This window comes from Lathamus discolor (assembly GCF_037157495.1).
Source record: "Lathamus discolor isolate bLatDis1 chromosome W unlocalized genomic scaffold, bLatDis1.hap1 SUPER_W_unloc_1, whole genome shotgun sequence".
Taxonomy (NCBI): Eukaryota; Metazoa; Chordata; class Aves; order Psittaciformes; family Psittacidae; genus Lathamus; species Lathamus discolor.
In genome coordinates, this window is record NW_027069096.1 from 581831 (window position 1) to 726009 (window position 144179).

A 144179-nucleotide genomic window follows, 5' to 3' on the forward strand; every position below is an offset into this window, starting at 1 on the left:
GGATGAGGAGCAAGTGGAATGTCTGTGGGTACGAATCAAGGGGCTGACTGGCACGGGTGATACAGTTGTGGGGGTCTATTACAGACCTCCTGATCAGGACGAAGGAGTTGATGAGGCTTTCTACAGGCAACTGGAAGTAGCCTCGCGACTACATGCCTTAGTCGTCGTGGGGGACTTTAACTACGCCGATATTTGCTGGAAGACTCACACAGCCAGTCATTCACAGTCTAGGAGGTTCCTCGAGTGCATTGATGATAATTTCTTAATGCAAATGGTGGACGTACCAACTAGGGGAGCAGCGCTCCTAGATTTAGTACTCGCCAACAAGGAGGGTTTGGTCGAAGTGGTGACGGTCAATGGCAGCCTTGGCTGCAGTGACCATGAGATGGTGGAGTTTAGGATCCTGTGTGGGAGGAATAGAATACCTAGCAAAGCCACAGTTCTGGATTTCCGAAGGGCCAACTTTGGCCTCTTCAGTCAACTGCTAAGGGAAGTCTCATGGGAAAGTGTACTAGGCGGTAAAGGGGCTCAAGATAGTTGGTTAGCATTCAAGGACCGCTTCTTCCAAGCTCAGGATCGGAGCGTCCCAATGAGTAGGAAGTCAAGTAAGGGATCTAGGAGACCGGCGTGGTTAAACAAGGAGCTGCTGGGCAAACTCAATTGGAAAAGGAGAATCTATGGATTATGGAAGGAGGGGCTGGCCGCTTGGGAGGAATATAGGACAGTTGTTAGAGGATGTAGGGAGGCAGTTAGGACAGCTAAGGCCTCCTTGGAACTCAATCTTGCTAGTCGGGTTAAAGACAATAGAAAGGGCTTCTTCAAATACATAGCAAATAAAACTAAAACAAGAGGCAATATAGGCCCACTGCTGAACGAAGTGGGTACCCTGGAGACAGAGGATATAAAGAAGGCAGAGGTGCTGAATGCCTTCTTTGCCTCTGTCTTTACTCCTGCAGACTCTCCCCAAGGGCCCCGAATTTCTATAGCTCCAGAAGGAGTCAGGACAAAGGAGGAGTTTGCTTTGGTAGATGAGGATTGGGTTAGGGATCAGCTATGCAAACTGGACATCTGTAAATCGATGGGTCCGGATGGAATGCACCCACGGGTGCTGAGGGAGCTGGCGGAGGTCATTGCTAGGCCACTCTCCATCATCTTTGGTAAGTCGTGGGAAACGGGCGAGGTGCCTGAGGATTGGCGGATGGCAAAGGTCACACCAATCTATAAGAAGGGCAAGAAGGAGGACCCGGGTAATTATAGACCGGTCAGCCTTACCTCCATCCCTGGAAAGATGATGGAACAACTTATTCTTGACTCCATCACTAGGCATATCAAGGATGAGGGGGTCATTAAGAACAGCCAACATGGTTTTATGAGGGGGAAGTCATGTATGACCAACCTTATAGCCTTCTATGAGGAAGTGACTAGGTGGAGGGATGATGGTAGAGCGGTAGATGTAGTTTTTCTTGATTTCAGTAAGGCATTTGATACTGTCTCCCACAGCCTCCTCATAGATAAGCTAAGGAAGTGTGGGCTTGACGATCAAGTAGTGAGGTGGATCGAGAACTGGTTGAAAGGAAGAAGGCAGAGAGTTGTGGTCAATGGCGCAGAATCTAGCTGGAGGTCTGTGACTAGTGGAGTTCCCCAGGGGTCGGTGCTGGGACCGGTGCTGTTTAATATTTTCATCAATGACCTGGATGAGGGAACTGAGTGCACCATCAGCAAGTTTGCTGATGACACAAAACTGGGAGGAGTGGCTGACACACCAGAGGACTGTGCTGCCATTCAGCGAGACCTGGACAGGCTGGAGAGTTGGGCGGGGAGAAACTTGATGAAATTTAACAAGGGCAAGTGTAGAGTCTTGCATCTGGGGAAGAACAACCCCATGTACCAGTACAGGTTGGGGGTTGACCTGCTGGAAAGTAGTGAAGGGGAAAGGGACCTGGGGGTCCTGGTGGATAGGAGGATGACCATGAGCCAGCAATGTGCTCTTGTGGCCAAGAAGGCAAATGGCATCTTAGGGTGCATTAGAAAGGGAGTGGTTAGTAGGTCAAGAGAGGTTCTCCTCCCCCTCTACTCAGCCTTGGTGAGGCCGCATCTGGAATATTGCGTCCAGTTCTGGGCCCCTCTGTTCAAGAAGGACAGGGAATTGCTTGAAGGAGTCCAGCGCAGAGCCACAAAGATGATTAAGGGAGTGGAACATCTCCCTTATGAGGAGAGGCTGAGGGAGCTGGGTCTCTTTAGCTTGGAGAAGAGGAGACTGAGGGGTGACCTCATCAATGTTTACAAATATGTGAAGGGTAGGTGTCAGGATGATGGAGCTAGGCTTTTTTCAGTGATAACCAGTGATAGGACAAGGGGCAATGGGTGTAAACTGGAACATAGGAAGTTCCACGTTAACATCAGGAAGAACTTCTTTACTGTAAGAGTGACAGAGCACTGGAACAGGTTGCCCAGGGGGGTTGTGGAGTCTCCTACACTGGAGATATTCAAGGCCCGCCTGGACAAGTTCCTGTGTGATGTACTGTAGGTTACCCTGCTCTTGCAGGGGGGTTGGACTAGATGATCTTTTTAGGTCCCTTCCAACCCTTGGGATTCTGTGATTCTGTGATTCTGCCTTTGTTTCTGTAGCAATTAATAGGTCATCCACATATTGTAACAGAGTCCCGTCTGAGTAGGTGGATTCCGTGATTCTAGTTCTAATGATAGCTGATTTCCAAAAATTGCTGGACTGTTTTAAACTCTTTAGGTAATACTGTCCAAGTTAATTGAGTTTCCCTTCCTGTGTCAGGATTTTCCCATTCAAAAGCAAATAACTTTGGCTTTCTTTGGCCAGTGGTAAGCAAAAGAAAGCGTCCTTTAAATCCAGGACGGCAAACCATTTCTGATTATTCTTCAATTTAGTCAATGTCATACAAATTAGCTACTACTGGACGAATATCCTCTGCTGTTTTGCTGATTGCCCTGAGATCTTGAACCAATCTGCAACTTTTCCCATCATATTCCTTTACTGTCCAGATAGGAGTGTTATATTCCAATTCACATTCAATTAATAATCTATATTTTAAAATTTATCCGTGATTGTTTATTCCCTTTGATCTTCTAATTTTAAGGGATATTGTTTTATTCTAATTGAGCAAGCCCCCCCCTTTTTATTTACACTTTAAGAGGCAAAGCATTTTTCGCCTTACCTGGAACTTTAGATGCCCATACTCCTAGATATACCTGATTAAGGTTTTCTTCTATTTCAGGGAGGTCCTCCTGTTTGCTTTTCTGCTGAATTAATGATAAACTCAAAACTGCAATTAATTGATTATTTTTAACTCTAAATTCCATTTTGCCTTCTTTAAATGTTGCTTCTCGCCCTAATAAAGATTTTAGAGAATTTGGCATGAATAAAAATTTATGCATTCCTATTTGTTTTCCCAATTTGTATTTTAAAGGTTTCAGAAAGAATGCCTCTCTCTTTTTTTTTTTTTTTTCTTCCTGGTGGCCAGTAGCTCCCACATATGTAACGAGTTCTTTTCTCTCTGATTTAATACCAAATAACTTGCTCCTGTAATCGCTAAAATTCCACTTTATTTCCTCTAGTCCCTAGTTTTAATTTAACCAGTGGATCTGGTAGGGTAGATTCCCCAGGTCCCCGTCAGTCTAGTTGCAATTCAGTCACCGGATCCACCCCATGGCACTGCCCCCCCACCCAGGGCAGTCTCACTTCCAATGTCCAAACTCCCCATAGCACGCACACCGATCCGCTTCCATAGAAGAAGAGCTCACTCCCCCACCTCTGCCCGACATCCCTCCTCCCAGGCTCAAACACAGGAGCTGCTGGAGCTCCCCTCCTTTCCCCCTTGGTTTTCCCTTTTGTTTTTTTATCTCACAGTTGCTCACCCTGCTCTGCAGGGGCTGCAGATGCCTGCCTCTGCAACAGCACTTCTGCTTTAACCCTTTCTTAACTCAGAATGTGAATCTGCTGCTTTTTGCCAGTGACAGCAATCTCTTCCTCCTTATCAATATCAGATAGGACAGGTGCAGAGGGTGCTCCTCTCAGAGGTACCTGTGACACATAATTTTCCAACCTATCTTCCTGATTACTGTTTTTTAACTTTAAACATATATCCCCAATATCACAGGCTGAACAGCATCTCTCCATCTTAACTTTCAGTTTTTCCCTGTCCTTTTCCAAAGCCAAAATTAAGGGATCTGGCAGAGCTATATTAATTCTGCATTCAGTCTCTCACTCCACGTGGTTTCTTAAAGTGAAAAACATATCTGCATACATTACTTCATCCCATTTTCCTTGCCACCTCAAAACAACACTAATTGTAACAATGTATTATAGTTCAGAGTTCCATTTTCAGGCCATTTTCAAGCCATTTTCCCTGATTTTCCAAAATATACTAAGGCCACCATCAGTTACAATATTTTACCAATGTTTTCTTATTTACCGAGCCCCCAGGAGACCCTCCAAGTTACTTCCAGTGTGCCAAAAAGCACCCTAAAAGACTCCTTTTCAAGATCTCTTCACTCTGCTGACTTTCCATTATCAGTCTCACATTCACACACACACACACGGGATCCCACAGACACACTCCACACAGTTACAACACTGGAGACAGAGACTAAAATTCTATCAATCAAACAAAAAAAAGTTAATAACACAGTTATAGCATCCTGTCACCAATACCAAAGCACAAGACCAAAATCCTTAATGTAACAAGCCACAAAATAAATCAAATACCAACAAGAACCAAAACCATTTCCACAAGACACCCCCTGCATCTTGTGGGACCCGAACCACAAGATGCCCCCTGCTTCTTGTGGGTGTATACCAAACGGACGCTAGCAGCCGGGTATACGCCTTTACCTAGGAGATTTCCTATCTCGATTTACGGAAGGCTTCCAAACCTTGCGTACGCTTACCAAACCAACCCAATTACCAATTTAGTCTTTATGCAAGATGCCCCCTGCACCTTACAGACTATACAAAAGAAAAGAATACCTTTTATGAAGATGGTCCTTGTCTGCTCCTGCAGTGATCCGAATGAGTCGAGGGGTCCCTCCGGGAAAAAAAACTCCTGAGGGCCCTAGGGAGCCCTGTCCTCAGCAGGTCCTGCAGCCGAGCAGAGAGGGTCCCACCTGGGTCGCCAGATTGATTCGGAGAAAACTCCAGGAACAAACTTGCCAACAAAGTTTTCAAGCTGACAAGCAGGTATTCTTTATTGCGGCGCCGGGAGACACGGGGGATAGCTCCTCCTAGCGTGTGTCTCTCTGTGGCTCCACAAGCTGTCCTTATATAGTCCCTGGTCATACGTACATTACGTCATTTTCCAGAAAGTTCCCCGCATGTGTACAGAATTGTGGTGGTGGTCTCTGAGGGTCGTTTACTTCTTCCAACAATCTTCATCACTTCTGGCAGCCTTTGGAGCACGCGCAGTAGATGCTCATACCAGTTTAATTGGTTCGTTAGCACAGGAGACATAATAATCCTCCTATCCTCCTACTTATCAGTTAGTTTAACTGTAGCCCATCCTGGACACCTGCCATTCCCAGATACTCCTTATCCCTGTGTCCTGTTCCTCTAGACTGTTTTTCTTAAAACTCTGTCAACTATAACAATTTATCTTGTACAAGAATGCTCAGTGTGTTCTCTAGCTGCACTCTATTTTTTTTTCTATGTATCATGCACTTTAGTAATTTTCCATTGCTACTGTTACAAAGCCATCAAACTTAACATTACTTAAAACTGATTCTAAAGGTTTATATATTCCATTTTGTGATTTTCTGTCCCCCTTGTTTCACTAGAGAATAAATCTTACATGAGAACTTGATCCCAGTTGTTTCCAGTGTTGTATTTGATTTCACTGGGATTGAGTTAATATTCTTCATAGCCACTTGTATGCTGCTATGTTTTGGATTTGTGATGAAAGCAGTGTTGATAATGCACCAATATTTTAGTTGTTGCTGAACTGTGTTTACACAGTGTCAAAGCCTTTTCTACTTCTCACTTTGCCCTTGGATCATGTAGGTTGGGAGTGTGCAAGTTGGGAGGGGACACAGCTGTGATAACTGACCCCAACTGACCAAATGGATATTTCACACCACAAGTGAGTAAATTAAAGGAGCTGTGAATGAATGATGCCTTTTAAAATATATCCAAACAAGTTCTTTGTAAAGGCACTATCTGTCACTCATTATTGCTTGTCATGTGCTAGCTCTGACTTGTCATTTCCTGTTTAGTCACATTAAAGAGAAGAGCAAGTGTAATTGAAAGCAACATGTTTCCTTGGTTACATCAGATGGTTCTAGTACACATTATTCAGTAATCATGGAATCATAGAACAGAATAGTTAGGATTGGAAAGGACCTTAAGATCATCTAGTTCCAACCCCCCTGCCATGGGAAGGGACACCACACACTAAACCATGTCACCCAAGACTCTGTTCAACCTGGCCTTGAGCACTGTCAGGGATGGAGCATTTATCACTTATTTTGGCAACCTGTTCCAGTGCCTCACCACCCTCACAGTAAAGAACTTCTTCCTTATATCTAATCTAAACTTCCCCTGTTTAAGTTTGAAACCATTCCCCCTTGTCTTATCACTACAGTCCCTAATGAAGAGTCCCTCTCTAACATCCTTGTAGGCCCCCTTCAGATATTGGAAGGTTGCTATGAGGTCTCCACGCAGCCTTCTTCAGGCTGAACAGCTTCAACTTTCTCAGCCTGTCTTCACATGGGAGGTGCTCCAGCCCCCTTATCCTCCTCGTGGCCTGTTCTGCTGACAGGCAGGGTATGCCACAAAGTGACCACACACTAGCTGTATAATATGCACAGTTTATTAAACCTGCATGCTAAAGCCAATAAGCGCACTAAAGAAAACAAGAGCATTAATGTGAATTAGGTAAATCTCTCTATATATATAGTGAATAGGTGTAATAAAGCAAATCAGAGATACAGATATATAAGTACCGAAGAAAGTTAGCAATGCATCAAATCATTACTGCATGAAGAGAACAGAGATTAAGAAGAAATACATCACCAAATAACACTGAAGCATCATCCAGGCCCACACTTCAAGCTGGGAAGCCCCACTGCAGCTGATGCCAGGAGTCTCAGGTAATTGGGAAAACTCCTAGGCAGTGAGTCCACCCATAGGTGAGGCTTCTCTCCTGGCCACAAGAGGGTCCAGCTTTTATACCCTTAGAAAGACAACCGGCTTTATGCCAGATATGTAATTGTTTACTTGTGTGGCTGTGCAGTTTCTCATGATCTCACAGTTGTCCATTCTGAGAGCGTTGGCCAGTGTTGTGGTTTAAACCCAACCACAAACCTCGTCCACTCACTCCCCCCCCTTCTTGCCCTCCCCCTGCTACTGGAGGGACGGAGAGGAGAATCGAAAAGAATGCAACTCCCACGGGTTGAGATAAGAACAGTTTAGTAACTAAGGTATAACACAAATCACTGCTGCTACCACCAATAATAATAGTGCTAAAGGAAATAACAAGAGGAAAGAATACAACACCTCAACACCAGCCGACCAATAACTCACCCCACTCCCCCCAGCCAAGCACCGACCGATACCTCCTCCAACCCTGCAGTCCCTCTACCCCTCCCGGGTCACTCCCCGTTACATCCTGGGCATGACGTGCTGTGGTATGGAATACCTCTTTGGTCAGTTTGGGTCAGGTGTCCTGTCTCTGCTACCTCCCAGCCTCCCCTCCTCCCTGGCAGAGCGTGAGGCTCAGAAAGTCCTTGGCCACACCAAACATTCGAGCAGCGACTGAAAACATCGGCGTTATCACCACTGCTCCAAGGCCAAAAGATCAAAACACAGCACTGTACTAGCTCCTAAGAAGGAGAAAAATGACTGCTGCTGCTCAAAACCAGGACATTATCCACCCCTTATTCCATACCATTCACGTCATGCTCAGATCCCACATCTTCAATATGCCATCACTCTTACATATATATATACATCTACATATACACAGAGAAAAACATCATTTCTTAGTGCATGGACCTATAAAGCTGCTGAGTCCATCTGGTCCATGATGTCAGGCGCCATCTCTTGTAACAGTCTCTCAGAGCAGGAGAGGCTGTGTGCAGTGTTCACACTCGTGAATAACCTGGGCAATAGTGTCCATTGCTAAGTCCACCCCTCGATCATGAGTCCGTCTCTGTGTCGCATCTCTGCCCTGATGGCCTGAAGTGCCATGGGCCCACCAGGTTCAAAATAATTCACTGTCCCCTTCAGCAGTTTCTGCAGCTTGTTGCTGGGGACTCCATACAGCTGCCTTCCATCTCCAATGCTTCCAAAGCACTGGAGGGGCCCAGTGGACCAGATACTCGCTCATACTGTCCCACACACTCTGCCACTCATGGCTGTCCAGCCTTGGGGAATATCTCTTGTTCCTCCCATATTGTGGTCTAACCCTATACAAGAAGCAAACCTGACTCTGCTTAACTTCTGAGATCAGACAAAATGGCCGTGGGTAGAACACCCTCTGTGTGTGTGCCACCATGCTGATCCCCATCACAATCAGCAGGCAGGTCCCAAGGGTACCCAAAGGCCATTCAAACCCTTCAGAACTCTCCAATGCTGCTGCTGTGCTTGTCCCTGGGGCTGGTGCAGCTGCTGTGCCTGCCGGCTCTCCCACCACCAGCTCCTCTTTTCCTGGGTGCAGCTCTTCCTCCTCTGCCTTGCTGGGAAATGCTGCGGGGACTCTTGCATCCTCCCGGGGCTCGGCGGGCGGCTGCCGGGGGACGCTCTCGGCCGCCACGAGGCTCGGCTCCTCCACGGGGCTCGGCTCCTCCGCTGGGCTCGGCTCCTCCGCGGGGCTCGGCTCCTCCGCGGGGCTCGGCTCCTTCGCCGTCTCCTCCCGCTGCTCAGCAGCCGCCTTCCTCCCGGGCTCGGGACCCGCTCCCGCCGCCGCCTGGTCCCCGGGGCCGCTCCCCCTCGGCTCCCCGCAGCCTCACGAAGACGGAGGCGAGGACAAGGGCCAGGGCGGTGAAGAGCAGCGGGACGGCCCGGTACAAGTCCACGGCCACGTCCATCTCTCCCTGCTGCTGGAGCCCAACCGTATTACAAGCCATTGCCATAAAGTACAGTGAAACAAAAACCTTAGCCCATGCCCCACACTTGATAAACACTACCACAGGGAATACCGGCTCTAAGTAATGTACTACATTCTGAAGCGCTGAGAGCAAGAGAAACAACTTCGAGAGCCAATAAATCAGCACTGTGATGACTATTAATCTGATCATCTCCGTCGTTATCTCAACCCTTCGGGCCCCACGTTGGGCGCCAAAAAAGAACTGTCGTGGTTTAAACCCAACCACAAACCTCGTCCACTCACTCCCCCCCCCTTCTTGCCCTCCCCCTGCTACTGGAGGGACGGAGAGGAGAATCGAAAAGAATGCAACTCCCACGGGTTGAGATAAGAACAGTTTAGTAACTAAGGTATAACACAAATCACTGCTGCTACCACCAATAATAATAGTGCTAAAGGAAATAACAAGAGGAAAGAATACAACACCTCAACACCAGCCGACCAATAACTCACCCCACTCCCCCCAGCCAAGCACCGACCGATACCTCCTCCAACCCTGCAGTCCCTCTACCCCTCCCGGGTCACTCCCCGTTACATCCTGGGCATGACGTGCTGTGGTATGGAATACCTCTTTGGTCAGTTTGGGTCAGGTGTCCTGTCTCTGCTACCTCCCAGCCTCCCCTCCTCCCTGGCAGAGCGTGAGGCTCAGAAAGTCCTTGGCCACACCAAACATTCGAGCAGCGACTGAAAACATCGGCGTTATCACCACTGCTCCAAGGCCAAAAGATCAAAACACAGCACTGTACTAGCTCCTAAGAAGGAGAAAAATGACTGCTGCTGCTCAAAACCAGGACAGCCAGGCACCCCAGTGTGTCCAAGTATGAAGGTCATAGAACAGCTGCACATGTATGTTTTCCTGTCTCTTTCCAACAAACAGTCATGATGAATTTAAATATATGTACTCTACCAAATACTGTGGCAAAAAACATACTTTGTTATGTCTCTCAGTCATGAGAGGAAATCAACTCTCACCTAGGTTCCTATCCACTACATGGCACTCCTATGGACTTGCTCCGACAGCTCCATGTCCTTCTTATGTTGAGGACCAACCCTGTAGCTGTGCCTGGGATTGCTCTGACCCAGGTGTAGGACCTTGCACTTTGCTTTGTTCAACTTCATGAGGTTGGCATTGGCCCACCTCTCGAGTGTGTCAAGGTCCCTCTGGATGGCATCTTTTCCCTCCAGCATATCAACCGAACCACACAGCTTAGTGTCATCGGCACACTTGCTGAGGGTGCACTCAATCCCACTGTCCATGTTGCCAACAAAGATGATGAACAGGATTGGTCCCAACACTGATCCCTGAGGGACACCACTTCCTGTTGGTCTCCAGTTGGATTACTGGTCCGCAGCTGGTAGCTGCACTGAAGTGATAAATGGTAGACTTGCAAATGCAAGGCAATATTTTCATTCTGACTGTAGATTGTAGAATCAACTAGGTTGGAAAAGACTTTGAAGATCATTATGGTACAGAAGTGGAGAGTTATGATATGTTAATTCATCTTAGTCATAAGCAGGGTGGAAATTAAGCAAGTTGGGGGTCTGGCTTCAACACTGCAAAACAATCTCTAGTTTATGTAGATGATCATCCAGAGATGGGCAGAAGTCAAGTATTTTCATATTCTGCTATGAGTACGAACAGAGAAGTTTTGGAGAAAGATTTAAGAATCTCTTAAAAACTTTTTTTTTTAAAAGTAAAGTATGGACTAACATTTGGAAACTGAGAATTATTTATTGTTACATGTTCAAAACAAAACTCACTGTATTATCACAGCTTCCTGTCCCAAACTGCTCAGGGACAAGAGAACTTTCATACTGACACTCATTGGGATTTTTTTTATTATAAACCCAAACTATTTTATTATAAATCCTGACTATTTTTCATATTTGGAATAATGGGTGCTGATATCATGTAAGCCAATAGCAGTGATGCCCAGCATGGCCAGAAGTGTTAAGTTGAATGAAATTAGCAGTGTCAGGTCTGAGAAAATGAGAGGGCAGAATACAGAGCTTATTTCAGTAGAAGAGTTTAAACAAATTTAAATGTAGTAGAATCTTAGAATCACAGAATGGTTAGGTTGGAAGGGACCTTAAAGATCATCTAGTTCCAACCCCCTGCCATTGGCAAGGACACCTTTCACTAGACCAGGTTGCTCAAAGCCCCATCCAACCTGGCCTATAGTAGGAAATAAATAACTATTTAAGTAGGAACTAAATAGCTATTTTCAGGCATGTTGATACAAATATTCTACTTTTTTTCCCCTATGTTAGGATTATACATTCACTTGTAAGGATTATATACCATTGATAGCATTTTGTTAGTGACTTAAATCTACTGGGACTATTTAAGTGAATTGTTCTGATGTTTGGGGTTTTTTTACCCAAGACTGAATTAATATGAATTCCCCAAAATTAATTAATCTTAATGTTGCTGTACTGACCTGTTAAGGAAGATAGTGAAGATGATAAATAACTAATAATAATCATCATTATCTTAAAATTTATTTCCAATGTCTTTTACTTTCTTCAACTTTCCCTTCCTCCTTCCTGAGAGGACAATATAGCAGACAATATTTTTGAACCAGTTCATCTGTCTATGGACTTGCAGAGACTTTCAAATTCATCAAACAAAAGTGCTTTTACTATTTGTCATGGTTTAAGCCCAGCCAGTAACTCAGAACCACACAGCTGCTTGCTCACTCCCCCCCTACTTTCCCCCTGCTCCTGGCAGCATGGGAAGGAGAATTGAAAGAATGTAAACCCCACGGGTTGAGATAAGAACAGTCCAATAACTAAAGTATAATATAAAACTACTACTACCACTAATAATAATAATGATAAGGGAAAGAACAAGGGGAGAGAATATAAAACTAAACCCTTTAATTTTCCAAATGCTCTATAATATGGCTTAATGACTTTTAGCACTTACTATTCCACACTTCTGAGATTATCTAAAGTTTTTCATATAAAATAAATTGCTTGTTTGATGAATGCAATAGAAATCTATGTCCTATTATAATATGATTGGTTCCTGGAATCTCTTTCTATAAAAAGTCTGTTTCATTTTTATTGTAATGTGGTCAGATTTCAGTGCTTGGGTTTAAATGTTTGTTTGGGCTGCCTGCTTGCTTCAGACCCATGCTCTCTCCGTTTCTTCCTTCTGCTTTTGCCTTCCATTGTCTCAAAGTAGATGGCTTTTCTTACTGAGTTTTGCGCCCAAACTTTGGAAGAAGGACTTGAATGTAGATAAGAACATGTCAGATTTGCCCTATGTGTGAAGGGTTTGCCTATTTTATGTACTCCCATGATTTTTTTTTACTTCAGAGGTGGTGTGACCTGAAGACCCAACCTAAGCCAGCTTTTACCTGCTGAGAAAACCCCATACTCACAATAAAACAATAGAAGATTTACCCTTCAAAGAAACCAGGCACATAACTAGAGCCAGAGCCTTGATTAACCAGAATACAGTATAAAACCTGCACAGAACATCAGATTAAAACAGTGAAGATTATCACACTGCTGACCATACCTCTACACCATCTGCAGTGGACAAGTATGTACTGATCCTGCATAGGACAAATACCAACAGATTACGTGAGCAATAGTGACTGATTTAACCACGCTTTAACATGGTAAGTTGACCTACATAACTATATTGCAACATATATAAACCCTGCTTTCTTCTGTATCAGGGTACCCCATGCATTAGGCTGCGGCACTGCAATGAGCATAGCTAAAATAAAAAACCACAACCTAAATTCCCTTGGTAATTATATGCTAAGTGTCTTTGCCTCCCTCCTCAGCTGACAAAGAACAGACTTTTAAAACCAACACAGTCCTTTTTGGCATTCAACATGGAACTCAATGAATTTGAGATAACAACAGCAATTGGGAGGGGTAGAGAAAAAAACATCTGTGGGACATTGTGCAATTATAGAATGGTTTTGGTTGGAAGTGACCTTAAAAATCATGTAGTTCTGACCTCCCTGCTATTGCCAGGGATACCTTCCACTAGACCAGGTTGCTCAAAGCCCCACCCAACCTGACCTTGAAAACTTCCAGAGATGGGGCATCCACAACTTCTCTGGGCAACCTGTTCTAGTGTCTCACCACACCCACAGCAAAGAATTTCTTTTTAATATCTAATATAAATTTACCCTCTATCAGTTTAAAACCATTCCCCCTTATCCTATCACTACAGGCCCTGGTAAAAAGTCTTTCTCCATCTTTCATATAAGCCCCTTTCAGTATTGAAAGGCTGCCATAAGGTCTCCCCAGAACCTTTTCTTCTCCAGTCTGAAAAAACCCAACTGTCTCATCTTTTCCTCATAGGAGAGGTGTTCCAGCCCTCTGACCATTTCTGTGGCCTTTCTCTAGACCAGTTCATGTTCAATTTTTTATCTACCAATATCCCTAAGTCCTTTTCAACAGGCCTGCTCTCAATCCATCCATTCCCCAGTCACTACTGATATTGGTGATCACTTCAATCCAGGTGCAGGTCCTTGCACTTGGCCTTGTTGAACTTCATGATGTTCACGCAGGCCCACTCATCAAGCCTGTGTGCTGGTCCATTATAGGACTATATAAAGATTCATTGATCCCCAATGGAACTTTATGACCGCTGACCTAAGGACATTGTAAATTGTTGCACAGCTACTGTCCACAACCTGTGTATATTATTCCTACCTTTATTTTTTGATTTAGAATAACAGGCTCCCTTTTCCTCTCACTGGAAAAATGTATGTCCTGCTCCATTAATTCAGGTGGGCCACATTGCTGTCTGTGTGACTGAAATAAGTGATATAAGACACACACGCACACATTTCAGAGGAAGAATGTACAAGGAATACCAAACCTTTGCAAGTGCTGTGTACTGGAGGAACAGATGTGCTTTAACTGTAATGGCCAAGGGCATCTGATCCTTTCTTTTTCTGTATGGCCCTGCTCTGAGCAAGGGCTAGGACCAGAAGTCTCCAGAAGAAGGCAAAGCCTTCTAGCTGTTACTGCACAAGCACCATTTCATTTCTGTTTAACATTACACAGTGATCTCATGGCACACATTTTCTTTCCTTTGATTTTTGCCTCAGACATGTTTGCTGTGGGCTCTCTGAAGCAAGGCAGAGTAAGCTGTTAGGTCTGTGGTCAGAGGGAAGCAAGTCTGCTCCTGAGCAGAGGTGGCTCCTCTCCTGGGGTGGTCTTTCCTATTTGAATTTCAGTTCAGATCAGTTGTAAATTCCAGTCTGCTCCCTTGAAACATAGCTGGAGTTTGCTCGGGGCTGGTGGGACAGCTCTGTGTTGTGTGTTCTGCCTGCAGCCTCACCAGAGCATCCCAAACAGATCCACCTGCATAAATCAGCTGCCCTTCTTCCTAGAGAACTGCTGAAATCTTGGTGCTTGTAGCAAGACGTGCTTGGCCTGGAATGCTAGGAGACTCCAGCCTGGATACTGCTTTGGTTTTAAATCGAGTAAACAGTTTCTAGGGGAAGGAGGAAAGTGAGTAATTTCTGGGGGCACACAGTCCAGGACTGAACTGGCACAAGGAAGTGTTGCAGAGCTTGATCAGGACAGATAATCACTGATCTGCCTGAAGAATGGACAAAGAAATGCCCCTGTGAGGTCCTGTGAGGAGCATCCCAGTGAGAAGGTGGGAGTGATGTTTACTCCTGCTTTGTGGTTTGGTGCTTTTTGCGTATGAGGACAGAAAAAGAGTGAAAGGGAATGGTGGTTTTGTGCGGATAGGAGCAGTGTCAGAATGGGTTGAAATGTGTGTGTGTACATTGATATTGGCAGAACCTTGCCTTTAGTAAGGAAAAATCTTTCCGTCCCATGCACTTAGCAGGCTGCTTAAGAACAAGAAACACTACTAATTATTCAACCCTGTCAAATGTGTGTGCACATCTTGGTGGGTGGCAAGGAAAAGGAGCTCTGCAGCAGCGAGGGTGCTGTTGGGAGGCTGTGCTGGCAAATCAAAGCAAGGGGGTAACCAGATCACTGATTTTCTATTTGGTGATAGTGCTGTACCGTCCATAGCCTGACAGCAGCATCACATCACTGAGTACCTTCAGTGTTGTTTCCACCTCTCATCTGCTGTGGGTGCAGCTCTGAAGGCAGTTATGGTCATCATAGGGCTGGTGTGGGATCAGCTGTAGTGCAGGCAGGGGGAGTAACACAGCCCTGGGTGCCATACTCCAGGCATGACACCAGACTGAAATGAAAAGAGACAAGGCAGAGGCATATTCACACAATTACAGAAATACAAGCAGCAGGACCCAACAAGGCATTGATTTCATTACAGTTTAGCATGCAGCCAGAAAATACTATGTCCCTGCTATAAAGGAGGAGATATTTACCTTTGGGAGATTTTAAAAGCAAGGAATTGGAAAATTAAATTAATGAATAGAAACCAATAACACAAGCCAATATTCACAAAAGTGTTATTTACCTCTCTTTTATCAAGGCTCATTTTACACAAATGTTAGCAGTTATACCAAAGGGCCTCTAAAAAGGCTTCGGGGGACATTTGCTTGGTTTGCAGAAGCAATCCAGCAGATTCCTGGAATGCATTGATGAAAACTTCATTCTCCAAGTGATAGACGGACCACCAGGGAGGGGGGGCTACGCTGGGCACTGTTCTCACCAACCCAGAGGGGCTGGTGGGGAATGTGAAGCTCAAGGGCAGCCTGGCTGCAGTGACCATGAAATGGTGGAGTTTGAGATCCTTAGGGACAATGAGAAGGGTGCACAGGAAGCTTGCTACCCTGGGCATCAGGAGAGCAGATTTAGTCCCCTTGAGAGATCTGGTTGGTACAGTACCATAGGATAAAGCCCTGGAGGGAAGAGGGGCCCAAAAAAGCTGGTTAATACTCAGGGATTACCTCCTCCAAGCTAACAAGTGATGCATCCTAGCAAAGAGGAAGTCAGGCAAAAATGCCAGCAGTGTGAGCAGCAGCTGTGGGGAGACCTCCCCTGCAGCCCTGGTCCAGCTCTGGGGCAACAGCACAAGAGGGACGTGGAGCTGTTGGAGAGTCCAGAGGAGGCCACGGAGATGCTGCGAGGGCTGGAGCAGCTCTGCTCTGGAGCCAGGCTGAGAGAGCTGGGCTGGGTCAGCCTGGAGAAGAGAAGGTTCCAGAGAGACCTTAGAGAAGCCTTTCAGTACCTGAAGGAGGTGACAGGACAAGGGGGAATGGTTTTAAGCTGAGAGAGGGGAGATTGAGATGAGCTTTTAGGCAGAAGCTCTTCCCCATGAGGGTGCTGAGGTGCTGGCACAGGGTGCCCAGAGAAGCTGTGGCTGTCCCATCCCTGGCAGTGTTCAAGGCCACGTTTGAGGGGTTGGAATTAGATGATCTTTAAGGTCTCTTCCAACTTAAACCATTCTGTGATTCTATTTTGGATTTGTGCTGAAAAAATAAAAAGGTGTTCTGTTATTGCTGAGCAATGTTTGCACAGAGTCAAGGCCTTTTCTGATTCTCACACCACTCTGCAATGAGCAGGTTGGGGGTGCACAAGAAGTTGGGAGGGGACACAGCTGGGACAGCTGAGCCCAAATGACCAAAAGGATATTCCATGCCATATGACATCATGCTCAGCAATAAAAGCTGGGGGAAGAAGAAGGACATGGGGGGACGTTCAGAGTTATGGTGTTTGTCTTCCCAAGGAACTGTTAGGCATGATGGAGCCCTGCATTCCTGGATATGGCTAAACACCTACCTGCCAATGAGAAGTAGTGAATTAATTCCTTGTTTTGCTTTAATTGCATGTGGGACTTTTGCTTTCCCTGTTAAACTTTCTTTATCTCAACCCATGCATTTTCTCACTTTTACCCTTCTAATTCTCTTCTCTATCCTGTCATGGGGAGAATGATCGAGCAGCTGTATGGTGCTTAGTTGCTGGCTAGGGGTAAACCACAACACATGTCAAGGTCCGTCTGGATGGCATCCTTTTATCCAGCCAATCAACTATACCACTCAACTTGATGTCTTCTGCCAACTTGCTGAGGGTACACTCATCTTACTATGTCATTGATAAAGTGACATGGTTTAAGCACAGACGGTAACTCAGAGCCACGCAGCCGCTCGCTCACTCCCCCTTCTTCCCTCCCCCTCCGGCTCCCGGAGGGACGGGGTGGAGAATCCAAAGAATGTAAACCCCACGTGTTGAGATAAGAACAGTCCAATAACAAAGGTACAATGGAAACCTACTACTACTACCACCAATAATAATAACAATAAGAGAAATAACAAGGGGAGAGAATACAAAACTAAAAGGGGAAAAAGGAAAACAATAAACACAAGTGATGCACAATACAATTGCTCCCCACCCGCCGACTGATACCCAGCCTGGCTCGAGCAGAGATCTGGACCTTCCAGGTGACTCCCCCCAGTTTATATACTGGGCATGATGTGCTGTGGCATGGAATAACACTTTGGCTATTTTGGGTCAGGTATTGTCAGGGTCCAATTGTAGAAATCCCCGGTGTCGGACCCCTTTCCTTCGTGATACCAAGAGTGAAATTAAGACACAAAATGAGGTCAAGTACCATAATCGATCAGTTGGTTTATTACAAAAATCAATTACTATAAAAAAAATTATTGTAAAATAGGGGATAGACATAGGACAGATAGTAAAAAGGATGGAAATCAATCAAGAATTCAGGGTGCAGAGAGATAGTCACCACTGTGGATCCAATGGTTTCCTGGGGATCTGTAGCTGTTGATGGAGGTGGTGGGAGTCCTCCAGGGTCCGTAGTCGGTATTGGAGCAGAGTGTCCCCAAAAGTCCGTAGTAGTTGTTAGAGGTGGGTGAGTGCCCTCGTGGAGGGTGTCCTCCTGGAAGTGTCCTTTTGGAGTTGTCCAGTTGAAGCTGTGCTCATGGCGATGTCTTTTTCCCCTTTTATAATGAGATGGGGGGGAGTACCTCTGTTCTTACTCTCAGGTATTCGTGGTGGACCAGTTTCACTGGTCTTGCAGCCAGTTCTTCAACTGCACGTCTTCAGCAATTCTCAGGATAATGGACAGCAGTTCCTTATACCAATCCTTGAAATAATGCAGAAAGAATTGCTGAGGTGAGTAGCTCGAGAGAGGACGCCTTTAACACCGGAGCAGGGTAGAGATCAGCGTCCAGGAGCCTCAACTCAGAGCAGCCAGAGCTACTGAGGGAGCTTCAAGTCCTCGACAGGACCTGCCCAAGAGCCGGCAGCTTCGCTGACGCGAGCCGCTGACTCACAGGGGGCAGAACCAGGAGCAGCGGCACCAGCCCTGAGTGGTTAAAAACCTGCCACAGGGAGCGCGAGCGACTAGGAGCGCGGCAAACAGAGTGGGACGAGGCATTTCGTGCAGGATGGTGAGCACCCATCGTATGACCAGGGCCCGGTCTGGAAGCTCTGCTCTGGCTGCTCCGGCTGCTCCGGCGGTGGCCAGTGTAGGCACCCAGACAGAGCAGATGAGAGGGGAGGCTGCAGTGCAGAGCTCGGAGTGTAGAGGGTGCCTGCACTGGTCTTGTGAGGGAAAGGAGCACGATGGGCAGGGCTGCACTCGGTGCTCCCTGGTGGAGGTCCTCCTGCAGCAGGTGGCTGAGGTGCAGAATGCTATTAGCGGGTTTCAAGATGTCAGGGCAGCTGAGAGGAAGCAGGGCTGCTTGCTCCAGCCCCAAACTGTGCAGGGGCCTCAGCTTCCCCTCCAGCTCATGAAGGAAAGAAGGAGGCCACCAACCTGGGAAGCTGGGAATTTGACACTGTCCCACACGACATCCTTCTCTCTAAATTGAAGAGATATCAATTTGATGGATGGACCACTCGGTGGATAAAGAACTGGCTGGATGGCCACACACAAAGAGTTGTGGTCAATGGCTCGATGTCTGGCTGGAGACTGGTAACGAGTGGTGTCCCTCCGGGATCGGTGTTGGGACTGGTCTTGTTTAACATCTTTGTCGCTGACATGGACAGTGGGATTGAGTGCGCCCTCAGCAGGTTTGCCGATGACACCAAGCTGTGTGGTCCGGTTGATATGCTGGAGGGAAGGGATGCCATCCAGAGGGACCTTGACACGCTTGTGAGGTGGGCTGATGCCAACCTTATGAAGTTCAACCACGACAAGTGCAAGGTCCTACACCTGGGTCGGAGCAATCCCAGGCATGGCTACAGATTGGGCAAAGAAGAGATTCAGAGCAGCCCTGAGGAGAAGGACTTGAGGGTGCTGGTCGATGAGAAAATGAACATGAGCCGGTAGTGTGCGCTCGCAGCTCAGAAAGCCAACCGTATCCTGGGCTGCATCAAAAGGAGCGTGACCAGCAGGTCGAAGGAGGTGATCCTGCCCCTCTACTCTGCTCTTGTGAGACCTCACCTGGAGTATTGTGTGCAGTTCTGGTGTCCTCAACATAAAAAGGACATGGAACTGCTGGAACAAGTCCAGAGGAGGACCATGATGATGATCAGGGGACTGGATCACCTCCCGTATGAAGACAGGCTGAGAAAGTTGGGTCTGTTCAGCCTGGAGAAGAGAAGGCTGCGTGGAGACCTCATAGCAGCCTTCCAGTACCTGAAGGGGGCTGTCCTGGCATCAGCAGTAGCAGTCATTTTTCTCCTTCTTAGGAGCTAGTGCAGTGCTATGTTTTGAATTTTTGGCCTGGGAACAGTGTTGATAATGCCGATGTTTTCAGTTGCTGCTCAAATGTTTGGTCTGGCCAAGGACTTTCTGAGACTCATGCTCTGCCAGGGAGGAGGGGAAGCTGGGAGGAAGCAGAGACAGGACACCTGACCCAAACTGACCAAAGAGGTATTCCATACCACAGCACGTCATGCTCAGGATGTAACGGAGAGTTACCCGGAAGGGCTGGGACTGCAGGATTGGATGAGGTGTCGGTCGGTACTCGGATGAGGGGAGTGGGGCGAGTTATCTGTTGGCTGGTGCTGAGGTGTTGTATTCTCTTCCCTTGTTATTTCCTTTAGCATTATTATTTTTGGTGGTAGCAGTAGTGATTTGTGTTATACCTTAGTTAGTAAACTGTTCTTATCTCAACCCGTGGGAGTTGCATTCTTTTCGATTCTCCTCTCCATCCCTCCAGGAGCAGGGGGAGGGCAAGAAAGGGAGGTGTGAGTGAACGAGGTTTGTGGTTGGGTTTAAACTACGACAGGGGCCTATAGGGATGCTGGGGAGGGTCTCTTTGTCAGGGACTGTAGTGACAGGACAAGGGGTAACGGGTTAAAACTTAAACAGGGGAAGTTTACATTGGATATAAGGAGGAAATTCTTTCCTGTTAGGGTGGTGAGGCATTGGAATCGGTTGCCCAGGGGGGTTGTGAGTGCTCCATCCCTGGCAGTGTTCAAGGCCAGGTTGGATGAAGCCTTGTGTGGGCTGGTTTAGTGTGAAGTGTCCCTGCCTATGGCAGGGGGGTTGGAACTAGATGTTCTTGTGGTCGTTTCCGACCCTAACTATTCTATGATTCTATGATCTCAGCTCTTCCCACCCCTCTCTCAGACAATGGACAATGGAGTCCCAGTTCAGCTCCTCACACCCTTCTCCCAGGCAATGAATGGTCATTGGAATCATATCTCAACTCCTCCCACCATGATCAAATTCCACATTTTTCGAAATAATATAAATTTTTGTCTCTCGAGATAGATATATATATACAAACATACACACACACATGCAAAAAGACAGATATCATTCCTTAGTCTATGGACTATCCCTGTAAAGTTTGCTGAGTTCATTCAGTCCATGATGTCAGGCTCCATCTGTTGTAAAGTCTTTCAGAGCAGGAGAGACAGTGTGCAATGTTGGATTGTTGACTGCTACTGACACTTGATTTGGAGAAAACTCCAGGAACAAACTTGCCAACAAAGTTTTCAAGTTGACAAGCAGGTATTCTTTATTGCGGCACCGGGAGACACGAGGGATAGCTCCTCCTAACGTGTGTCCCAGTATTGCTACACAAGCTGTCCTTATATAGTCCCTGGGCATACATACATATTCATGAGGCTACGTATGGATTACATTATTTTCCAGAAAGTTCCCCGCATGCATTCAAAATTGTGGTGGTGGTCTCTGAGGGTCATTTACTTCTTCCAACAATCTTCATCACTTCTGGCAGCCTCTGAAGCACGCCCAGTAGATGCTTATACCAGCCTAATTGGCTCGTTAGCACCACAGACATAATAATCCTCCTGTCCTCCTACTTATCAGTTAGTTTAACTGTAGCCCATCCTGGACACCTGCCATTCCCAGATACTCCTTATCCTTGCATCCTGTTCTTCTAGACCGTTTTTCTTACACTCATTTTGTACTACGGTCACAGAGCCTAAAACTACGTCAACAGTTTATCTTGCACAAGAATTCTCAGTATGTTCTCTAGCTGTACTCTACTTTTTTTTTTTCTGTGTATCATGCACTTCAGTAATTTTCCATTGCTACTGTTACAAAGCCATGAAATTTAACATTACTTAGAACTGATTCTAAAGGTTTATGTACTCCATTTTGTAATTTTGTGCCCCCCCCTTGTCTCACACTGCTGAACTCGCCTGGTCACTGCTCAGCTTGCCTGATTTCATCAAAGTTCATTCTTTGTTGGGAAGACAATCAGAGGTAAATCAGGTTCAGCTGATGGTGACATAAGGACAGTACTGGGAGACTCCTGTTGCTGCTGCGGTATTTTCCCACTACTTTATTCTCTGCTGACGATCATGATAGTGCATATCTTCTTTTCAAAGCCAAGAGTGGCTGAGATGGGCATTTAGCTGATGGGCTATAGAAGTGTTATATGGCAGGCAACAGCATATAATTAAGTTCATTGGCTGTTAGGTACACACCAGACTGTCCCATCTTCCCACATTACCCACCAAGTATATCCAGGTCCCTGAGCAAAAGCAATCCCACATGTGGATTTGCCTTTACCCGAAGGAGGAATAACCCAGACTGTGTTCCCCAGCAAATTTTTTATATGCACCAAAGGAACTTTATCCCACTCTACAGTACATAAAAGCTCTGACTGGGCTGGGTCAGCCCGGTTGACAGATCCCCTAGTGTTGACTAAACAGGTGGCTTTTGGAAAATGTTTGAAAGTTGCACCACCCACTGCTCTCAGCATAGTTTTTAACAGCCCATTGTACTGAGACAAGGAGGCACAAAATCACAAAATGAAATATAAACCTTTGTAAATAAGTGGAATCAGTTTTAAGTAATTTTAAGTTTGATGTCTTTGTAACAGTTGTAATGGAAAATAACTGAGGTGCATGAAGATAAACCATTGTAGTTGACATAGTTTTAGGTCCTTATGACCTTAGTACAAAAAAGTGTAAGAAAAACAGGATTGAAAAACAGCACCTGGGGATGGGGAGTATCTGGAACTAGCAGATGTCCAGCATGGGTACAGTTAAACTAACTGATAAGTAGAAGGACAGGATGATTGCTATGTCTGTAATGTTAATTAAGCTGGTGCTTTGAAGGATGAAAGAAGTTATAAAGATTGCTGAAAGAAGTAAAGGAGCCTCAAAGACTACCAACACATTTTTGTATGCATGCAGGAAACTTTCTGGAAAATGATGTAATTCATACATAGCCTCATGAATATGTATGCATGCCCAGTGACTATATAAGGACAGCTTGTGTAGCTGCCACACTTTGTGTGGCAATAGTTTGATACATGCTAGGACGACCTATCCCCCATGTCTCCCGGTGCTGCAATAAAGAATACCTGATTGTCAACTTGAAAACTTTGTTGGCGAGTTTGTTCCTGGAGTTTTCTCTGAATCGGTACTGCTTGACTTTCCCAGAGGCTGGTGCATGGTGGGGGATGTAATAAACCCACTCAATGCTGTGCTCTTGGGCACAAGTGTCTATAAGGATATTGTGGAAATGAGTCCCATTGTCTGACTCATTTTTTTCTGGGCTGCTGTGTCACCACAAGACTTGTTTCTTGAGACCCAGGATAGTGTTCCGGGCAGAGGCATAGGGTACAGCATATATTTCCAGCCATCAGCTGGTTTCTTCCACCATGGTAAGCACATGGCGCTTGCCTTGGCAGGTTGGTGGGAGGGGATATAGTCAATCTATCTGCCAGGTGAAGAATGGGGTTGATTGAAGAATAGGGTTGTAAATGAGTAACCTCAAGGATGTTAGACTTTGTTAGGAACTATAGAGGAAAGGAAATTACTAAGATAAGCTTTGCCAGAACCGCCTGGTGGTTACTGGTATGACTGATATGACAACAATCCTAAACCAAAGTGATGAAGAAATAACCACCAGGGGTCCGAAAGCCCACTACCACATTTTTGTGTGCATACAGGAGGCATTCTCTAAAAGTATGATGTAACGTATGTAATCTAATGAATATGTATGTTTAAGGACAATATAATCACAGCCTGGTTGATGTTTGGAGGAGACATGCTTGGAGGAGTCTCCCCGTGCCTCCCGGCACAGCAATAAAGAATACCTACCTGTCAACTTAAAACTTTGTTGGCAAGTTCATGGAGATTTGTCCAAATCACAGGCCTCCCTATATTTGTACTTCAGCCATTGTCCTCCATACCAGAGAGGCTTTAACTGCTTGGCTTGCTTAATTGCAGCACGTTTCATATTCATGAATAACCTAGGCAATATTGTCCACTATTAAGTCCACGCCTCGATCACAAGCCCATCTATATGTTGCATCTCTGCCTTGATGGGCTGAGGTGTCATGGGCCCAACAGGCTAAAAATAATTCACACTTATGTTGCCAATCTGAGTCCATCTGAGAAACTTCAATCTTATCCACTTGTTGGTTGTTCTGATGTTCTTCAGTGGTCGGACACTTGGTTACGTGAGCGTCTACATGGTGTACCTTCACCACCAGGTTCTGCACCTGAGCAGTGATATCTTGCCACAGTGCAGCGGCCAAGACGGGTTTACCTCTGAATTGCCAGTTGCTCTGATTCCATTGCTACAACCATCCTCACAGGGCATTTGCCACTGTCCATGAGTCAGTATTAAGTACTGACCATTTTTCTCGTTCAGCAAAGTCCAGGGCCAGCTAGATGGCGTTCACCTCTGCAAACTGCCTCGATTCACCCTCTCCAGCAGTTTCTGCACCTTGTCGTAGGGGACTCCATAGAGATGCCTTCCATCTCTGATGCTTTCCTACAATACGGAAGGACAGATCAGTAAACAAGTCATATTGATACGCGGACAGACTCCACAACTCGTTAAAGTTGTAAAGTAGATATGCTTTTATTCAGTGCTGAGATGCATGGGGGACAGCTCCTTCAAAGGCATGTGTGCCTCAGTGTTGTTTTCCTCTACATTTATTCTATAAGGTTATATATATTCATAAGGTTGCACAATACGCCTATACATATTCATGTCCTATCCCTGCTTCATATTATAATGAGCTAGAAGGTCCTTTGTGCCTGCGCAGTGCCCCCCCCCCCCCCCCCCCCAGTCATGGGCGAGGGTCTCAAGATGAAGTAAATGAGTCTTCCTGGAGCCTGAGCTTTTCACCTCTAGCCATCACGCATGCTCTTTAGGAGTCTGGTCAAAGTCCAAACCACAAAGCTGGTCTTCACTGGAACTAAGCAACTGTTCCTCCCCCTTATCAGTCTGTTTCTTCCCCTTAACAGACTGTTTCTCCCCCTTAACAATAGCCTATTGTCCTGGTACTGCATGGCAGGCTTGCCAGGTATTTTCAAACAATGCTTTCTGTTAAACAGACAAAATGCCTTTATCCCCTCTTGCACAACCCCCTTGCATGACCCCCTTGTGCAACCCCCCTGTACATTGGTCAACCCTCTGCATCAATATTGCTTCTCACTTTCTGACAGTTTATTATATGGAGAGGCCTCTTCAGCATGCATCACCTCCTCCTCTAGTGACATTACAAAATCTTTGCCCTCTGGCCAGTCTATAATGACTTCTAGAATTCCTGGATGACTGGGATTTACTGTTAGAGTTTGTTGTGTAATTAACGTGGCCCACTCACTCCATGTAGCATCGTTTGCATGATGTGTAGAGGAGACCCTGCCTTTGAGCATCTGTTGGGAAAGAGCAGAATTTTGTATAATAAAAACAATTGTATAAAATAGTAGAAATGATTATGTTTGAGAAATTTATAAATCAATAGTGAGGTTTTGTATATTAGAAAGTGTTATAACTTTGTAGTTTTGTATCACGGCTGTTCTATAACCAGTGTTGCAATGGTAGTCTTAGTAAAAACCTAACATAACCACATATGGTGAAAGCTGTATGGGTGGATTTAGAAAAATATGCACTGGAGACTATACCCAAGTAGAACCTGTGCATAAGATAGCCAGAAGAGCATACCAGAAGCAATCAAAGGAAGATAAGAAAATGCTAGCGTCCACACAAGCATTGGAATACACTCAAGTAAGGGAAAGGTGAAGAGGACAACCTGAGGAAAACTTCTTACTTCATCTGAGGAAGACTCTTACTTCATCGGAACGACCACCAGACGACCACCAGACGACGGTTGCGCAAGCGCAGAAGAGGCTGATGTCGTAATAGACTGATGTGGCAATCCTTAATGCATATGTATTAGTTAAATGTTGTAACCCATGTTGAATATGTATTAATTGTGAAACTTTTAGGATATAAATTGCGGACGCGATGTGACGAGGTCGGAACCAGATTTGGGTGCGTACCCCTGGTTTCCCAGCGCTGCAATAGAGCACCTCATATAACCATTCCGGTGGTTATGTGTTTGTTCCTATGCTAACATTTTGGCGACCCAGATAGGACCTCGTGGGCATTGCTGAGGCGGATCGCGTCTCGATCCCTCTCCAGCCGGCACCGAGAGATTCTCGGGGAGCCATCGACCGCAACCGACCTCTGCTGCTCATGACGGACCTCTGACACGGTAAGAAAGGTGCTTTTATTTAAATTATGGTTCCAATTTCCAGTAAAAGTATGTTGTATTGACCTTTGGTAAGGTCTGGTAAAAGCCTGCCTGTTATACGCGGCGAAAAGCTGCGTTTGGCTGGGCTAGTAGTAAAGCCTGCCTGTTAGACGCGGTGAAAGCTGCACTTGGTTGGGGCTAGAGAGCTCTCAGGGTAAAAGCCTAGGCGCCGTCCGTTAGACAGTAGCGAAAGCTCTGCGGGTTTGGCAAACGTGGTTTTGGTATTGATATTTGTCCTGTGGGATCAGCATCTGTCTGTATAAATTTTGTAACATAGTGGGGTGTGTGTGTATATGTTGTGAGAGAAACTTGGTTTAGAGATCACTTTGTAATTAGAAAATTCCGCCAATTCCTAAGTCGTCTCCGTTAGGCTGTATTTTAAGCCATTGGAAGGAGGGTGGATTTGGGCAGAGTATGCGGAAAAGCAAACTAATTGATTATTGCAATGTATGGTGGACACAATATGAATTAGAGGATCAGGAAAAATGGCCTGAGAATGGAACTTTACAGTATAATACTATCTTGCAGTTGATGTTGTATTGTAAAAGGGAAGGAAAATGGGATGAAGTACCATATGTGGATCTTTACCTTAAGAAACAATGATAAGTGGCAGAAATCTTGCGGAATAATGGTTGTTAAGGCAAGCAATGCTGAAGAATGCAAGGGGTGTGCTGGAGAAAAGGAATGTGTGAAATGCCTTGCCTTAGGGAATAGTCGGCGACATCAAAAGGAGGAGGAAGATCTTGGTTTGTAAGTAGCTCCGCTAGTGACAGATGAGGAAAGGGGGGAGCAGGGGGAAAGCGATAGTGATCTTGAGAGTGAGGAAGACTGTGGAAATAGGGGAGGTCGAGAAATAAATTTCCCTGCCACCCCAGTCTCACACAGAACTCGCCGGAGGGGAGGGCGAGAAGGAAAAGCACAGCCTCAAGCAGCTAGTGCGGTGCTTGCTCCTTTAAGGCAGGAAGTCGGAGTTGAAGGACCAGTGTACGTTCAAATACCTTTCTCTCCCGGGGACTTAGTTATATGGAAACAATCGGCAGGAACATATAGAGAAAATCCTGATAAAGTAGCTCGAGTAATGAAGATGATTATGAAAACTCAAAACCCAGACTGGGATGATATACAAGTGCTTTTAGATACCCTTATGGACTCAACAGAAAAGGAAATGGTGGTGCGAAGTGCTCGGGAGCGGGTCCGTGAAGATATAAGACAGGGATTAGTTACGGGAAATATAGATCAAAACTTCCCGATGGAAGACCCGATGTGGAATTCTAACACACAAGAAAAAATGAAAAATTTACGGAGATACCAAGACTGGGTAGTTTTTGGAGTACAACATGCTATGCCCAAATCAATAAATTGGTCAAAATTATATAATGTTAGACAAGAAAAGGCGGAATCACCATCTGCCTTTTTAGAAAGACTTAAAGAGACAGCAAAGAAATATACGGACTCAGATGTGGAAACGGAACAGGCTAAAGCACAATTAGCCTACTCAAGTAAGGGAAAGGTGAAGAGGACAACCTGAGGAAGACTTCTTACTTCATCTGAGGAAGACTCCTACTTCATTGGAACGACCACCAGACGACCACCAGAGGGGGCTGCGCAAGCACAGAAGAGGCTGATGTAATGGACTGATGTGGCAATCCTTAATGCATATGTATTAGTTAAATGTTGTAACCCATGTTGAATATGTATTAATTGTGAAACTTTTAGGATATAAATTGCGGACGCGATGTGATGAGGTTGGAACCAGATTTGGGTGCGTACCCCTGGTTTCCCAGCGCTGCAATAGAGCACCTCATATAACCATTCCGGTGGTTATGTGTTTGTTCTTACGCTAACATTTTGGTGGCCCAGCATGGGCAACTGGGGTGTCAGGAGGAGCTGTGTTTCAGTGCCAATCACTTCCAAAGCAGCTTGAACCCCTTCATAGGCTGCCAGTATCTCTTTCTCAGTTGGAGTATAGCCGGCCTTAGATCCTCTGTATCCCCGACTCCAAAATCAGAGTGGTCAACCTTGAGTCTCCCCTGGAGCTTCTGCCAGATGCTCCAGGTAGGACCATTCTCCCCAGCTGCAGTGTAAAGCATATTTTTCACATCTTGCCCAGTCTGGATTGATCCAAGGGCTACTGCATGAACTCTCATTTAATTTGTTCCAAGTTTTTTTGTTGCTCAAAGCCCCATTTGAAATAATTCTTTTTCTGGGTCTCGCGATAGAGAGGGCTTACAATCCAACTGTAATTTGGGATGTGCATTCTCCAGAACCCCACAGCTCCCAAGAAAGCTTGTGTTTCTTTCTTATTAGTTGGTGGAGACATTGCTGTTATTGTGTTGATTACATCTGTGGGGATCTGAAGACATCCATCTTGCCATTTTATTCCCAAAAATTGAATCTTCTGTGCAGGTTCCTTGACCTTACTCCGTTTTATGGCAAATACAGCCTTCAGAGAAGGTTTTAGATTATTTTCTTCCCTTTCTCAAAAACTTCTTTGTGGGGAGGCGGTAGGATTTGCATAAAAAACAGTCTGGGAATGAGCTCGGAGGCCTTCATACTTAACAAGCCTTGGGGCGATAAGTTTGAATGTTGTAAAACAGGAAAGTTAGACAAGCAAGCCTTGGGGGGATAAGCCAGGATGTTATTGTGATGGGGAATCTCAGTTGGAGGCCAGACATCATGGGGGTTGTGAGAGGATCTGGGGCAGCAGCAGGGTGAAACTGTCTCAGTGTGGACAAAGTGTGCTCAGCATTGTGATTGGACTATTTACCTGGGGATTTTTACAGGGGTCAATGAGATTGAATGTGGCATGCTTGTGCAGGTTGGGAAGGTACTGAACAAAGGGATAAAAAGGGCTTGATTGTAATAAAGTAGGATTTGAGTCTGAATTTGGATTTGAGTCTCCTCATCATCTCGAGTCCGTGTCATGATATGCCACACTTCTGCTGTATTGCCCCACACGATAATGTCATCAATGTATTGCAGGTGTTCTGGAGCTTGCCCCTGTCCATTGCAGTCTGGATCAGACCATGGCAGATGGTAGGGCTGTGTTTCCACCCCTGGGATAGTCAATTCCAAGTGTACTGGACACCCCGCCAAGGAAAAGCGAACTGTGGCCTGTGCTCTGCTGCCAAAGAAATTGAGAAAAATCATTGGCAATATTGATGCAGAAGGTTAACCAATATACAAGGGGGTTAGAGGAATTCTAAGTGTTTGTATTTCTGTGTGACTGAGGCGTAGCATAGCTACGAAGCAAGTGTGGAGTCCTAATCCGCGGTTCTGTGTTTCCGCGAGGGGAGCGGCCGGAGACGGACGAAGCGTTTATGTTTTTCTGTCCTTTGTCTTGTCTGTGTATAATCATCAAGCAGCTTAGAAAGTGGGGGAAGGTCCGGCTACCCCTCCCGCAGTGGACAGATTTACGAAATACAAGGGCAAGGGAATTCCCTATGGGCCTTGTGGGAGTGTAACTGTATGTGACGAGTGGCATTTCATGTGGATATTGCATTTCACATGGGTATTGTGGCTGCATGCCTTGTGGGAGTATAACCGTATGTGACGGGTAGCATTTCAAGTGGATATTGTGGCTGCGTGCCTTGTGGGAGTATAACTGTATGTGATGGGTGGCATTTCATGTGGATATTGTGGCAGTGCTTTTAGTGTATATTCCACTTTTATAGCGACTCAGGGTAGTGGGGCAGATATTGCTCGGTGTGTCTTACGAAACACTGGCAGGTTTGTGGAGAAAAGCCACAAAATCCTGGAGGACTTCCGGGAAGTTAGAAAGGAAAACTGAGAAAGGGTTTGTAAAAGGTATCAAAAAAAAAAATAATTTTTTTGAAGAGATGTAGTTACAAAGGAGAAAGTAAAATGGAAATACAACAATTACTGTCTCTCTTTTTGGGACAATCCCCAGGGGATATTAGGAAAAACTTCATAACCTCACATATGAGTATATAATAACTTTTGAACAGTGGAACCTGCTGTGGATACTAGGGCAGTGTAAATTTCGCTGGAACCGAAACTATGACCTAATGACAGGGGAGTTGATCTGCAGAACCCAGAGATATTATCTTACTGAATCCCCTGAGAATATCATAAAACTCGTGTGTAGGTGCTCTCATATTTTTTAAGTGCATTTGCAAAGCACTGGGAAAGAGAAGCTATAGAGATTTGTAAGAGATGTTTGAAATGGGAGTCGGTCAAAACAAGGGAATTATAAAGAAAAGCCCATTGGGTTACATTTTGGCACATTGGAAAGAACTGGGGGGCTCTTCTGGGGGCTTGGTAAACAAGAAATATTGGTAAAATATTGTAACCAATGGTGGCCTTTATATACTTTGGAAAATCAGGAAAAATGGCCTAAAAATGGAACTCTGAATTCTAATACATTTTTTACAATTTATGTTGGTTTTGAGGTGGCCAGGAAAATGCGATGAAGTAATGTATGCAGGTATGTTTCACTTTAAGAAACCACCCGGAGTGGCAGACAGAATGTGAAATTAATATAGCTCTGCCAGATCCCTAATTTTGGTTTTGGAAAAGGACAGGGAAAAACAGAAAGCTAAGCTGGAGAGATGTTGTTCAGCCTGTGATATTGGGACAGTCATCAAGAAAATTATATATCACAGGTACCCCCGAGAGGAGCACCCTCTGCCTCTGTCCTATCAGGTATTGATAAGGAGGAGGAAATTGCTGTCACTGGCAACAAGCAGCACATTCACATTCAGAGTTAAGAAGGGGTTAAACCAGAAGTGCTGTTGCAGAGGCAGGCATCTGTAACCCCTGCAGAGCAGGGTGAGCACCTGTGAAAAAAAAAAAAATAAAAAAAATAAAAAAGGAAAAACCAAGGGGGAAAGGAGGGGAGCTCCCGCAGTTCCTGTGTTTGAGCATGGGATGGGTGCTGGGGCAGACAAACAGACATGTTGACAGACGGGATTGAAGGGTTGATGAATAAATGTGTATGGGAGTGAAGGAGGAAGCATGGAGAGTGTATAGGAATTGGAAACAAGAAATCTGTGTAGAACATGGTGCAGACTTCTCACGCCAGATAATGAGGAACTGAAGGACACCAGCAAACAGCAACATACTATGACCAATCACAGCCAAGGACACTAAGCGACACACAAACGCCCGTAGCATGGGGAACAAACAAGAGGAATTGGAGATGTGTGCACATCTACGGGGGCATGATATAATAGGCATCACAGAAACATGGTGGGATGGCTCCTATGACTGGAGTGTTGGAATGGAAGGTTACAGGCTCTTTAGAAAAGACAGGCCTGGCAGGCGGGGAAGGGGAAGTTGCCCTTTATGTTAGGGATAGGCTGGAGAGTATGGAACTCTGTCTGGGGGCAGGTGAACAGTTTACAGAGAGTTTGTGGGTCAGGGTTAAAGGGAAAACAGCCATGGGAGACATTGCTGTGGGAATCTGTTCCAGGCCGCCTGATCAAGGAGAATCTGTGGATGAAGCACACTACAGACAGATAGGAAAAGCCTCACGCTCGCAGGCGTAATAGAGGAGCCGACAAGGAGAGTTGCCATGCTTGACCTTGTGCTCACCAACAGGGAAGGGCTTGTTGAGAATGTGGTACTCCAGGGCAGCCTTGGATGCAGCGATCACGAGATGGTCGAATTTGAGATCCCCAGGACAGTGAGAAGAGCGTGTAGCAAGCTCAGTGCCCTGGACTTCAAAAGAGCAGACTTTGGCCTCTTCAGGAGCCTGCTTAGTAAGGTTCCATGGGATATAGCCCTGGAGGGCAGGGGGGCCCAAGACTCTTGGTTGATATTCAAGGATCACCTGCTACAAGCTCAGGAGTGCTGCATCCCAACCAGAAGGAAGTGCGGCAGGAGGGCCAGGAGACCTCCTTGGATGGATAAGGAGCTGCTGAGGAAAATTCAAAGGAAAAAAGAGGCTTATAAAAAATGGAAGCAAGGACAGGCGGCCTGGGTAGAGTACAGGGATGTTGTCCGGGATGCTAGGGACCAGGTTAGGAAGGCTAAGGCCCAGTTAGAATTAAACCTAGCCTGGGATGTTAAGGATAACAGGAAGGGATTCTAAAGGTACGTAGCAAACAAAAAACAGACTAGGGACAACATAGGCTGTGGGGGATTGGCTTGTCGAAAAAGGTCACGTTCCCATCAATGAGCTGAAACAAGAAATCTGTGTAGAACATGGTGCAGACTTCTCACGCCAGATAATGAGGAACTGAAGGACACCGGCAAACAGCAACATACTATGACCAATCACAGCCAAGGACACTAAGCGATAAGTGCATGAGAACGAGGATGGTGGGGGGGTGCACGGTGTAGCTGCAAAAATGTAGAGCTTACGCAATACCTTATTTATGCCAGAACCAATCAAGTGCCTAGTATTTCCATATTTACTGTTATATTAACCGAAGGTAGAAGCCCAATAAACGAAGCTTGCTGTTAACTCATATTGAGTCGTCCAAGTCTTCCTTTTCACGACAATAGGCCCCCTGAGGAAGCTTTTAGGAGAACTGGCTACACAGGATTTGGAGAAGGCTGAGGTTCTGAATGACTTCTTTGCCTCGGTCTTCACTGGCAAAGGCTCTGACTGCACCACCCAGGTCTTAGAAGGTAGAAGCAGGGACTGTGAGAATGAAGACCTTGGGCCCACTGTAGGAGGGGATCTGGTTCGAGACCATCTTAAAAATCTGATCGCGCACAAGTCCGTGGGACCTGACGGAATCCATCCGCGGGTCCTGAAGGAGCTGGCGAATGAAGTTGCTAAGCCACTGGCCATCGTATTTGAAAAATCATGGCAGTCAGGTGAAGTTCCCGACGACTGGAAAAAGGGAAATATAACCCCCATTTTCAAGAAGGGGAAAATGGAAGACCCGGGGAATTACAGACCAGTCGGTCTCACCCCTGTGCCTGGTAAACTCTTGGAGCACATTCTCCTGGACGGCATGCTAAGGCACATGAAAAACAACAAGGTGCTTGGTGACAGCCAGCATGGCTTCACTAGGGGGAAATCCTGCCTGACCAATTTGGTGGCCTTCTATGATGGGGCTACAGAATTGATGGATAAGCGTAAAGCAGTTGATGTCATCTACCTGGACTTGTGCAAAGCGTTTGACACTGTCCCACACGACATCCTTCTCTCTAAATTGGAGAGATATCAATTTGATGGATAGACCACTCGGTGGATAAAGAACTGGCTGGACGGCCGCACACAAAGAGTTGTGGTCAATGGCTCGATGTCCGGCTGGAGACTGGTAACGAGTGGTGTCCCTCAGGGATCGGTGTTGGGACCGGTCTTGTTTAACACCTTCGTCGCTGACATGGACAGTGGGATTGAGTGCACCCTCAGCAGGTTTGCCGATGACACCAAGCTGTGTGGTCCGGTTGATATGCTGGAGGGAAGGGATGCCATCCAGAGGGACCTTGACACGCTTGTGAGGTGGGCTGATGCCAACCTTATGAAGTTCAACCACGACAAGTGCAAGGTCCTACACCTGGGTCGGAGCAATCCCAGGCATGGCTACAGATTGGGCAAAGAAGAGATTCAGAGCAGCCCTGAGGAGAAGAACTTGGGGGTGCTGGTTGATGAGAAAATGAACTTGGGCTGGCAGTGTGCGCTTGCAGCCCAGAAAGCCAACCGTATCCTGGGCTGCATCAAAAGGAGCGTGACCAGCAGGTCGAAGGAGGTGATCCTGCCCCTCTACTCTGCTCTTGTGAGACCTCACCTGGAGTATTGTGTGCAGTTCTGGTGTCCTCAACATAAAAAGGACATGGAACTGCTGGAACAAGTCCAGAGGAGGGCCACGAGGATGATCAGGGGACTGGAGCACCTCCCGTATGAAGACAGGCTGAGGAAGTTGGGTCTGTTCAGCCTGGAGAAGAGAAGGCTGCGTGGGGACCTCATAGAAGCCTTCCAGTACCTGAAGGGGGCCTATAGGGATGCTGGGAAGGGTCTCTTCATCAGGGACTGTAGTGACAGGACAAGGGGTAACAGGTTAAAACTTAAACAGGGGAAGTTTAGATTGGATGTAAGGAGGATATTCTTTCCTGTTAGGGTGGTGAGGCACTGGAATCGGTTGCCCAGGGGGGTTGTGATTGCTCCATCCCTGGCAGTGTTCAAGGCCAGGTTGGATGAAGCCTTGTGTGGGATGGTTTAGTGTGAGGTGTCCCTGCCTATGGCAGGGGGGTTGGAACTCGATGATCTTGAGGTCCTTTCCAACTCTAACTATTCTATGATTCTAAGTAGCTGTCCATCTTACCTGGTCTCTCAGAGAAACCTTCTTTTGTGGGGTTGCTGAAGGTCGAAGAACAAGGGCCAATCGCGACCACAACAGTGGACCGTCAGCAACATCACAACAACCCGGACTCCCTGATTCACATCCATGAGCTTATCCATAGACTGGAGAGCCAAGGAGTGATCACCAGGACCCACTCACCATTTAATAGCCCCATATGGCCAGTGTGAAAGTCTAACGGAGAGTGGAGACTAACAGTAGCCTATCATGGCCTGAATGAAGTCACACCACTATTGAGTTCTGCTGTACCGGACATGCTGTAACTTAATTTGGGGAAATCTCCAGGAACAAACTCTCCAACAGAGTTGTAACGTGTGTCCCCGTATTGCTATACATGCCATCCTTATATATGAGGCTACACATGAATTACATCATTTTCCAGGAAGTTTCCCACATGCATACAAAAAATGTGATGATGGTCTTTAAGGGTCATTTACTTCTCCCAACAATCTTCATAACTTCTGTCAGTCTTTGAAGCACCAGCTTAATTAACATTACAGACATAGCAATCATCCTGTCCTTCTACTTATCAGTTAACTGCTTCCATCCTGGACATCTGCTAGTCTTGGGATACTCCCCAGTAGATGTTTGCACCAGCTTAATGGGTTCATTAGCACCACAAACATAACAATCATCCTCTCCTTCTACTTATCAGTAAGTTTAACTGTGCCCATCCTGGACATCTGCTAGTCCCAGATACTCCCCATCCCCAGGTCGGGTTTTTCTATTCTGCTTTTCATACACTTTTTGTACTAAGGTCCTAAGGACCTGAAACTATGTCAACTACCTTCAAGCACTGCAGTTATTTTCCATTACAAAGCCATCAAACTTACCTTACTTAGAACTGATTACATTGTGCTTTTGTGCCTCCTTGTCTCAAACTTCACTATGAACTGAGTCAAAGGCAGCCAAGTGAGATGCCACAACTGATATTGATAGGTGGATTGACTCCACAACTCGTTAAAGTTGTAAAGTAGGTATGCTTTATTCAGCGCTGAGGTGCATGGGGATAGCTCCTCGAAAGTATGCACACCCAGGGTCGTTTTTCCTTTACATTTATTCTCTTAAGGTATACATATGCATTAGATTACTGATATGCCTATACATATTTAGTATCTATCCCCGCTTCGTATTATAATGAGCTAGAAGGTCCTTTGTGCCAGCGCAGTGCCCCCTTCTGGTCATGGGCAGGGGTCTTCAAGATGAAGTAAATGAGTCTTCCTCTTCTTAAACTTTTCACCTTTTAATCTTCGCGCATGTCCTTAGGGTTTGGTCGGTATCCCAGCCATAAACCATCTGCTACTCCCCCTTATCAATAGACTCAGACATTCCCATTTCCTTGTCAATAGTTGCTTATCAGTAAAACCAGATCTCTGCTTCTCCCCTTACCAGTAGTTTGTGCCTTTGTTCTGCTTAGTAGGCATGATAGGTGTTTACAACAGACAATACTTTTGCTTAAGCAAGCGAATTCCTCTAACCCTCTTGTATATTGGTTAACCCTCTGCATCAGTCCCCCCTTTTCTATAAAGTGAGTAAATTCTTTTACTCTTCAGACAAGTTCCTCTTTCAATCAATTCCTGCGGAAGGTATCTCTCAGCACCTTATTACGTGTATTTGATAGAGAGGTCAAAATCATTATGTGTTGTAACATTCGCCATTTCCAAACAAATAATCCAATAGACAATACAAAAATAATACTAACTAACATTAGAAGAACAATAATGGGGTGACACAATGTATTCAGTATGCCAGTTGCAGTTGGTGGTCATCCCAAAAGTACATTTCACCAGTGGTGGCTTGTATCTGGTCCTACCCTTAGTAGGACTCTGCTTATTTCCTCCGTGTTATGATGGATGGTAATTATAGTTTTCTTTCTGTTTTCCTGGACCCCTCTTATCAGGTCTGGATTTTATCAGTTGGTGGGATATAACTGGTGCTGAATATGTAAAGTCACACCCAGTGACCTTAGTAAAATTATAAAAACAAAAATTAGAATGATTCTTAACAGTCATGATTTCATTATCATTATCTATTCTCACAAAAGCACAAGCAGTTCTTAAGCACACACATATATACAGTATGTACAATATATACAAGTACAGTCCTTTGAGTAATGTCTGGATGGATTTCAAAATGACTAATGCCTTGTTCTGTATCAAGGCATATGTTCTTAGTATCAATTGCATTTCTTCTCAGGCCTTCACAGTTCTAGTTGGAAAGGCTTCTGGCCAATCTGAAAAGATATCCGTTAGTGCCAACAAATATCAATATCCCGCTTTTCTTGGCAGTACTGTAAAGTTGATCTGCCACTGTTGTCCTGGTTTGTTGTCCCTCCCAATTTGAGCCATTTTGGGTTTAGGATTACTTTTGGGGTTTGTTTGGAGGCAGAGATTACACTGGTGAGTTACCTGTTGAATAGTAGCATACAGAGTTCTAGCCATAATTTTGCTTATCAAATATTTATATCGACTCCCCAGTGTGTTTTGATGTGCATTCTTTACTAAGGACCATAACGAAGATGAGGGAACAATTATCTTTCCCTGTGGTGTACCAGCCCACCCTTCATCTTGACCTATAATTAATTTCTGATCTTCTTTATTATAGTTTGGCTTACCTTTTAGAGAAATTTTCCCATCAGGAATTAAAGCTCCTTCAATTGTTATCTCACCTTTTGTAGCTTCTTTTGCCTCTCTGTCTGCCAGCTCATTTCCCTCCTCCAATTCTGAGCTCACCTTCTGGTGTGCCTTGATGTGCACAATTGCCACCTTCTCAGGTAGTTGGACCTCTTCCAACAGTCTCAGTATTTCTTGTGCATGTTTAATGTTTTTTCCTTGTGAATTCAACAGTCCTCTCCTTCCAAATGGCACCATGTGTGATACAGGGTTAATGAAATGTACAAAGGAACAATACAGGGGATTGTATAAGAGAGTTAGAAGAATCCCTTGCTTAAACAAAAGTATTGTCTGTTGTAAACACCTATCATGCTTACTAAGCAGAACAAGGCACAGACTACTAATAAGGGGAGGAGACAGAGGCCTGGTTCTACTGATAAGCAACTATTGACAAGGAAATGCGAATGTCTGGGTCTATTGATAAGGGGGAGAAGCTGATGATTTATGGATGAGGTACCGACTAAACCCTAAAGCCATGCGTGAAGATTAAAAGGGGAAAAGTTTAAGAAGAGGAAGACTCATTTACTTCAACTTGAGGACCCCTGCCCACAGGAGGAAGACTCATTTACTTCATCTTGAGACCCTTGCCCATGACCAGAGGGGGCACTGCGCAGGAGCAAAGGACCTTCTAGCTCATTATAATACGAAGTGGGGACAGATACTAAATATGTATAGGCGTATCAGTAATCTAATGCATATGTATGCCTTAAGGGAATAAATGTAAAGGAAAAACGACCCTGGGTGTGCATACTTTGGAGGAACGATCCCCATGCACCTCAGCGCTGAATAAAGCATACCTACTTCACAACTTTAACGAGTTGTGGAGTCAGTCCGCGTATCAATTTGGCGAGCCAGCCAGGAGACCTCTGTTCGGCTGCAGGATCGGGTGAGGAGCGGACATCCTAGGCGCCCCAGGCCGCTTGCCTGGAGGAGCTCCGCTTCTCATCCGCTCACTGCGGGGACAATCAACAACCTGTGCCGGCTGCGGAGAAACGGTATGCTTGGAATTTAGGTACTTTAGGGGGCCTGTAAGGCGTATGCGTGGCCCGGGGCTGCTGGTAAGGCGTGCAGAGGCGTCTGGCGCACAGCGGAGTTCCCCTTAGCAGGTAGGGCTTGCAAGCTGGGGGCTCGTCGACCGATAGCGCGGCTGCGAGCGATCCTGAAGGCGGATCGGGCGAGCCCGGGTTTGCGCTGCATCCCAAGTTTCGGGAGCCAGGACGGACATGCTAAGGGAAGCAGGTGAAGGGTAGGCGAACCCACCAGGTCTCCGCTGCATCCCAGGTTTTGGGAACCAGGACGGACCTGCTAATGACTGTGTAGGAAGCAGGAGAAGGGTAAGCGGAACCGTAGTGTGAGTGTGTGGGATCCCATGTGTTTCTGTGTGACTGAGACGTAGCGTAGCTACGAAGCGAGTGTGGAGTCCTAATCCGCGGTTCCGTGCCTCCGCGAGGGGAGCGGCCGGAGACGGATGAAGCGTTTATGTTTTTCTGTCCTGTGTCTTGTCTGTATATAACCATCAAGCAGCTCAGAAAGCGGGGGAAGGTCCAGCTACCCCTCCAGCAGTGGATAGCTTTACGAAATACAAGGGCAAGGGAATTCCCTATGGGCCTTGTGGGAGTGTAACCGCATGTGACGGGTGGCATTCCACGTGGATATTGTGGCTGTGTGCCCTGTGGGAGTATGTGCCTTGTGGGAGTGTAACTGTATGTGATGGGTGGCATTCCACGTGGATATTGTGGCAGTGCTTTTAGTGTGTATCCCACTTTTATAGCCACTCAGGGTAGTGGGGCAGATACTGCTGGGGGTGTCTTATGAAACGCTGGTGGGTTTGTGGAGAAAAGCCACAAAATCCTGGAGGACTTCCGGGAAGTTAGAAAGGAAAACTGAGAAAGGGTTTATAAAAGGTATCAAAGAAAATTTGAGAAGATGTGGTTACAAAGGAGAAAATAAAATGGGAATACAACAATTAATGTCTCTCTTTTTGGGACAATCCACGGGGGGATATTAGGAAAAACTTCGTAACCTGACATATGAGTGCATAATAAATTTTGAACAGTGGAATCTGCTGTGGATACTAGGGCAGTGTAAATTTTGTTGGAACTGAAACTATGTTCTAACGACAGGGGAGTTGATCTGCAGAACCCAGAGATATTATCTTACTGAATCACAGAATCACAGAATCCCAAGGGTTGGAAGGGACCTCAAAAGATCATCTAGTCCAACCCCCCTGCAAGAGCAGAGTAACCTAAAGTACATCACACAGGAACTTGTCCAGGTGGGCCTTGAATATCTCCAATGTAGGAGACTCCACAACCTCCCTGGGCAACCTGTTCCAGTGCTCTGTCACTCTTACAGTAAAGAAGTTCTTCCTGATGTTAACGTAGAACTTCCTATGCTCCAGTTTACACCCATTGCCCCTTGTCCTATCACTGGATATCACTGAAAAAAAGCCGAGCTCCATCATCCTGACACCCACCCTTTACATATTTGTAAAGACTGATGAGGTCACCCCTCAGTCTCCTCCAAGCTGAAGAGACCCAGCTCCCTTAGCCTCTCCTCATAAGGGAGGTGTTCCACTCCCTTAATCATACTTGTGGCTCTGCGCTGGACTCTTTCAAGCAATTTTCTGTCCTTCTTGAACTGAGGGGCCCAGAACTGGACGCAATATTCCAGATGCGGCCTCACCAAGGCTGAGTACAGGGGGAGAAGAACCTCTCTTGACCTACTAACCACACCCTTTCTAATGCACCCTAAGATGCCATTTGCCTTCTTGGCCACAAGAGCACATTGCTGGCTCATGGTCATCCTCCTATCCACCAGGACCCCCAGGTCCCTTTCCCCTTCGCTACTTTCCAGCAGGTCACCCCCCAACCTGTACTGGTACATGGGGTTGTTCTTCCCCAGATGCAAGACTCTACACTTGCCCTTGTTGAATTTCATCAAGTTTCTCCCCGCCCAACTCTCCAGCCTGTCCAGGTCTCGCTGAATGGCAAAACAGCCTTCTGGTGTGTCAGCCACTCCTCCCAGTTTTGTGTCATCAGCAAACTTGCTGTGGGTACACTCAGTTCCCTCATCCAGGTCATTGATGAAAATATTAAACAGCACTGGTCCCAGCACCGACCCCTGAGGGACTCCACTAGTCACAGACCTCCAGCTAGATTCTGCGCCATTGACCACAACTCTCTGCCTTCTTCCTTTCAACCAGTTCCTGATCCACCTCACTACTTGATCGTCAAGCCCACACTTCCTTAGCTTATCTATGAGGATGCTGTGGGAGACAGTATCAAATGCCTTACTGAAATCAAGAAAAACTACATCTACCGCTCTACCATCATCCCTCCACCTAGTCACTTCCTCATAGAAGGCTATAAGGTTGGTCAAACATGACTTCCCCCTCATAAAACCATGTTGGCTGTTCTTAATGACCCCCTCATCCTTGATATGCCTAGAGATGGAGTCAAGAATAAGTTGTTCCATCACCTTTCCAGGGATGGAGGTAAGGCTGACCGGTCTATAATTACCCGGGTCCTCCTTCTTGCCCTTCTTATAGACTGGGGTGACATTTGCCATCCGCCAATCCTCAGGCACCTCTCCCGTCTCCCACGACTTACCAAAGATGATGGAGAGTGGCCTAGCAATGACCTCCGCCAGCTCCCTCAGCACCCGTGGGTGCATTCCATCCGGACCCATCGATTTACAGATGTCCAGATTGCATAGCTGATCCCTAACCCAATCCTCATCTACCAAAGCAAACTCCTCCTTTGTCCTGACTCCTTCTGGGGCTATAGGAATCCGGGGCCCCCAGGGGGATTCTGCAGGAGTAAAGACAGAGGCAAAGAAGGCATTCAGCACCTCTGCCTTCTTTATATCCTCTGTCTCCAGGGCACCCACCTCGTTCAGCAGTGGGCCTATATTGCCTCTTGTGTTAGTTTTATTTGCTATGTATTTGAAGAAGCCCTTTCTATTGTCCTTAACCCAACTAGCAAGATTAAGCTCCAAGGAGGCCTTAGCTGTCCTAATTGCCTCCCTACATCCTCTAACAATTGTCCTATATTCCTTCCAAGTGGCCAGCCCCTCCTTCCATAATCCATGGATTCTCCTTACTAGTACCTAGTACCCTTTCCCATGAGACTTCCCTTAGCAGTTGATTGAAGAGGCCAAAGTTGGCCCTTCGGAAATCCAGAACTGTGGCTTTGATAGGTATTCTATTCCTCCCACACAGGATCCTAAACTCCACCATCTCATGGTCACTGCAGCCAAGGCTGCCACTGACCATCACCACTTCGGCCAAACCCTCCTTGTTGGCGAGTACTAAATCTAGCAGCGCTGCTCTCCTAGTTGGTACGTCCACCATTGGCATTAAGAAGTTATCATCAATGCACTGGAGGAACCTCCTAGACTGTGAATGACTGTGAATCCCCTGAGAATATCATAAAACTTGTGTGTAGATGCAAGTGCATTTGCAGAGCACTGGGAAAGAGAAGCTATAGAGATTTGTAAGAGATTGTTTGAAATGGGAGCCGGTCAAAACAAGGGAATTCTGAAGAAAAGCCCATTCGGTTACATTTTCGCACATTGGAAAGAACTGGGAGGCTCTTCTGGGGGCTCGGTAAACAAGAAAACGTTGGTAAAATATTGTAACCAATGGTGGCCTTTATATACTTTGGAAAATCAGGAAAAATGGCCTAAAAATGGAACTCTGAATTCTAATACATTTTTTACAATTTATGTTGGTTTTGAGGTGGCCAGGAAAATGCGATGAAGTAATGTATGCAGATATGTTTCACTTTAAGAAAGCACCCGGAGTGGCAGACAGAATGTGAAATTAATATAACTCTGCCAGATCCCTAATTTTGGTTTTGGAAAAGGACAGGGAAAAACAGAAAGCTAAGCTGGAGAGATGTTGTTCAGCCTGTGATACTGGGACAGTAATCAAGAAAATTATGTATCACAGGTACCCCCGAGAGGAGCACCTTCTGCCTCTGTTCTATCAGGTATTGATAAGGAGGAGGAAATTGCTGTCACTGGCAACAAGCAGCACATTCACATTCAGAGTTAAGAAGGGGTTAAACCAGAAGTGCTGTTGCAGAGGCAGGCATCTGTAACCCCTGCAGAGCAGGGTGAGCACCTGTGAAAAAAAAAAAAAAAAAAAAAAAAAAAAAGAAAAACCAAGGGGGAAAAGAAGGGAGCTCCCGCAGTTCCTGTGTTTGAGCATGGGATGGGTGCTGGGGCAGACAAACAGACAAACAGACGTTGACAGACGGGATTGAAGGGTTGATGAATAAATGTGTATGGGAGTGAAGGAGGAAGCATGGAGAGTGTATAGGAATTGGAAACAGGTAGAAAAGAAAAAGCTGGGTCGCGCTACAGCCACGGCTGCGGTGGTTGCTTTGAAACTGGTGGAGGACGAACGTCGGACAGAAGTGGGGGAGTGACCTCCTCTTCTGTGGAACCGGATCGGTGTGAGTGCTATGAGGAGTTTGGACGCTGGGAGTGAGACTGCCCTGGTGGGAGGAGTGCCATGGGGTGGCTCGGGTGACTGAATTGGAACTAGGCCGACGGGGACCAGGGGAATCTTCCCTAGCAGATCCACTGGTTATAATGGAGCTAGGGGACAAAAGAAAAAAAAAAAAAGGGAAATGGAATTCTTGGTTGATACGGGCGCAACGTATTCAGTTTTAAACAAAGCTTTAATGCCTTTGGGGACGATTATATGATGATAAAAGGGGCAACTGGCCAAGGTGAAAAGGCTTATTTTTGTAAACTATTAAAATATCAATTGGGAAAACAATGGGGCATCCATAAGTTTTTGTATATGCCTAACTCCCCAAAAGCTCTTTTGGGGAGAGATTTGTTAGAACACTTGGGAGCGACCATTACTTTCAAAGGAGGCGAGATCACTTTAAAAGTAAATGACCAACAGTATATAGAGATGTTAAAGCTTAGTTTTGATCACTAATCATGTCGAGGGAGAAGTCAGATTGAAGATATACTGGATCAGGTATTCCCAGGGGTATGGGCTACAAACATACCTGGAAGGGCCAAAAATGCACCCCCAATACAGATAAGCTCAAGGAGAGAAAACAGCCAGTCAGGATTAAACAATACCCCCTGCAGAGGGAAGATAGGGAAGGAATTTTTTCCAAATGACTGAGAATTTCCTGCAGCTAGGACTGCTAAAAGAGTGCCAATCTGATTTTAACACCCCTATTTTACCTGTTTGCAAACCTGATGGGTAATACCAGGTGGTACAGGACTTATGGGCTGTTAACAAAATAACTGAGGATGCTTACCCTGTAATAGTAAATTCATACACTTTGCTAATATGCTTAACATCAGAGCTAACTTGGTTTACTGTTCTAGATTTGAAGGATGCTTTCTTTTGCCTCCCTCTCCATGAAGCCAGCCAGAAAATCTTTGCATTTGAATGGAAAAGCCCTAAGAGTGGGTGCAAAATCCAGCTCACGTGGAGGGTGTTGCCTCAGGGATTTAAGAACAGTCCCACCCTGTTTGGAGAACAACTTTCAAAAGACTTAGAGTCCTGGGAAGCCCCACCGGAAGAAGAGAAGTTACTGCAGTACATAGACGACATCCTAATAGCTACCCAGACAGAAGAGGCCTGTGTGGCCTGGACAGTATGACAGGATGGTTTATGTGGAGGATTGGCTTGTCGAAAAAGGTCAAAAGGTCACATTCCCATCAACGAGCTGAAACAAGACATCTGTGTAGAACATGGTGCAAACCTCTCACGCCAGATAATGGCGTGATAATAGCAAGGGCATGGGTATTGATCGTGAACGTATATGGAAAAAGATAGCCGCACAGGCTGCCCAGGAGGGGGATCTTGAGGCTGCCGCTGATATGTTACAGGCATTACCGGTGACCTATCAGCAGGGGCCTCAGGGTGGCCTTACAGCTAGTATCACACCATTAGGTTGGAAATTGCTGTTGCAGCTGCGAGCGACAGTGAGCGAATGTGGTATTCAGGGGGAGCCCTGAATGTTGGATTATATCTGGGGGGGGGGGGCAGTTACTCCCCAATGATGTCAAGAGTCTCACCCGCCTCATATTAACCCCACATCAGCAGTTGTTATTTAACGCATACTGGCAAGCATTTTGCCAAGAATCAGTGGCCGAACAACGCCACCCCGGGGATCCTTTATAAGGGCTGACTATCCCCGAGCTGATGGGGTTGGGTCCTTTTCTACGTACAGAGGCGCAGGCCCTCTTAGGGCCTGATAAAATCAGGGGGACAATGGCCACGGCCCGGCGCGCCATAGATCGAATTAAGGCCCCTGGTGGATTGCCCTCCTATATGTCCCTGAGGCAGGGCCGGGACGAGTCACTAGGTTCCTTTGTAGTCAGAGTAGCCGCAGCCATAAAATCAGCTGGGGTGCCGGAATATATGCAAGGAGCTACCTTAAAGCAGTGTGTCTTGCAAAACGGGAACAGCGTTGTTCGTAATCTTATAGTGACACTGCCAGGGAATTGGAGTGTTGAGGAGTTATTAGAACGTGCTGCGCAAGTCCCTACCGGTAATCAGGCTATGTTAGTGAATGCCATCAAAGAATTAGGAGAGGGATTGAAAGCACAAGCAGAAACATCCCGAAACCAAGTGTTCGCAGCCCTTGCTCCTCTCCGCTCGCCCAGCCAACCAGTACCAGCAAAAGCTCTTGAGAGTCCGCTGTTTCCGATGCAGCCAGCAGGGCCACCTCCGGCAAAACTGCCCCGCCGCAGCAGTCTGGTGTCCTCAATGCCAATCTGCTACGCACTGCCCTGCCGCTTGCCAAAGACTACAGGGAAACAGAGGACAGAACGCGAGGGGGACCCGCGTGATGACACAAGTAGCCCCCCACATTGCTTCCCCCCACCCCTGGCCACCCCTGAGCCTCTGCCAGTTGCCGCTGCATCTGCAAAGACTGAGGACAGAGATGAAGACAGTCTTTTTGACCCGGACCCTATTGACCCCAAGAAAGAGCCTGTGCGTGCTCATCAGGCTGCTGTTGCTGCTTCTGAAGTTCTGACGCCTGTTAATTCTGATGCTGACCTGGATGATCCTTTTGACATGGAGCCGGAAAAGAAGCCTAATTTATATCCCCCAGATCCTCATGATAAATGGGCAGCTGTAAAGGGAGAAGCGAGATGGGTGGGGGATGCAGATGTATTGTGTGCTTTTCCTGTGATGTATGTGCTGGATCAAGACCCGCGGTGGGAAGGTCTCTCGTATGCCCTTATCAGGGGTACTGGGAGGACTGTGGCGGACTGTGACGGACCGTGGACTTGGGGCCCCATATACAACTCATTTGATACAGTCTGTCTGTGATACTCATGTACTAGAAGTTGGCAAATATGTCTATGATTCTATTGATGCTTGGAAACCTTTATAGATATTGCTGGCCACTTCTTCTGACATAGGCTGGCCACCTGTGTCAGAATGAGTGTGCATTTTGATCAATATAAAAGCCCAAGCCTCATGCGATGTGAGGGAGGCAGATCCTCTGCGGGGATGCTCGCTAGGGCTGAAGCCTGCCACCTCACACTGCGATGATGCTTGTTGGAGCTGGTTTCCTGATAGTCTTCACAGAATCCTTATGCCACGTTCTGTACGTGGGACTTTATAGTGCGAGTAATGTTTGGATTTTGTGTTTCAAATATTGTTCCAAAAGATGTGTGAAATGTGCTTGTGGGATCCCATACGCATACGTATGTGTGTGATGAGAGCAGATGGTGTTCTATGTATTTTTTTTGTTATCGTGTTCATGTAAAAGTTTTTAACAGGTAGTGGTTTAACATTTCAGGCAAGAAAGGGTTAACGCAAAAGTGTGGTTGCTGACAGGTATTTATGGCTGCTGCTGAAGCAGGCAGGCAGCTGTAGCTGCTGCCGAGCAGGCTGCTGTTTGTAGCCGTGCAAAGCAGAGTGAACAACTTCTGAAAAAAAAAAAAAAAAAAAAAAAAAAAAAAAAAAAAGAGGGGGGGAGAGAAGAAAGGAAGGTAAAGTTGCAGAGCACAGGTAGACAAATGCGAATCCAGGTGATAGACTGGAAATCTATTCAGAGAGAGGCTCTGTCAAACAATGATTTTGATTGTTGCAGGAAAAGATTCTCGCCTTTCCTGTTAAGTACCAGATTAACGCTCAAGGTCAGGCAGTAAATGCTGAAATGTCTCCCTTAAATTGGAAATTGCTATCTCAGTTAAGGCAAACTGTTATTTCTACAGGCATTCAGTTTGAACCCACTAGGCAGATGTTGTCATATATTTGGGGAACAGATTTGCTGTTATATTAAAAGTATTGTGAAATTAATCCTCACCCCTTCGCAGTTGTTGTTATGGAACATGTATTGGCAGAAAGCCTGTCAAGAGGCAGTTGCAGTTCAGCGAGGCCAGGGAGATCCCCTGATTGGGGTGCAATTACAACACCTGATGGGAACTGGACAGTTCTCCACTAAGGAGGCTCAAGTCCAGCTAGGTCCAGAATTGTTAAAAGAATCTATGAGACTAGCCTTGCTACTGGGGAGATCATCATCTGCGTTGAAAGGACTATTCATTGTTCCAGGTGTCATTGATGCTGATTATATGGGTGAAATTACGTTAAATTATTTATGCATCTTTGGTGATGAACAAACTCCAGCGGTTATTAAGCACTTTGTGCAAACACAAGCGCAGAAGATAAAGCCTTCTTTTAAGGCGTACTATTGAGATCCTAATACAGATTTGTGGCAGGGACCGGCAGAAGTAATATATCTGGGCCGTGGTTACGCCTGTGTTTCTGCTCCCGCAGGACCCTTGTGGGTACCATCCAAGTGACTAAGACCGGCTGTTGCAGAAGATCCAGTGACGGCGTCTCCGAGCTAGTGTATGGACCCTGACTCGCAGGCCCGGGAGGAGCGTCGCTTGCACCGGAGCGCTACAGCCACTAATAGAAGAACTTAACTCCTTAATCAACACAGAGCTTTCGTTGAGCACGGTCGCCCTCCTAGATCCGGTCCATGGCCACAGGCATATAGTGGTACAACTGAGATTGGTGATACAACAAGTGCTTCAATAACTCTGTAGGTTTTTGTCATCAGTGTGACCCTACAGTAGAATTGTATTGTGGTGGTTGTCAGTCTATAAGGCATCTTCGCCAGAGTTAGCTGAAACAAAGACTTTTTGTATAGTCTGTCAAATTATCTTTTATGTAACCCGCTTATAGCGCTTCAGAAATATTTAGCTGATTTTAGAAGTACAGATTTTGAATTACTCGAGTTATTTGAAAATCGAGGTTCACTTCATAGAGTTGCAAATACGTTTGCTTTACAAGCTGCTTCGCCGTTATAGGTCTCATAATTATAGGGGGTTTGTTGCTTTGTTATGCTTTGCAGTGTTGTTCTGCTTGTTTACAACGACTCCTGACTCAGTCCTTATTCCTTTATAAAGAAAAAGGGGGAATTGTGGAGGATTGGCTTGTCGAAAAAGGTCAAAAGGTCACGTTCCCATCAGCGAGCTGAAACAAGACATCTGTGTGGCACATGGTGCAAACCTCTCACGCCAGATAATGAGGAAATGAAGGACACCGGCAAACAGCAACGTACTATGACCAATCACAGCCAAGGACACTAAGCGATAAGTGCATGAGAAGGAGGATGGGGGGGGGTGCACGGTGTAGCTGCAAAAATGTAGAGCTTACACAATGCCTTATTTGTGCCAGAACCAATCAAGTGCCTAGTATTTGCATATTCACTGTTATATTAACCGAAGGTAGAAGCCCAATAAGCAAAGCTTGCTGTTAACTCATATTGAGTGGTCCAAGTCTTCCTTTCACGACAGGTGTAGATTGTGGATGTACCATCATGGACTAATTGTTAAGCCTCTATATGCACTACAACAAGAATCTTCAGTGGACAAGAGAAGCTACTTGAGCCTTCCACCAATTAAAAACGCCTTGATGTTGGCACCAGCCTTGGGACTCCCCGACGTGAGTAAACCATTCTTTCTTTTCTCCCATGAGAAACAAGGAATTGCCTTAGGAATACTAGCACAGGACTTCGGCCTGTACTAGCAAGCAGTTACTTATTTTTCTAAGCAATTGGACTCTGCAGCTGAAGGATGGCCTGGATGCCTCAGGGCCGTTGCAGCAGTTGTACTAAACATCCAAGATTCACCTTGGGCCAGAAAATGACTGTGCTGGTGTCCCATACAGTGTCTGCAGTGCTGAAAGTGAAAGGCGGGCACAGGCTTTCCCCACAAAGGTTTCTGAAATATCAAGCCATCATGGTGGAGCAAGTCTCAGCAGAGACTACTGAGGCCACATATTCCAGTCGTCCGGATCTGAAAGATACCCCTTTAGAAGATGTAGAAACCTGGTTTACTGGGAACAGCTATGTCATCAGTGGAAAACGACATGCTGAAGTGATAGAATCCAGACCGTTACCCATAAACACCTCTGCACAGAAGGTGGAATTGATTGCTCTGACTAGAGCTATGGAACTGGCAAAAGGAAAAAACATAAATGTCTATACAGACTCAAGATATGTATTCGGAGTTGTGCATGCACATGGTGCCATTTGGAAGGAGAGGACTGTTGAATTCACAAGGAAAAAACATTAAACATGAACAAGAAATACTGAGACTGTTAGAAGAGGTCCAACTACCTGAGAAGGTGGCAATTGTGCACATCAAGGCACACCAGAAGGTGAGCTCAGAATTGGAGGAGGGAAATGAGCTGGCAGACAGAGAGGCAAAAGAAGCTGCAGAAGGTGAGATAACAATTGAAGGAGCTTTAATTCCTGATGGGAAAATTTCTCTAAAAGGTAAGCCAAACTATAATAAAGAAGATCAGAAATTAATTATAGGTCAAGATGAAGGGTGGTCTGGTACACCACAGGGAAAGATAATTGTTCCCTCATCTTCGTTATGGTCCTTAGTAAAGAACGCACATCAAAACACACTGGGGAGTCGATATAAATATTTGATAAGCAAAATTATGGCTAGAACTCTGTATGCTACTATTCAACAGGTAACTCACCAGTGTAATCTCTGCCTCCAAACAAACCCCAAAAGTAATCCTAAACCCAAAATGGCTCAAATTGGGAGGGACAACAAACCAGGACAACAGTGGCAGATCAACTTTACAGAACTGCCAAGAAAAGGGGGGTATAGGCATTTGTTAGTAGTAACAGACACCTTTTCAGATTGGCCAGAAGCCTTTCCAACTAGAAGCGCACACGCCCGGGAGGTAACAAAGATATTGTTACAAGAGATAATACCGCGATACGGAGTTCCAGCCACTATATCTTCAGACAGAGGACCACATTTTGTTTCAAAAGTGGTACAACAAATTAACAAACATTTAGGTATTGATTGGCAACTTCATACTCCCGACCACCCTCAATCAAGTGATCAGGTGGAGAAAATGAACCATCTCATTAAACAACAAATTGTGAAATTGGGTCAGGAGGCCAGTCTACCTTGGCCCCAGACACTTCCATTAGCTCTGTTGAGAATTTGAACTAAACCATGATTTGGAGAAAACTCCAGGAACAAACTTGCCAACAAAGTTTTCAAGCTGACAAGCAGGTATTCTTTATTGCGGCGCTGGGAGACACGGGGGATAGCTCCTCCTAACGTGTGTCTCTCTGTTGCTCCACAAGCTGTCCTTATATAGTCCCTGGTCATACGTACATTACGTCATTTTCCAGAAAGTTCCCCGCATGCGTACAGAATTGTGGTGGTGGTCTCTGAGGGTCGTTTACTTCTTCCAACAATCTTCATCACTTCTGGCAGCCTTTGGAGCACGCGCAGTAGATGCTCATACCAGTTTAATTGGTTCGTTAGCACAGGAGACATAATAATCCTCCTATCCTCCTACTTATCAGTTAGTTTAACTGTAGCCCATCCTGGACACCTGCCATTCCCAGATGTAGGCCCCCAGGGCACAGCAATCTCGTGGTTAATGTTTACCCTGATTTGCTTAAGAAACAGGATATGCATCTTGCTGAGATAAGAGCAACGGTATCTTGCTGGAATAGCACAATGGCCTTGCTTGGGCAAGTTGGGACATGTTGAAACATGTTGAAACAAGAAGTGGTCACAGTTACCTGGAGACCCCTGCGTCGACACAGGCTGACCAATGATTTTGCTGTATTTTATCAGACAATGTAACTAACCCTGCAAGCTATAAAAGTGGATGTGTCTTGCTAAATAAACGAGGCTTGCTGACCATGAGAGCATGAGGCTTGTCTCCCGTGACTCCAACAACTGGCGCCCGAACAGGGACACTTCCCTTTGCCTGAAGGAGTTGCATTGGGTGCAGGTCTCGATTTAAAGACGGCTTCTGCAGAACGGGAGTGCTACATCGGTGGGCTGCTCGTCTCCTGCTTTGGCCCAGAGTGCTGCATCGGCAGGCTCTGCTGCTACGCGCTGCCGACGCCTGGAGGGTGCAACGGATCCGGTAAAAATGGACAGGCAAGCGGCGTATGATCTTTTTACTGCCTTCCTCCGTCGTCGGGGGGTAAAAGGCTTAGATTTTGATAAGGACCTCCCTGCCCTTCTTTCCCATGCTAGGTCTCTCCGTATTTTTAGTGATCCCCACTCTATTCACCAATTATCGGAATGGCATCGCTACGGCGATAAATTATGGGACCTTACGTTAGACGATGATAAAATTGCTAAAAAATTATCTAAATTATGGCGCTTGATACATAACGAACTCTTGATGGTACAGGCAGAAAAACGTGCGGCCGAAAGTGCCCGTTTGGCACAAGATCAAAATCGTCACTATGATCCTTCTGCCCCTAATCCGCCGACCGTTTCGACAGTCGAGATACCCCCCCCCCTCCTCCTCCCCCTCCCCCCCTCGGATACCCCCCCCCCCCTCCTCCCCCTCTTCCCTCTCCCCCGTCTGCCTCTATTATGGAAAACGGACCATCTGAGTCTCCTCCAAACTCCCTTCCTTTGTCTCCTAATGCCACGGAGCCGTCCCCCGGAGCCCTTTCGGACCTCGCGGAGGCTATGGCAAGTCAGAGACGGGAAGTTTGGGCTGCTCTGGCACGCCACGGAGTCGAAAACGGAGATAGGGTCCTTGCCGACGCGGCACAAGACCATGTTGCTACTTCTATGGCCTTTCCTGTTATTTTTCACCCTCGACCAGGCGGCGGTCATAGGGTAGATATCACTCAAATGGATTGGAAAATATTAGCACAACTCCGAGCTACAGTCTCTCAATTTGGGGTTACTAGTGAACCGGCCAAGCAGATGCTTGATTACTTATTTAATTCAATGATTCTCCTGCCTGTAGACATCAAGGGTATTGCTCGTTTAATTTATACCCCTCATCAGAAACTTACATTTGATGCAAGATGGGGGAAGGAAGCGGCTGCTTCAGTAGCATTACCTCGTGCCCAAGGAGACCCCCTTTTTGGAATTACAATGAATGAATTACTAGGAAACGGTGATTATACTCGAACAGATGCTCAGGCTGGTATAGGAGTAGAAAAATTAAGAGAGGTCATGCGGGTGGCAAAAAGGGCAATGGACAAAATTCGGGAGCCGGGGGGGCCTCCTATGTATATGAATATTAAACAAGGTCGAGAGGAACCCCTTGGGTCATTTGTTGACAAATTGATGCAAGCCCTTTCTAAAGCTGGTGTTGCGGAGCACATGCAGGACGCACTCTTAAAGCAGTGTGTTATACAAAATGGTAATCAAGTCACACGCTCCCTTATCGCTACTGCTCCTGGCAACTGGGTAATTCAAGATCTCTTAGATAAAGCAAATACTCTCCCCTCAAGCAGTCAAATTTTTGTAGTGGAAGCCCTTAACAAAATTGGTGAAGGCCTTAACGCCCAATCTAAAGTTCAAAGCCAAGTTTTGGCAGCCCTTGCACCTCTTCAGGCGGCAGTTGCGCAGACTCGTCCAGCAGCTCCAGCCTCCCGAATGAAGTGTTTTCGATGCGGAAAATTAGGCCACATTCGTCGCGACTGTCAGGCCCCTGGTGTTTGGACCCAAGTGGATCCCTGCTCGCTGGACTCGAGCTGCTCAAACGAATTAACAGCCCAGAACTCCGTCGTCGTCATCGTCTGCAGCTGATCCTTCGCCCATTGCTGGAACCGCTTGAAAGACGTTTTGGGATTCGCTTTTCTTATTCGACTCAAGAAGAGGCAGAACTCCATTTGTTTTGGGAACTTATGAGAACATTTGATCGGATTTTGTCTCCTACTCGTCATTGTTTAGCGTGTTTACAAGATTATCATAGAGCTTGGATCAAAATTAAGTGTGGAAATTGTCACCAAAAGGTTTGGGTGTCCCAAAGCCAATTACAGGCACATGGTGCTTGTGTAAACTGTACCTGGAATCCCCATCATAATTACAATCCTTATAGAGCACTGCTGGCGGAGGCAGGTATAACTCCTCCCATAAATCTACCCTTAACGTATCTATTAGTCGAGAACCGGGAAGATCTGGAACAACGATATTTGAAATATCGGGTTCAGGAGATTCTCTCCCAGATTCAAACCGCATTAGCCACAGTGCCTCTAGAGATTAAGTGCGGTAAAGATGTGGGTATTCCGCTTTTGTGGCAAGTTAAACCTGAAGATTGGGATCGTATTTGTCGCCGTTTTCGGCCTCAATACAGGAGCTTGGGACACTCTAAACAAAATAGAGGAACGAAAAAACATGTGGGTCACTTGGGCTGAAAAAGTTAACCAAAGTAGTTTATGCCTTGCTCTTGCTAAAGCTTCTGACCCCTTTAGAACCTGTTTGATAGGCATCCCAGCCAATTTTACCTTTCAGCTCAATATAAGAAAAAATGTCTCTGAAATCCAAGAATTTAACCTGCTTGGTTCTGCGCCTGCACAATATTGTTTTCACTTTGACTCTTGGAAGGACCCTTTTGGGCTTCCACATAACTCAGTAAATGTTTCCTCAAATAGGCCCTATAATGAGACCGCTTATTGCTAAAACATCACACACAAAACCATTGTAACGTCCAACACAGGCTATTTACCTGATGGATATTTCTTGATTTGCGGTGATAGGGCGTGGCAGGGAATCCCCAGAAGCCCGGAGGGGGGACCCTGCTATATAGGCCAGCTAACAATGTTTGCACCCGACATAATGACAGTTCTTAAAGCCAATAAAACTCATATACGCCGTAAAAGAGCCACCACACAACTGGGCCCAGAGTGCTCCGATATTGTTACGCTCTGGGATCCTCCTGAAGTTATTTTAGCCAGTATTTTTGCTCCGGGTATAGCATCTGCTCAAGCTCTCACTCAATTAAGAAAATTAGCTTGTTGGACAGGAAAACAAATAAACATTACAACAAACATATTGTCAAATCTAGCCATGGACTTAGAAGGAGTCCGGCATGCAGTTCTCCAAAATCGAGCCGCCATAGATTTTTTACTCCTCGCACAAGGTCATGGGTGTGATGAGTTTGAAGGTATGTGCTGCATGAATCTCTCGGACCATTCTAACTCCATTCACAAACAATTGGCACAGTTGAGAAACAATATGCGAAAGTTACAAGAAACAAGTGATCCCTTTACCAACTGGCTGGCGTCTTTTGGGCTATCTCCCTGGCTTGTTACCCTAATAGAAAAAATTGTTTTGGTGGTGGTTGTAATATTATTAGCAGTATTGCTTTTGCCGTGTATTATGCAGTGTTTACAAAAAATGATATCGAACGCTTTTAATCATAAAATGGCTATGCTTGCTGTTAAAGAAAACAGGGGAAGTGTAGAGAGCTTAACAACTGAATGGCTAAGTAACAAAGGGCATGATACCGTGCAGCTGGTGGAAATGTAGGCCCCCAGGGCACAGCAATCTCGTGGTTAATGTTTACCCTGATTTGCTTAAGAAACAGGATATGCATCTTGCTGAGATAAGAGCAACGGTATCTTGCTGGAATAGCACAATGGTCTTGCTTTGGCAAGTTGGGACATGTTGAAACATGTTGAAACAAGAAGTGGTCACAGTTACCTGGAGACCCCTGCGTCGACACAGGCTGACCAATGATTTTGCTGTATCTTATCAGACAATGTAACTAACCCTGCAAGCTATAAAAGTGGATGTGTCTTGCTAAATAAACGAGACTTGCTGACCATGAGAGCATGAGGCTTGTCTCCCGCGACTCCAACACCCAGATACTCCTTATCCCTGTGTCCTGTTCCTCTAGACTGGGTGCAGACTTTGGATCCATGATTATGGTGTTCTGGTAAGACCACTATATGAACTGTTGAAAGGAAACCCTCCCTCTTTAAAATGGACTGATACAGCAGAGGGGCTTTTAAAAATTTAAAAACAGAGCTAATGAGAGCTGCAACTCTGTGACTTCCACCATTTGCATTAAGAAATTATCATCAATGCACTCGAGGAACCTCCTAGACTGTGAATGACTGGCTGTGTGAGTCTTCCAGCAAATATCGGGGTAATTAAAGTCCCCCACGACGACTAAGGCATGTAGTCGTGAGGCTACTTCCAGTTGCCTGTAGAAAGCCTCATCAACTCCTTCGTCCTGATCAGGAGGTCTGTAATAGACCCCCACAACTGTATCACCCGTGCCAGTCAGCCCCTTGATTCGTACCCACAGACATTCCACTTGCTCCTCATCCGACCCCGGACAGAACTCAATACATTCTAGTTGCTCTCTCACATAAAGAGCAACTCCACCACCTCGCTTCGCTGACCTATCTTTCCTAAAAAGGACATAGCCATCCATGACCACATTCCAGTCATGTGAACTGTCCCACCATGTCTCTGTAATCGCCACTAGATCATAACCTTTAGCCCGCACACAGACTTCTAACTCCTCCTGTTTATTCCCCATGCTGCGTGCATTGGTGTACAGGCATTTCAGGGAGCCAGTCCTAGTACTCTTTTTCCCCTGCGGGACAGGGTCTAAAGAGCTATCCTTTCCCACAAGTGAAACAAGAGATTGATAGTCCTCCTTAGCCCGCCATCCTTCAATCCCTAGCATGTTCCTCTTGGGCTTGTCCCCAACAGGCCCAGTTAAATCCCCTCCCCCCTTCCTAACTAGTTTAAAGCCCTGTCAATAAGCCCTGCTAACTCCTGCCCCAAAACCCTTTTTTTTCTCTGGGACTGGTGTATCCCGCCTGTCACCAGCAAACCAGGTGTCCCATACAGCAGCCCGTGACTGAAAAACCCAAACCCCTGCCTTTGGCACCAGTCACGTAGCCATACATTAACCTGCAGAGTCTTCTTATATATCCCTTCACCCTCGCTTGCAACAGGTATGGAGGCAAACACCACTTGCGCTCCAGACCCTTTAACCAGCCGTCCCAGGGCCCTGTAGTCTCTCTTCATCGCCCTTACGTTCCTCGTAATAATTTCGTCACTGCCAACCTGAAAAACCAGCAGTGGGTAGTAGTCAGACGGCTGCACCAGTTCAGAGAGCTTCTTTTTAACATCTCTAATCCGAGCCCCAGGCAGGCAGCAGACCTCCCTGTGTGGTGGATCTGGTCGACAAATGGGCCCTTCTGTTCCCCTCAGAAGGGAGTCACCCACCACAATTACTCTTCTTTTCTTCTTGGTTGGGGAAGTTCTGAGGCATGGGGGTGAGTGACTAGCCCTGGGTGACTCACTAGATAGATTTGCCTCACCATCTCCATTCACCTGGCCCTGAATTTCCAAGACCTCGTACCTGTTATTCAAGGGCAACTGGGAGGGAGGAAGGGATTGTGAGGGTTTTCGCTTACCTCTCCGAGGAGGAACCTCCCTCCATCCATCCTTGTCCATTAAGCTCTCTCCTTCTGTCTGATGGTAGGAGGGAAGGGGATCCATAGCTTGTTGAACCACTTCCCTCTGCCCTTGCCTTAGGGTGTGGTTCCACCAATCTATTTCACTTTCACACTCTCTAATGGCTCTCAACCTTTCTACCTCCTCCTTCAGTTCAGCCACCTGCCTGAGCAGGTCATTTATTTGCTCACAGCGAACACAAGCAGTATCACTGGCTCCCTCCAATACAAGTGCCAGGCTCAGGCATTCGCTGCAGCCAGAGACCTGCACAGCTGCATGTCTGCAGGAAGGCTCAGTCTGGATACCCACATTAGTACTCACTACAGCTTTCGATCGTGTTGTAACCATGATCTATCTGGTCAATCAATCCGTCTACGTCCCTCAGCACTCCTTCCCCCTCCTGTACTCCAGGCGAGTCCTCTGGATGAGGCGGTTGGAACGCTTCCCTGCCCGCTCGCCTGCCCGCTCGCCTGCCCGCGCGAACGGCCGCGCAAACTGCCTCGACCCTCTGCCTCGACGCTCTCTGTTTGCCGGCTCTGTTCGCCGCGCTCCTGGTCGCCGCGCTCCCTGGGAAGGTTTTTTAGCCACTCCCAGCTGGTGCCACTCCTCTTGGCTCCGCCCCCTGTGAGTCAGCCCCGCGCGGGAGCTGAGCTTCCGAGTCCTGGGCAAGTCCTGTTGAGGACTTGAGGCTCCCTCCTCAGTGGCTCTTGTCGCTCTGAGGTGAGGCTCCTGGACGCTGATCTCTCCCCTCTCCGCTCCGGTGTTGCAGGCGTCCTCTCTCAAGCTACACACCTCAGCAACTGATCGAGAGTGGCCCTTGATGGCCGGTTTGAATCTGACACCGAGCCTCCTGGCTCCGCCCCCTGTGAGTCAGCCCCTCGCGGGAGCTGAGCTTCCGAGTCCTGGGCAAGTCCTGTTGAGGACTTGAGGCTCCCTCCTCAGTGGCTCTTGTCGCTCTGAGGTGAGGCTCCTGGACGCTGATCTCTCCCCTCTCCGCTCCGGTGTTGCAGGCGTCCTCTCTCAAGCTACACACCTCAGCAACTGATCGAGAGTGGCCCTTGATGGCCGGTTTGAATCTGACACCGAGCCTCCTGGCTCCGCCCCCTCACATCTGCATCCCCCACCCATCTCGCTTCTCCCTTTACAGCTGCCCATTTATCATGAGGATCTGGGGGATATAAATTAGGCTTCTTTTCCGGCTCCATGTCAAAAGGATCATCCAGGTCAGCATCAGAATTAACAGGCGTCAGAACTTCAGAAGCAGCAACAGCAGCCTGATGAGCACGCACAGGCTCTTTCTTGGGGTCAATAGGGTCCGGGTCAAAAAGACTGTCTGTACCATCAAGAGTTCGTTATGTATCAAGCGCCATAATTTAGATAATTTTTTAGCAATTTTATCATCGTCTAACGTAAGGTCCCATAATTTATCGCCGTAGCGATGCCATTCCGATAATTGGTGAATAGAGTGGGGATCACTAAAAATACGGAGAGACCTAGCATGGGAAAGAAGGGCAGGGAGGTCCTTATCAAAATCTAAGCCTTTTACCCCCCGACGACGGAGGAAGGCAGTAAAAAGATCATACGCCGCTTGCCTGTCCATTTTTACCGGATCCGTTGCACCCTCCAGGCGTCGGCAGCGCGTAGCAGCAGAGCCTGCCGATGCAGCACTCTGGGCCAAAGCAGGAGACGAGCAGCCCACCGATGTAGCACTCCCGTTCTGCAGAAGCCGTCTTTAAATCGAGACCTGCACCCAATGCAACTCCTTCAGGCAAAGGGAAGTGTCCCTGTTCGGGCGCCAGTTGTTGGAGTCACGGGAGACAAGCCTCATGCTCTCATGGTCAGCAAGCCTCGTTTATTTAGCAAGACACATCCACTTTTATAGCTTGCAGGGTTAGTTACATTGTCTGATAAAATACAGCAAAATCATTGGTCAGCCTGTGTCGACGCAGGGGTCTCCAGGTAACTGTGACCACTTCTTGTTTCAACATGTTTCAACATGTCCCAACTTGCCCAAGCAAGGCCATTGTGCTATTCCAGCAAGATACCGTTGCTCTTATCTCAGCAAGATGCATATCCTGTTTCTTAAGCAAATCAGGGTAAACATTAACCACGAGATTGCTGTGCCCTGGGGGCCTACATCTGGGAATGGCAGGTGTCCAGGATGGGCTACAGTTAAACTAACTGATAAGTAGGAGGATAGGAGGATTATTATGTCTCCTGTGCTAACGAACCAATTAAACTGGTATGAGCATCTACTGCGCGTGCTCCAAAGGCTGCCAGAAGTGATGAAGATTGTTGGAAGAAGTAAACGACCCTCAGAGACCACCACCACAATTCTGTACGCATGCGGGGAACTTTCTGGAAAATGACGTAATGTACGTATGACCAGGGACTATATAAGGACAGCTTGTGGAGCAACAGAGAGACACACGTTAGGAGGAGCTATCCCCCGTGTCTCCCAGCGCCGCAATAAAGAATACCTGCTTGTCAGCTTGAAAACTTTGTTGGCAAGTTTGTTCCTGGAGTTTTCTCCAAATCATGGTTTAGTTCAAATTCTCAACAGAGCTAATGGAAGTGTCTGGGGCCAAGGTAGACTGGCCTCCTGACCCAATTTCACAATTTGTTGTTTAATGAGATGGTTCATTTTCTCCACCTGATCACTTGATTGAGGGTGGTCGGGAGTATGAAGTTGCCAATCAATACCTAAATGTTTGTTAATTTGTTGTACCACTTTTGAAACAAAATGTGGTCCTCTGTCTGAAGATATAGTGGCTGGAACTCCGTATCGCGGTATTATCTCTTGTAACAATATCTTTGTTACCTCCCGGGCGTGTGCGCTTCTAGTTGGAAAGGCTTCTGGCCAATCTGAAAAGGTGTCTGTTACTACTAACAAATGCCTATACCCCCCTTTTCTTGGCAGTTCTGTAAAGTTGATCTGCCACTGTTGTCCTGGTTTGTTGTCCCTCCCAATTTGAGCCATTTTGGGTTTAGGATTACTTTTGGGGTTTGTTTGGAGGCAGAGATTACACTGGTGAGTTACCTGTTGAATAGTAGCATACAGAGTTCTAGCCATAATTTTGCTTATCAAATATTTATATCGACTCCCCAGTGTGTTTTGATGTGCGTTCTTTACTAAGGACCATAACGAAGATGAGGGAACAATTATCTTTCCCTGTGGTGTACCAGACCACCCTTCATCTTGACCTATAATTAATTTCTGATCTTCTTTATTATAGTTTGGCTTACCTTTTAGAGAAATTTTCCCATCAGGAATTAAAGCTCCTTCAATTGTTATCTCACCTTCTGCAGCTTCTTTTGCCTCTCTGTCTGCCAGCTCATTTCCCTCCTCCAATTCTGAGCTCACCTTCTGGTGTGCCTTGATGTGCACAATTGCCACCTTCTCAGGTAGTTGGACCTCTTCTAACAGTCTCAGTATTTCTTGTTCATGTTTAATGTTTTTTCCTTGTGAATTCAACAGTCCTCTCCTTCCAAATGGCACCATGTGCATGCACAACTCCGAATACATATCTTGAGTCTGTATAGACATTTATGTTTTTTCCTTTTGCCAGTTCCATAGCTCTAGTCAGAGCAATCAATTCCACCTTCTGTGCAGAGGTGTTTATGGGTAACGGTCTGGATTCTATCACTTCAGCATGTCGTTTTCCACTGATGACATAGCTGTTCCCAGTAAACCAGGTTTCTACATCTTCTAAAGGGGTATCTTTCAGATCCGGACGACTGGAATATGTGGCCTCAGTAGTCTCTGCTGAGACTTGCTCCACCATGATGGCTTGATATTTCAGAAACCTTTGTGGGGAAAGCCTGTGCCCGCCTTTCACTTTCAGCACTGCAGACACTGTATGGGACACCAGCACAGTCATTTTCTGGCCCAAGGTGAATCTTGGATGTTTAGTACAACTGCTGCAACGGCCCTGAGGCATCCAGGCCATCCTTCAGCTGCAGAGTCCAATTGCTTAGAAAAATAAGTAACTGCTTGCTAGTACAGGCCGAAGTCCTGTGCTAGTATTCCTAAGGCAATTCCTTGTTTCTCATGGGAGAAAAGAAAGAATGGTTTACTCACGTCGGGGAGTCCCAAGGCTGGTGCCAACATCAAGGCGTTTTTAATTGGTGGAAGGCTCAAGTAGCTTCTCTTGTCCACTGAAGATTCTTGTTGTAGTGCATATAGAGGCTTAACAATTAGTCCATGATGGTACATCCACAATCTACACCTGTCGTGAAAGGAAGACTTGGACCACTCAATATGAGTTAACAGCAAGCTTTGCTTATTGGGCTTCTACCTTCGGTTAATATAACAGTGAATATGCAAATACTAGGCACTTGATTGGTTCTGGCACAAATAAGGCATTGTGTAAGCTCTACATTTTTGCAGCTACACCGTGCACCCCCCCCCATCCTCCTTCTCATGCACTTATCGCTTAGTGTCCTTGGCTGTGATTGGTCATAGTACGTTGCTGTTTGCCGGTGTCCTTCATTTCCTCATTATCTGGCGTGAGAGGTTTGCACCATGTGCCACACAGATGTCTTGTTTCAGCTCGCTGATGGGAACGTGACCTTTTGACCTTTTTCGACAAGCCAATCCTCCACAATTCCCCCTTTTTCTTTATAAAGGAATAAGGACTGAGTCAGGAGTCGTTGTAAACAAGCAGAACAACACTGCAAAGCATAACAAAGCAACAAACCCCCTATAATTATGAGACCTATAACGGCGAAGCAGCTTGTAAAGCAAACGTATTTGCAACTCTATGAAGTGAACCTCGATTTTCAAATAACTCGAGTAATTCAAAATCTGTACTTCTAAAATCAGCTAAATATTTCTGAAGCGCTATAAGCGGGTTACATAAAAGATAATTTGACAGACTATACAAAAAGTCTTTGTTTCAGCTAACTCTGGCGAAGATGCCTTATAGACTGACAACCACCACAATACAATTCTACTGTAGGGTCACACTGATGACAAAAACTACAGAGTTATTGAAGCACTTGTTGTATCACCAATCTCAGTTGTACCACTATATGCCTGTGGCCATGGACCGGATCTAGGAGGGCGACCGTGCTCAACGAAAGCTCTGTGTTGATTAAGGAGTTAAGTTCTTCTATTAGTGGCTGTAGCGCTCCGGTGCAAGCGACGCTCCTCCCGGGCCTGCGAGTCAGGGTCCATACACTAGCTCGGAGACGCCGTCACTGGATCTTCTGCAACAGCCGGTCTTAGTCACTTGGATGGTACCCACAAGGGTCCTGCGGGAGCAGAAACACAGGCGTAACCACGGCCCAGATATATTACTTCTGCCGGTCCCTGCCACAAATCTGTATTAGGATCTCAATAGTACGCCTTAAAAGAAGGCTTTATCTTCTGCGCTTGTGTTTGCACAAAGTGCTTAATAACCGCTGGAGTTTGTTCATCACCAAAGATGCATAAATAATTTAACGTAATTTCACCCATATAATCAGCATCAATGACACCTGGAACAATGAATAGTCCTTTCAACGCAGATGATGATCTCCCCAGTAGCAAGGCTAGTCTCATAGATTCTTTTAACAATTCTGGACCTAGCTGGACTTGAGCCTCCTTAGTGGAGAACTGTCCAGTTCCCATCAGGTGTTGTAATTGCACCCCAATCAGGGGATCTCCCTGGCCTCGCTGAACTGCAACTGCCTCTTGACAGGCTTTCTGCCAATGCATGTTCCATAACAACAACTGCGAAGGGGTGAGGATCAATTTCACAATACTTTTAATATAACAGCAAATCTGTTCCCCAAATATATGACAACATCTGCCTAGTGGGTTCAAACTGAATGCCTGTAGAAATAACAGTTTGCCTTAACTGAGATAGCAATTTCCAATTTAAGGGAGACATTTCAGCATTTACTGCCTGACCTTGAGCGTTAATCTGGTACTTAACAGGAAAGGCGAGAATCTTTTCCTGCAACAATCAAAATCATTGTTTGACAGAGCCTCTCTCTGAATAGATTTCCAGTCTATCACCTGGATTCGCATTTGTCTACCTGTGCTCTGCAACTTTACCTTCCTTTCTTCTCTCCCCCCCTCTTTTTTTTTTTTTTTTTTTTTTTTTTTTTTTTTTTTTCAGAAGTTGTTCACTCTGCTTTGCACGGCTACAAACAGCAGCCTGCTCGGCAGCAGCTACAGCTGCCTGCCTGCTTCAGCAGCAGCCATAAATACCTGTCAGCAACCACACTTTTGCGTTAACCCTTTCTTGCCTGAAATGTTAAACCACTACCTGTTAAAAACTTTTACATGAACACGATAACAAAAAAAATACATAGAACACCATCTGCTCTCATCACACACATACGTATGCGTATGGGATCCCACAAGCACATTTCACACATCTTTTGGAACAATATTTGAAACACAAAATCCAAACATTACTCGCACTATAAAGTCCCACGTACAGAACGTGGCATAAGGATTCTGTGAAGACTATCAGGAAACCAGCTCCAACAAGCATCATCGCAGTGTGAGGTGGCAGGCTTCAGCCCTAGCGAGCATCCCCGCAGAGGATCTGCCTCCCTCACATCGCATGAGGCTTGGGCTTTTATATTGATCAAAATGCACACTCATTCTGACACAGGTGGCCAGCCTATGTCAGAAGAAGTGGCCAGCAATATCTATAAAGGTTTCCAAGCATCAATAGAATCATAGACATATTTGCCAACTTCTAGTACATGAGTATCACAGACAGACTGTATCAAATGAGTTGTATATGGGGCCCCAAGTCCACGGTCCGTCACAGTCCGCCACAGTCCTCCCAGTACCCCTGATAAGGGCATACGAGAGACCTTCCCACCGCGGGTCTTGATCCAGCACATACATCACAGGAAAAGCACACAATACATCTGCATCCCCCACCCATCTCGCTTCTCCCTTTACAGCTGCCCATTTATCATGAGGATCTGGGGGATATAAATTAGGCTTCTTTTCCGGCTCCATGTCAAAAGGATCATCCAGGTCAGCATCAGAATTAACAGGCGTCAGAACTTCAGAAGCAGCAACAGCAGCCTGATGAGCACGCACAGGCTCTTTCTTGGGGTCAATAGGGTCCGGGTCAAAAAGACTGTCTTCATCTCTGTCCTCAGTCTTTGCAGATGCAGCGGCAACTGGCAGAGGCTCAGGGGTGGCCAGGGGTGGGGGGAAGCAATGTGGGGGGCTACTTGTGTCATCACGCGGGTCCCCCTCGCGTTCTGTCCTCTGTTTCCCTGTAGTCTTTGGCAAGCGGCAGGGCAGTGCGTAGCAGATTGGCATTGAGGACACCAGACTGCTGCGGCGGGGCAGTTTTGCCGGAGGTGGCCCTGCTGGCTGCATCGGAAACAGCGGACTCTCAAGAGCTTTTGCTGGTACTGGTTGGCTGGGCGAGCGGAGAGGAGCAAGGGCTGCGAACACTTGGTTTCGGGATGTTTCTGCTTGTGCTTTCAATCCCTCTCCTAATTCTTTGATGGCATTCACTAACATAGCCTGATTACCGGTAGGGACTTGCGCAGCACGTTCTAATAACTCCTCAACACTCCAATTCCCTGGCAGTGTCACTATAAGATTACGAACAACGCTGTTCCCGTTTTGCAAGACACACTGCTTTAAGGTAGCTCCTTGCATATATTCCGGCACCCCAGCTGATTTTATGGCTGCGGCTACTCTGACTACAAAGGAACCTAGTGACTCGTCCCGGCCCTGCCTCAGGGACATATAGGAGGGCAATCCACCAGGGGCCTTAATTCGATCTATGGCGCGCCGGGCCGTGGCCATTGTCCCCCTGATTTTATCAGGCCCTAAGAGGGCCTGCGCCTCTGTACGTAGAAAAGGACCCAACCCCATCAGCTCGGGGATAGTCAGCCCTTATAAAGGATCCCCGGGGTGGCGTTGTTCGGCCACTGATTCTTGGCAAAATGCTTGCCAGTATGCGTTAAATAACAACTGCTGATGTGGGGTTAATATGAGGCGGGTGAGACTCTTGACATCATTGGGGAGTAACTGCCCCCCCCCCCCAGATATAATCCAACATTCAGGGCTCCCCCTGAATACCACATTCGCTCACTGTCGCTCGCAGCTGCAACAGCAATTTCCAACCTAATGGTGTGATACTAGCTGTAAGGCCACCCTGAGGCCCCTGCTGATAGGTCACCGGTAATGCCTGTAACATATCAGCGGCAGCCTCAAGATCCCCCTCCTGGGCAGCCTGTGCGGCTATCTTTTTCCATATACGTTCACGATCAATACCCATGCCCTTGCTATTATCACGCCATTATCTGGCGTGAGAGGTTTGCACCATGTTCTACACAGATGTCTTGTTTCAGCTCGTTGATGGGAACGTGACCTTTTGACCTTTTTCGACAAGCCAATCCTCCACATAAACCATCCTGTCATACTGTCCAGGCCACACAGGCCTCTTCTGTCTGGGTAGCTATTAGGATGTCGTCTATGTACTGCAGTAACTTCTCTTCTTCCGGTGGGGCTTCCCAGGACTCTAAGTCTTTTGAAAGTTGTTCTCCAAACAGGGTGGGACTGTTCTTAAATCCCTGAGGCAACACCGTCCACGTGAGCTGGATTTTGCACCCACTCTTAGGGCTTTTCCATTCAAATGCAAAGATTTTCTGGCTGGCTTCATGGAGAGGGAGGCAAAAGAAAGCATCCTTCAAATCTAGAACAGTAAACCAAGTTAGCTCTGATGTTAAGCATATTAGCAAAGTGTATGAATTTACTATTACAGGGTAAGCATCCTCAGTTATTTTGTTAACAGCCCATAAGTCCTGTACCACCTGGTATTACCCATCAGGTTTGCAAACAGGTAAAATAGGGGTGTTAAAATCAGATTGGCACTCTTTTAGCAGTCCTAGCTGCAGGAAATTCTCAGTCATTTGGAAAAAATTCCTTCCCTATCTTCCCTCTGCAGGGGGTATTGTTTAATCCTGACTGGCTGTTTTCTCTCCTTGAGCTTATCTGTATTGGGGGTGCATTTTTGGCCCTTCCAGGTATGTTTGTAGCCCATACCCCTGGGAATACCTGATCCAGTATATCTTCAATCTGACTTCTCCCTCGACATGATTAGTGATCAAAACTAAGCTTTAACATCTCTATATACTGTTGGTCATTTACTTTTAAAGTGATCTCGCCTCCTTTGAAAGTAATGGTCGCTCCCAAGTGTTCTAACAAATCTCTCCCCAAAAGAGCTTTTGGGGAGTTAGGCATATACAAAAACTTATGGATGCCCCATTGTTTTCCCAATTGATATTTTAATAGTTTACAAAAATAAGCCTTTTCACCTTGGCCAGTTGCCCCTTTTATCATCATATAATCGTCCCCAAAGGCATTAAAGCTTTGTTTAAAACTGAATACGTTGCGCCCGTATCAACCAAGAATTCCATTTCCCTTTTTTTTTTTTTCTTTTGTCCCCTAGCTCCATTATAACCAGTGGATCTGCTAGGGAAGATTCCCCTGGTCCCCGTCGGCCTAGTTCCAATTCAGTCACCCGAGCCACCCCATGGCACTCCTCCCACCAGGGCAGTCTCACTCCCAGCGTCCAAACTCCTCATAGCACTCACACCGATCCGGTTCCACAGAAGAGGAGGTCACTCCCCCACTTCTGTCCGACGTTCGTCCTCCACCAGTTTCAAAGCAACCAGCGCAGCCGTGGCTGTAGCGCGACCCAGCTTTTTCTTTTCTACCTGTTTCCAATTCCTATACACTCTCCATGCTTCCTCCTTCACTCCCATACACATTTATTCATCAACCCTTCAATCCCGTCTGTCAACGTCTGTTTGTCTGTTTGTCTGCCCCAGCACCCATCCCATGCTCAAACACAGGAACTGCGGGAGCTCCCTTCTTTTCCCCCTTGGTTTTTCTTTTTTTTTTTTTTTTTTTTTTTTTTTTTCACAGGTGCTCACCCTGCTCTGCAGGGGTTACAGATGCCTGCCTCTGCAACAGCACTTCTGGTTTAACCCCTTCTTAACTCTGAATGTGAATGTGCTGCTTGTTGCCAGTGACAGCAATTTCCTCCTCCTTATCAATACCTGATAGAACAGAGGCAGAAGGTGCTCCTCTCGGGGGTACCTGTGATACATAATTTTCTTGATTACTGTCCCAGTATCACAGGCTGAACAACATCTCTCCAGCTTAGCTTTCTGTTTTTCCCTGTCCTTTTCCAAAACCAAAATTAGGGATCTGGCAGAGTTATATTAATTTCACATTCTGTCTGCCACTCCGGGTGCTTTCTTAAAGTGAAACATATCTGCATACATTACTTCATCGCATTTTCCTGGCCACCTCAAAACCAACATAAATTGTAAAAAATGTATTAGAATTCAGAGTTCCATTTTTAGGCCATTTTTCCTGATTTTCCAAAGTATATAAAGGCCACCATTGGTTACAATATTTTACCAACGTTTTCTTGTTTACCGAGCCCCCAGAAGAGCCTCCCAGTTCTTTCCAATGTGCGAAAATGTAACCGAATGGGCTTTTCTTCAGAATTCCCTTGTTTTGACCGGCTCCCATTTCAAACAATCTCTTACAAATCTCTATAGCTTCTCTTTCCCAGTGCTCTGCAAATGCACTTGCATCTACACACAAGTTTTATGATATTCTCAGGGGATTCACAGTCATTCACAGTCTAGGAGGTTCCTCCAGTGCATTGATGATAACTTCTTAATGCCAATGGTGGACGTACCAACTAGGAGAGCAGCGCTGCTAGATTTAGTACTCGCCAACAAGGAGGGTTTGGCCGAAGTGGTGATGGTCAGTGGCAGCCTTGGCTGCAGTGACCATGAGATGGTGGAGTTTAGGATCCTGTGTGGGAGGAATAGAATACCTATCAAAGCCACAGTTCTGGATTTCCGAAGGGCCAACTTTGGCCTCTTCAATCAACTGCTAAGGGAAGTCTCATGGGAAAGGGTACTAGGTACTAGTAAGGAGAATCCATGGATTATGGAAGGAGGGGCTGGCCACTTGGAAGGAATATAGGACAATTGTTAGAGGATGTAGGGAGGCAATTAGGACAGCTAAGGCCTCCTTGGAGCTTAATCTTGCTAGTTGGGTTAAGGACAATAGAAAGGGCTTCTTCAAATACATAGCAAATAAAACTAACACAAGAGGCAATATAGGCCCACTGCTGAACGAGGTGGGTGCCCTGGAGACAGAGGATATAAAGAAGGCAGAGGTGCTGAATGCCTTCTTTGCCTCTGTCTTTACTCCTGCAGAATCCCCCTGGGGGCCCCGGATTCCTATAGCCCCAGAAGGAGTCAGGACAAAGGAGGAGTTTGCTTTGGTAGATGAGGATTGGGTTAGGGATCAGCTATGCAATCTGGACATCTGTAAATCGATGGGTCCGGATGGAATGCACCCACGGGTGCTGAGGGAGCTGGCGGAGGTCATTGCTAGGCCACTCTCCATCATCTTTGGTAAGTCGTGGGAGACGGGAGAGGTGCCTGAGGATTGGCGGATGGCAAATGTCACCCCAGTCTATAAGAAGGGCAAGAAGGAGGACCCGGGTAATTATAGACCGGTCAGCCTTACCTCCATCCCTGGAAAGGTGATGGAACAACTTATTCTTGACTCCATCTCTAGGCATATCAAGGATGAGGGGGTCATTAAGAACAGCCAACATGGTTTTATGAGGGGGAAGTCATGTTTGACCAACCTTATAGCCTTCTATGAGGAAGTGACTAGGTGGAGGGATGATGGTAGAGCGGTAGATGTAGTTTTTCTTGATTTCAGTAAGGCATTTGATACTGTCTCCCACAGCATCCTCATAGATAAGCTAAGGAAGTGTGGGCTTGACGATCAAGTAGTGAGGTGGATCAGGAACTGGTTGAAAGGAAGAAGGCAGAGAGTTGTGGTCAATGGCGCAGAATCTAGCTGGAGGTCTGTGACTAGTGGAGTCCCTCAGGGGTCGGTGCTGGGACCAGTGCTGTTTAATATTTTCATCAATGACCTGGATGAGGGAACTGAATGTACCCACAGCAAGTTTGCTGATGACACAAAACTGGGAGGAGTGGCTGACACACCAGAAGGCTGTTTTGCCATTCAGCGAGACCTGGACAGGCTGGAGAGTTGGGCGGGGAGAAACTTGATGAAATTCAACAAGGGCAAGTGTAGAGTCTTGCATCTGGGGAAGAACAACCCCATGTACCAGTACAGGTTGGGGGGTGACCTGCTGGAAAGTAGCGAAGGGGAAAGGGACCTGGGGGTCCTGGTGGATAGGAGGATGACCATGAGCCAGCAATGTGCTCTTGTGGCCAAGAAGGCAAATGGCATCTTAGGGTGCATTAGAAAGGGTGTGGTTAGTAGGTCAAGAGAGGTTCTTCTCCCCCTGTACTCAGCCTTGGTGAGGCCGCATCTGGAATATTGCGTCCAGTTCTGGGCCCCTCAGTTCAAGAAGGACAGAAAATTGCTTGAAAGAGTCCAGCGCAGAGCCACAAGTATGATTAAGGGAGTGGAACACCTCCCTTATGAGGAGAGGCTAAGGGAGCTGGGTCTCTTCAGCTTGGAGGAGACTGAGGGGTGACCTCATCAGTCTTTACAAATATGTAAAGGGTGGGTGTCAGGATGATGGAGCTCGGCTTTTTTTCAGTGATATCCAGTGATAGGACAAGGGGCAATGGGTGTAAACTGGAGCATAGGAAGTTCTACGTTAACATCAGGAAGAACTTCTTTACTGTAAGAGTGACAGAGCACTGGAACAGGTTGCCCAGGGAGGTTGTGGAGTCTCCTACATTGGAGATATTCAAGGCCCACCTGGACAAGTTCCTGTGTGATGTACTTTAGGTTACTCTGCTCTTGCAGGGGGGTTGGACTAGATGATCTTTTGAGGTCCCTTCCAACCCTTGGGATTCTGTGATTCTGTGATTCAGTAAGATAATATCTCTGGGTTCTGCAGATCAACTCCCCTGTCGTTAGAACATAGTTTCAGTTCCAACAAAATTTACACTGCCCTAGTATCCACAGCAGATTCCACTGTTCAAAATTTATTATGCACTCATATGTCAGGTTACGAAGTTTTTCCTAATATCCCCCCGTGGATTGTCCCAAAAAGAGAGACATTAATTGTTGTATTCCCATTTTATTTTCTCCTTTGTAACCACATCTTCTCAAATTTTCTTTGATACCTTTTATAAACCCTTTCTCAGTTTTCCTTTCTAACTTCCCGGAAGTCCTCCAGGATTTTGTGGCTTTTCTCCACAAACCCACCAGCGTTTCATAAGACACCCCCAGCAGTATCTGCCCCACTACCCTGAGTGGCTATAAAAGTGGGATACACACTAAAAGCACTGCCACAATATCCACGTGGAATGCCACCCATCACATACAGTTACACTCCCACAAGGCACATACTCCCACAGGGCACACAGCCACAATATCCACGTGGAATGCCACCCGTCACATGCGGTTACACTCCCACAAGGCCCATAGGGAATTCCCTTGCCCTTGTATTTCGTAAAGCTATCCACTGCTGGAGGGGTAGCTGGACCTTCCCCCGCTTTCTGAGCTGCTTGATGGTTATATACAGACAAGACACAGGACAGAAAAACATAAACGCTTCATCCGTCTCCGGCCGCTCCCCTCGCGGAGGCACGGAACCGCGGATTAGGACTCCACACTCGCTTCGTAGCTACGCTACGTCTCAGTCACACAGAAACACATGGGATCCCACACACTCACACTACGGTTCCGCTTACCCTTCTCCTGCTTCCTACACAGTCATTAGCAGGTCCGTCCTGGTTCCCAAAACCTGGGATGCAGCGGAGACCTGGTGGGTTCGCCTACCCTTCACCTGCTTCCCTTAGCATGTCCGTCCTGGCTCCCGAAACTTGGGATGCAGCGCAAACCCGGGCTCGCCCGATCCGCCTTCAGGATCGCTCGCAGCCGCGCTATCGGTCGACGAGCCCCCAGCTTGCAAGCCCTACCTGCTAAGGGGAACTCCGCTGTGCGCCAGACGCCTCTGCACGCCTTACCAGCAGCCCCGGGCCACGCATACGCCTTACAGGCCCCCTAAAGTACCTAAATTCCAAGCATACCGTTTCTCCGCAGCCGGCACAGGTTGTTGATTGTCCCCGCAGTGAGCGGATGAGAAGCGGAGCTCCTCCAGGCAAGCGGCCTGGGGCGCCTAGGATGTCCGCTCCTCACCCGATCCTGCAGCCGAACAGAGGTCTCCTGGCTGGCTCGCCAAATTGATACGCGGACTGACTCCACAACTCGTTAAAGTTGTGAAGTAGGTATGCTTTATTCAGCGCTGAGGTGCATGGGGATCGTTCCTCCAAAGTATGCACACCCAGGGTCGTTTTTCCTTTACATTTATTCCCTTAAGGCATACATATGCATTAGATTACTGATACGCCTATACATATTTAGTATCTGTCCCCACTTCGTATTATAATGAGCTAGAAGGTCCTTTGCTCCTGCGCAGTGCCCACTCTGGTCATGGGCAAGGGTCTCAAGATGAAGTAAATGAGTCTTCCTCCTGTGGGCAGGGGTCCTCAAGTTGAAGTAAATGAGTCTTCCTCTTCTTAAACTTTTCCCCTTTTAATCTTCACGCATGGCTTTAGGGTTTAGTCGGTACCTCATCCATAAATCATCAGCTTCTCCCCCTTATCAATAGACCCAGACATTCGCATTTCCTTGTCAATAGTTGCTTATCAGTAGAACCAGGCCTCTGTCTCCTCCCCTTATCAGTAGTCTGTGCCTTGTTCTGCTTAGTAAGCATGATAGGTGTTTACAACAGACAATACTTTTGTTTAAGCAAGGGATTCTTCTAACTCTCTTATACAATCCCCTGTATTGTTCCTTTGTACATTTCATTAACCCTGTATCACACATGGTGCCATTTGGAAGGAGAGGACTGTTGAATTCACAAGGAAAAAACATTAAACATGCACAAGAAATACTGAGACTGTTGGAAGAGGTCCAACTACCTGAGAAGGTGGCAATTGTGCACATCAAGGCACACCAGAAGGTGAGCTCAGAATTGGAGGAGGGAAATGAGCTGGCAGACAGAGAGGCAAAAGAAGCTACAAAAGGTGAGATAACAATTGAAGGAGCTTTAATTCCTGATGGGAAAATTTCTCTAAAAGGTAAGCCAAACTATAATAAAGAAGATCAGAAATTAATTATAGGTCAAGATGAAGGGTGGGCTGGTACACCACAGGGAAAGATAATTGTTCCCTCATCTTCGTTATGGTCCTTAGTAAAGAACGCACATCAAAACACACTGGGGAGTCGATATAAATATTTGATAAGCAAAATTATGGCTAGAACTCTGTATGCTACTATTCAACAGGTAACTCACCAGTGTAATCTCTGCCTCCAAACAAACCCCAAAAGTAATCCTAAACCCAAAATGGCTCAAATTGGGAGGGACAACAAACCAGGACAACAGTGGCAGATCAACTTTACAGTACTGCCAAGAAAAGCGGGATATTGATATTTGTTGGCACTAACGGATATCTTTTCAGATTGGCCAGAAGCCTTTCCAACTAGAACTGTGAAGGCCTGAGAAGAAATGCAATTGATACTAAGAACATATGCCTTGATACAGAACAAGGCATTAGTCATTTTGAAATCCATCCAGACATTACTCAAAGGACTGTACTTGTATATATTGTACATACTGTATATATGTGTGTGCTTAAGAACTGCTTGTGCTTTTGTGAGAATAGATAATGATAATGAAATCATGACTGTTAAGAATCATTCTAATTTTTGTTTTTATAATTTTACTAAGGTCACTGGGTGTGACTTTACATATTCAGCACCAGTTATATCCCACCAACTGATAAAATCCAGACCTGATAAGAGGGGTCCAGGAAAACAGAAAGAAAACTATAATTACCATCCATCATAACACGGAGGAAATAAGCAGAGTCCTACTAAGGGTAGGACCAGATACAAGCCACCACTGGTGAAATGTACTTTTGGGATGACCACCAACTGCAACTGGCATACTGAATACATTGTGTCACCCCATTATTGTTCTTCTAATGTTAGTTAGTATTATTTTTGTATTGTCTATTGGATTATTTGTTTGGAAATGGCGAATGTTACAACACATAATGATTTTGACCTCTCTATCAAATACACGTAATAAGGTGCTGAGAGATACCTTCCGCAGGAATTGATTGAAAGAGGAACTTGTCTGAAGAGTAAAAGAATTTACTCACTTTATAGAAAAGGGGGGACTGATGCAGAGGGTTAACCAATATACAAGAGGGTTAGAGGAATTCGCTTGCTTAAGCAAAAGTATTGTCTGTTGTAAACACCTATCATGCCTACTAAGCAGAACAAAGGCACAAACTACTGGTAAGGGGAGAAGCAGAGATCTGGTTTTACTGATAAGCAACTATTGACAAGGAAATGGGAATGTCTGAGTCTATTGATAAGGGGGAGTAGCAGATGGTTTATGGCTGGGATACCGACCAAACCCTAAGGACATGCGCGAAGATTAAAAGGTGAAAAGTTTAAGAAGAGGAAGACTCATTTACTTCATCTTGAAGACCCCTGCCCATGACCAGAAGGGGGCACTGCGCTGGCACAAAGGACCTTCTAGCTCATTATAATACGAAGCGGGGATAGATACTAAATATGTATAGGCATATCAGTAATCTAATGCATATGTATACCTTAAGAGAATAAATGTAAAGGAAAAACGACCCTGGGTGTGCATACTTTCGAGGAGCTATCCCCATGCACCTCAGCGCTGAATAAAGCATACCTACTTTACAACTTTAACGAGTTGTGGAGTCAATCCACCTATCAATATCAGTTGTGGCATCTCACTTGGCTGCCTTTGACTCAGTTCATAGTGAAGTTTGAGACAAGGAGGCACAAAAGCACAATGTAATCAGTTCTAAGTAAGGTAAGTTTGATGGCTTTGTAATGGAAAATAACTGCAGTGCTTGAAGGTAGTTGACATAGTTTCAGGTCCTTAGGACCTTAGTACAAAAAGTGTATGAAAAGCAGAATAGAAAAACCCGACCTGGGGATGGGGAGTATCTGGGACTAGCAGATGTCCAGGATGGGCACAGTTAAACTTACTGATAAGTAGAAGGAGAGGATGATTGTTATGTTTGTGGTGCTAATGAACCCATTAAGCTGGTGCAAACATCTACTGGGGAGTATCCCAAGACTAGCAGATGTCCAGGATGGAAGCAGTTAACTGATAAGTAGAAGGACAGGATGATTGCTATGTCTGTAATGTTAATTAAGCTGGTGCTTCAAAGACTGACAGAAGTTATGAAGATTGTTGGGAGAAGTAAATGACCCTTAAAGACCATCATCACATTTTTTGTATGCATGTGGGAAACTTCCTGGAAAATGATGTAATTCATGTGTAGCCTCATATATAAGGATGGCATGTATAGCAATACGGGGACACACGTTACAACTCTGTTGGAGAGTTTGTTCCTGGAGATTTCCCCAAATTAAGTTACAGCATGTCCGGTACAGCAGAACTCAATAGTGGTGTGACTTCATTCAGGCCATGATAGGCTACTGTTAGTCTCCACTCTCCGTTAGACTTTCACACTGGCCATATGGGGCTATTAAATGGTGAGTGGGTCCTGGTGATCACTCCTTGGCTCTCCAGTCTATGGATAAGCTCATGGATGTGAATCAGGGAGTCCGGGTTGTTGTGATGTTGCTGACGGTCCACTGTTGTGGTCGCGATTGGCCCTTGTTCTTCGACCTTCAGCAACCCCACAAAAGAAGGTTTCTCTGAGAGACCAGGTAAGATGGACAGCTACTTAGAATCATAGAATAGTTAGAGTTGGAAAGGACCTCAAGATCATCGAGTTCCAACCCCCCTGCCATAGGCAGGGACACCTCACACTAAACCATCCCACACAAGGCTTCATCCAACCTGGCCTTGAACACTGCCAGGGATGGAGCAATCACAACCCCCCTGGGCAACCGATTCCAGTGCCTCACCACCCTAACAGGAAAGAATATCCTCCTTACATCCAATCTAAACTTCCCCTGTTTAAGTTTTAACCTGTTACCCCTTGTCCTGTCACTACAGTCCCTGATGAAGAGACCCTTCCCAGCATCCCTATAGGCCCCCTTCAGGTACTGGAAGGCTTCTATGAGGTCCCCACGCAGCCTTCTCTTCTCCAGGCTGAACAGACCCAACTTCCTCAGCCTGTCTTCATACGGGAGGTGCTCCAGTCCCCTGATCATCCTCGTGGCCCTCCTCTGGACTTGTTCCAGCAGTTCCATGTCCTTTTTATGTTGAGGACACCAGAACTGCACACAATACTCCAGGTGAGGTCTCACAAGAGCAGAGTAGAGGGGCAGGATCACCTCCTTCGACCTGCTGGTCACGCTCCTTTTGATGCAGCCCAGGATACGGTTGGCTTTCTGGGCTGCAAGCGCACACTGCCAGCCCAAGTTCATTTTCTCATCAACCAGCACCCCCAAGTTCTTCTCCTCAGGGCTGCTCTGAATCTCTTCTTTGCCCAATCTGTAGCCATGCCTGGGATTGCTCCGACCCAGGTGTAGGACCTTGCACTTGTCGTGGTTGAACTTCATAAGGTTGGCATCAGCCCACCTCACAAGCGTGTCAAGGTCCCTCTGGATGGCATCCCTTCCCTCCAGCATATCAACCGGACCACACAGCTTGGTGTCATCGGCAAACCTGCTGAGGGTGCACTCAATCCCACTGTCCATGTCAGCGACGAAGGTGTTAAACAAGACCGGTCCCAACACCGATCCCTGAGGGACACCACTCGTTACCAGTCTCCAGCCGGACATCGAGCCATTGACCACAACTCTTTGTGTGCGGCCGTCCAGCCAGTTCTTTATCCACCGAGTGGTCTATCCATCAAATTGATATCTCTCCAATTTAGAGAGAAGGATGTCGTGTGGGACAGTGTCAAACGCTTTGCACAAGTCCAGGTAGATGACATCAACTGCTTTACGCTTATCCATCAATTCTGTAGCCCCATCATAGAAGGCCACCAAATTGGTCAGGCAGGATTTCCCCCTAGTGAAGCCATGCTGGCTGTCACCAAGCACCTTGTTGTTTTTCATGTGCCTTAGCATGCCGTCCAGGAGAATGTGCTCCAAGAGTTTACCAGGCACAGGGGTGAGACCGACTGGTCTGTAATTCCCCGGGTCTTCCATTTTCCCCTTCTTGAAAATGGGGGTTATATTTCCCTTTTTCCAGTCGTCGGGAACTTCACCTGACTGCCATGATTTTTCAAATACGATGGCCAGTGGCTTAGCAACTTCATTCGCCAGCTCCTTCAGGACCCGCGGATGGATTCCGTCAGGTCCCACGGACTTGTGCGCGATCAGATTTTTAAGATGGTCTCGAACCAGATCCCCTCCTACAGTGGGCCCAAGGTCTTCATTCTCACAGTCCCTGCTTCTACCTTCTAAGACCTGGGTGGTGCAGTCAGAGCCTTTGCCAGTGAAGACCGAGGCAAAGAAGTCATTCAGAACCTCAGCCTTCTCCAAATCCTGTGTAGCCAGTTCTCCTAAAAGCTTCCTCAGGGGGCCTATTGTCGTGAAAAGGAAGACTTGGACGACTCAATATGAGTTAACAGCAAGCTTCGTTTATTGGGCTTCTACCTTCGGTTAATATAACAGTAAATATGGAAATACTAGGCACTTGATTGGTTCTGGCATAAATAAGGTATTGCGTAAGCTCTACATTTTTGCAGCTACACCGTGCACCCCCCCACCATCCTCGTTCTCATGCACTTATCGCTTAGTGTCCTTGGCTGTGATTGGTCATAGTATGTTGCTGTTTGCCGGTGTCCTTCAGTTCCTCATTATCTGGCGTGAGAAGTCTGCACCATGTTCTACACAGATTTCTTGTTTCAGCTCATTGATGGGAACGTGACCTTTTTCGACAAGCCAATCCCCCACAGCCTATGTTGTCCCTAGTCTGTTTTTTGTTTGCTACGTACCTTTAGAATCCCTTCCTGTTATCCTTAACATCCCAGGCTAGGTTTAATTCTAACTGGGCCTTAGCCTTCCTAACCTGGTCCCTAGCATCCCGGACAACATCCCTGTACTCTACCCAGGCCGCCTGTCCTTGCTTCCATTTTTTATAAGCCTCTTTTTTCCTTTGAATTTTCCTCAGCAGCTCCTTATCCATCCAAGGAGGTCTCCTGGCCCTCCTGCCGCACTTCCTTCTGGTTGGGATGCAGCACTCCTGAGCTTGTAGCAGGTGATCCTTGAATATCAACCAAGAGTCTTGGGCCCCCCTGCCCTCCAGGGCTATATCCCATGGAACCTTACTAAGCAGGCTCCTGAAGAGGCCAAAGTCTGCTCTTTTGAAGTCCAGGGCACTGAGCTTGCTACACGCTCTTCTCACTGTCCTGGGGATCTCAAATTCGACCATCTCGTGATCGCTGCATCCAAGGCTGCCCTGGAGTACCACATTCTCAACAAGCCCTTCCCTGTTGGTGAGCACAAGGTCAAGCATGGCAACTCTCCTTGTCGGCTCCTCTATTACGCCTGCGAGCGTGAGGCTTTTCCTATCTGTCTGTAGTGTGCTTCATCCACAGATTCTCCTTGATCAGGCGGCCTGGAACAGATTCCCACAGCAATGTCTCCCATGGCTGTTTTCCCTTTAACCCTGACCCACAAACTCTCTGTAAACTGTTCACCTGCCCCCAGACAGAGTTCCATACTCTCCAGCCTATCCCTAACATAAAGGGCAACTTCCCCTTCCCCGCCTGCCAGGCCTGTCTTTTCTAAAGAGCCTGTAACCTTCCATTCCAACACTCCAGTCATAGGAGCCATCCCACCATGTTTCTGTGATGCCTATTATATCATGCCCCCGTAGATGTGCACACATCTCCAATTCCTCTTGTTTGTTCCCCATGCTACGGGCGTTTGTGTGTCGCTTAGTGTCCTTGGCTGTGATTGGTCATAGTATGTTGCTGTTTGCTGGTGTCCTTCAGTTCCTCATTATCTGGCGTGAGAAGTCTGCACCATGTTCTACACAGATTTCTTGTTTCCAATTCCTATACACTCTCCATGCTTCCTCCTTCACTCCCATACACATTTATTCATCAACCCTTCAATCCCGTCTGTCAACATGTCTGTTTGTCTGCCCCAGCACCCATCCCATGCTCAAACACAGGAACTGCGGGAGCTCCCCTCCTTTCCCCCTTGGTTTTTCCTTTTTTATTTTTTTTATTTTTTTTTTTTTCACAGGTGCTCACCCTGCTCTGCAGGGGTTACAGATGCCTGCCTCTGCAACAGCACTTCTGGTTTAACCCCTTCTTAACTCTGAATGTGAATGTGCTGCTTGTTGCCAGTGACAGCAATTTCCTCCTCCTTATCAATACCTGATAGGACAGAGGCAGAGGGTGCTCCTCTCGGGGGTACCTGTGATATATAATTTTCTTGATGACTGTCCCAATATCACAGGCTGAACAACATCTCTCCAGCTTAGCTTTCTGTTTTTCCCTGTCCTTTTCCAAAACCAAAATTAGGGATCTGGCAGAGCTATATTAATTTCACATTCTGTCTGCCACTCCGGGTGGTTTCTTAAAGTGAAACATACCTGCATACATTACTTCATCGCATTTTCCTGGCCACCTCAAAACCAACATAAATTGTAAAAAATGTATTAGAATTCAGAGTTCCATTTTTAGGCCATTTTTCCTGATTTTCCAAAGTATATAAAGGCCACCATTGGTTACAATATTTTACCAATATTTCTTGTTTACCAAGCCCCCAGAAGAGCCCCCCAGTTCTTTCCAATGTGCCAAAATGTAACCCAATGGGCTTTTCTTTATAATTCCCTTGTTTTGACCGACTCCCATTTCAAACATCTCTTACAAATCTCTATAGCTTCTCTTTCCCAGTGCTTTGCAAATGCACTTAAAAAATATGAGAGCACCTACACACGAGTTTTATGATATTCTCAGGGGATTCAGTAAGATAATATCTCTGGGTTCTGCAGATCAACTCCCCTGTCATTAGGTCATAGTTTCGGTTCCAGCGAAATTTACACTGCCCTAGTATCCACAGCAGGTTCCACTGTTCAAAAGTTATTATATACTCATATGTGAGGTTATGAAGTTTTTCCTAATATCCCCTGGGGATTGTCCCAAAAAGAGAGACAGTAATTGTTGTATTTCCATTTTACTTTCTCCTTTGTAACTACATCTCTTCAAAAAAATTATTTTTTTTTTTTGATACCTTTTACAAACCCTTTCTCAGTTTTCCTTTCTAACTTCCCGGAAGTCCTCCAGGATTTTGTGGCTTTTCTCCACAAACCTGCCAGTGTTTCGTAAGACACACCGAGCAATATCTGCCCCACTACCCTGAGTCGCTATAAAAGTGGAATATACACTAAAAGCACTGCCACAATATCCACATGAAATGCCACCCATCACATACAGTTATACTCCCACAAGGCACGCAGCCACAATATCCACTTGAAATGCTACCCGTCACATACGGTTATACTCCCACAAGGCATGCAGCCACAATACCCATGTGAAATGCAATATCCACATGAAATGCCACTCGTCACATACAGTTACACTCCCACAAGGCCCATAGGGAATTCCCTTGCCCTTGTATTTCGTAAATCTGTCCACTGCGGGAGGGGTAGCCGGACCTTCCCCCACTTTCTAAGCTGCTTGATGATTATACACAGACAAGACAAAGGACAGAAAAACATAAACGCTTCGTCCGTCTCCGGCCGCTCCCCTCGCGGAAACACAGAACCGCGGATTAGGACTCCACACTTGCTTCGTAGCTATGCTACGCCTCAGTCACACAGAAATACAAACACTTAGAATTCCTCTAACCCCCTTGTATATTGGTTAACCTTCTGCATCAATATTGCCAATGATTTTTCTCAATTTCTTTGGCAGCAGAGCACAGGCCACAGTTCGCTTTTCCTTGGCGGGGTGTCCAGTACACTTGGAATTGACTATCCCAGGGGTGGAAACACAGCCCTACCATCTGCCATGGTCTGATCCAGACTGCAATGGACAGGGGCAAGCTCCAGAACACCTGCAATACATTGATGACATTATCGTGTGGGGCAATACAGCAGAAGTGTGGCATATCATGACACGGACTCGAGATGATGAGGAGACTCAAATCCAAATTCAGACTCAAATCCTACTTTATTACAATCAAGCCCTTTTTATCCCTTTGTTCAGTACCTTCCCAACCTGCACAAGCATGCCACATTCAATCTCATTGACCCCTGTAAAAATCCCCAGGTAAATAGTCCAATCACAATGCTGAGCACACTTTGTCCACACTGAGACAGTTTCACCCTGCTGCTGCCCCAGATCCTCTCACAACCCCCATGATGTCTGGCCTCCAACTGAGATTCCCCATCACAATAACATCCTGGCTTATCCCCCCAAGGCTTGCTTGTCTAACTTTCCTGTTTTACAACATTCAAACTTATCGCCCCAAGGCTTGTTAAGTATGAAGGCCTCCGAGCTCATTCCCAGACTGTTTTTTATGCAAATCCTACCGCCTCCCCACAAAGAAGTTTTTGAGAAAGGGAAGAAAATAATCTAAAACCTTCTCTGAAGGCTGTATTTGCCATAAAACGGAGTAAGGTCAAGGAACCTGCACAGAAGATTCAATTTTTGGGAATAAAATGGCAAGATGGATGTCTTCAGATCCCCACAGATGTAATCAACACAATAACAGCAATGTCTCCACCAACTAATAAGAAAGAAACACAAGCTTTCTTGGGAGCTGTGGGGTTCTGGAGAATGCACATCCCAAATTACAGTTGGATTGTAAGCCCTCTCTATCGCGAGACCCAGAAAAAGAATTATTTCAAATGGGGCTTTGAGCAACAAAAAAACTTGGAACAAATTAAATGAGAGTTCATGCAGTAGCCCTTGGATCAATCCAGACTGGGCAAGATGTGAAAAATATGCTTTACACTGCAGCTGGGGAGAATGGTCCTACCTGGAGCATCTGGCAGAAGCTCCAGGGGAGACTCAAGGTTGACCACTCTGATTTTGGAGTCGGGGATACAGAGGATCTAAGGCCGGCTATACTCCAACTGAGAAAGAGATACTGGCAGCCTATGAAGGGGTTCAAGCTGCTTTGGAAGTGATTGGCACTGAAACACAGCTCCTCCTGACACCCCAGTTGCCCATGCTGGGCCACCAAAATGTTAGCGTAAGAACAAACACATAACCACCGGAATGGTTATATGAGGTGCTCTATTGCAGCGCTGGGAAACCAGGGGTACGCACCCAAATCTGGTTCCAACCTCATCACATCGCGTCCGCAATTTATATCCTAAAAGTTTCACAATTAATACATATTCAACATGGGTTACAACATTTAACTAATACATATGCATTAAGGATTGCCACATCAGTCCATTACATCAGCCTCTTCTGTGCTTGCGCAGCCCCCTCTGGTGGTCGTCTGGTGGTCGTTCCAATGAAGTAGGAGTCTTCCTCAGATGAAGTAAGAAGTCTTCCTCAGGTTGTCCTCTTCACCTTTCCCTTACTTGAGTAGGCTAATTGTGCTTTAGCCTGTTCCGTTTCCACATCTGAGTCCGTATATTTCTTTGCTGTCTCTTTAAGTCTTTCTAAAAAGGCAGATGGTGATTCCGCCTTTTCTTGTCTAACATTATATAATTTTGACCAATTTATTGATTTGGGCATAGCATGTTGTACTCCAAAAACTACCCAGTCTTGGTATCTCCGTAAATTTTTCATTTTTTCTTGTGTGTTAGAATTCCACATCGGGTCTTCCATCGGGAAGTTTTGATCTATATTTCCCGTAACTAATCCCTGTCTTATATCTTCACGGACCCGCTCCCGAGCACTTCGCACCACCATTTCCTTTTCTGTTGAGTCCATAAGGGTATCTAAAAGCACTTGTATATCATCCCAGTCTGGGTTTTGAGTTTTCATAATCATCTTCATTACTCGAGCTACTTTATCAGGATTTTCTCTATATGTTCCTGCCGATTGTTTCCATATAACTAAGTCCCCGGGAGAGAAAGGTATTTGAACGTACACTGGTCCTTCAACTCCGACTTCCTGCCTTAAAGGAGCAAGCACCGCACTAGCTGCTTGAGGCTGTGCTTTTCCTTCTCGCCCTCCCCTCCGGCGAGTTCTGTGTGAGACTGGGGTGGCAGGGAAATTTATTTCTCGACCTCCCCTATTTCCACAGTCTTCCTCACTCTCAAGATCACTATCGCTTTCCCCCTGCTCCCCCCTTTCCTCATCTGTCACTAGCGGAGCTACTTACAAACCAAGATCTTCCTCCTCCTTTTGATGTCGCCGACTATTCCCTAAGGCAAGGCATTTCACACATTCCTTTTCTCCAGCACACCCCTTGCATTCTTCAGCATTGCTTGCCTTAACAACCATTATTCCGCAAGATTTCTGCCACTTATCATTGTTTCTTAAGGTAAAGATCCACATATGGTACTTCATCCCATTTTCCTTCCCTTTTACAATACAACATCAACTGCAAGATAGTATTATACTGTAAAGTTCCATTCTCAGGCCATTTTTCCTGATCCTCTAATTCATATTGTGTCCACCATACATTGCAATAATCAATTAGTTTGCTTTTCCGCATACTCTGCCCAAATCCACCCTCCTTCCAATGGCTTAAAATACAGCCTAACGGAGACGACTTAGGAATTGGCGGAATTTTCTAATTACAAAGTGATCTCTAAACCAAGTTTCTCTCACAACATATACACACACACCCCACTATGTTACAAAATTTATACAGACAGATGCTGATCCCACAGGACAAATATCAATACCAAAACCACGTTTGCCAAACCCGCAGAGCTTTCGCTACTGTCTAACGGACGGCGCCTAGGCTTTTACCCTGAGAGCTCTCTAGCCCCAACCAAGTGCAGCTTTCACCGCGTCTAACAGGCAGGCTTTACTACTAGCCCAGCCAAACGCAGCTTTTCGCCGCGTATAACAGGCAGGCTTTTACCAGACCTTACCAAAGGTCAATACAACATACTTTTACTGGAAATTGGAACCATAATTTAAATAAAAGCACCTTTCTTACCGTGTCAGAGGTCCGTCATGAGCAGCAGAGGTCGGTTGCGGTCGATGGCTCCCCGAGAATCTCTCGGTGCCGGCTGGAGAGGGATCGAGACGCGATCCGCCTCAGCAATGCCCACGAGGTCCTATCTGGGTCGCCAAAATGTTAGCATAGGAAGGGGGCCTACAAGGATGCTGGAGAGGTACTCTTCATTAGGGACTGTAGTGATAGGAGAAGGGGGAATGGGCTCAAACTTAAACAGGGGAAGTTCAGGTTAGATATAAGGAAGGAGTTCTTTACTGTGAGGGTGGTGAGGCACTGGAATGGGTTGCCCAAGGAAGTTATGAATGCTGCATCCATGGCAGTGTTCAAGGCCAGGTTGGACAGAGCCTTGGGTGGCATGGTTTAGTGTGAGGTTTCCCTTCCCATGGCAGGGGTTTGGAACTAGATGATCTTAAGGTCCTTTCCCACTCTAACTATTCTATGATCCGATAATTTGACGCTTCTGAAATTAACTGTCTCTGTACCAAGTACCTTGCCCACAAGAGAACTCTGGCTTCAGAGCATTACAACCAGAATAAGCAGTGTCTTTAAAAAAATCCTGTCCCCATAAATATACATCCAAGTGAGTGATAAAACAATGCAGAAGAATTCTAATGCTTTAAGCACATATTCACATTATCACTGCAAGGATGTCCTTCAGCAGTCAGTTTTGGAAGCAAGTCTGCATTATCATGAAAGCCAGAATTACATCAGCCAGAGGAAATACTGCTGGAAATCCCCATCACTGCACATTCTCTCTGTAGATTACCACATTGCACCCGCACCTTCTCTGAACACTGATGCATTTCCAAAGCTGCTTCAACAAGAAGTGTGTCCTGGGTTTACCAGGAGCCGTTTTGCTCCTTCTTAGTAACTGGTGCAAGCTCTGTGTTTTGACTTCCAGCCTGGGCAGAGAGTTGATAACACCGATTGTTTTTAATTGTTGCTAAGTAATGTTTATTCTGGCCAAGGACTCTGTGAGTCTCATGCTCTGCCGGGGACGAGGGAGGCCGGGAGGAAGCAGAGACAAGACACCTGACCCAAACTAGCCAAAGAGGTAATTCACCATCTCGGGTGGTCAACCTGTGAAGGAAACACACTTTTACCCTCCTAGCCCCCCTCTCAGACCAGCTACATCATCATTTGAGAGTTTTGAAGTTCTTGAATGGCCTTTTAATACTGTTGAGACCTGTTTCCTGATTGTGATGGGGATTTCCATGTTGGCACGCATACGGAGTGTGTTTTGCCCACAACCATCTCGTCTGATTTCAAGAATTAAGCAGAGTCAGGTTTGGGCCTTGTCTGGGGTTAAACGACGATATAGGAGGACCAAGAGATTTTCCCTGAGGCTGGACAGCCATGAGTGGCAGGGTGTGTGGGATAGTATGGGCAAGTATCTAGGTCAGTGGGCTCCTCCAGTACTTTGGAATTTCACCACCGAACAAGTGCAAAATCCGGAAGAATTAATAAAACACTTAAATGAGGTGTGTGGTCAGTCTGGCCATACCAGAGACGAACAAATCACGGCAACGTGCTGGGGCTTGGCCTATGCTTACAGGGCTTTGTTCAACACTATCCAGCACCTTCAAAAGGAAAAAAATGCCCCTGCATCTGAGGGCAAAGCAACAGTCAGTGCAGCTACTCCAGCTCCAAGCACAGCAGCTACACCACCCCCAGCGACAAGTACAGTAGCTACCCAAACTTTGGCTGCAACAGACAGGACGGCTACCCCAGCTCCAAGCACAGTAGCTACACCACCCCCAGTGACAAGTACAGTTGCTACTCAAACCACAGTGAAAATCACTGCAGCTAAACCAGAGGACCAATTTGTACCAATATCGGTTGCCCCTGTACGCAAGAGAAAAAAGCAAAAAGGAGGCAAGAAGAGTGAAGCAAGATGAAGAAACAATGTATTCACCACCTGGTCCAGAATCTGAGGAGGAGTCATCATCGCATGACGACGAAGAAGAAGAACAGGTGACTTCTCGACCCTGGACCTCAACCGAGCTACGGAATATGAGAAAAGATTTTACCCGTCAACCAGGGGAGCACATCATCACCTGGTTCCTCCAATGCTGGGACAATGGGGCCGATGGTCACAAACTAGAAGGTAGGGACGCCAAGCAGCTGGGATCACTTGCTAGAGAAGGGGGAATTGACAAAGCAATTGCAAGAGAGAAAAAGTCCCTCAGTCTTTGGAGGCGGCTCTTGGCAGCGGTGAAAGAAAGGTTTCCGTACAAGGACGATGTTATGAGTCATTCGGCCAAGTGGACTTCTTTAAACAAAGGCATCCAGTCTCTGAGGGAATCAGCCGTCGTAGAAATGATCTATCACATCAAGCCCAATAACGGGGATATACCCATAGTCCCAGATGAAGTCGAATGTACACGACCCATGTGGCGAAAACTAACACGGAATGCACTGTCATCATATGCCCATTCATTGGCAACAGTAACCTGGAATGATATAGTACCACTAACAGTGGATGAAATGATTCATAAACTCCGAGAGTTCGAAGACAATCTCACCCCTTCCATCATCTCAGCTGTGGAAAAACTGTCCCAGGATCTCAGACAATTGAGGGACGATCTATCTGATTTATCCAGCTCCTCACGTGTACCAACACACGTCTCAGCTATTAAGAAAAGGCGTCCTATTCTTCGAGAGAGAAGATACAGGATGTATACGCCACAGGCCACCCTATGGTTTTATCTGCGGGATCACGGAGAAGACATGACAAAGTGGGATGGAAAGCCTACTTCAGCTTTGGAGGAATGGGTGGGCGAATTGAAGAGGGGAGCAAGTCCCAAGACTCATCATCCCATGAGAGCTGCGGCTTCAGTCTCTGGTGAGCAGGCCCCCAGATGGAGTGGAAGAGCTGACTTTACTCCAGCTCCTGTGATAGCGAAGAATAATCCCTTTCAATATAAGTGTTCAAAGTTGTTATGACTATTAGAGGGGCCCCACCTCCAGCCAGGTGGAGGTAGGGGATAATCGGATTTACTGGACTGTGTGGGTCAAATGGCCTGGCACATCAGTCCCACAGAAGTATAAGGCTTTAGTAGATACCGGTGCACGGTGTACCCTGATGCCGTCAAGCTGTCAAGGGGTGGACTTAACAATGGACACTATTGCCCAGGTTATTCATGACTGTGAAACATGTGCTGCAATTTAACAAGCCAAACGGTTAAAGCCTCTCTGGTATGGAGGACGATGGCTGAAGTACAAATATGGGGAGGCCTGGCAGATTGACTATATCACACTCCCACCAACCCGCCAAGGCAAGCGCCATGTGCTTACCATGGTGGAAGCAACCACCGGATGGCTTGAAACATACGCTGTGCCCCACGCCACTGCCCGGAACACTATCCTGGGCCTTGAGAAACAGATTTTGTGGCGACACGGCACCCCAGAGAGAATTGAGTCAGACAATGGGACTCATTTCCGGAATAGACACTTGGGCCAAAGAGCATGGCATTGAGTGGGTATATCACATCCCATACCATGCACCAGCCTCTGGGAAAATCGAATGGTACAGTGGGCTGTTAAAAACCACACTGAGAGCAATGGGTGGGGGAACTTTCAAGCATTGGGATACACACTTACCAAAGGCCACCTGGTTGGTTAACACTAGAGGATCGGTCAATAGAGCTGGCCCAGCCCAGTCAGAACTTCTACATATTGTAGAGGGGGACAAAGTTCCTGTGGTGCACATGAAGAATTTGCTGGGGAAGACCGTCTGGGTTATTCCTGCTTCAGGTAAAGGCAAACCCACTCGTGGGATTGCTTTTGCTCAGGGACCCGGATATACCTGGTGGGTAATGCGGGAAAATGGGGAAGTCCAATGTATACCTCAAGGGGGATTTGATTTTAGGGGAAAACAGCCAATGAACTTAATTGTGTGCTGTTGCCTGCTGTGTAATACTTTTAGAGCCCATCAATTAGATGTTTTCAGGTCACCAGCGACTGGCCCTGACTTCCCTCCAACCGTCATCCCAACAGAGAATGAATTCTGATAGAACCAGACAAGTTCTGCAGTGAAGGAACAATCATCATCAGCAGGCAACAATCCAACACTGCACACAGCTTTTCCTGCCCTGAAAAGACTGTTACAAGGGATGGAACCTGACATCATGGACCGAATGGATTCAGCAGCTTTATAAGGACTGGTCTATGCACTAAGAGTGTACTGAGATAAGACTGATGGCATACTGAAAATGTGGGATCTGAGCATGATGTGAATGGTATGGAATAAGGGGTGGATACTGTCCTGGGTTTACCAGGAGCCGTTTTGCTCCTTCTTAGTAACTTAGTAACTGGTGCAAGCTCTGTGTTTTGACTTCCGGCCTGGGCAGAGAGCTGATAACACCGATTGTTTTTAATTGTTGCTAAGTAATGTTTATTCTGGCCAAGGACTCTGTGAGTCTCATGCTCTGCCGGGGACGAGGGAGGCCGGGAGGAAGCAGAGACAGGACACCTGACCCAAACTAGCCAAAGAGGTATTCCATACCACAGCACTTCATGCCCGGGGAGGTAACTGGGAGTTACCCGGAAGGGCAGGCTCTCTCTCGTCGGGGGAGTCGAACTCGTTCGGCGGTGGTATCGTATTCTCTTGCTATTTTCTCTTATCAATATTATCATTGGCGGTAGCAGCAGTGATTTGTGTTATACCTTAGTTACTGGGCTGTTCTTATCTCAACCCGTGGGAGTTACATTCTCCTGATTCTCCTCCCCATCCCTCCGGGAGTGGGGATGGTCGGGGGGGGGGGGGGTGAGTGGACGACCTGCATGGATTGGTTTAAACCACGACAAAGTGGTTCAAAGCCCTTCTCACAAAGCTGTCCATGTGCAAACAGGTAATCCAAAACCTGTGGGGAATGAAGAAAAGAAACTAAGTTTGCAGAGTGGCATTTGCAGCATGCGGTTGAATACCATCTCTGTACACACAGAGGGGCTGAGCATGACTCTATGCCAGGGACTGAGATAAAGTCCTTCCTAGTAGAGTTGGGATGCTCTTTATGCAAGAGCTTGTTGAGAGAAAACAGATGAGCCCTTCTGTCCTCCTGTGCTCTCCCACCAGCTCTAAACATCATCTTCCACTGTAGTCAAAAGTTTAACCATGCTTTTTATACTACAGTTTTTTAAAATGAAACTCTAGGTGCAGCAAAGATGTGTCAGCTTTTAGCTTCAGACAACCGCAAGAGCTGATGCAATCTGAAAGCAGTCAGCCTTTTGAGATCAACTCAGCATACTGGTGAGTGAGCTGCAAATCTCAGCTCACACGTCCAAAAATTGCTGTAAAATTTCTTATCCATCCTCAGCTTTCAGAGGTACAGGGAAAGATCAGATAGATACTGTTAGGTACACTGCCTGCAAATACAGCAAGACTTAAAACCACCCTCCTAAAGGACATTTTTTCCATTTGATACTACAGCTCATACCAGCACACAGATTAAACTGCTCCCAATGCATAGGTAGGTGGGCAGATAAGCTCCACAAGCAGAAGTCCCTGGAACGCCGCTCTTCCCTAAGCACAGTCCCACTAGGCAAATGCTCTGTGCAGCACAGCCTGCCCAGGGTCATCACAGAGCTTGGCCACAGTGTCCTCACTTCACAATGTCTGAACTGGATCCAGGCCCCAGAGCCATGTTTCACCCTGCAGTGTTTTATGTTCTGTGACCTGGTTTTAACAAGCGTTTGAGCAGCACAAGGCAGAAAGCACCACAACCAGGGCATGCAAAAGAAAGTTGGTCAATGGTGCCCCCTGAGAGCCTTTCAGGGTAACCCTGCAGGGGCCAATCTCTCTACAAGAAGAGATGTTGGCATCATAACCCCTTGTGCTCAGAACGAGGTAAGTTGGTTGTGCTTTTTTGTCACACAACACTAAGCATGGTGTAGAGCCACACGAAACTCCCTTCAGATGGTTTTGTGGCTCCAGGGAAGGCCCAGTACCTCTCTCAGCTTCATGTGGAGTTAAGGGCCCATCCCAAGCTCAGAGCAGCTCCAACCTAGCATCCCACAGGTATGGCTGACTCAAGCAGTCTATCATCAGAAACATGCACAGACACTCTTTTATTTGGTTTTGGGAGCCTTTACTGCCAGATGACAGCTTCTCTAGTGGTTAATATTGCAGCAGGTACAGGCTGCAACCCCTTGTTAGAATAAAAGTATTCTCCCCACCCATTTTGCAAACCCAAGGTTGTTTCTCAGCAGAATCAGCATCCAATCAAGGGTTTATTTCCTGTTGCACAAGCTCTTACCTGGTCTGTGTTCTGTCCCTTCTTCTTCATGGCTTTCAGGACATTCTCAGGCGAGTACCCCATGCTGATGACTGTCTCTACACACTGCCTCTCACTAGCAGAGAGGGCCTGCTGTAGCTCTGGAGCAGGGCCACCTGACCACTTTGCATGACTGGTGTTATTGGGCACTTTAGACACTGGGAAATTTTGGTGTGTTACCTAAAGGGGAAAACCCAGAGGCTAAGGTAATGGTCATCTTCTGCATCCCCACATCCTGTTTCCGGCTAGTGCAGCACCAGGATACTGTAATATGTAATTAATCTGAGAGCCTTTCTATACTGTCCTTGGGAAGTTATTCACTGTTAGAATGAAACCAAGCAGTGCACACAGTCTGACTCCCATTATACACTTTTTACCCTTAAAACAACTATCAACAACAGATTCTTCACAATATACCCTCTCCTATCAGCGGAGGAAAACCTTTCAATACCAAACCTTATGATATAGTCAAGCCCTGTACCTCAGAGGAAACATGGAGGTTGTTTCCTTCACCCCAAGTTTACTTGTCAACTTTGAGTACAGAAAGTCATAGGAACACTACTTCTGGAGATTTTCAGTAACATGATCCAGTGCACACAGGTACTCGGGAACTTACCACAGGGATTTCTGTTTCCTTGCAGTCTGGGTGTACCTGCTGGACAACACAAGAATAAGATAACTATAACTATAAACATTATGCACCAGTGAGAAGAAAGCTGAGGGAGAAAAGGGTGTTATGAGAGATATCTGGGAATAAGTCGACTATACTAGGGAGACTTGTGGGCTAATCAGGCTTCCACATATGAGATGCAGATGTTACACAGTTGCATGTAGGTATAGTCAACATAAGGACTGTTTCTTCTCTCAGCACTCTACAAAACCAGATTATACTCTAAGAAAGATGTGCCCCCCCTCATAATAACTGTAAGCTTGTTTATTTTGTCACTGTGACTGCTACTTGTTCATACAGCTCAGCGTAACATGCTGGCTCCTGTTCAGCTTGACCCAGTGCTACACTGCCTGAATGACAGCGATAATTTTAAAGTCATTGCCTAGAGACTTCCCTTGATTTTTTTCTGACCATAAGAAGGGGTAAGAGAAGCATATACCCCTTTTCCACTTGCAGAGCACTGCATTTCGTACACCATATATAAGTAACGTGACACGCTGGCTAAAAAGAGTACATGATTTTTCTACCGACACCCAGCACTTGGTCCCATACCCAGTACACCAACAAGGCTGGGTAGTGTTCCCTGTTGCACATCTGCTCTGTTTCTGCAGAACCAGGCTGCCAGAGGGCAGAACCAACCCACCGCTTTGTAAGACTTTGCCCCATCAAATCTGCACATTTCAATTAATCCATTTAAAAGTCTTCCTGCATTTTAAATCAAACTAGAAAAGACTGCAAGAAACTGCTTTGGACCAAGAGCCTCAATTTATTGCCTTTCCTTAATACCTTACTAAGCCAATATGGATTGCTTGAAAGTTTGCCCACTTGTTTCAGAAAAGCCTTCTTTGGGCCAAAACTAAACTCACAAGCACCCCATCACCCAGAAAACCCCACAAACAAACAAACAAACAAAAACCCCCCAACAACACACACAAAAAAAAACCCCACCCAAACCCCACCCTACCAAACCCCCACCCAAAACACAACCAAACACCCCACAAAAAAACCCAGTAAAACCACCACACCAACAAAAAGCCTGTTTATAGAAAACCCATTCTGAGAATATATATTAGCATTTTGGCAAATCCATCGGGGGGGGGGGGGGATGGATATAAGTGCTTTGTACTGCATTTCCACCCATTTTCATCTCCAGGATAAAAATTTATTTTCTAGGAGACAAAGCCTGAGAAATCAATTCCAGTAGAGGAGGGAAACACCTAAAGGAATTGCAAGGGACAAAGCCAGGAGTGGTCACTCAGCAGCCATGCTCCTTTACATCTCAAACTTGCATTTCAGTGCTCTTCAAGAAGCAGACGTGCAGTGTTTCCAGCATGTCCTTGCACCCTGTGCCTACTTTTAGGGGCTTCATACAGAGGCCAGGAGCCCTGCCTACAGCTGGTGTGCCTACACACATCACACTAGTGCAGCGGTAAATAATCTGAATGGTCTACCAGGAGTGTCCCATCCTATCAGAACCAGAGTTTTCTGTAAATAAAATGCAGCATACTAATCAGGTCTCTGGCCAGTTTTGTTTAATTCCAACCTGTTGTCTTCACTAGTCATTTCTCCCCCTGCCCACACTGCAAAAAGCAAACCAGTGAGCTTCAAGGAAATATACTCAGAGGAGAGGGGACCACCCAGGACAGAATCAGTGCAGCCTCAGAAAAATGACATGTTTATGTCCATTTAAAAAACTCTAGATCCAATTCACTGGTAAAGCATAAACTCCAGGGGTAACTCCAAATCCAAAGCTACAATTTCTAGTTTTGGGAGAAAAAAAAACCATATAATTGAATCACTGGAATACACTAGGGCATATATTTGTCCCGAGGCTTTCTAAAAAAAACACCCCAGGTTTATTCCTGTGTAACCTTGAAAGGATACACAACCCTCCTGCTCCCAGCCACAGAGATGTCTGACTTCCTTCTATCATTTTCATACTCTGAGGATTTTTGTTATATTTACTACAATTTCTTGCAGCTCAGCTGTCATTTTCCAACCACTGGGACCATATTTTGGAAATATGAAACAAGTATGCTCTGAAGTTCTGGAACTGAAACAGAAAGAACTAGTTCCATCAGCATACCTATTTCTTGGTTTGCTACTTCCAAAGCAAAAATAGTTTTAAATTAAAATCTTTATTACTTCTCCTAGTAAGACTATTTTTTGTTTGTTTATTGTCGCAGCAGGGAGGAATCAAGACACGACCGTTGTGATCCATAAGTGTGATTCGTTTATTGGGCTTCTACCTCCGGTTAATATAGCAACAGTAATACATGAATATGCAAATACTAGGCGCTTGATTGGTTCTGGCATAAGTAAGGCATTGCGCAAGCTCATTATTTTTGTGGTTAAACTGTGTACTTTTATATTCTCTATCTTTATGTGCTTATCTTGTTTATTAGTTAGTGTCCTTGTCTGTAATTGGCCAGAGCATGGCGCTTCCCTCCAGATGTCCCTCAGTTCCTCATTATCTGGTGCTAGTAAGTCTGCACCATTCTCTAAACAAATGTTCTATTTCAGCTCGTTGATGGGAACGTGACCTTTCTCTGTTAGCCACTTCTCCACAATTCCCCCTTTTTCTTTATGAAGGAGTCAGGAGTCATTGTAAACAAGCAGAACAACATTGCAAAGCACAACAAAGCAACAAGCCCCCTATAATTATGAGTCCTATAATGGCGAAGCAGCTTGTAAAGCAAATGTATATGCAGCTCTATGAAGCGAACCTCGATTTTCAAATAACTCGAGTAATTCAAAATCTGTACTTCTAAAATGAGCTAAATATTTCCAAAGCGCTATAAGCGGGTCACTTTTGCGATAAAATTTGTTCCGACAAGCTACACAAAAGGCCTTTTGTTTTAGCCAACTCTGGCAAAGATACCTTATAGACTGACAACCACTACAATAGAACTCTACTGTAGGGTCACACTGATGACAAAAACTACAGGGTTGTCAAAGCACTTGTTGTATCTCCAATCTCGGTTGTACCTTTATATGTCTGTGGCCATGGACCGGATCTAGGAGGGCGACCGTGCTCAATGAAAGCTCTGTGTTGATTAAGGAGTTAAGTTCTTCTATTAGTGGCTGTAGTGGTCGGCACAAGTGATGCTCCTCCCAGGCCTGCGAGTCAGGGTCCATACACTAGCTCGGAGACGCCGTCACTGGATCTTCTGCAGCAGCCGGTCTTAGCCACTTGGATGGTACCCACAAGGGTCCTGCGGGAGCAGAAACGCAGGCGTAACCACGGCCTAGATATATTACTTCTGCTGGTCCCTGCCACAAACCTGTATTAGGATCTCGATAGTACGCCTTAAAAGAAGGCTTTATCTTTTGCGCTTCTGTTTGTACAAAGTGCTTAACAACCGCTGGAGTTTGTTCATCACCAAAAGATACACAGATAATTTAACGCATACAATGTTAAAGAAATCCGCTCTTGAACATCTATTATATCTGAATGTTTCTGTAGGTAAAGCTTGAAAGTTGCATTCTCTCTTTCTATAATAGCCTGACCAGTGGGTGAATGCGGTATGCCAGTGACATGACGGACCCCCCACATCTGAACAAATTTACGCATCTTCTCACTAGAGTATGCCGGACCATTGTCAGTCTTAATTTCGGAGGGTACGCCCATAACAGGAAAACAACTAGTCAGGTGTTGTTTTACATGAATAGCTTTTTCCCCGGTCTGTGCTGTAACCCAGATGAAATGACTAAAGGTATCAATAGTAACATGTAGGTATCTCAGACGGCCCAAGGACCTCTCATGTGTCACATCCGTCTGCCAGATCTCATTAGCTTTTAACCCCCTTGGATTCACCCCAATTCCCAAGCCAATGCCATGATTACTACAGGTGGGGCAAGCGCGCACAGTAGCCTTGGCTTCATCATAAGTGATCTGGAATTGTTTATGTAAGCCTTTGGCATTGTGGTGGAACCTAGAGTGAGCTTCTCTCACCAACATATATTGATCTTGTGGAACTGGGGCGGGACATGAAAAATTTACCAATCGATCAGCTTCAGCATTACCCCGACCAAGTCCGCAATCCCACTTATGGTTACGAATATGTAGCACAGAAAAGGGCTCTGACCTGCTTGATACTGCTCTCTTTGCAAAAGTTAACAATTCAAACAACCACTTATTTTGCACCTCTCTTATTCTAGCTTTTCCTATACGGAGAACAATTCCTACTGCATAGATAGAGTCTGAAATTATATTAATGGGTTCTCCCGGCCAATGACTCAAAGCCCACACCACTGCCCATAATTCCAATGTCTGTAATGAATCTTCATTCTGTGCTTCTAGCAATTTATGTCGCCATTGTTCGTTTTCCAGCCAAACAACAGCCGCACGCCGAGATTTTCGTCCTGCATCTGTGAAAACAGTAAGAGCTCCAGGTATAGGCTTGTCCGTTGCCAAGGGTCTTGTGAGCCAGTTATATTTCCCCATCCATTTCAGGCACGGCATGTTGAGGGGTCGCCATTGATAGAGAAAATAAGGCGAGTCCTCCGGTAGATCCAAAACTACCTGTGCCACGAACGGTTTGATGTGTTCCTGATATTAACTGCGAAATGGGCACAAGTTGTGCTATGCGTGTGCCTTTTGGTATATGCAGAGGAGGATAGTCAGTCTTTGCCATAATCTTAATTTCACCCATATAATCAGCATCGATGACACCTGGAACAATGAATAGTCCCTTCAACGCGGATGATGATCTCCCCAGTAACAAGGTTCCTATAGGCTTACTATTTAAAGTCAAAGGACCATATATTCAGGTAGAGAGCAACGACACGGTCTTATCATATAAGGTAGGGTCTACTGCGGATGCCAAGTCCATTCCGAGGCTGCCGGCAGTGGCTGGTTGCAGGGCAATGGAGTTTGACTTGCTGCGTACACACGTTGAGGCGCAGGGGCTGTAGGACCCGTACTTGGGATCATCGTGCGATGGGTCTTGGCGCTCCGCTCCCTGTTTCCCGACCGGTTCTGTTTACGTCGACAGGTAGCAGCTCAATGGTTATCCATTTGACAATTAGGGCACCAAACCAAGTGGTGGCAATCTTTTCTCATGTGCCCATTTTGACCACATCTAAAACATTGAGGACCCTTGACCATACCGGTGGCTTGCAAAGGTGCCAAGGCTGCTAATACTTGCGACTGACTTTTTTGAATTGCCTCTCCCACTGCTTTTACTGCCTCAACCAACATTGCCTGATGCCCCATAGGTACCCGTGCCATTTGTTCTAACATCTCTTCTACAGTGGCATTTGCAGGTAACTGAACAAGTATCTGCCTTACAGCATCATTACAGTTCTGTATTGCACACTGACGCAGTAAAATACCATGCATGTATTCTGGAGTACCTGACTTCCTTATAGCATCAGCTACCCTATCCACAAAGGTACTGAAGGGCTCGTCCTTTTTCTGTGTCACTTTCATGTAGGCAGGAGCTGCACTAGTATCTTTAATCTGTGATAGAGCTCGTAAGGCTAGTCTCATAGATTCTTTTAACAATTCTGGACCTAACTGGACTTGAGCCTCCTTAGTGGAGAACTGCCCAATTCCCATCAGGTGTTGTAATTGCACCCCAATCAGGGGATCTCCCTGGCCTCGCTGAACTGCAACTGCCTCTTGACAGGCTTCCTGCCAATACATGTTCCATAACAACAACGGTGAAGGGGTGAGGATTAATTTCACAATACTTTTAATATCCTTGATTAACAGCAAATCTGTTCCCCAAATATATGACAATATTTGCCTAGTGGGTTCAGACTGAATGCCTGTAGAAGAAACAGTTTGCCTTAACTGAGATAGCAATTTCCAGTTTAATGGAGACATTTCAGCATTTACTGCCTGACCTTGAGGGTTAATCTGGTACTTAACAGGAAAGGCGAGAATCTTTTCCTGCAACACCTGCGAACAATCAAAATCATTGTTTGACAGAGCCTCTCTCTGAATAGATTTCCAGTCTATCACCTGGATTCACATTTGTCTACCTGTGTTCTGCGACTTTACCCTTTCCTTACAACGACCTTCTTGCCCCCCCTTTTTCTTTACATGATCTTTATGGTCTTTATCAGTCGAACAAGACGGCTGTGCAGCTAAAAATACTCCACTCTTCTGATAGTGAGCAGCTTCCTCTTCCAGGGTCTCCTCCTCCGATGGAGTTAACCCCTCTTCCGAGGATTCTGCCGGGGGTGCGGATGGGTCTATCTTTATATCAAGGTTGACTGTTGATGTTACGGGCGGATCAGAATCGTAATCCTTGCCAACCTGATAGTGAGTCAGACCGGCTGGAGGAGCTGGAGAAGAAAGGGCTAAAAGTTTCTCCTGAGCTGCAGCCGCGACCATCTGCTCAGCTGCATACTTATGTAGGCAATTAGTAACTGTCCTCCAGTCTTTAGCACATTTTTTCGCTTGCTTGTTATCATCAATCACTTTATTCCAAAGCTCATCCCCAAACTTCCTCCATTTGGGTAGATGAAATACATCGTTAGGATCTCGAAAACAACCTAACTCTCTCGCGTATTCTAACAGAGCCTTTAATCCCTTAGTTAAGTCCAATTCCTTACCCACTCCCCGCTTCTCTAAGAAGCATTTAAATAAATCATATGCTGCCTCTCTCTCCATTACAATTCGACACATAAGGCGTTGGCACCAGTGCAGCTCACCAGGAGGCAGATGAAATATGGGCGGCGAGACAAGGAGAATCTTGCTCAGGCTTTCGGAACCAACGCTGCCTGCAGCGAAGCGTTCTTAGCCTTCCGAAGGCTGCTTTCTTCGGAGCTTTTCCCAATCCCTGCTGTCGTCCCAGCCTTTAAAGGTACCTGGGTCCCTGTTCCAATCGGTCCGCTCCCCTCCTATTCCAGCTGTCTTCTTCGCTCAGTCAAGCAACAGCAAGAGGGTCCCTGTTCGGGCGCCAGTTTTTCACAGCAGGAAGGAATCAAGACACGACCGTTGTGATCCATAAGTGTGATTCGTTTATTGGGCTTCTACCTCCGGTTAATATAGCAACAGTAATACATGAATATGCAAATACTAGGCGCTTGATTGGTTCTGGCATAAGTAAGGCATTGCGCAAGCTCATTATTTTTGCGGTTAAACTGTGTACTTTTATATTCTCTATTTTTATGTGCTTATCTTGTTTATTAGTTAGTGTCCTTGTCTGTAATTGGCCAGAGCATGGCGCTTCCCTCCACATGTCCCTCAGTTCCTCATTATCTGGTGCTAGTAAGTCTGCACCGTTCTCTAAACAAATGTTCTATTTCATCTCGTTGATGGGAACGTGACCTTTCTCTGTTAGCCACTTCTCCACAGTTTATTAGTTTGTATCTTCCCTTACAGCATTCTTGAGAATATACCTGTCATGAAAGGAAGACTTGGACCACTCAATATGAGTTACCAGCAAGCTTCGTTTATTGGGCTTCTACCGTCGGTTAATATAACACTGAATATGCAAATACTAGGCACTTGATTGGTTCTGGCACAAATAAGGCATTGTGTAAGCTCTATATTTTTGCAGCTACACCGTGCACCCCCCCACCATCCTCCTTCTCATGCACTTATCACTTAGTGGCCTTGGCTGTGATTGGTCATAGTATGTTGCTGTTTGCCTGTGTCCTTCAGTTCCTCATTATCTGGCGTGAGAGGTTTGCACCATGTTCTACACAGATGTCTTGTTTCAGCTCGTTGATGGGAACGTGACCTTTTGACCTTTTTCGACAAGCCAATCCTCCACATATACCTTCCCCCTCAGTCTTAAATAAATTTTAATCCAGCATAGAGGTTTGAATAATTAGAGTGAAAATTTGGCCATCTGAATGCCATAGTTGTAAATGATCTTTCATGCTAATCCCTGGGAATGTGTCATAGTTCAAGGTTTCACCTCTGAGTTACATACAATCATACCATTGCCTTTCAAACCTGTGACCTGTAGCAGTTTGCAATTGCTCAGCACATTGCTGCTTCTAACAGTTTACTGTATTAAATTTCTTCCAGTGATCAATAAACAGCTGTTCTACTGTGCTCTGACAAATACACAAGCTGTCAGAATACTGTATTTTACAATTGATAACACATTTACCTAAGCCTGAAAAGAGGAGAAAGAAGAGGAGAGAAGCAGTGTCACTTGTTTCAGAGCACAATGGTGTCACACAAAAACCCCTTAGAGTATGCAAAAGTAAGGCCAAAGAAGCACTGCTTATATTGGACAGACGAAGCCAGATTATTTTAGATCCACTAGAGGATTTGACTACACAGTTTCCACTAGGCTTCATAAGCATTGGTGTCCAGATCTTAGGTTCCACAAAAAGTCCATAAGCTTACTCAAATCTCTGCTCTTAGTCACAAACAAACAAAGACAACAGCTGGTATGAAGTGTCCCCAAAGTCATTTTAGAACTTGCTACAAATGTGAGGAAATGAAGTGTCAAACTCCTATCTCAGAGCTGTACAGCAACCAACTGTAACATTAGTAATCTGAGATGATCCTCAAGACTGCTTTTGTTATCCACAAAGCAATCCTTCTACCCTCCAAGGAAGAGGGTAAATGCCAGATTTCAGACCACCATAATTTTCATCCTTTTAAAGTTTAGATTTTTAAAGGGTCTCAGGAAGACGAAAGAAATAAAATAAAAAAAACCCAACCAAAACAAAAACACAACCCCCCAAAATAACCCCAAACCAAAACCAAACAAACCCAACAGACAGACAACTCTTTCACTGCAGGTCAACTGCAAGCACTTTTTAATATGCTATTGATTCTATTCCTTGAAAAGCCTGTATTTCCCAGAAAATAAGCAAGCTGAGGAACAAATCTAGCAGAGATTTAACTCAAATCCTAAGAGCAGTTCAGAATCTGATGTATCTCAGATAGATAAGACAGTATGCAGGACCATACAAAGATATCATATGCTTACCTCAAAGGTGTGCAACTATGAACAACAAGAGCTGAAAGTCACCAGAACTGGTCTAAAAATAGCAAATGTGGGGGAACCTGCAGAATAATAATCTGAGGTTCAGAAGTGCCAGCATGAAGACCTGTCTGATGATCAATTTGCCACGTAAATGAAGAGGAACTACCACCCATGATCTATACATTATTCCCATTAAATGAACCTAAAATCACAGGACATTTTAGCAACATTTGCCTCTGCACCTCTACATCTCCCCAGCAACCCCAATTCTAATCCACTGCATGTTTACCATAGTCACTGTGCTTCGAGATGATTCTTCTATACAAACTGTTGACACAGCCAGGGAAGGCAGCCGGGAGAAAGAGGATAATGTTGATGTCTCCATGCCACTATCCTCACTTAGAGAGGAAAGACCAACCATGTGGTGTCCATTCAGTTCATTAGCTTTACTGTGAGCACAGGTCTGCAAAGAGCTGAGAAAAGTGCCACTGTGAAGACAGGTAGTGCTCTGGAAAGTGCTTGTGAGTTTTGATGATGTTTGATCACTCTCATTGGAGTCAAGTTTAGGAAAGGACAAGGATTTTATATTGCTTGCTGAAGTGATAGGGGACAGGGATACTTTGGAAGACAAGGACATCTTTTCACAGTTTCCCAACTGCGGTAAAGCGATAAAGCCGTTTGTCGTGGTTTAAACCAATCCACACAGGTCATCCACTCACCCCCCACCCCGACCCTCCCCACTCACAGAGGGATGGGGAGGAGAATCAGGAGAATGTAACTCCCACGGGTTGAGATAAGAACAGCCCAGTAACTAAGGTATAACACAAATCACTGCTGCTACCACCAATGATAATATTGATAAGAGAAAATAACAAGAGAATACGATAGCACTGCCGAACGAGTTCGACCCCCCCGATGAGAGAGAGCCTGCCCTTCCGGGTAACTCCCAGTTACCTCCCCGGGCATGAAGTGCTGTGGTATGGAATACCTCTTTGGCTAGTTTGGGTCAGGTGTCCTGTCTCTGCTTCCTCCCGGCCTCCCTCGTCCCCGGCAGAGCATGAGACTCACAGAGTCCTTGGCCAGAATAAACATTACTTAGCAACAATTAAAAACAATCGGTGTTATCAGCTCTCTGCCCAGGCCGGAAGTCAAAACACAGAGCTTGCACCAGTTACTAAGAAGGAGCAAAACGGCTCCTGGTAAACCCAGGACAGTATCCACCCCTTATTCCATACCATTCACATCATGCTCAGATCCCACATTTTCAGTATGCCATCAGTCTTATCTCAGTACACTCTTAGTGCATAGACCAGTCCTTATAAAGCTGCTGAATCCATTCGGTCCATGATGTCAGGTTCCATCCCTTGTAACAGTCTTTTCAGGGCAGGAAAAGCTGTGTGCAGTGTTGGATTGTTGCCTGCTGATGATGATTGTTCCTTCACTGCAGAACTTGTCTGGTTCTATCAGAATTCATTCTCTGTTGGGATGACGGTTGGAGGGAAGTCAGGGCCAGTCGCTGGTGACCTGAAAACATCTAATTGATGGGCTCTAAAAGTATTACACAGCAGGCAACAGCACACAATTAAGTTCATTGGCTGTTTTCCCCTAAAATCAAATCCCCTTGAGGTATACATTGGACTTCCCCATTTTCCCGCATTACCCACCAGGTATATCCGGGTCCCTGAGCAAAAGCAATCCCACGAGTGGGTTTGCCTTTACCTGAAGCAGGAATAACCCAGACGGTCTTCCCCAGCAAATTCTTCATGTGCACCACAGGAACTTTGTCCCCCTCTACAATATGTAGAAGTTCTGACTGGGCTGGGCCAGCTCTATTGACCGATCCTCTAGTGTTAACCAACCAGGTGGCCTTTGGTAAGTGTGTATCCCAATGCTTGAAAGTTCCCCCACCCATTGCTCTCAGTGTGGTTTTTAACAGCCCACTGTACCGTTCGATTTTCCCAGAGGCTGGTGCATGGTAGGGGATGTGATATACCCACTCAATGCCATGCTCTTTGGCCCAAGTGTCTATTCCGGAAATGAGTCCCATTGTCTGACTCAATTCTCTCTGGGGTGCCGTGTCACCACAAAATCTGTTTCTCAAGGCCCAGGATAGTGTTCCAGGCAGTGGCGTGGGGCACAGCGTATGTTTCAAGCCATCCGGTGGTTGCTTCCACCATGGTAAGCACATGGCGCTTGCCTTGGCGGGTTGGTGGGAGTGTGATACAGTCAATCTGCCAGGCCTCCCCATATTTGTACTTCAGTCATCGTCCTTATCCTGGGTTGAGCATCAGCAGTCATTTTTCTCCTTCTTAGGAGCTAGTACAGTGCTGTTTTTTGATCTTTTGGCCTGGGAACAGTGCTGATAACGCCGATGTTTTCAGTTGCTGCTTGAATGTTTGGTCTGGCCAAGGACTTTCTGAGCCTCATGCTCTGCCAGGGAGGAGGGGAGGCCAGGAGGAAGCAGAGACAGGACACCTGACCCAAACTAGCCAAAGAGGTATTCCATACCACAGCACGTCATGCCCAGGATGTAACGGGGAGTTACCTGGAAGGGCTAGAGGGACTGCAGGGTTGGAGGAGGTATCGGTCAGTGCTCTGCTGGGGGGAGTGGGGCGAGTTATTGGTCAACTGGTGTTGAGGTGTTGTATTCTTTCCTCTTGTTATTTCCTTTAGCACTATTATCATTGGTGGTAGCGGTAGTGATATGTGTTATACCTTAGTTACTAAACTGTTCTTATCTCAACCCGTGGGAGTTGCATTCTTTTCGATTCTCCTCTCCGTCCCTCCAGGAGCAGGGGGAGGGCAAGAAGGGGGGGGGAGTTAATGGACGATGTTTGTGGTTGGGTTTAAACCACGACAGTCCTCCATACCAGAGAGGCTTTAACCGTTTGGCTTGTTAAATTGCAGCACATGTTTCACAGTCATGAATAACCTGAGCAATAGTGTCCATTGTTAAGTCCACCCCTCGGTCACGGGCCCATCTATATGTTGCATCTCTGCCCTGATGGCCTGAAGCATCATGGGCCCACCGGGCCAAAAATAATTCACCTTTATGTTGCCAGTCTAAGTCCATCTGAGCCACTTCAATCTTAGCAGCTTTATCCACTTGTTGGTTGTTCTGGTGTTCCTCAGTGGCCCGACTCTTGGGTGCATGTGCATCTACATGGCGTACCTTCACCACCAGGTTCTGCACCCGGGCAGCGATATCTTGCCACAGTGCAGCAGCCCATATGGGTTTACCTCTGCGTTGCCAGTTGCTTCGTTTCCATTGCTGCAACCACCCCCACAGGGCATTTGCCACCATCCATGAGTCAGTGTAGAGATAAAGTACTGGCCACTTCTCTCGTTCAGTAATGTCCAGGGCCAGGTGGATGGCTTTCACCTCGGCAAACTGACTTGATTCGCCCTCTCCCTCAGCAGTTTCTGCAACTTGTCGCCGAGGACTCCATACGGCTGCCTTCCATCTCCGATGCTTTCCAACAATACAGCAGGACCCATCAGTAAACAAGGTATACTGTTTTTCACTTTCTGACAGTTTATTATATGGTGGAGCCTCTTCAGCACGCATCACCTCCTCCTCTGGTGACATTCCAAAATCTTTGCCGTCTGGCCAGTCCATGATGACATCTAGAATGCCTGGACGACTGGGATTTCCTATTCGAGCTTGTTGTGTAATTAGTGCAGCCCATTTACTCCATGTAGCATCAGTTGCATGGTGTGTAGAGGAGACCCTGCCTTTGAACATCCAGCCCAGTACAGGCAACCGGGCTGCCAGAAGGAGCTGTGCTTCAGTGCCAATCACTTCCAAAGCAGCTTGAACCCCTTCATAGGCTGCCAGTATCTCTTTCTCAGTTGGAGTATAGCTGGCCTCAGATCCTTTGTACCCCCAACTCCAAAAGCCAAGGGGTTGACCTCGAGTCTCCCCTGGGGCTTTCTGCCAAAGGCTCCAGGTAGGACCATTTTCCCCAGCTGCGGTGTACAGTACATTTTTGACATCTGGCCCGGTCCGGACTGGTCCGAGGGCTACTGCATGAACTATCTCACGTTTAATTTGCTCAAAGGCTTGTTGTTGCTCAGGACCTCATTTAAAATCATTCTTCTTCCGGGTCACATGATAGAGAGGGCTTACAATCCAACTGTAATTTGGGATGTGCATTCTCCAGAACCCCACAGCACCCAAGAAAGCTTGTGTTTCTTTCTTATTAGTTGGTGGAGACATAGCTGTTATCTTGTTGGTCACATCTGTGGGGATCTGGCGACGTCCATCTTGCCACTTTATTCCTAAAAATTGAATCTCTTGTGCAGGTCCCTTGACCTTACTCCGTTTTATGGCAAAACCGGCTTTCAGCAGGATTTGGATTATTTTCCTCCCTTTCTCAAAGACTTCTTCCGCTGTATCGCCCCACACGATAATGTCATCAATGTATTGCAGGTGTTCTGGACCTTGCTCCTGGTCCAGTGCAGTCTGGATCAGTCCATGGCAGATGGCAGGGCTGTGTTTCCACCCCTGGGGCAGTCGATTCCAAGTGAACTGGACTCCCCTCCAAGTAAAAGCAAACTGTGGCCTGCACTCTGCTGCCAAAGGAATTGAGAAAAATGCATTGGCAATATCAGTCGTGGCATACCACTTGGCTGCCTTTGACTCTAATTCATACTGAAGTTCTAGCATGTCCGGTACGGCAGCACTCAATGGCGGTGTGACTTCATTCAGGACACGATAGTCTACTGTTAGTCTCCACTCTCCGTTAGACTTTCGCACTGGCCATATGGGGCTATTAAAGGGTGAGCGGGTCCTGCTGATCACTCCCTGACTCTCCAGTCTACGAATCAGCTGATGGATAGGAATCAGGGAGTCTCGGTTGGTGCGATATTGCCGCCGGTGCACTGTTGTGGTCGCGATTGGCACTTGTTGTTCTTCAACTTTCAGCAACCTCACAACAGAAGGGTCCTCTGAGAGACCAGGCAAGGTGGACAGCTGCTCAATTTCCTCAGTCTCCAAAGCAGCAATACCAAAAGCCCATCGGTACCCTTTGGGGTCTTTGAAGTTCCCTCTCCTGAGGTAGTCTATGTCCAGGATGCATGGAGCCTCTGGACCAGTCACAATGGGGTGCATTTGCCATTTCCTCCCAGTCAGGCTGATTTCAGCCTCCAATACTGTCAACTCTTGGGATCCTCCTGTCACTCCAGAAATATAGATGGGTTCCACCCCTTGACAGCTTGACGGCATCAGGGTACACCGTGCACCAGTATCTACTAAAGCCTTATACTTCTGTGGGACTGATGTGCCAGGCCATTTGACCCACACAGTCCAGTAAATCCGATTATCCCCTACCTCCACCTGGCTGGAGGCGGGGCCCCTCTAATAGTCATCACAACTTTGAACACTTAAGTCATATTGAAAGGGATTATTCTTCGCTATCACAGGAGCTGGAGTAAAGTCAGCTCTTCCACTCCATCTGGGGGCCTGCTCACCAGAGACTGAAGCCGCAGCTCTCATGGGATGATAAGTCTTGGGCCTTGCTCCCCTCTTCAATTCGCCCACCCGTTCCTCCAAAGCTGAAGTAGGTTTTCCGTCCCACTTTCTCATGTTTTCTCCGTGATCCCGCAGATAAAACCATAGGGTGGCCTGTGGCGTATACCTCCTGTATCTTCTCTCTCGAAGAATAGGATGCCTTTTCTTAATATCTGAGACGTGTGTTGGTACACGTGAGGAGCTGGATAAATCAGATAGATCATCCCTCAATTACAGAATCACAGAATCCCAAGGGTTGGAAGGGACCTCAAAAGATCATCTAGTCCAACCCCCCCACAAGAGCAGGGTAACCTACAGTACATCACACAGGAACTTGTCCAGGCGGGCCTTGAATATCTCCAGTGTAGGAGACTCCACAACCCCCCTGGGCAACCTGTTCCAGTGCTCTGTCACTCTTACAGTAAAGAAGTTCTTCCTGATGTTAACGTGGAACTTCCTATGCTCCAGTTTACACCCATTGCCCCTTGTCCTATCACTGGATATCACTGAAAAAAGCCTAGCTCCATCATCCTGACACCTACCCTTTACATATTTGTAAACATTGATGAGGTCACCCCTCAGTCTCCTCTTTTGCAAGCTAAAGAGACCCAGCTCCCTCAGCCTCTCCTCATAAGGGAGATGTTCCACTCCCTTAATCATCTTTGTGGCTCTGCGCTGGACTCCTTCAAGCAATTCCCTGTCCTTCTTGAACAGAGGGGCCCAGAACTGGACGCAATATTCCAGATGCGGCCTCACCAAGGCTGAGTAGAGGGGGAGGAGAACCTCTCTTGACCTACTAACCACTCCCTTTCTAATGCACCCTAAGATGCCATTTGCCTTCTTGGCCACAAGAGCACATTGCTGGCTCATGGTCATCCTCCTATCCACCAGGACCCCCAGGTCCCTTTCCCCTTCGCTACTTTCCAGCAGGTCACCCCCCAACCTGTACTGGTACATGGGGTTGTTCTTCCCCAGATGCAAGACTCTACACTTGCCCTTGTTAAATTTCATCAAGTTTCTCCCCGCCCAACTCTCCAGCCTGTCCAGGTCTCGCTGAATGGCAGCACAGTCCTCTGGTGTGTCAGCCACTCCTCCCAGTTTTGTGTCATCAGCAAACTTGCTGATGGTGCACTCAGTTCCCTCATCCAGGTCATTGATGAAAATATTAAACAGCACCGGTCCCAGCACCGACCCCTGAGGAACTCCACTAGTCACAGACCTCCAGCTAGATTCTGCGCCATTCACAGAATCACAGAATCCCAAGGGTTGGAAGGGACCTAAAAAGATCATCTAGTCCAACCCCCCTGCAAGAGCAGGGTAACCTACAGTACATCACACAGGAACTTGTCCAGGCGGGCCTTGAATATCTCCAGTGTAGGAGACTCCACAACCCCCCTGGGCAACCTGTTCCAGTGCTCTGTCACTCTTACAGTAAAGAAGTTCTTCCTGATGTTAACGTGGAACTTCCTATGCTCCAGTTTACACCCATTGCCCCTTGTCCTATCACTGGATATCACTGAAAAAAGCCTAGCTCCATCATCCTGACACCTACCCTTTACATATTTGTAAACATTGATGAGGTCACCCCTCAGTCTCCTCTTCTCCAAGCTAAAGAGACCCAGCTCCCTCAGCCTCTCCTCATAAGGGAGATGTTCCACTCCCTTAATCATCTTTGTGGCTCTGCGCTGGACTCCTTCAAGCAATTCCCTGTCCTTCTTGAATTGAGGGGCCCAGAACTGGACACAATATTCCAGATGCGGCCTGAAGAGGCCAAAGTTGGCCCTTCGGAAATCCAGAACTCTGGCTTTGCTAGGTATTCTATTCCTCCCACACAGGATCCTAAACTCCACCATCTCATGGTCACTGCAGCCAAGGCTGCCATTGACCGTCACCACTTCGACCAAACTCTCCTTGTTGGCGAGTACTAAATCTAGCAGCGCTGCTCTCCTAGTTGGTACGTCCACCATTTGCATTAAGAAATTATCATCAGTGCACTCGAGGAACCTCCTAGACTGTGAATGACTGGCTGTTTGAGTCTTCAGGCAAATATCGGGGTAGTTAAAGACCCCCACGACGACTAAGGCATGTAGTCGCGAGGCTACTTCCAGTTGCCTGTAGAAAGCCTCATCAACTCCTTCGTCCTGATCAGGAGGTCTGTAATAGACCCCCACAACTGTATCACCCGTGCCAGTCTGCCCCTTAATTCGTACCCACAGACATTCCACTTGCTCCTCATCCGACCCCGGACAGAACTCAATACATTCTAGTTGCTCTCTCACGTAAAGAGCAACTCCACCACCTCGCTTCGCTGACCTATCTTTCCTAAAAAGGACATAGCCATCCATGACCACATTCCAGTCATGTGAACTGTCCCACCATGTCTCTGTAATTGCCACTAGATCATAACCTTTAGCCTGCACACAGACTTCTAACTCCTCCTGTTTGTTCCCCATGCTGCGTGCATTGGTGTACAGGCATTTCAGGGAGCGAGTCCTAGTACCCTTTTTCCCCTGTGGGACAGGGTCTAAAAAGCTATCCTTTCCCACAAGTGAAACAAGAGATTGATAGTCCTCCTTAGCCCGCCATCCTTCAATCCCTAGCATGTTCCTCTTGGGCTTGTCCCCAACAGGCCCAGTTAAATCCCCTCCCCCCTTCATAACTAGTTTAAAGCCCTGTCAATAAGCCCTGCTAACTCCTGCCCCAAAACCCTTTTTCTTCTCTGGGACTGGTGTATCCCGCCTGTCACCAGCAAACCAGGTGTCACATACAGCAGCCCGTGACTGAAAAACCCAAACCCCTGCCTTTGGCACCAGTCACGTAGCCATACATTAACCTGCAGAGTCTTGTTATATATCCCTTCACCCTCGCTTACAACAGGTATGGAGGCAAACACCACTTGCGCTCCAGACCCTTTAACCAGCCGTCCCAGGGCCCTGAAGTCTCTCTTCATTGCCCTTACGTTCCTCGTAATAATTTCGTCACTGCCAACCTGAAAAACCAGCAGCGGATAGTAGTCAGACGGCTGTACCAGTTCAGAGAGTTTCTTTTTAACATCTCTAATCCGAGCCCCAGGCAGGCAGCAGACCTCCCTGTGGGGTGGATCCGGTCGACAAATGGGCCCTTCTGTTCCCCTCAGAAGGGAGTCACCCACCACAATTACTCTTCTTCTTGGTTGGGGAAGTTCTGAGGCATGTGGGTGAGTGACTAGCCCTGGGTGACTCACTAGATAGATTTGCCTCACCATCTCCATTCACCTGGCCCTGAATTTCCAAGACCTCGTACCTGTTATTCAAGGGCAACTGGGAGGGAGGAAGGGATTGTGAGGGTTTTCGCTTACCTCTCTGAGGAGGAACCTCCCTCCATCCATCCTTGTCCATTAAGCTCTCTCCTTCTGTCTGATGGTAGGAGGGAAGGGGATCCATAACTTGTTGAACCACTTCCCTCTGCCCTTGCCTTAGGGTGTGGTTCCACCAATCTATTTCACTTTCACACTCTCTAATGGCTCTCAACCTTTCAACATCCTCCCTCAGTTCAGCCACCTGCCTGAGCAGGTCATTTATTTGCTCACAGCGAACACAAGCAGTGTCACTGGCTCCCTCCAATACAAGTGCCAGGCTCAGGCATTCGCTGCAGCCAGAAACCTGCACAGCTGCATGTCTGCAGGAAGGCTCAGTCTGGATACCAACATTAGTACTCACTACAGCTTTCGATCGTGTTGTAACCATGATCTATCTGGTCAATCAATCCGTCTACGTCTCTCAGCACTCCTTCCCCCTCCTGTACTCCAGGCGAATCCTCTCGATGAGGCGGATGGAACGCTTCCCTGCCCACTCCCCTGCCCGCTCGCCTGCCCGCGCGAACTGCCGCGCAAACTGCCTCGACCCTCTGCCTCGACGCTCTCTGTTTGCCGGCTCTTTTCGCCGCGCTCCTGGGGAAGGTTTTTTAGCCACTCCCAGCTGGTGCCACTCCTCCTGGCTCCGCCCCCTGTGAGTCAGCCCCTCGCGGGAGCTGAGCTTCCGAGTCCTGGGCAAGTCCTGTTGAGGACTTGAGGCTCCCTCCTCAGTGGCTCTTGTCGCTCTGAGGTGAGGCTCCTGGACGCTGATCTCTCCCCTCTCCGCTCCGGTGTTGCAGGCGTCCTCTCTCAAACTACTCACCTCAGCAACTGATCGAGATCCTGGGACAGTTTTTCCACAGCTGAGATGATGGAAGGGGTGAGATTGTCTTCGAACTCTCGGAGTTTATGAATCATTTCATCCACTGTTAGTGGTACTATATCATTCCAGGTTACTGTTGCCAATGAATGGGCATATGATGACAGTGCATTCCGTGTTAGTTTTCGCCACATGGGTCGTGTACATTCGACTTCATCTGGGACTATGGGTATATCCCCGTTATTGGGCTTGATGTGATAGATCATTTCTACGACGGCTGATTCCCTCAGAGACTGGATGCCTTTGTTTAAAGAAGTCCACTTGGCCGAATGACTCATAACATCGTCCTTGTACGGAAACCTTTCTTTCACCGCTGCCAAGAGCCGCCTCCAAAGACTGAGGGACTTTTTCTCTCTTGCAATTGCTTTGTCAATTCCCCCTTCTCTAGCAAGTGATCCCAGCTGCTTGGCGTCCCTACCTTCTAGTTTGTGACCATCGGCCCCATTGTCCCAGCATTGGAGGAACCAGGTGATGATGTGCTCCCCTGGTTGACGGGTAAAATCTTTTCTCATATTCCGTAGCTCGGTTGAGGTCCAGGGTCGAGAAGTCACCTGTTCTTCTTCTTCGTCGTCATGCGATGATGACTCCTCCTCAGATTCTGGACCAGGTGGTGAATACATTGTTTCTTCATCTTGCTTCACTCTTCTTGCCTCCTTTTTGCTTTTTTCTCTTGCGTACAGGGGCAACCGATATTGGTACAAATTGGTCCTCTGGTTTAGCTGCAGTGATTTTCACTGTGGTTTGAGTAGCAACTGTACTTGTCGCTGGGGGTGGTGTAGCTACTGTGCTTGGAGCTGGGGTAGCCGTCCTGTCTGTTGCAGCCAAAGTTTGGGTAGCTACTGTACTTGTCGCTGGGGGTGGTGTAGCTGCTGTGCTTGGAGCTGGAGTAGCTGCACTGACTGTTGCTTTGCCCTCAGATGCAGGGGCATTTTTTTCCTTTTGAAGGTGCTGGATAGTGTTGAACAAAGCCCTGTAAGCATAGGCCAAGCCCCAGCACGTTGCCGTGATTTGTTCGTCTCTGGTCTGGCCAGACTGACCACGCACCTCATTTAAGTGTTTTACTAATTCTTCCGGATTTTGCACTTGTTCGGGAAGCTAGGGACCAGGTTAGGAAGGCTAAGGCCCAGTTAGAATTAAACCTAGCCAGGGATGTTAAGGATAACAGGAAGGGATTCTACAGGTACGTAGCAAACAAAAAACAGACTAGGGACAACATAGGCCCCCTGAGGAAGCTTTCGGGAGAACTGGCTACACAGGATTTGGAGAAGGCTGAGGTTCTGAATGACTTCTTTGCCTCGGTCTTCACTGGCAAAGGCTCTGACTGCACCACCCAGGTCCTAGAAGGTAGACGCAGGGACTGTGAGAATGAAGACCTTGGGCCCACTGTAGGAGAGGATCTGGTTTGAGACCATCTTAAAAATCTACACGTGCACAAGTCCGTGGGACCTGATGGAATCCATCCACGGGTCCTGAAGGAGCTGGCAAATGAAGTTGCTAAGCCACTGGCCATCGTATTTGAAAAATCATGGCAGTCAGGTGAAGTTCCCGACGACTGGAAAAAGGGAAATATAACCCCCATTTTCAAGAAGGGGTGACAGGACAAGGCGTAACGGGTTAAAACTTAAACAGGGGAAGTTTAGATTGTATATAAGGAGGACATTCTTTCCTGTTAGGGTGGTGAGACACTGGAATCGGTTGCCCAGGGGGGTTGTGAGTGCTCCATCCCTGGCATTGTTCCAGGCCAGGTTGGATGAAGCCTTGTGTGGGATGGTTTAGTGTGAGGTGTCCCTGCCTATGGCAGGGGGGTTGGAACTAGATGATCTTGAGGTCCTTTCCAACCCTAACTATTCTATGATTCTATGATTCTGTCCTAGAAGATTTAATAATTCCACCGTCCACTGGATACGTTCTTCCTTTGTTTCTGTGCCAGTTAACAGGTCATCCACATATTGTAACAGAGTCCCTGTCTGAGTGGGTGGCTTCCATGATTCTAGTTCCAGTGCTAACTGATTTCCAAAACCTGATGGACTGTTTTTAAACCCTTTAGGTAATACCGTCTAAATTAATTGAGTTTCCCTTCCTGTGTCAGGATTTTCCTATTCGAAAGCAAATAATTTTGGCTTTCTTTGGCCCATGTTAAACAAAAGTAAGCGTCCTTTAAATCCAAGATGGCAAACCATTTCTGATTATTATTCTATTTAGTCAATAAATCATACGAATTAGCTACTACTGGATGAATATCCTCTGCAATTTTGTTGATTGCTCTGAGATCTTGAACCAGTCTGCAACTTTTCCCACCATATTTATTATCCATATAGGAGTATTATATTCCAATTCACATTCAATTAATAATCTATATTTTAAAATTTATAAATTATTTTTTTGATTCCCTTTGATCTTCTAATTTTAAGGGATATTGTTTTATTCTAATTGGGCAGCCCCCCCCCCCCCCCCCCTTTTATTTCCACTTTAAGAGGCAAAGCATTTTTTGCCTTACCTGGAATTTCAGATGCCCATACTCCCAGATATACCTGATTAAGGATTTCTTCTATTTCAGGGAAGTCCTCCTTTTTGCTTTTCTGTTGAATTAAAGATAAACTCAATACTGCAATGAATTGATTGTTTTTTAACTCTAAATTCCATTTTGCCTTCTTTAAATGTTGCTTCTCGCCCTAATAAAGATTTTAGAGAATTTGGCATGCATAAAAATTTATGCATTCCTATTTGTTTTCCCAGTTTGTACTTTTAGGGTTTCAGAAAGAATGCCTCTTTTTCTTTTCTCTCTCTCCTTGTCTTGCTGACCAGTAGCTCCCACGTCTGTAACAACTTCTTTTCTCTCTGATTTAAGACGGAATAAGTTGCTCCTGTGTGGAGGTATACAGGAATGATTCGTGTCAGCAACTTAGGAGTTCTTGTCACCATTACACTTTATGTGGAATCGGAACCCCTTGTGACCATTGTACCTTGTGTGGGAGGTATTGGAATGATCATGATTACGATAAATGTTCCTGTCAATACAATGATGAGAGAGGAGAAGAAACAAAGGAATAATCCCTCTTACTCAACCGTTTTGTTTTTCAAAGGGTGCTTTAACTGCTCGGAACCGCTTTGTTTTTCAAAAGGTGCTTTGTTTAACTGCTCTGAACCGCTTTGTTTTTCAAAGGGTGCTTTGTTTAACTGCTTGAATGCTTTAAGGGGGTTATGTAACTAAGAGATAGATACATCCTGTTACAGGATGAGTAACCAGATAAGGAATGGAATTTATGGGGCTAAGATGGTGGTTAATTGCATGTAAAAGACATCTCCCCGTTAATGTATGACCAAGAAGTTCAGCAACGTCTTCACCGGAGAAAGACCCCAGCAACAAGAAAAGAATAATGGAAAGGGGCCACGTCAGCATCCGGGTACAGAAGAAGGGATTGGCTGAGACCCTGGACCAAGAAGTATAAGAGACTAGACCCCAAAGACCCCGGTGTGCGTCTCTGGTGGAGCGGAGACTCCCTGGCGCACCCAGTGCTTCTTGCTTATTGCCTCTCGATATTAATCAATTGTAATAAAATAATTGAATCAGATCATGGCTAAGACGAAATCTTTATAACATCCTGTATCCACTAAAATTGCACTTTATTTCCTCTAGTCTCTAGTTTTAATTTAACCAGTGAATCTGATAGGGTAGATTCCCCAGGTCCTTGTTAGTCTAGTTCCAATTAAGTCACCGTAGCCACCCCATGGTATTCTCCCCTCAGAGCAGTCTCACTTCCAACGTCCAAATTCCTCATAGCAAGCACACCGATCCGGTTCCACAGAAGAAGAGCGCACTCCCCCACCTCTGCCCGACATTCTTCCTCCACCAGTTTCAAAGCAACCAGCGCAGCCGTGGGTATAGCACAACCCAGCTTTTTCTTTTCTACCTGTTCCCGATTCCTATGTGCTCTCCGTGCTTCCTCCTTCACTCCCGTCCACATTTATTCAACAACCCTTCAGTCCCGTCTGTCAACATGTCTGTTCCCACTTGTTTGTCTTCCCTAACACCCATCCCATGCTCAAACACAGGAGCTGGGAGACCTCCCCTCTTTTCCCCCTTGGTTTTCCTCTCACAGCTGCTCACCCTGCTCTGCAGGTTTAACCCTTTCTTAACTCTGAATGTGAATGTGCTGCTTGTTGCCAGTGACAGCAATCTCCTCCTCCTTATCAATATCATATATGACAGATGCAGAGAGTGCTCTTCTTGGAGGTACTTGTGTTACATAATTTTCCAACCTATCTTCCATGCTTGCTTATTGCCTCTCGATATTAATCAATTGTAATAAAATAATTGAATCAGATCATGGCTAAGATGAAATTTTTATAACAATCACAGTGTGAGGCGACAGGCTCAACCTCAGCGGGCGTCCCTGCAGAGGCAACATTGACTTGGGTGGTATGAGGTTCTGCCTCCCCCACATCGCATGAGGCTAGGGCTTTTTTACTGACCAAAATGCACACTCATTCCGACACAGGTGGCCAGCCTACTTCAGAAGAAGTGGCCAGGAATATCTATAAAGGTCTCCAAGGGTCGATAGAAACACAGACATATTTGTATTTGCCAACTTCTGGTACATGAGTATCACAGAGAGACTGTATCAGATGAGTTCTATATGGAGCCCCAAGTCCATGGTCTGTCACCGTTCGCCTGATATCTTTGATAAGGGTATATGAGAGACCTTCCCACCGCAGGTCTTGATCCGGCACATACACCACAGGGAAAGCACACAATACATCTGCATCCCCCACCCATCTTGCTTCTGCCTTTACAGTTGCCCATTTATCATGAGGATCTAGGGGATATAAATCAGGCTCCTTTTCCAGATCAATAGGCCCTGGGTCAAAAGGACTATCCATGTCAGCATCAGAGTTATCAGGCAGCAGAACCGCAGGAGCAGCAACAGCAGTCTGATGAACGTGCACAGGCTCCTCTTAAATGTGTTCTGGAGTTTCATTTGTATCAGCCATGTCAGAGTTATCAAGTGCAATTAAAACATTTCCTCCTGCAGGTTTCAGGTGATCTGATGTACTGTAATTGAGTCAGTTTATTGAAAGGTTATCATCCGCTACCCGTGGCTGAAGAGAGTGCAACGCAGCAAAAATGATGCACCAAGTAATTATATAATCAGGATTAATATCATGGTCATCGGATTGTACAGTTTGTAACTGCTGTCCCACACGCTTCCAATCCCGTATTTCATAAGAGTCTGTAGAAGGGTCGTCTTCATCCCTGTTCTCAGTCTTCGCAGCCGTGGCGGTGACCGGTGGAGGTTCGGGGGGTTGGGGGGGGCACTGGTCTCCACTATCTCATTTTTTTACTTTAGCGTTTCTAAAATAGTTCTCCAAATGGCTAACAAATTTTTCACAGTGTCATTGCCTTTTGTGGCTGCATCCCACAATTTAACTCCTGCACCATCCCACAAAGAGACCTCAAATACGGTGGACTCATCAATCTCTGGATAACACATCTTCAACCATTTCAGCATTAACTTTAGGTCTGTCTCTTTAAAGGTTGCTCCCTTCTTCTTAAGAAGAACTGAAAACATCCATAAAACGGAGGCCTCTTCCTTAGTAATATTCCCCCCCATTGTCCTGTTCCTGGCTGCTCACCTTTTCCAGGTGATTGGTTATGTCCGCACCTCTTCAGTGCTCCCCCACCTCTCCCAGGTGATAGGTTTGTGTCCGGATGACTTGAATGCTGCCCCACCTGACTCCTCCGAGTTCAGCCAAGCTATGCCACCAGTCGTCAACTCCGACAATTTAGCCTGAGTTCCTCCTGTTCGGGTGCCATTTGTGGCGTATCAAAGATGGACTCCAGTTCTGGTGAAATCTGAAGACCTTTATTGCACATCTGGCATCCCTTTTAGTCTACTAAGTGCTAAGCAGTAATTTTCCATTCTCTTACTTCCTTGTCATCCTGATTCAGCAAAACCACTAAGGGTTACAAATATTTGCATCATTTGGTCTGTTTTTGAGTTGCACATCCTGCTTTATCTTGCAAACCACCTGCTTTGTTTTGCTAATCAATCTTTACCCTTCATTTTTCTTTTTACCCCAAGGCTTAAGCCTGACCAGGGCAATAACACCTGGATCCATTTCGTTAACTGTTTCTGTCCCGTCACCCACAGTTATCAGCATTGTTCTCAGACTAAAGTTGAAAACACAGCACTGCACTAGCTAATAAGAAGGAGAAAAATAACTGTTATATCTGAATCTAGGACACAGGCCTGTAATTTCTGGGGTCCTCCTTCCTGCCCTTTTTGTAGAGAAGTGTCACATTGGCCAACCTACAATCCTCTGGGACCTGCCCACTAGACCAGGCTGCTTATAAATGATGGAGAGTGGCTTGTTGAGCTCCTCTGACAGCTCTTTCAGCATTCATGTGGAACCCATCTGGGGAATGAGAAAGTGGACAGTACTCTATACTGACTCATGGATCATGACTAATGCCCTGTGGTGGTGTCTACAGCAACAGACTAAATGACTGCACAATGGTAAACCCATCTGGGCTGCTGCATTTTGGCAAGATACCACTGACATGTGGAACACTTTGTTGTAAAGGTATGTCATGTAGATGCTCACATGTCCAAGAGCCATGCCACCAAAGAACATCAAAACAAGGAGGAGGTAGACCTGGCTGCCATAATGAAGTGTGTCAGATGGACCTGGGCTGGGAATGCAAGGGTGAGCTCAGAGGGTCCATCAGGATCTCTGGGGAGAGATGCAACCATAGAGGCTATCAGGAAGGTCACCCATGAAAATGAAATGTGCGCCACAATCAAACGAGTCCTTGACTAAAGTGTCCTTGGAATAGAGGGAGAATGCTGGGCTATTGATATGGCAAGGCCTAGCAGATAACAATATTGGACCACTGCCATGGACCTGCTAAGGCAAGCACTGCATGCTTACTATGGTGGAAATGACTAATGAGTGGCTTGAAACATATCCTGTAAACTATGCTTCTGCCCAAAACATAATCCTGGGCCTTGAAAGGCAAGTTCTGTGATGACACCGAACACCAGAAAGAATTGGGTCACACAATGGGATCCTGAGGGAAATGTCTAATGGCACCAATGCATACTTTGCAACAATTTCTACAAAACCCATATAGTTCTGTGGGTCTGATGTGCCAGGCCATTGAGTTCGCACAGTCCAGTACACCTGGTGATCCGTTTCCTCCTCCCGGCCCCCTGTTCCTGGTCAGAGTAGCCAGGCAGCAATCCACTCACCTGGCTGATGGCTGTAATGTTTCTGCATGTCTCAAAGTTCTTTCGAGGTCAGAGGCTGGGTAGTTTCTACCTTGTGTGGTTTCTCTCACTTCATCCTCCCATTTCTTTGCTGAAGGACTGTCTTCATGAGCAAACCCCTCCTCCTCCTCCCTTACTAATCAGTGATATGGACCCATTGATCTCCTTGTCCACTGTTTCTTTTTCACTACTGTGGCAATTACTGCAGTGGCGTTTGGGTCCCTATCTCAACCATGGTGTCCTCAGATACATTTTGGGTCCCTGTCTCAATTATCATGTTCTTAGATGTAGTTTGTATCCCAGTCTCAATCTTAGTGGTGGTTTGGGTCTCTGCCTTAATCACAGTCCTCTGATAGTACTAAATTGTGGCTCTGCTGCTGGTTTTCATTGGGGTAGGCAAGGCATGCTTCTGTGAGGTGGGGTGTCAGTTTACCAGGATTACTTGCCTGTTCAGGTGTAAAATCCCAGGCTATGGGAGGTGATAACTTCCTTAAGCACCTGTCCAAATCCTTCTACACGCCCTGCCACCCAGGGACTACTTACCTCAGGGCACATTTCAGTATCACCTCACCCAAAAGTTGTCAACACCGGATTCCACAAACCCAGCAGTAAACCAACAGTGTTAATTAGTAGTATTAAACAGCTCACATAAGAGTGAACAAGGACCTCTGGAGCCTGCATAATAAAACCACCCATATCAATCCCGGATAGAAGGAAGAAGGTGCATTCCCTCATCTCCACAAGATGGCTCTCCCAGCGCAGTAAGGACATCAATGCCGGGACAAAGCACATAGCCGGTGTTTGTATTAACATTTCCAAGCTCAGGGAAATAAAGAGATAAGCAGTGCAGCCAGCAAACTCCATGACTCCCACAGATGCTTGCCACTTAATGGCTACTATAGCTATAGCACACTTAATCCAGAACTGCTATTGTCTAATGCCCCACGTTGGCTTCCAGAAAAGACTGGTAGGTTGATCTCAGCTGGCTGCCAGGTGATGGCCAAGCCTCTCTATTACTCCCCCTCCTCAGTAGGACAGGGAGAAAAAGTAAGATGAAAAAAACTTGTGGGTTGAGATAAAGGCAGTTTAATAAAGAAAGGCAAAAGCTGTGTGTGGAAGCAAAGGAAACAAACAAGCAAATTTATTCATTACTTCCTATCAGCAGGTGATGTCCAACCACTTCCTAGAAAGTAAGGCATCAGTAAAAGTAGCAGTTGCTCCAGAAAACAAATGCCTTAATAACTAATGTGTCCCCCCGTCCCCCGTCTCTTCTCTTAGCTTCTTAGCTTCTTCTCTTAGCTCCCCCCTTCTCTTAGCTTTTATTGCTGAGCAGATGTCATAGATGTCATATGGTACGGAATATCCCTTTGGTCAGTTTGGGTCAGCTGTCCTGTCTATGTCTCCTCCCAACATCTTGCCCACCCACAGCCTACTAGCCTTTGGGGGTGGGGAGTTTGGAGACATAGCCTTAATGCTGTGCCAGCACTTCTCAGAAGTATCTAAAACATTGGTGTGTTATCAACACCATTCTAGCTACAAAGCACAGCACTATGAGGTTTGCTATGGGGAAAGTTAACTCCATCCTAGCCATACCAAACACAACATTTTATCCTTAAAGACTTGAAGAGATTTTTGTGCCCTTCAGACTAACTTAAACATCCATTTTTTTATACTATTTCCTGCTTCAAAGGTAGTGCAATTCTGGAGAATTCTCCAGCTATTCTGCTAAGCGTACATCAATCAAATGCCTTTTTTTTTTTCTTACAACCCAAATTTATGAAGTCATGACAATGTAAAATTAGCCCAATTATTTTTAAATGGAATGTATTTTTTCTCATTCCCTGGATTAGTTCCATGTTTTCTTTGTAAGGGTATGTGGAAGGAGAATGTCTGCTCCTTTAAGGGTAGCTGCTCAAGGACTTTTTTCATTGCCACAATGAATAATAAGAAAAGAAGGAAGACATAAGAAAATACAGGGACACAAACCTGACTGTTAAATTATAAGGGAGACAGTGATGAGAACCAGTCCTGGTCACTCACACTAATTGATTAGGGTATGTGGGAATATAAGAATGTTTATTCCAGCAAGGTTGTCTGACATTGTCAATTGGGAAACTGTCCTGGTTTCAGCTGAGATAGAGTTAATTTTCTTCCTAGTAGCTGGTGCAGTGCTGTTTGGCTTTAGTCTGAGAATAATGCTGATAACACACTGACGTTTTAGGTGTTGTTAAGTAGCACTTACCCTGACCAAGTGTCCCATGTTCTGCCAGTGAGGAGGGGCACAAGAAGCCATGAGGGAGCAGAGACAGGAATACCTGATCTGAACTAGCCAAAGGCATATTCCATAAAACAAAACATCATGCTCAGTGCTGTTTGGGTTGAGCTGTGTGTTGGTGAGAAGGTGGTGAGCAATTTTACTGTGCATTACTTGTGCTTTGGTGATTTTTTTCCCAGGAGAGGCAGGGTTTATTCCTTCCTCTCTATTTCCTTTCATTATTGTTATTGTATTATACTTTTATTTCAATTATTACACTGTTCTTATCTCAACCTATGGGGTTTTTATATCTTTTCCTGTTCTTTCCATCCCACTGGGGAGTGAGCAAACTGCTGTGTGCTACTTAGTTGCTGGCTGGGCTTAAACCACAACAGAAAATATCTAGAGACACAGAGCTGACAAAGCAAATATGGAGACAATGACAAGAAACAAACCTGGTCAGTCACACTAATTGATAGCCTATCAAGAAGCTACAGGCACCACTCCCAGGAAGATCAACAGTCGGAGAAACTCTCTAAAACTCAATTTGGAGTTTTTGAAAGCAGCATTCTTTATTGCAGCGCTGGGTGCACATGCAAATCATTTTGCAAAGGTCAGTGCACCCATTACTTGATGGCAGCAGCTATGTATTTAGCATACTCATGCATATTTACAGTTTTTTTGGGGGGGGGGGAATTTAGATATTCATGAGATTCTATGAACTAATTATAATATTTGCATTCTAATTATGCATGTGCTTTCTTGCTGAGTGGGGGTCTCTGGTGGTCACCGATAGTCTTCCTCATTGTGTTTACTGAGTGACCTCAGTGCTTGCGCATGCTCGCAAGGTCCTAGTGTTGAGTTAGCAGTGGTATGTCTTTGCTTTTGTTCTGTTCCATTTTTTGTTCTAGTCTCATTTACTGTCTCCTTGGTTGTTATCAGTCCCATGATGTTCCTTCCCCTGTCAGGCAGACATTCCTTTCTCCCTATGTGTTAGCAAGTTAGTGCAGTTTGCTGTATTTTACTATGCTAGTTTAAAGTCACACACACTAATGTTAGTTTAAACCTATAATTTATGCCTACAAGGTGAGTGAAAGGCTTAGTGCCAGCAGCTGGGGTGGTCCCATGGTTCCACCCCAAGTTTCTGGTGATGGCTGCTGGTGGGGGCTGGGTCTATGTTGGTACGCCCAGTGGAGTGCCTGTGGGACAAGTTTGTGAGTTCGTGCATGTTTCTGATTCAGAGAAATCTCCAGGAACTCGCCAGCAAAGTTTTAAGTTGACAAGCAGGTATTCTTTATTGCGGTGCCAGGAGACACTGGGGATCACTCCTCCAAGTGTGTCTCCTCCAAACATCAACCAGGCTGTGTTTATATTGGCTTTAAACATACATATTCATTAGATTACATATGTTACATCATACTTTTAGAGAATGCCTCCTGTATGCACACAAAAATGTGGTAGTGGGCTTTCAGACCCCTGGTGATTATTTCTTTATCATTTTGTTTTAGGATCGTTGTCATATCAGTAACCACCAGGCAGTTCTGGCAAAGCTTATCTTAGTAATTTCCTTTCCCCTATAGTTCCTAACAAAGTCTAACATCCTTGAGGTTACTCATTTACAACCCTATTCTTCAATCAACCCCATTCTTCATTTCCTAGTGAGCACCAAACTGTACTAGCTGCCAAGAAGGGGACCTGTGAAGCAAGTAAGGGAGCCCAAGTTCCAGGCAGGGGTGTTGGGCAGATAGAGGGACCAGGATCTGTGAATGTGTGTGCTTGTGAACCTAGAGAGTACTCTGTGTGTGCCTTCACTAGTGACCTTCTATCTCTACCAGCTAAATATGAGGAAGGTGACAGGGATGCCTATGTTTACATTTTATGAGAGTCCTGTATCTAAGTGCTGTTGAGGGCAGCACCTCATCTGAGGAAATATGTGTGATGGGCTGTGTCAGTGTACTCTGTGTGTGTCCATGTCCCTGTATGCATGTCTCTGGAATACATGCTCAGCTTCACTTCTGGTTGAACCTGCAAACAGGAAAGCAGCAGCTGCATCCCTCAGCCTGGGCAAAAACCTCAGGTCCCCAGGGCACTGGGCTGGGTTCCAGCAGCTGGGCAGTAGGGTTCCTGAGCCAGAACTGCTGGAGGCCTCCAGTCACATTCTTAACATCACTTAATATTCTCCTACATAACAAAGGATGACTAAGAGACAAAGCATCAGCTTGTTTAGACAGACAAGCTGCATCTGTGCTACCTTCTGAGTCAGGGCTTGAACCCAGCTGCCCTCACAGCTAATTTGGTGCTGGTCCATGCTCTCCCCTCTGGTTGGGTTTGGTGAATTGCACTGGTGTGAAGAGGAAATGGCTTGAGATCAGCTGCCTTCCAACACATCCTGGTATACCCATGCATAGGTGGGACATCTATACTGCAGTCAGTATGGGGAGGAATATGCAAATATTAGCTCATGCTATCTCTGACTAAGGTATGAAAATATTGCCAAAGTGGCATAAAAAAATTTGCACTGCTGTCGTAGCAGTTACAAATTGAAAGATTGTGCATAACATAAAACATGCACATGATAGGCCAGCACTAGGTTGGTCTGCCATTTAATTAACAAGACATGATTTAGTAAGGAATTTCTAATCAGGAATTTCTGTCCTTTAAACAGAAATCATCCTGGAGAAAGAAACAAAAACTGCTGATAAAGCAAAAGAGGAATTTTGTTTTGAACTTTGTGTTGGCCTTTAGTCATTAACATAGTAAAAAACCCTCCCATAGACTAAAATCACAGAATCACAGAATCACAGAATCCCAAGGGTTGGAAGGGACCTAAAAAGATCATCTAGTCCAACCCCCCTGCAAGAGCAGGGTAACCTACAGTACATCACACAGGAACTTGTCCAGGCGGGCCTTGAATATCTCCAGTGTAGGAGACTCCACAACCCCCCTGGGCAACCTGTTCCAGTGCTCTGTCACTCTTACAGTAAAGAAGTTCTTCCTGATGTTAACGTGGAACTTCCTATGTTCCAGTTTACATCCATTGCCCCTTGTCCTATCACTGGATATCACTGAAAAAAGCCTAGCTCCATCATCCTGACACCTACCCTTTACATATTTGTAAACATTGATGAGGTCACCCCTCAGTCTCCTCTTCTCCAAGCTAAAGAGACCCAGCTCCCTCAGCCTCTCCTCATAAGGGAGATGTTCCACTCCCTTAATCATCTTTGTGGCTCTGCGCTGGACTCCTTCAAGCAATTCCCTGTCCTTCTTGAACAGAGGGGCCCAGAACTGGACGCAATATTCCAGATGCGGCCTCACCAAGGCTGAGTAGAGGGGGAGGAGAACCTCTCTTGACCTACTAACCACTCCCTTTCTAATGCACCCTAAGATGCCATTTGCCTTCTTGGCCACAAGAGCACATTGCTGGCTCATGGTCATCCTCCTATCCACCAGGACCCCCAGGTCCCTTTCCCCTTCACTACTTTCCAGCAGGTCAACCCCCAACCTGTACTGGTACATGGGGTTGTTCTTCCCCAGATGCAAGACTCTACACTTGCCCTTGTTAAATTTCATCAAGTTTCTCCCCGCCCAACTCTCCAGCCTGTCCAGGTCTCGCTGAATGGCAGCACAGTCCTCTGGTGTGTCAGCCACTCCTCCCAGTTTTGTGTCATCAGCAAACTTGCTGAGGGTGCACTCAGTTCCCTCATCCAGGTCATTGATGAAAATATTAAACAGCACCGGTCCCAGCACCGACCCCTGAGGGACTCCACTAGTCACAGACCTCCAGCTAGATTCTGCGCCATTGACCACAACTCTCTGCCTTCTTCCTTTCAACCAGTTCTCGATCCACCTCACTACTTGATCGTCAAGCCCACACTTCCTTAGCTTATCTATGAGGATGCTGTGGGAGACAGTATCAAATGCCTTACTGAAATCAAGAAAAACTACATCTACCGCTCTACCATCATCCCTCCACCTAGTCACTTCCTCATAGAAGGCTATAAGGTTGGTCATACATGACTTCCCCCTCATAAAACCATGTTGGCTGTTCTTAATGACCCCCTCATCCTTGATATGCCTAGCAGCCTAAGCCCCTTCCCCATAGTGAGTACATAGGTAAATAAATATGTACTCTGTCTTTAAGCAGAGACGAGAGAATTTAAGAGCTAATGATTGTAGATACAGACTGTTACATATATGAAAAACACTGATTTTCACTGTTTGAAATGTATAAAAGTGGATAGCTGGCAGACTGAGGGTGTGCTAGATTTGTGGTTTACCACCTAGCACCCGACTGACTTTGCACAATTTCAAATTAAAACAATATCTCAGCTCTGTGTATATGTGATCGGCTTATTGCACACCAGGTAACGGACCCTAATTTGTCAGACTACACTGTTATCCGAAGTGTTTTGTGCTTGTTTTTTCAGAAGATGAATAACTTCTTTTAGAAGAAAGAAATTTATAAGAGATGGAGCACAAAAAACTCTGGTTTTATGATGTTACAGTATATGGATCTGGGGTACACCTGCCCTGCAAGCCGCAGCATAGTCTGGTGTACACCCAATCTGGCTTCAAACTAGTTAGCTATGGTGCAGGCAGCAGCAGGTCCACACTAGTGTGGAGCTCTGTGTGTGCTAAACATATATTTACCCAGCTTCCTGGGATTTGTATAGCCCACAGAACTGATGCGCGGATAGACTCCACAACTTGTTAAAGTTGTAAAGTAGGTATGCTTTATTCAGCACTGAGGCACATGGGGGATAGCTCCTCCAAAGGCATGCGCACCTCAGCGTCTCGTTTCCCCTTTGCATTTATCCTCTAAGTTATACATATGCATGAGGTTGCACAACACGCCTATACATATTCATGTCCTATCCCAGCTTCGTATTATAATGAGCTAAGAAGTCCTTTGCGCCTGCGCAGTGCCTCCTAGTGGTCGTGGGCGAGAGTCTCAAGATGAAGTAAACGAGTCTTCCTCAAGCCTGAACTTTTCACCTCTAGTCGTTACGCATGCTCCCTGGAGGCTTGGTCATTGTCCAAATGTCCAGAGCCAATTTCAGCTGGCCTAGACATCCAAAGGACGGGAATCAAGTCACGGTCCCTACCTCTTAACAATAGCTACATCCTTACATCTTGTTCTAGCATATATGGCAAGTACGATAAGCATGAGCAAGCAGTAACACTTAAGCAAGCAGCTTGACCTACCTCCCCTGTACATTGGTTAACCCTTCGCATCAGAACTGTGAGGCAAGGCTACTTGCGCTCTGTGCTGCAGCTTTGCTTTCTCTTGGAGTGCAGCTAACCTGCTGCTGATAGCTGAACTAGCTGAAGCTGGCCATTCTTCCTGGCTGTGGCAGAAACAAAGTCCCCTTGCAAGGGACATTACATAATAAGAGTCAAAGGTGCATGAGGGAAATGCTAAATATGTAGGTTAGGTTTGAGGCAATTCAGTTCTTTGCCATGCCATTGTGTGATTGATATGTTGTTCTCACACACACACACACACACCCTCCCCCCCCCCCCCCCCCCCCCCATCTCTTGTGGTTTTGTAGTTGGTTGGCTGGTTTGGATTTTTTTTCCTTTGGCAGCTAAAGGAGTGCATTTGGGCACTGGATCAAGAACATGCACATACTTTTTTCTGGCAAAGCAAATTAACTCAATTTCTTCGATGACAAAATTTAAAAATCAAAAAGGAATGATTCAAAATCTGCTATTAAACTCTTGAGGAAAAGAGAGTTTTTCCACATCACTTTTGCAAACTTTCCATCACTTTTCCAAACATTAAAGACAATCACAGAATTAAGGCCAACTGCCAGCTCCCCCAATCAATCCTGGGGACTGGCATGGTAAAAAAATAAATAAACCAAAACCTAACACTAAACAAAAATCCCAAAAGCTACCTTCCAGGCTCATTCAGAGTTACCATCCATCTCCACCCAGTCTGCAAACAATCTTGCATCTTTGATGCATTAACAGTCATGGGAGTAACTTCAGCTGTAACATATATTTTATTCCTCAAAACAAATGGGCACCCAAAGCCCTGATCAACATTCATATTAATTTTAAATTGTAAACAAAGAATTGCAAGACATATTGACAGAGGAGGACTAAATTTTTTTTTCAGAGATGGTAACCTGACTCATGTTAGACTGCCTCTGTACACATTGCTAATTTACAGGAAATGCAGGGTAACTTAGCTTGATTTTTCATAAATTCTGAGCTAATGTTGTGGTTTAAGCCCAGCTGGTAACTCAGGACCACGCAGCTGTTTGCTCACACTCCACCTTCCCCCTTCCCGGGCAGTATGGGGAGGAGAATTGAAAGAATGTAAACCCCATGGGTTGAGATAAGAACAGTACAATAACTAAAGTATAATACAAAACTGCTACTACTAATACCACCAATAATAATAATGATAAGGAAAATAACAAGGGGAGAGAATAAAAAGGGGAAAGGAAAAAACCTCACACTAAACTCAAGTGATACAACACAAGCAATACCCAGCCTGAACCAAGCAGCAATTGGTCCCTTCTGGGTAACTGCCCCCAGTTTATATACTGGGCATGACATGCTGTGGTATGGAATACCCCTTTGGCTAGTTCAGGTCAGATGTCCTGTCTCTGTTGCCTCCCAGCTTCTTCTGCTCCTCCTTACTGGCAGAGCATGAGAGACTGAAACGCCCTTGATAAGGGTAAGTGCTACTGAGCAAGAACTAAAACATTGGTGTGTTATCAGCATTGTTCTCAGACTAAAGCCAAAACACAGCACTGCACCAGCTACTAGGAAGGAGAAAAAGAACTGTTACAGCTGAACCTAGGACACATTTTCAGAGGGTTGCAACTGAAACCTTGAAACTTTGGCCACAGGAGAGACTCCTGCCAAGACCAGCCACATACTGAACCAAGAATTATTTAAAGTGATTAAGAAAAATATGCCACAGCACCTGGGCTGGTTTTCATTACAGTCCTGAGGTCCCTGCAAGACAGAGATACAGTGCACAAGATAGCTGGAGTCCTACCAAGTAAGATTTTGAATGATTGATTTTCATACAGTAGCAGTTGAAGTTCCTAGCCCTGAAGGTGCCGATACTTCCCAGCTTCTTAGACACTGACCTGTGAATAAAGGCACCAAACTCTGCTCTCAGCTGGAGAGCAGAGCAAGCCTCAGTGTTGTTCCTAAAGCTGGGTTCTTTTAACCTGTGTGCAAAAGCCAATCAACACATTGAGTTATTTGCCTTTATTACGATTCTGTGCAGAAAAGAGTGCCAGGTATCTAACACAGCCAGCACACCTTCTAGGAAACAGGTAAAGTCTTTTATATAAAATGGTAACAAGGAAAGAACCATATAAAATGTGACTGGCTATCCATGCAAGATTTCAAACACGCATGTCTCGGTTTTATCCAGCTTGTTATACCAAGGTGGTCATATATTTACATACAAAATCTCCTCTTAGAGGTGTGGTTAAATATTATAATTATCTAAGGTAACTAAAGATTATACCTTCACCCCTTAAACTATCACTAATTTCTCACCTAACCTTATATCCTGTTATGTTTTTTATTTGAACAATAGTTGACCATAAAATAGGTATTCACAGTATTCTGTTTCTAGGGACTTTCTGCTCCTGCACTCCCATTGCCATGGTCTCAAGACAGGTCATTTATTTTGTACACTTTACCTCCTTTTGACATCATGAGTGTTCCCTTATTAATACAAGCCCTACTTAAAAATAACTGCCTCCATTTCAGTTTTAATCACAGTTTCATATCCATGTGGCAGGTTGCTGTGGAAGGTAGTCCTCCTCGACTGAGGCTGTACACACTGCTGATATTTCTCATGCCAGATCTAGCAGACCTGTAGCCATGCAGGAGTTGGACTGGCCCTGTGACCTGATGTGAAATAATCCCTTCCATCTCCCAAGAATGGTCTATTATGTCTGATCAATAAGTGGCCCAACTCACCATTTATTTTCATGATTGCTAGATCCAACATGAAAGATGTTAGGAACAGAGTTCAGTAAATTGTAAAACTGTATGTCAGATGACCAGTCCCTGTACCAAATCTTTGAAAAGCTGACTTATGTAGAAGGGTGGTAACAGCTGCTTTATATATTTTTATTTTTAAACCATTGTATTAGCTGTAAATTCATCTGTAAATTCATCAACAGATAAAACTACCGGAGTAAGTTAACCTCAGTATTTAGAGGCATTGACCTTTGTCTGTGAGGGTCAGGACTTGAATAAGGAAATGCTGATTTAATCTACTACACTGCAGAATGGAAAATATGCTTTTATGTATTACTGCAGTGCATAAAATATACTGATTTTCTCCAACCTGCTGCTACTATTGTTCACAAAACTTGCCTTTTGCCTTCCTCACCAGGATTTTCAGAATTTCATGACCAAGCTGGATGAAATCTTGCTATTGAAGTCAAAGTGTATCCAAATAATGCAAGCCCAGCTTCAGCTCTATTTATCCTCTCACGGCACTGACACCTCCCTGCAAACATCACCACCAGTTTAAACCTTCTTTGCTTGCACATGCACAAGAACAGCTTCAAAAGCAGCCAGCTTGTGTTTTGCCACACTTGGTTGCTGCAGAGTGTGGGTATGGGATAGCTTTTTGTTTGATGTTTGCAATTAGTGTCTATTTTAGATAAGGATGGAGAGAATTCAGTTAGATGATTACTTGGCACCACAAGCTTTGTATTTAATTAATACCAGTAAGCCATGTTCTTAAGAATAACAATTCAGCAGCCTTTAAATATCTCACCAAGCAGCAGGCAGTCCTGTCCACAGTATTCATAACAGCTTCTCATATATTAAAGGAATTTCTGAGTTGCCAAGAAAATGAGGGAGAAAGAAAAAATGCTCTGAAGCTAGACACAGGTCTGAACAGAAATGTTCAAAAGCTATCCAGAAAAGTGTTTGCAAACAGAAGCTAGAAAAAAGAGAGAAGCCACTGTTAAGTAAACTAATGTAAATAGACTGTAAGTAAATGGAAGTCAAGGCAGGACAAGAAGTGCTGTCACTTTCAGAAGGCAGGCTATTGTTGCATTTGTTCTTTGCTTGGGACTAACACTCCAGAGCTCCTGAAAGAGGTGGCTTAAGTCATGGGCACCAAGTGGTTTAGTAGGGACTTTGTACCAAAGGTTTATCTAGTATGTTAATAAGCATGTGGGTTTCATACTGCTGCCAATAATGAGAGGCTGTCGCGGTTTAAACAAAGCCAGCCATAAATCACGCAGTCGCTCTCTCACTCCCCCCCCTTCTTGCCCTCCCCCTGCTCCTGGAGGGACGGAGAGGAGAATCGAAAAGAATGCAACTCCCACGGGTTGAGATAAAAACAGTTTAGTAACTAAGGTATAACAGAAATCACTACTGCTACCACCAATAATAATAATAATGATAAGGGAAATAACAAGAGAATACAACACCTCACCACCAACCGACCGATAATTCGCCCCCACCCCACCCAACCGAGCACCGACCGATACCTCGTCCAACCCCGCAGTGTACTAGCCCTTCCCGGTAACTCTCCATTACATCCTGGGCATGACGTGCTGTGGTATGGAATACCTCTTTGGCTAGTTTAGGTCAGGTGTCCTGTCTGCTTCCTCCCGGCTTTCCCTCCTCCCTGTCAGAGCATGAGGCTCAGAAAGTCCTTGGTCAGACTAAAACATTTGTGTTATCAGCTCTGTTCCCAGGCTGAAAGTCAAAACACAGTGCTGCACCAGCTACTAAGAAGGAGAAAAATGACTGCTACTGCTGAAACCAGGACAGAGGCAAACAGCTTACCTGCTACAAACGATGTCTGATCTCTGCACAGCTGCATAGTACTCATTATTGATTCGGAGAAAACTCCAGGAACAAACTTGCCAACAAAGTTTTCAAGCTGACAAACTCATTAAATGTCTCAAACTCCCCCCTTTTTCTGTCCTTTTGCAAATTCTTTTCCAACATTTTATATGTTACCATTACCATCAAAAGTCTTTTTGAAATTATTTCCTGTTTCTACTTGGTGCTTAATTTCATTTCTTTTCCAATCTTCATAATTTATCATAGATCATTTGCAACACCAGAGGGAACATTGTATCATACCACAAGTAATTAATATTAAAATAATTAACATCAATATTCCTGTAACCAGTTGCTTAACCACGAGAGACTGGGTAACCATGAAGTTAACCTTTTCCATATCTCTTCAAAACCCCAGGAGGTGTCATCCATGGCCATTTCATGAAATATCTTAGTTTGTTTCCAAATTTCCTCCAGATCTGTTTCAATTCTGCCACTTTGGTCTATATAGGAACAACAGCTTTCATTGATTATGGAACAAACCCCTCCTTGTGATGCCAATAACATGTCTAGAGACATTTGGTTTTGTAATACCACTTTAGACAGGCTGGTTATCTCTTGTTGTTCCACCTGCATTATATCAGTGTGTTTTTATTTTCCATTTCCTCTATAGTTGCTGAGATATTTACAATTGCTTTTTCTAATTCACTTACTCCTAAAGATGGAATTAGCCCTCTTACAAAACTATGAAATGCAGTGTGCCATTCAATAATAGGGTTAAATCCTCGCTTAATCCGTTTAGCAAAACTTCTAATCCAGGTCCTGGAAGGATACCTGTCGATAATAGTAAAATTGGGTATTACAGCACCCAAGGTGCTTGCTCCTTTCCAGTTGGGGGGTAGAATCTTGTAAGCATTTTCTCCACGTAACCAATACCATCCTTTCCCTTTAGGAACGGGCCACCACTGAACTATGACACCATCTATATTAATAGTATGATTGCATTTTGAAAAGTGACCTACATCTGCGGCATTTGAACAAGCATGATTTCCTACCCTGGTTCCTGGTGTAATACATCTTTGTGCACAGGTGTAATATTTATTACCTGGATTAAGATTAACTATTCCAAATTTTAACCTTTCTTTCGGATACAGATTACTAGTGTTCACCCACAAATTTTTCCATGAGACAGTATTATGAATTGGAATTCCAATCAATGGGAGATCCAGGCTTTCTCCTGATTTAGGCAACTGTGCACATACCCAACAGTCACTATGATTAAAAATATTAGTAACATTCTGCACTAATTTCAGGTACAAATTCTGGTCCCAAGCTTGTGCACCAGTTATCACATAAGTCCAAATCATGATCGACGCAATTTCATATGTAAGGGTCCTGAAGGTTCGATCTGCCATGTCTTCCGTGGCTCTGGTGCTTTCTTTACTCTTGAATAATGTATCCAAGCAGGTTGTTCCTTTATCTTCACTGCTGTAAAGGTGGTCAGTAATATCTGGTACAGTCCGCTCCACTTCTCCTGTAGAGGATCTCCTGAAAAATTCTTAACATAAACCCAGTCTCCAGATCCGAAAGGGTGAATCGGATAATCTAAACCTCTTGCTCTTGACCCTATTATTCTCTTATTTATCTCTTCCAATTGTTTTCCTAGATTGATCAAAAACTGTCGGAGATAGCCTTCTCCCACTTCCTGAAGACTTTCCCCTTTAAACTGGGACTGATATGGTCTTCCATACAAAATCTCAAATGGGCTAACCTCTTCTTTTGACCGAGGTTTAGTTCGAATTCTTAATAGAGCCAGTGGTAACGCCTGGTACCAATATAAATTCGTTTCCTGACATATTTTACTAATCTGTTGTTTAATCAGATGGTTCATTTCTTCTACTTGCCCACTGGCCTGAGGCCTGTATGGAACATGTAGTTGCCAATCAATTTCTAATTTTTTGCTAATTTCTTGTAACAGTTTTGCACTGAAGTGGGAACCCCGGTCGGAAGAAATTGTCGCTGGTACTCCAAAATGAGGTATTATTTCATTTAATAATGTCTTAATCACCTGTCTTGCATTATTTATCCTACAAGGGGATGCTTCTGGCCAGCCTGAAAAAGTATCCGTTAACACCAACAAATATCGATAACCCCCTTTTCTTGGTAATTCAGAAAAATCTATTTGCCACTGCTGTCCCGGATAACTTCCTCTCCCAATTGTCCCAATTTGATTTCTATTTTCAGTTTTAGGATTATTCTTAAGACATAGCTGACATTGTTTTGTCACTAATTGAACTGTGGTGTATAGATTCCTTCCTACAATTTGTTTGTCTAAATATTTATGCAAAGAGTTGCTACCCCAATGAGTTTTATTATGTTCATCCTGAACTAACTTCCAGAGTTGGTTATAGGGGATTACAATTCACCCATCAGGTATTTGAACCCAACCCTCTTTATTTTCCTGTCCCTTTAGATCCTCAATCAATTTTCTATCCTCTTTTGAATATCTAGGTTTAGATTTTTCAATTATTAATTTGCCTTCAGGGATTAAGGACATGATTTGAGATTGTTCAGCTACTTGTTTGGCTTCAAAATCAGCCAAATTATTTCCAATTTCCTGATCAGAGTCACCTTGTTGATGTCCTTTACAGTACGTAATAGCTACTTCTTCAGGCAGCCGAACAGCTTCTAGTAATTATAGAATTTCTGTAGCATGTTTAATCTGTTTCCCTTGTGTGTTCAAAAGTCCTTGCTCTTTCCAGATAGCACCATGTGCATGTACCACGCCAAATGCGTATTTAGAATCAGTCCAAATATTTATCCTTTGATCTTTAGCCAATTCCAGGGATCTCGTTAACGTTATTATTTCTGCCTTCTGGGCAGAGGTGTTTGCAGGTAAAGGTTTAGCTTCTATTACCTGTGAAGTGGTGGTAACGGCATATCCTGCCTTTCGTTCACCATTTTTCACAAAGCTACTGCCATCAGTGAACCAAGAATCAGCATCTTCCAGAGGTTTTTCTTTCAAGTCTGGTTGGCTCAAATATACAGTCTCTATGGTGGCCAAGCAGTCGTGTGTTAGTGGTTCTGTTGATTGTTCCTGCAAAAAGGATGCTGGATTCACAACATTAGTGACCACAATTTCTATATCATCCCGTTCCACAGGGGTGACCTGGTATTTTAAAAAATGTGAAAGAGATAACCAGTGGGCTCCTTTCTGTTCCAGGACTGCTGATACCACATGGGACACTAGCACAGTAACCTTTTGTCCCAAGTTGAATTTGCAAGCATCTTCAATATTCATGACAACCGCCGCCATAGCCCTTAGGCATCCGGGCCATCCTTTGCTCGCTTCATCCAGCTGTTTTGAAAAATATGCCACTGCCCTTCTGTATGGTCTTAGTTTCTGAGCAAGGACCCCCAAAGCTATTCTCTATTCTTCATAGGAATATAGCCAAAAAGATTTAGTCACATCCGGAAGTCACAGAGCTGCAGCTCTCATTAGCTGTTTTTAAATTTTTAAAAGCCCCCTCTGCTGTATCAGTCCATTTTAAAGAGTGTCCTGGGTTGAGCAGCAGCAGTCAGTTTTCTCCTTCTTAGGAGCTAGTACAGCGCTGTGTTTTGATCTTTTGGCCTGGGAACAGTGCTGATAACGCCTATGTTTTTAGTTGCTGCTCAAATGTTTGGTCTGGCCAAGGACTTTCTGAGCCTCATGCTCTGCCAGGGAGGAGGGGAGGCTGGGAGGAAGCAGAGACAGGACACCTGACACAAACTGACCAAAGAGGTATTCCATACCACAGCACATCATGCCTAGGATGTAACGGGGAGTTACACCGGAAGGGAAGGGGACTGCAGGGTTGCAGGAGGTATCGGTCGGTGCTCGGCTGGAGGGAGTGGGGCGAGTTATCAGTTAGCTGGTGCTGAGGTGTTTTATTCTTTCCTCTTGTTATTTCCTTTAGCATTATTATTATTGGTGGTAGCAGTAGTGATTTGTGTTATACCTTAGTTACTAAACTGTTCATATCTCAACCTGTGGGAGTTGCATTCTTTTCGATTCTCATCTCCGTCCCTCCAGGAGAAGGGGGAGGGCAAGAAAGGGCGGGGAGTGAGTGAACCAGGTTTGTGGTTGGGTTTAAACCACGACAAAGAGGGAGGGTTTCCTTTCAACAGTTCATATAGTGGTCTTACCAGAACACCATAATCAGGGATCCAAAGTCTGCACCCATCCGGTCATTCCCAGGAATGCCCGGAGCTCCTTGGTGGTCAACAGTCATGGAGTCTGACAGATGGCTTCTTTTCTAGCAGCTCCAAGTTCTGTCTGTCCTCCTGCTATTTCATATCCTAGGTAGGAAACTCAGGTTTGGATTAGTTGGGCCTTTCATTTGGATACCCGATAACCATTCAGTCCCAGAAAATTTAATAATTCCACTGTCCACTGGACACGTTCTTCCTTTGTTTCTGTAGCAATTAATAGGTCATCCACATATTGTAACAGAGTCCCGTCTGAGTAGGTGGCTTCCATGATTCTAGTTCTCATGCTACTTGATTTCCAAAATTTGCTGGACTGTTTTAAACCCTTTAGGTAATACTGTCCAAGTTAATTGAGTTTCCCTTCCTGTGTCAGGATTTTCCCATTCAAAAGCAAATAACTTTGGCTTTCTTTGGCCAATGGTAAGCAAAAGAAAGTGTCCTTTAAATCCAGGATGGCAAACCATTACTGATTATTATTCAATTTAGTCAATAAGTCATACAAATTAGCTACTACTGGACGAATATCCTCTGCTGTTTTGTTGATTGCCCTGAGATCTTGAACCAATCTGCAACTTTTCCCATCATATTCCTTTACTGTCCAGATAGGAGTGTTATATTCCAATTCACATTCAATTAATAATATATATTTTATCATTTATCAATGATTTTTGATTCCCTTTGATCTTCTAATTTTAAGGGATGTTGTTTTATTCTAATTGAGCAAGTCCCCTCCTTTTTTATTTCCACTTTAACAGGCAAAGCATTTTTCGCCTTGCCTGGAACTTCAGATGCCCATACTCCCAGATATACCTGATTAAGGTTTTATTCTATTTCAGGGAGGTCCTCCTGTTTGCTTTTCTGCTGAATTAAAGATAAACTCAAAACTGCAAGTAATTGATTATTTTTAACTCTAAATTCCATTTTGCCTTCTTTAAATGTTGCTTCTCACCCTAATAAAGATTTTAGAGAATTTGGCATACATAAAAATTTATGCATTCCTATTTATTTTCCCAATTTGTACTTTAAAGGCTTCAGAAAGAATGCCTCTCTTTTTTTTTTTTTTTTTTCTTGGTGGCCAGTAGCTCCCACATCTGTAGCGAATTCTTTTCTCTCTGATTTAATACCAAATAACTTGCTCCTGTAACCACTAAAATTCCACTTTATTTCCTCTAGTCCCTAGTTTTAATTTAACCAGTGGATCTGGTAGGGTAGATTCCCCAGGTCCCCGTCAGTCTAGTTGCAATTCAGTCACCTGAGCCACCCCATGGCACTGCCCCAACCCCCCCCGGCCAGTCTCACTTCCAACGTCCAAACTCCTTGTAGCACGCACACCGATCCGCTTCCACAGCAGAAGAGCCCACTCCCCCACTCCTGCCGGACATCCCTCCTCCCATGCTCAAACACAGGAGCTGCTGGAGCTCCCCTCCTTTCACCCTTGGTTTCCACCTTTTTTTTTTTCCTCACAGTTGCTCACCCTGCTCTGCAGGGGCTGCAGATGCCTGCCTCGGCAACAGCACTTCTGCTTTAACCCTTTCTTAACTCTGAATGTGAATCTGCCGCTTTTTGCCAGTGACAGCAATCTCTTCCTCCTTATCAATATCAGATAGGACAGGTGCAGAAGGTGTTCCTCTCAGAGGTACCTGTGACACATAATTTTCCAACCTATCTTCCTGATTACTGTTTTTTTAACCTTAAACATCTTTCCCCAATATCACAGGCTGAACAGCATCTCTCCATCTTAACTTTCAGTTTTTCCCTGTCCTTTTCCAAAGCCAAAATTAAGGGATCTGGCAGAGCTATATTAATTTTGCATTCAGTCTGTCACTCCACGTGGTTTCTTACAGTGAAAATATATCTGCATACATTACTTCATCCCATTTTCCTTGCCACCTCAAAACAACATTAATTGTAACAATGTATTATAGTTCAGAGTTCCATTTTTAGGCCATTTCCAGGCCATTTCCCCTGATTTTCCAAAATATACAAAGGCCACCATCGGTTACAATATTTTACCAATGTTTTCTTATTTACCGAGCCCCCAGGAGACCCTCCAAGTTCCTTCCAGTGTGCCAAAATGCACCCTAAAAGACTCTTTTTCAAGATCTCTTCACTCTGCTGATCTTCCATTGTCAATCTCATATTCACACACACACATAGGATCCCACAGACACAATCCACACAGTTACAACACTTGAGACAGAGACTAAAATTCCATCAAACAACAGTTAATAACACAGTTATAGCATCCTGTCACCAATACCAAATCACACGACCAAAATTCTTAATGTAACAAACCACAAAATAAATCAAATACCAACAAGATCCAAAACCATTTCCACAAGACACCCCCTGCGCCTTATAGGACCCAAAGCACAAGATGCACCCTGCTTCTTGTGGGTGTATACCAAATGGACCTTAGCAGCCGGGTATACGACTTTACCTACGAGATTTCCTATCCTGATTTACGGAAAGCTTCCAAACCTTGCGTACGCTTACCAAACCAACCTGTCCTGGGTTTACCAGGAGCCGTTTTGCTCCTTCTTAGTAACTGGTACAAGTTCTGTGTTTTGACTTCCAGCCTGGGCAGAGAGCTGATAACACCGATTGTTTTTAATTGTTGTTAAGTAATATTTATTCTGGCCAAGGACTCTGTGAGTCTCATGCTCTGCCCGGGACCAGGGAGGCATTCTCCTAATTCTCCTCCCCATCCCACCGGGAGTGGGAAGGGTTGGGGGGGGGGGTGGGGTGGGGTGAGTGGACGACCTGTGTGGATTGGTTTAAACCATGACACAACCCAATTACCAATGCAGTCTTTATGCAAGATGTATCCCGCACCTCAGTAATTTTCCACTGCTACTGTTACAAAGCCATCAAACTTAACATTACTCAAAACTAATTCTAAAGGTTTATATATTCCATTTTGTAATTTTGTGCCCCCCCTTGTCTCATTATCCAGGTTGACAGAATTGATTTTTTACATTAAAAGAGGGTCTGGTGAGAGGCACTGGGCTTTCAGAAGCTACTAACAGTGCGGTTACATGAAGCTGGTATTTGAACCAAGGACTGTTACAGGCCGCCTGATCAAGGAGAACCTGTGGATGAAGCACTCTACAGACAGATAGGAAAAGCCTCACGCTCGCAGGCCCTTGTTCTCATGGGGGATTTCAACCACCCTGACATCTGTTGGAACCATGGCACTGCACAGCACAAGCAATCCAGGAGGTTCCTTGATTGTGTGGAAGACAACTTCCTTCTGCAAGTAATAGAGGAGCCGACAAGGAGAGGTGCCATGCTTGACCTTGTGCTCACCAACAGGGAAAGGCTTGTTGAGAATGTGGTATTCCAGGGCAGCCTTCGATGCAGCGATCACGAGATGGTCAAATTTGAGATCCCCAGGACAGTGAGAAGAGCGTGTAGCAAGCTGTCCTGGGTTCAGCAGTAGCAGTTATTTTTCTCCTTCTAAGTAGCTAGTGCAGTGCTATGTTTTCATTTTTTGACCTGGGAAGAGAGCTGATAACACCGATGTTTTTAGTTGCTGCTCAGATGTTTGGTCTGGCCAAGGACTTTGTGAGCCTCATGCTCTGCTAGGGAGGAGGGGAGGCCAGGAGAAAGCAAAGACAGGACACCTGACCTAAACTAGCCAAAGAGGTATTCCATATTACAGCATGTCATGCCCAGGAAGTAACTGGGAGTGACCCGGAAGGGCTAGGAGGACTGGAGGGTTGGACGAGGTATCAGTCGGTGCTCGGCTGGGGGGAGTGGGGCGAGTTATTGGACGGCTGGTGTTGAGGTGTTGTATTCTTTCCTCTTGTTATTTCCTTAATCATTATTATTATTGGTGGTAGCAGTAGTGGTTTGTGTTATACCTTAGTTACTAAACTGTTCTTATCTCAACCCATGGGAGTTGCATTCGTTTCGATTCTCCTCTCAGTCCCTCCAGGAGCATGGGGAGGGCAAGAAGTGGGGGGAAGTGAGTGAACGAGGTTTGTGGTTGGGTTTAAACCACGACACAAGCTCACTGCCCTGGACTTCAAAAGAGCAGACTTTGGTCTCTTCAGGAGCCTGCTTAGTAAGGTTCCATGGGATATAGCCCTGGAGGGCAGGGGGGCCCAAGACTCTTGGTTGATATTCAAGGATCACCTGCTACAAGCTCAGGAGTGCTGCATCCCAACTAGAAGGACGTGTGGCAGAAGGGCCAGGAGACCTCCTTGGATGGATAAGGAGCTGCTGAGCAAAACTCAAAGGAAAAAAGAGGCTTATAAAAAAAGGAAGCAAGGACAGGCGGCCTGGGTAGAGTACAGGGATGTTGTCCGGGAAGCTAGGGACCAGGTTAGGAAGGCTAAGGCCCAGTTAGAATTAAACCTAGCCAGGGATGTTAAGGATAACAGGGAGGGATTCTACAGGTACGTAGCAAACAAAAAACAGACTAGGGACAACATAGGCCCCCTGAGGAAGCTTTCAGGAGAACTGGCTACACAGGATTTGGAGAAGGCTGAGGTTCTGAATAACTTCTTTGCCTCGGTCTTCACTGGCAAAAGCTCTGACTGCACCACCCAGGTCCTAGAAGGTAGACGCAGGGACTGTGAGAATGAAAACCTTGGGCCCACTGTAGGAGAGGATCTGGTTCGAGACCATCTTAAAAATCTGGACGTGCATAAGTCCATGGGACCTGATGAAAACCATCCGGGGGTCCTGAAGGAGCTGGCGAATGAAGTTGCTAAGCCACTGGCCATCGTATTTGAAAAATCATGGCAGTCAGGTAATGTTCCCGACGACTGGAAAAAGGGAAATATAACCCCCATTTTCAAGAAGGGGAAAATGGAAGACCCGGGGAATTTCAGACCAGTCAGTCTCACCTCTGTGCCTGGTAAAATCTTGGAGCACATTCTCCTGGACAGCATGCTAAGGCACATGAAAAACAACAAGGTGCTTGGTGACAGCCAGCATGGCTTCACTAGGGGGAAATCCTGCCTGACCAATTTGGTGGCCTTCTATGATAGGGCTACAGAATTCATGGAAAGAGGTAGAGCAGTTGATGTCATCTACCTGGACTTATGGAAAGCATTTGACACTGTCCCACACTACATCCTTCTCTCTAAATTGGGGAGATCAATTTGATGGATGGACCACTCAGTGGATAAAGAACTGGCTGGATGGCCGCACACAAAGAGTTGTGGTCAATGGCTCTATGTCCGGCTGGAGACTGGTAATGAGTGGTGTCCCTCAGGGATTGGTGTTGGGACCGGTCTTGTTTAACATCTTCGTCGCTGACATGGACACTGGGATTGAGTGTGCCCTCAGCAAGTTTGCCGATGACACCAAGCTGTGTGGTCCGGTTGATATGCTGGAGGGAAGGGATGCCATCCAGAGGGACCTTGACAAGCTTGTAAGGTGGGCTGATGCCAACCTTATGAAGTTCAACCACGACAAGTGCAAGGTCCTACACCTGGGTTGGAGCAATCCCAGGCACAGCTACAGACTGGGCAAAGAAGAGATTCAGAGCGGCCCTGCAGAGAAGGACTCGGGGGTGCTGGTTGATGAGAAAATGAACATGAGCCAGCAGTGTGCGCTCGCAGCCCAGAAAGCCAACCGTATCCTGGGCTGCATCAAAAGGAACGTGACCAGCAGGTCGAAGGAGGTGATCCCGACCCTCTACTCTGCTCTTGTGAGACCTCACCTGGAGTATTGTGTGCAGTTCTGGTGTCACAGAATCACAGAATCACAGAATCCCAAGGGTTGGAAGGGACCTAAAAAGATCATCTAGTCCAACCCCCCTGCAAGAGCAGGGTAACCTACAGTACATCACACAGGAACTTGTCCAGGCGGGCCTTGAATATCTCCAGTGTAGGAGACTCCACAACCCCCCTGGGCAACCTGTTCCAGTGCTCTGTCACTCTTACAGTAAAGAAGTTCTTCCTGATGTTAACGTGGAACTTCCTATGTTCCAGTTTACATCCATTGCCCCTTGTCCTATCACTGGATATCACTGAAAAAAGCCTAGCTCCATCATCCTGACACCTACCCTTTACATATTTGTAAACATTGATGAGGTCACCCCTCAGTCTCCTCTTCTCCAAGCTAAAGAGACCCAGCTCCCTCAGCCTCTCCTCATAAGGGAGATGTTCCACTCCCTTAATCATCTTTGTGGCTCTGCGCTGGACTCCTTCAAGCAATTCCCTGTCCTTCTTGAACAGAGGGGCCCAGAACTGGACGCAATATTCCAGATGCGGCCTCACCAAGGCTGAGTAGAGGGGGAGGAGAACCTCTCTTGACCTACTAACCACTCCCTTTCTAATGCACCCTAAGATGCCATTTGCCTTCTTGGCTACAAGAGCACATTGCTGGCTCATGGTCATCCTCCTATCCACCAGGACCCCCAGGTCCCTTTCCCCTTCACTACTTTCCAGCAGGTCAACCCCCAACCTGTACTGGTACATGGGGTTGTTCTTCCCCAGATGCAAGACTCTACACTTGCCCTTGTTAAATTTCATCAAGTTTCTCCCCGCCCAACTCTCCAGCCTGTCCAGGTCATAAACATAAAAAGGACATCTCGTGATCACTGCATCCAAAGCTGCCCTGGAATACCACATTCTCAACAAGCCCTTCCCTGTTGGTGAGCACAAGGTCAAGCATGGCACTTCTCCTTGTCGGCTCCTCTATTACCTGCAGAAGGAAGTTGTCTTCCACACAATCGAGGAACCTCCTGGACTGCTTGTGCCGTGCACTGCCATGGTTCCAACAGATGTCAGGGTGGTTGAAATCCCCCATGAGAACAAGGGCCTGCGAGCGTGAGGCTTTTCCTATCTGTCTGTAGAGTGCTTCATCCACAGGTTCTCCTTGATCAGGCGGCCTGGAACAGATTCCCCCAGTAATGTCTCCCACAGCTGTTTTCCCTTTAACCCTGACCCACAAACTCTCTGTTAACTGCTCACCTGTCCCCAGACAGAGTTCCATACTCTCCAGCCTATCCCTAACATAAAGGGCAACTCCCCCTCCCCGCCTGCCAGGCCTGTCCTTTCTAAAGAGCCTGTAACCTTCCATTCCAACACTCCAGTCATAGGAGCCATCCCACCATGTTTCTGTGATGCCTATTATATCATACCCCCATAGATGTGTACACATCTCTAATTCCTCTTGTTTGTTCCCCATGCTACGGGCGTTTGTATAGAGGCATCTGAGACAAGCTCCAATTGAAGCCGGCTCGTTGGCTGGAGCAGCTGGAATATATCTACATTGTTCCGAGCATTTATTATAGGTGTTGGCAACTGACTGGGTGTGTTGGGATGTAATGATGCCCCCCTCCCCCAACACATCTAGTTTAAAGCCTCCCTGACCAGTCTGGCAAGTCTCCTACCAAAACTGTTCTTCTTTACCAGAGCAGCTCCACCAGCCCCCAGTAGACCTGGACTACAAACTTGGGTCCTGTGTTCAAGACACCCAAACCCCTGACTATGACACCACCCTTTTAACCATTCATTAACCTGGCCAATCCTCCTAGCTTTTTCTTGGTCCTCCCCTGTGTCCTGGAGATAGAATAAAGACTTTTGAACACACAAGAAACAGATTGAACATGCTACAGAAATTCTACAATTACTGGAAGCTGTTCGGCTACCTGAAGAAGTAGCTATTATGTACTGTAAAGGACATCAACAAGGTGACTCTGATCAGGAAATTGGAAATAATTTGGCTGATTTTGAAACCAAACGAGCAGCTGAACAATCTAAAATTATGTCCTTAATCCCGGACGGCAAACTAACAACTGAAAAATCTGAACCTAGGTATTCAAAAGAGGATAGAAAATTAATTGAAGATCTAAAAGGACAGGAAAACAAAGAGGGTGGGGGTTCAGATACCTGATGGGCGAATTGTAATCCCCTATTACCAGCTCTGGAAGCTAGTTCAGGAGAAACATAATAAAATTCATTGTGGTAGTAACTCTTTGTATAAATACTTAAACAAGTTGTAGGAAGAAATCTATATACTATAGTTCAATTAGTTACAAAACAATGTCAGCTATGTCTTAAGAATAATCCTAAAACTGAAAATAGAAATCAAATTGGGACAATTGGGAGAGGAAGTTATCCGGGACAGCAGTGGCAAATAGATTTTTCTGAATTACTGAGAAAAGGCTTTATCCATATTTGTTGGTGTTAGCAGATACTTTTTCAGGCTGGCCAGAAGCATTCTCTTGTAGGATAAATAATGCAAGACAAGTGATTAAAACATTCTTTAACAAGATAATAACTCATTTTGGGGTAGTAGAGCCAATTTCTTCTGACCAAGGCTCACACTTCAGTGCAAAACTGTTACAAGAAATTAGCAAAAAATTAGAAATTGATTGGCAACTACATGTTCCATACAGGCCTCAGGCCAGTGGGCAAGTAGAAAAGATGAACCATCTGATCAAACAACAGACTAGTAAAATATGCCAGGAAACAAATTTATATTGGTACCAATCTTTACCACTGGCTCTGTTAAGAATTCGAACTAAACCTCGGTCGAAAGAAGAGGTTAGCCCATTTGAGATTTTGTATGGAAGATCATATCAGTCCCAGTTTAAAGGGGAAAGTCTTCAGGAAGTGGGGGAAGGCTATCTCTGACAGTTTCTGATCAACCTGGGAAAACAATTGGAGGAGATAAGTAAGAAAATAGTAGGGACAAGAGCAAGAGGTTTGGATTATCTGATTCACCCTTTCAGATCTGGAGACTGGGTTTATGTTAGGAATTTTTCAGGAGATCCTCTACAGGAGAAGTGGAGCAGACCGTACCACATATTATTGACCACCTTTACAGCAGTGAAGGTAAAGGAACAACCTGCTTGGATATATTATTCAAGAATAAAGAAAGCACCAGAGCCAGAGAAGACATGACAGATCGAATCTTCAAGACCCTTACATATGAAATTGCTTCAGTCATAATTTAGACTTATATGATAACTGGCATACAAGCTTCAGACCAAAACTTGTACCTGAAATTATTGCAGAATGTTACTAAGGTTTTTAATCATAGTGACTGTTGGGTGTGTGCACAGCTGCCTAAATCAGGAGAAAATCCAGACCTTCCATTAATTAGAGTTCGAATTCATAACACTGTCTCATGGACAAATTTGTGAGTGAATACTAGCAATCTATATCCGAGGGAAAGGTTAAAACTTGGAATAGTTAATCCTAATCCAGGTAATAAATATTACACCTGTGCACAAAGATGTATTGCACCAGGAACCAGGGTAGGAGATCATGCTTGTTTAAATGCCACAGATGTAGGTCACCATTCAAATTGCAAACACACTATTAATATAGATGGTATCATAGTTCAGCGGTGGTCTGTTCCTAAAGGGAAAGGATGGTATTGGTTATGTGGAGAAAATGCTCTTAAGACTCTACCCCCAACTGGAAGGTGGCAAGCACCTTAGGTGCTGTAATACCCAGTCTTACTATTATTGACACATATCCTTCCAGGACCTGGATTAAAAGTTTTGCTAAACGGATTAGGCGAGGGTTTAACCTTATTATTGAACGGCACACTGCATTTCATAGTTTTGTAAGAGGGCTAATTCCATCTTTGGGAGTAAGTGAATTAGAGAAGGCAATTGTAAATATCTCAGCAACCATAGAGGAAATAGAAAGTAAAACCATTGATTTAATCCAAGCAGAACAAAAAGAGATAACTAGTCTATCTAAAGTGGTATTACAAAACCTCTAGGACATGTTACTGGCTTCACAAGGAGGGGTTTGTGCCATAATCAATGAAAGTTGCTGTTCCTATATAGATTAAAGTGGCAGAATTGAAATAGACCTGGAGGAAATTTGGAAACAAAGTATTTTATGAAATAGCCATGGATGACACCTCCTGGGTTTCTGAAGAAATATAGAAAAAGTTAACTTCATGGTTACCTGATCTCTCCTGTTTGAGGCAACTGGTTGCAGGAATACTGACGCTAATTGTTTTAATATTGATTACTTGTGGTATGATACAATGTTCCCTCTGGTGTTGTAAATCATGTATGATAAATTATGAAGTGTCCTGGGTCTAGCTGCATCAGCAGCTTGGATGGGAGACCGCCTGGGAATCCCGAGTGCTGTAGGCCTGGATACTGTCCTGGGTTTACATGATAGAGACGGCTTACAATCGCACTGTAATTTGGGATGTGCATTCTCCAGAACCCCACAGCACCCATGAAAGCTTGTGTTTCTTTCTTATTAGTTGGTGGAGACATTGCTGTTATCTTGTTGATCACATCTGTGGGGATCTGTCTACGTCCATCTTGCCAATTTATTCCCAAAAATTGAATCTCTTGTGCAGGTCCCTTGATCTTACTCTGTTTTTTAGCAAAACCAGCTTTCAGCAGGATTTGGATTATTTTCCTCCCTTTCTCAAAGACTTCTTCCACTGTATCGCCCCACACGATAATGTCATCAATGTATTGCAGGTGTTCTGGAGCTTGCCCCTGGTCCAGTGCAGTCTGGATCAATCCATGGCAAATGGTAGGGCTGTGTTTCCACCCCTGGGGCAGTGGGTTCCAAGTGAACTGGACTCCCCTCCAAGTAAAAGCAAACAGTGGCCTGCACTCTGCTGCCAAAGGAATTGAGAAAAATGCATTGGCAATATCAATCGTGGCATACCACTTGGCTGCCTTTGACTCTAATTCATACTGAAGTTCTAGCATGGCTCGCTTCGGCAGCACATATACTAAATATGGAACGCTTCACGAATTTGCGTGTCATCCTCGCGCAGGGGCCATGCTAATCTTCTCTGTATCATTCCAATTTCAGTATGGGAGACCGCCTGGGAATCCCGGGTGCTGTAGGCCTAAAAGGGGAGTGGGGCTGATACACAGAGCCCTGTGTTGAAATAGTATTTATTCCACCGAGCGCTCATAGGATGGTGTGAGGCACCTTCAGCCTCTGCTACTCGCTACCCCACGGACCCGATGGCGCAGTGAATTAACTCACTCATGTTTTCCCGGTGGGAATCTGGAAGAGGGTGCAGGAGAAAATCCCTTTACCAGGCTCCGTCCTGTCCTTGGGCTTTTCTTCCCTCTTTGCCTGGCCCAAGCTGCCCGCTTCAGTGCGGCACAGCCGTGGTTACACTGGTGGCAGAGCCCGCGGTCCCTAGCACCATCCCATGAGCTCTCGGTGGAATAAATATTACTTCAACACAGGACTCTGTGTATCAGCCCCTCTCGAGTCTATAAATTAGTTTTGATTCCAATGAGACTTTATACTGTACTTATAAATCAGTTCCAAGGATCTGTGTGACTGTGGGAAATTGAAGTAGTTGAGCAGCAGCCCTGTACCGTGGTGTTGCTGATGCAGCTAGGAGTGTCCTGCAGCTAGGAGGGTAAAAGAATGTCTCCTTCACAGGTTGACCACCCGAGAAGGATAAAAAAAGATGTGAAATTGCCAAGCACCTTTATTATATACCTCTCAAAGTATAAAGGTGGTAACCACACTGGGAACATAAGACCGATCAGTTTCATGATCAATGATTCTATTGTATTACAAGTCATTATAATAAAGTACAATGAGACAAAAACCTTAGCCCAAGCCCCACACATGAAAGACACTACCACAGCAAATACCGGCTGTATGTAATGTACCGAGTTCTGAACCTGTGAGATCAAAAGGAACAGCTTTGAGAGCCAATAAATCAGCATTGTGACGAGTGACTATTAATCCGGTCAGATCTGTGAGGAGCTATCCCCCGTGTCTCCCGGTGCCGCAATAAAGAATACCTGCTTGTCACCTTGAAAACTCTGTTAGCAAGTTTGTTCCTGGAGTTTTCTCCGAATCACCACCAGGAAGAACCTTTAGCTCCGATGCTGGCTGCAACCCAGCAGGCGCTCAGTGGTGGGGACACATGCCATGCTAGATGATGTGAGGGATGGCCTCCCCTGTTATCAGAGAGCCATCCAGGAGAAAAAGAGCAGGCCCAACAGCCTGTGGTTGGCATATGTTGTAGATATGATCTAGTCCAAATCCCCTGCTCAAGTGGGATCATCTAAAACAAGTATTGATAGTAGATATATAAAACAAAACAAAGGATTTTCTCCATATGACAGACAATGCCTTGCCCAAACCACTGGTTCTATATAAAGACTTACATGATAACGAGTGGAAAGGACCAGTGTCATTGCTGACATGGTGTTAGCATAAGAATAAACACATAACCACCGGAATGGTTATATGAGGTGCTTTAATGCAGCGCTGGGAAACCAGGGGCACGCGCCCAAATCTGGCTTCTACCTCGTCACATTGCGTTCGCAATTTATACACTAAAAATCTCGTAACTAATACATATTCAACACGGATTACAACATTAACTAATACATATGCATCAAAGATTACCACATCAGTCTATTACGACATCAGCCTCTTCTGCGCTTGCACAGCCCCCTCTGGTGGTCGTCCTGATGAAGTAAGGAGTCTTCCTCAGATGAAGTAAGAAGTCTTCCTCACTCTGTCCTTTTCATCTTTCTGTTCTTTGAACATATCCCAACCATTATGTGGACGCCAGCATTCTTATTCTCACTTGACTACCCTTGGTATGTCCATAATTTCTGCTTCGATAGAGTTTCACAATACTTTCTTAAATCCACCCATATACCCTTCACCATATATGGTTATGTTAGCTCTTGCTACCAAGCCTACCATTGTAACATTGGTTATTAAGTAACCATGGTATGAAACTACAAACAAAACTGCAAAGTTACATTTCCGAAACCACACTATTGATTTATAAATTTCTCAAAAATAATCATTTCTACTATTTTATATAATTATCGTAAAAATTTCGCCCTCTTCTAACATTTCCCCCCTTTGAAAATACTTCACTCAACTTAAGTAAGTATTTTCATTCTCTTAGGTAGCTGTCTCCTGATAAGTACGTGGAGGTGTGGGGTACTTTGGATGTTCCCTAGTTACTGCTCCTATAATTCGATGGGTCCGTGCACTGTTTTGGGATATTTCCTTTCGGAGGCTGTGCTCGGTGCTCCCTGATGGAGGCTCTCCTGCAGCAGGTGGCTGAGCTGTGGAATGCTATTAGCGGGCTTCAAGATGTCAGGGTAGCTGAGAGGAAGCAGGGCTGCTTGCTCCAGCCCCATACTGTGCAGGGGCCTCAAGCTTCCCCTCCAACTCATGAAGAAAAGAAGGAGGCCACCAACCTAGGAAATTGGGAATTGGTGACAAAGAAAAATAACAAAAGAAGGAGGAAAAGGACAACTAAAGGCAAGGGGCTTCCTCCTAAATCTGTTGTCCCCACGCAGAACTGCTTTGCTGTCCTGCAGGAGACTAATGAGGAAACAAACTTGCA

General features: G+C 45.8%; 1 non-coding gene across 1 annotated transcript; it reads right to left on the reverse strand.

The window, feature by feature from the left end:
- Window positions 1–141557: 141557 nt before the first annotated feature.
- Window positions 141558–141664, reverse strand: LOC136006188 (U6 spliceosomal RNA). Its single transcript, XR_010609004.1, has one exon. It is a non-coding gene; the product is annotated as a U6 spliceosomal RNA (small nuclear RNA).
- Between the last annotated feature and the right edge of the window lie 2515 nt (window positions 141665–144179).